Source organism: Diabrotica virgifera, chromosome 3 (genome assembly GCF_917563875.1).
Source record: "Diabrotica virgifera virgifera chromosome 3, PGI_DIABVI_V3a".
Taxonomy (NCBI): domain Eukaryota; kingdom Metazoa; phylum Arthropoda; class Insecta; order Coleoptera; family Chrysomelidae; genus Diabrotica; species Diabrotica virgifera.
Window position 1 is genome coordinate 53,382,899 of NC_065445.1, and position 144,179 is coordinate 53,527,077.

General features: G+C 32.3%; 2 protein-coding genes across 3 annotated transcripts; one reads left to right on the forward strand and one right to left on the reverse strand.

The window, feature by feature from the left end:
* The first annotated feature begins 467 nt into the window (after window positions 1–467).
* On the forward strand, window positions 468–33,582 carry LOC114349016 (ankyrin repeat and LEM domain-containing protein 2 homolog). Its single transcript, XM_028299453.2, has 8 exons — window positions 468–633; window positions 691–1,117; window positions 14,424–14,735; window positions 16,145–16,300; window positions 18,442–19,585; window positions 20,808–20,991; window positions 25,386–25,523; window positions 31,998–33,582. The coding sequence occupies exons 2-8, from the start codon at window positions 725–727 to the stop codon at window positions 32,170–32,172; spliced, it is 2,502 nt and encodes an 833-aa protein (XP_028155254.2). The 5' UTR covers window positions 468–633; window positions 691–724; the 3' UTR covers window positions 32,173–33,582.
* A 26,349-nt stretch (window positions 33,583–59,931) lies between these two features.
* On the reverse strand, window positions 59,932–98,903 carry LOC114349007 (uncharacterized). 2 transcript variants are annotated; one of them, XM_050646461.1, is made up of 3 exons: window positions 98,750–98,903; window positions 68,229–68,835; window positions 59,932–61,585 (listed from the first exon to the last, which is right to left on the reverse strand). In XM_050646461.1, exons 1-3 carry the CDS (start codon window positions 98,750–98,752, stop codon window positions 61,179–61,181), a joined length of 1,017 nt encoding a protein of 338 aa, XP_050502418.1. In that variant the 5' UTR covers window positions 98,753–98,903; the 3' UTR covers window positions 59,932–61,178. The 2 variants fall into 2 exon arrangements, with proteins under 2 accessions (XP_050502418.1, XP_050502417.1); XM_050646460.1 differs by lacking the exon at window positions 98,750–98,903 and adding an exon at window positions 97,679–97,803.
* Window positions 98,904–144,179: the final 45,276 nt, after the last annotated feature.

Sequence of the window (144,179 nt, forward strand, 5' to 3'; positions counted from 1 at the left end):
CTCTCGCTTTTGAAGTTGTTTGAAACGGAAATTTTAGACGCGAAACTTTGACCATATGTTGTACGTACACTATTCATTGTTAAGACGTAATATTTTGAATATAACATTTTAAATCATAAATTAACAATTTTATACAAAAAAATTTTTTAGTGCAAGTTCCCTATTATTATCTGCCTCATATGACTTTTGTTATTCACTTATTCATGTCGACTCGGACAACTTTTCTATTTCGGAAAATTTTCGGGAGGGAGAGTCGAGGTTTCTAAACTTTGGTGCGTCCGACAACTGGATTACCCTTAAAAATTTGTCAGACAAAATTACTTATTTTTTACAAGACAAATTAGCTAAACCGTTCCTGTACCGTGTAAGCCTATTTCAGTGCAGCCAAAATAAAGAAAATTTAATTGCGTTCCAAAAATAAACATCTATGATGTCATGTTGCTTTCTGTCAAAAATTTGTCATTCTTGTTTTTTGTCCTAGTTGTAAACACAAGCGAGTACGTGTAGCAAATAACCATTTAAAAATTGTAGATATGAAATTTGTAGGAAGTTTATAAAAATTACTGATTGTTTTAAATTCCAACTACATATGAACGTTATGAATTATATTTGACCTAAGTTAGTTAAGTAAAGGTACGTTTTTAAAATAGTTTTCTCTCAAAATACGATAACATTTTTGAATTTTTTCAGTTACAATTCCAACTGTTCAAATAAATAAGACAATATGAACGATGGACAACAAATCAACACTATTTATTACGGAGTATACACTCCAAATGATAACAGAGAATATAATGGAGCGCCTAATGTGTTTGATGATAAAAATGAGGCATTGAAAGTTGCCAAAAAGAACAAAAAGTCCCGATTTAAGGCCTTCAGTTTTTATCATGAAGCTGTGGAGTTTGCTATGAATGGATGTGAGTTTCCCAATAATATCATTTTAAATAGTGCAAATGCTATTGGGGAAAAAGCTAGTCCTTTCAAGGGACCAAAACCACAAGAAATCACTGAGCTTCGAAAAGCCATTGAAAGCGGCAACTATAAATTAGTAAAGGATACAATATGGCAAAATCCAAGATATTTAGTTAGCAGTGGTGATACTCCAGCTATATATCAGGTGTAGTATATGTAATATCTAGGTTATTGTTACCTTCCAACTTTTCTTAACCCATTTGCTGCCTATCGAAGAGGTTGGAATTCGACTAGGAGCCATTTTGTTGAACGGCACCTGACTGAAGTAACCATATCACTCACTGGCATCTAAACGGCACCTGACTGAAGTTAACATATCGCCTAGTGAGAACAATAGTGGCAAAACTCGAAAATAAGTCCATCAATCGACATCTAAATATGCCCTCTTTTATGTGCAATATCGGCTAACAATTATTTAATTTCCTTATTACTAGAGGGCGCCTACAAGTCTTTATGGTATTGTGAATTTGTCAAATATTTTGATGCATTAACGACAAAAGCACACCAAACTTTATATCAATTGCCTACATGTATTTGAAATATTAGATATTTTATTAAAGATAGTAGTACAATGTGCAATAGTGGCGAATAAGTACTTTTGTCTGTGTGGTCGTTTTTGCTTTTGTGTTTTTTTTTATAAAACTTCTTACAAAGAAACTCAGTTTCAATCGTTCTTAGGTACTTAGAAATAGCAAATCAAGAAAGCTTCTATCCACTTTGGATCAGTATTGTTTAATTCTACACTATCGAGAACCAATATTCATTTCTAAAAAGAAGTCTTACAAAATAAATCAATTCCTTCTACCCACAATCATTTCTTTAGTAGTTTGAAATACGAAACATGCGTGTGAGTGAAATGATGAATTTAATTTTACTATTCATAGTTCTTTTGCTTACTTTTTATCTTTTATCATGTTTATCGTTTTCATAATTATTACTTAAGATCTTATTTTGTTATTTTTCTATTGTACTTTAGTTTCATTTTGAGCATAACTGGTGTGAAAAATAAAATATTTTATTTGATGCGTTTAATTTATTTTTAAAAGTAAATGTTTTAATTATTTAAAACAGAAACTAAACTGTTGTAGTATAGTAGTATTAAAGTATAGTGGCGAAACATCAAATTAAACATCTTCAATAATGCAATAATGGCGTAACACAGAAAAAAAATCAAAAATAAATACAATATCCATCTTTTCTTCAAATAAAATTACTTAAAATTACTTAATTATTTTTCTATTGTACTTTAGTTTCATTTTGAGCATAACTGGTGTGAAAAATAAAATATTTTATTTGATGCGTTTAATTTATTTTTAAAAGTAAATGTTTTAATTATTTAAAACAGAAACTAAACTGTTGTAGTATAGTAGTATTAAAGTATAGTGGCGAAACATCAACTTAAACATCTTCAATAATGCAATAATGGCGTAACACAGAAAAAAAATCAAAAATAAATACAATATCCATCTTTTCTTCAAATAAAATTACTTCTACTAATTGGTTTACATATCTAGAAAGCACATTAGAAAAATTTTGCAAAATGATGACCTATAAGTCAGTTTACTGTTTAGCAGTTTCATCAAAACTTCAAATACGATTATCTCTAAATGTTCATTTTGAAGTTTCGTCACTATTGTTCTCACCAGGCGATATATACAGTGATGAGTGTGCTAATAACCGACAAAATAGCGCAAAAGATGGAAAACATATTAAATTGTGAGATAAAACGAAATAAAACTAGTAGAGTTGTTAAATTTAGCGAGAGTAACATAAAAATTGACATTGTATTGATTGCAGGGTTGGCAAAAACCAGGGTTTTTTGCAAAAAACCAAAAAAGCCAGGTTTTTTGGTTTAAACCAGGATTATTTGATACAAAGTATTATAAGTCTAAATACTTTAAAAATGAATAAATTATTTTATAACATAGTATAACAGTAGTAATAAATAATGAAAAAATTATTAAGACAACTTTTATTTTTATTTACACACATAAAAAATTAATACAACAAAAAAACATCTGTAAACGTAATAATATTTAAATAACTATGTACTAAGTTCAAAAATATAAAAATATAATTTATTCTTCATTTGCAGCAGATATATTAAAAATTTTAAACAAAAACACCAGTTTGGTTTTTTTCTTAAAAAAGCCAGTTGGTTCAAACCAGTTTGGTTAAAAAAAAACAGTTGGTTTAAACCTTGGTTTAAACCATGGTTTTAATCATGTTGGTTTAAACCTGCCAACCCTGATTGATTGTTTCCCACCTTTAGACGTATCAGATGAGTATGTCAACTAAAACTGTCACTGTGACAGTGGCATTTCTCAAATTCGTTCGATATGTCTAAAGGTGGGAAACAATATAATGTTAATCTATAAGTTACTATTGCTAAATTTAACACCTCCACTAGGTTCATCCCGTTTTATCTCACAACTTAATATGTTTTCCATCTTTTGCGTTATTTTGCCGGTTATTAGTGCGCTCATCACTGTATGCGCTGGTTATTGGCAGCAAATGGGTTAAAGTCTGACAATTTAAAATCTTAATGTGTTATCCTTATCCATAACTGCATTGAGACCATAAAGATTTGGCCTGCAGAATGTACTGATCTGTAGGAAACTTTGTCTTCTTTGAGATATGATCCTATTTTCCAAAATACCAATATTGCAATATGTGATGAAGTAGTGGTTCCTTAAATGTTTAGGTATTCGTTAACAATGATTGAACAACTACTTAAATTCTCAGTTGCTTTGGCTGGTATTAATCCCTTGTTACCCAAAGTAATGCCTATTATTGATAGCAATTAATATTAACAATAGAAATGTGATATTACTTAATGATATATAAGTTAAAATAATAATTTTAGTGCTTTACTCCAAAATTTGAATTGTTGAAAAAACAATTGAGTAGAACATTTTAAGTTTATTTAGCAAAACGAAAACCAATAATTTCTATAAACTACATAATCTGAAGATATTAATAAGAGTTATTTTATCCGTGCCTTTAGGTTATCCAATGAGTAAATAAAACATCTTAAAATGTTGCATAATTGCATTCAGGCGACCAAGCTAACATTTGGTCTGCACTGTGTGCTAATATGTAAGAAACTCTATTTTTCGAGATATAATATGGATGGGAAAAGCCAACCTGTTATAACCTAAAATTGGTTTTTTACTCACTGATTTGACAACACTGATGACTTATTTCTATTTTCGATCCAAATAGGGAACTTGCACATATTTTTAAATATTAAAATAATATTAAAAAATATAAGGTAACATGATCTTAAAACGAATGCATGCAAACAAAAACAAATATTTTTGACTCATACGCTTATTACGCAGCTTTGAAAATGCTATAAAATTCAAATTTCTTTGTAACATAACATTGTAACATTGTAAATAACATTTTAACTTATTGGGTATTGGCTATTGATTAAAAAAACTGTACAGTGGAACGCCGATAAGTCAGCCTCTGATAGCCCTGAAGTCTGGCTAACGCAGGCCGATTTTTATCTGACAAACATTTCAATAATAGAAACATAATATATTTGAGTGGTAATGTGTATGTAAAAAGATTGGTCATATATGATACCACAGAAAATCGATTTTTTCTCATATATTGGAAACTCTTGAAAATGGACATGTGGCATTCTTATGGCAGGAACATCTTTAAAAAAACAACAGTGAAATTTGTACACCCCATAAAAATTTTATGGGGTTTTGTTCCCTTAAACCCCCCGAACTTTTGTGTATGTTCCAATTAAACTATTATTGTGGCACCATTAGTTAAACACAATGTTTTTAAAACTTTTTTGCCTCTTAGTATTTTTTGATAAGTCAGTTTTATCGAGATGTGGCTTCTTTTTTAATATGTTTACATAAAAATGTTATGGGGGTTTCGTTCCTTTAAACCCCCCAAATGTTTGTGTACGTTCCAATTAAACTATCATTGCGGTACCATTCTTTAAACACAGTGTTTTTAAAATTTTTTCGCCTCTTAGTATTCTTTCGATAAGGCACCTTCTATCGAGATGTGGCTTCTTGTAAATTATAAATAAATTTTCAAATTATTACCAGGTCTCTACAATCGTACTTAACCATATACAAATATGTAGTGGATTTGACAAATATTCAAAATATCTCGATAAAAACTGGCTTTTCGAGAACATACTAAGAGGCAAAAAAGTTTTAAAAACACTGTGTTTAACTGATGGTAGCAAAATAATAATTTAATTGGAACGTACACAAAAGTTTGGTGGAGTTTAAGGAAACAAAACCCCAATAAAATTTTTATGGGGTGCACAAATTTCACTATAATTTTTTTTAAGATGTTCCTGCCATAAGAATGCTACATGTCCATTTTAAATAAAAAATCTCTAATAGTTTTCGATATATTGGAAAAAATTGATTTTGATTTTGTAACTTCAAACGGCTGTAACTTCTTTTATGTGCACATTTATACTAAGGTAAGTTAGGTTAAATCAACCTATTTTTAACCCCAGAATCTGTGGTATAATTTATGACCAATCTTTTTGGGACACCCTGTATAACTGTATGTAATTTAGATGTACTGCGCATATGTATTTAATGTTTTTGCAATTATAATGGAGTTTATCTGTCTTTTTGGAATAACTAGTTTTTGAAATAGCCAGTTTTTTGACCACTTATAACCACCACAATAATCCTTAAGTAAAAATGACTGCTTTAACCAAAAACTGGTGTTTTGTTAGCAACCACCATTCCTAAGCCTAAGTGCACACCTACATTGGATCCGATTTTCTCCGATCAGATCAGATCAGATCAGATCCGATCCGATCCGACAGGCGGTGCCTACATTGGATCCGTCTTTCTCCGATCAGATCAGATCCGATCAGACCGGTTTTCCGGCGAGGGTGCCTACATTGGTTCAGTAATCTTCCGACCACCGACCACCGACAATGAGTTCCGATTAAGATGTGTTAAGGAGATGATGAATTGATTTGCAACCAGTTTGAAACCAGTTTGAAACCAGTTTGCAACCAGTTTGCAACCAGTTTGCAACCAACTTGCAACCAGCTTGCAACCAACTTGCAACCAATTTGCAACCAATTTGCAACCAACTTGCAACCAACTTGCAACTAAAATTGCAACTCAACTTGCAACCAATCGGAATGAAACCAAACACTTCTCGATGAGAATAGGAGAAGCTACTCCCGACGTCGGCCGATATCGGATCTAATCTGATCTGATCGGATCGGAGAAAAACGGATCCAATGTAGGCACTCCCATTTAATACTATGGGTTTATTTTTTATTCCGACGTCGGCCGACTTCGGATCTGATCTGATCTGATCGGATCGGAGAAAAACGGATCCAATGTAGGCACCCCCATTTAATACTATGGGTTTATTTTCTATTCCGACGTCGGCCGACGTCGGATCTGATCTGATCGGAGAAAATCGGATCCAATGTAGGTGCGGCCTAAGATATGATCATATTTTGCAAAGTACCAATATAATACATGATGTAGCCTGCCTTCCCAGATTTTCTGGTTTACTTGATATTAAGAAAGAAATAGTGTTTTTCTAATTTTTTAGTATTCTCTAACACTCATTAAATAACCATTTGAAATCTAAATTTGACTGATATAATTATTTGTTACTCAAAAAAAAATGAAATTATTGATAACAATGAATCTTAACAATAGAAATATAGTGTTAAAGATATATGTTTTATTTGAAAAAATAATTTATCTCTTTTAGTCTATGTTGTTTAGTTAGAGTTGTAGAATCAAAACTCGCTTTCTCCATCCATTGCCGAAATGGAGTTGTTTATATTTTTTTAATCTGCTGGTTGAATCGACACGGATCTAGAACTAGTTTGTCTCAAAATTAGGTTTATCCAATATAGTCTAGGCGCCAAGTAGAGGTCACCGTGTTCTTTTCAATTCTGATGGACAAACTCAACGGTTTCTTATGGATTTTTGGCTGCTGATTACGAATTTCGAGGGTGGATTTCGATCCGAGTGGTCAAAAAATTGTTATAAACAATTTAATTGTTTATAAATTGTTTATAAGGCTCTGGCTCATAAACTAAAAGAGATAGAAAAGAATGTTTCAAATAAAATTTGTTCGTTAATAAAAAACGAAGAAAAAAACGTTTACTAAACTTAAATCCAACAATTAGAACTCAAGATATTGTAAAATTAGTGCACAATGCAAATTGAAAAATAAGTATTTTTCGAAGCTTTATCGATCATAACTCGGCTTCTACGCATGCAAATGAACCTTAGAAGGTCTCATTTTAAAGCTTGATTAATAGGCTTCCAAGCAGAGTTTGTTAAATTACTTGATCTTTCTTTGTTTTAAAGTTATACCCATTTGAAGTAATAATTTTCTTAAAAAAATTGTAAATTAATTTGTTTATAAGGGTTTCAAGCAAATTTAAGCTATAAACATTTATACTTTAATTAACAATAATGATAGAAGAACTCAAAAGGAACATTTTGAGCTTACGAAAATGTTTGTAAGTTTATTTTTGGCCAATATATCGATATTTTAATAGTGCGCTCTGAGGCGCAAGATCGGCTCACCGCGTAAATGTTCACGCGCTAACTTCTCGATGCAAATTATAATTTCTATGTATATATACGTCATCTTTATTTTTTATTTTTGAAGATCCTAATAAAATTTTATTCTATAATTCTTACAGTTAAATCATCATACTGTAACCTCGTATCACCTTTCATTCTATTTACTTTGTCTTCTATTTTTTGTACTAAATGAGAAAAAAACATTAAAAACTAATATTTCAGAAATAGAACTAAAAAGTAAGTTGATATTATTTATTAATACTATTTTTACAAACTTTTTGTTTCATGCATCTGAATCGAGATATACAGGGAATCTCAGCTTTTTTACATCTGCATAAGTTCTTAGAGCAATTTTTACAGTTACATGGTGGTACTAAGTCTGTTCTTGTACGCAGTAAAACTAAAACTTTCTGGGGCTTCAGAGTCTAATTATCTATCTATATGATATAGATATAATTTATCTATATCATATAGATATCCAGTGGATAGTAGATAGTATCCATATAAAGTGGATCTAGTTCTTTTGCAGCATCATAAAGGCACGTCAATTGTGTGTATGCCGCCACAACATAAATGCTCGTTTTATATGCAATGATGATGATGCAAAATAACTCGATCCATTTTTATATGGATATCACACATTGACTCATTTGCATGCGTAGAAGCCGAGTTACGATCGATAAAGCGTCGAAAAATACTTGACTGTGAGCCGATGTTGCGCCTTATAGCGCGGCATTAAAATATCGATATCTTGGCCAAAAATAAACTTACGAACATTTTCTTAAGCTCAAATTATTCCCTTTGTGTTCTTCTATCATTATTATTAATTAAAATATAAATGTTTACAGCTCAAATTTACTTGAAACACTTATAAATAAATTAATGTACAATTTTTTAAAGAAAATTTTAACTTCAAACGGGTATAATTTTAAAACAAATGAAGATAAAGTAATTTAACAAACTTTGTTTGGAAGCCTATTAATGAGGCTTTAAAATGCATGTGTAGAAGCCGGGTTAATTGATTGATAAAGCTTCGAAACATACTTATTTTGCAATTTGCATTGTGCACTAATTTTACAATATCTTGAGTTCTAATTGTTGGATTTAAGTTTAGTAAACGTTTTTTTCTTCGTTTTTTATTAACGAACAAATTTTATTTGAAACATTCTTTTCTATCTCTTTTAGTTTATGAGCCAGAGCCTTATAAACAATTTATAAACAATTAAATTGTTTATAACAATTTTTTGACCACTCGGATCGAAATCCACCCTCGAAATTCGTAATCAGCAGCCAAAAATCCATAAGAAGGCGTTGAGTTTGTCCATCAGAAATGAAAAGGACACGGTGACCCCTCTGGCGCCTAGACTAATATAAATTATATGTTAAAATAAGCATTTTGAATCAAACCCGTCCTTCTAATACCAACAAGAAAAGGTTACACTCATGGCTCAGAAAAGGGTACAAAAGCTGCAGTCTGGCGCTTTTTATGACTTACTGAAAGAGAAAAACGACAGTATTCTTATAATATCATTTGATGGTCAAAAATCAGCCTTTGCCAAAGCTACCAGATGTACACCACTAAATAAGTCTGATGTGTGATAGCTGTAATGGGCAGAAGAAGAATTATTACCGTTACTGGCGTTATTCTAGCCAAAACAAAATCTGTAAAATTTCATCTTCCAAAATAGAAATTGTTTCAAAACTTGCTTTCTCCAAGCGAGTTTGTTTCAAAACTGGCTCACTCCAAAAGTTTGCTTCAAAACTCACTTTCTCCAAACAAAAAAAATTAATTATTTAATTATTGACGAAAGTTTGATTCCATTCATTATGTAATTCCAATTTCTATGGTCAAATTGTATAATATGAAACTTAAATCCATCTGATAACTGTAATCAATTGTTTTTAACAAGTTTTTAGCGTTTTGTGACAAATGAAAATTTTGGAGAAAGCGAGTTTTGATTCTACACCCTTCAATTTATAAACAATTAAATTGTTTATAAAATTTTTTTTGACCACTCTGCCTGGTCTAAATCGTCCCTCGAAATTCGTAATGAGCAGCCAAAAATCCACATAGTCCAGGACGCATCTGTTTTGAGATGGACGTTGAGAGGTGACTCATATTTTTTTGCAGAAATTTCTTGGAATTAACTCCTATAATAATAATTGGGTTATCCTCCCACTCAAAAATGTCCGGAACATTGTTTAAATAATGAAAATGTCAAAAAATGAAGGAAAAATTCGATTATTTTCTTCGTTTTTTGATTATAACTTTCAAAGTATTCACTTTCGAGAAAAGTTGTACCGATATAAAAGTTGCGTAATTAAATTTCCTACAATATAGGATTGGTTACAAATGTTAAACATTGTCACCCTTGTTTCAAAATAGCAATAATTGCCAAAAAACCATAAAAAAACAAGTATGCTTTTTCTCATGAGGATCTTTCAGTGCGTCAGTTTTTCGATTTCTTTCTAACGCGTTAAATTGCATGTGACAGAAAAAAACGCACGTCGGTGATTACATTTCGTCGGTGACATTTATAACATTTATTCTAATTGTCAATAGATGGCGCTATAATCGAAATAAAAATTATTTTCGAATTATATAATATATCTACGAATATAATCTGTACAGTTTATAACACTATACAAATCAAAGAAAATACCATTTTATAAATGCAATAAACAGAATTGATTTGTTTTTATGCCAAATTGCAAATAAAATTTGACAGCTGTCAGATTTAACTAAAATGTCATGTCACTAAAATGTATATTATCACGGACTTACCTTTTTTTTCTATCATTTGTGACGCACTGAAAAATGCTCATGAAAAGAAGCATATTTGCATTTTACGTTTTTCAACCATTTATGCTACACTTAGGACCTTCATATTTTACCAATAAAAACTTTATGATATAAGAAAACAATACTGTGAATTTCATTAAGATCGGTTAAATAGATTTTGCAAAATAAATTTTGCAATCCAGCTTTCGCAAAAAAAATTAATTTTTTCAAAATCTTGCAGGACTGAATATAAAGCAGACAGCAAGTATAATTTTTTTTACATACAGGGTGATTGATTAGTAGGGTAAAGCTCAATATCTCCGCTATAGTAATAGATAGCAATAAAAGTTAATAACAAAAAAGTGTAGCAAAAATGGTTGAAAAACGTAAAATGTAAATAATTGTTTTTTTTATGGTTTTTTGGCAATTATTGCTATTTTGCAACAAGAATTTCCTCAGAAATGAATACTTTCAAAGTTATAATCAAAAAACGAAGAAAAAAATCGAATTTTTCCTCATTTTTTGACATTTTGATTATTTAAACAATGTTCCGGACCTTTTTGAGTGGGAGGATAACTCAAATATTATTATATGAGTTATATTCAAGCAATTTCTGCAAAAAAATATGAGTCACCTCTCAACGTCCAAATGTACTAATATTTTTACAGATGCTCCCTGGTCTAACAAGAAACCGTTGAATTTGCTCATCAGAATTGAAAAGGCCACGGTGACCCAGCTGGCGCCTAGACTACATTGTTTTATTCGCATTTCATCATATTCTAAATTAATTGATCTGCCAAAAATATGGAACAAATTTATTAATGCTAATTAAGTTGGTAATACCACTGAGTTGCTAAATATATACGAGATAATTTTATTGAATTGAGTAATCAATTTTTTACTGTAGTTGTTGGATCGTAAAATTTTAATTTTTTTATTCAATTTTTAAATGGGAAAAATAAACCAAACCCAGCACAACGTTTTTATTAATCAGTTTATAATTTTATCGCCTTCATTTCCACAATCATTTTAATGAAATATGAATATTATCAGTTTTAATTGTTCAACACTATTAATACATATTCCAATTGGGCAATTGCCAAGATTTTGTTCTTCAGTATAAGCCAAGTTTAGAACAGCTGATTTTTTATGTTTATTGACTAGCTTGTTATGAAAAAGAATCGATGATGTGATCCAGAATGTAGGTTTTATTACTAAAATAATTCCATTATTGCGATAACACAACAGTTTTTGGGCTTCTGGGCTATGATCTAGTATTTCCTTTTGACGTTTCATTAACTAACTTTTTATTACTTTGAACTAAAATAAGGAACATTAAAAAAATGTATTACACTTAAAAAACACTTAAAAAAATGTATTAGATTAATTAGGTACTCGATTATTTTTTAAATATATTATTTACAATTTTCCCCCACAAGCACAAATGTCGGTTGTACATTTATTTAGTCATATACAATTTCCTCTATCTTATTTTTATGTAATGATAGATATAATTAGCAGTTAGTAGTATATACAGCATGGGGCAAAATAAACAGTACTGAAAGGGATATGTAAATATCCACAAGAAAGAATTTCCTGTAGCTGGCTGTATACAATTAATTACAAGTAAATTTAATGAAAAATTCCTCTTGGTAAAAGGTATATTAATTTAAGAAGCCCCTGGAAGGGCTATAATTTGTCTTGTTACTTTGCAAAGTCGACGTCATTGTCTTTGCAAAGAGACGCTAATTGTATCCGAACGTCTGCGGTCCCTCCGGTGAGTACCGATCCCACAAGGACAGAAACTATTTTCATTTATTAATTTATAATAAACGAAAAATTCCTGACCCTGGTGAGATTCGAACTCACGACCATTCGGAGCTTCCGATCCAAAGGTAGGCGCTCTTACCACTGAGCTACACAGGGGGTGCATTATCATTTATGCCTTGTTGCACCAACAAATCTTAAGCTCTAGCTTAGCCCAGATCACTTAGATCAGGGGTTCCCAAACTTTTTTGTACCACGCCCCCTTTTGTTGAAATGAAAGCTTCTCGCGCCCCCCCTTTACAATAAATTTTATGCGCCTTAATAGGAACAAAACAAAAACAAATAAGTATTAGCTTGAAACCGAAACATTTATTTATTCTGCCATAAGATACAATGATATCAGTTGCCATAAAATACAAAAATTATTAATAGAAGAAAAATATATTAGGTTGGTTAGTGAGATGGATGTGCTTGCATTTTATTTACTAGTGAGCCTATTCGTGGCTGAGTTTTAGTAAGTGCACAGCACAAGTCACTAGCAACATCAAGTTTATTCCGATAGTTTTGTTTTAATTGCCACAAGTTTTGACTTAGTTAAAGTATTTGTAAATCACACAAATAGTTACTTGAAAAAGGTAAATATAAATGAAGAGCTTCCTGTGATACACTAAGATACACTTTGAAATATTTTAACCAAAATGAAGGTTTGTCCATTATAACAAAGTATTTAGCAGAGGAATCATTCAAAAATTAATTTGGATTTATTTGCAAAGCATCTTCTTGAACTGATTCAGACAAGGAATCTATGTTGACATGGAATGGATCAGTTGACATTCTGTAAATAAAATTGTCGCAAGTGTTTGAGAAGTATTTCTGGAACCCTTCAATTAGGCTCTCCAAATGGTTTGATATTTGGATATTCAAACTTGATCCTTCTTAAATGTCCTTGAAGCGTGTTTCTTCTGAGATTGGCTCTACTTTAGAGAAATTTGAATAATTTTAGGGGTTTGCTGATATTTTACGCCTCCAAAGTTGAATTACTAAGCCTCCATCACAATGAGTAACTACTATATTTGAGTCTCCACCCTGCAGTTTTCGGTTAAGGCTGTTCAACGAGTCAAAGATGTCTGACAAATAAGCCAATATTACTTGGGTACAATGTTTTTGAAGGCCATGTTTAGCTCATTAGCCATTTGCTTTTAATGTTCCAAGGTGATTACTTCATCTCAAAGGTCAAATAATCTTGCCAACATGTTTCCTTTTGAGAGCCATCGTACTTCTGTATAAAGTAGCAGTGTTTTGTGCTCACTTTATAATTCTTCACAAAGAGTTTTAAACAGTCGAGTATTCAACGCACTGTTTTTTTATGTACTTTACTATTTTAATACACAACTTCAAGACAGCCATAAATTCATTTGGAAGGGTTTTTGCTGACAAGGCTTGTCGATGTATAAAACAATGTATCCCAATCACATCAGCATTTTTCTCTATTACTAATTGCAAATAGCCTGAGCGAAAACAAAGCATTGAAGGCGCGCCATTTGTACATAAACTGATCAGTTTTTGCCCAGAGAGTTCATGTTCGTCAAAAAGCTCTCACACTGCTTTCATAACATTAATAGCTTTTGTCGTGGACTCCCGTCTCCAACTCTGTAGAAAAGAGTAGCTTGTCTTTCATTCTTTCGTTTTGAATATACCGAACAACAATTAACTGATAACATTGTGCTATGTCAGTACCCTGGTCTAGCTGAATAGCAAAAAATTTTATTATTTAGGCGATTATTTTACTGCATCAACTACCTGGTTTTGTATGCCTTCGGTCATATTATCAATGTTATCAAAATCAATCACAGTGTTGTCAAAAAGAGGTATTTGAGATAACTTTTGCTTACTCTGCGTTACTAGACACAGTTTAACAAGCGATTAATTTTGAATTTTAGAAAAATAACTAAATTTAATTTAATGTTCAACTTGTCTCGCGCCCCCCTTGATCTGTCCTCACGCCCCCCAGGGGGGGCGCGCCCCCCAGTTTGGGAACCCCTGACTTAGATCATCACATAGATAGGGCTGCTATAAGTGTCACTTACTTTGCACCATAATTTTCGCTTCTTATCTATGCAATCCACGTTGCAATCCATTGTGGCAAGCTGAAAATTGATCTAAGACTCAATGGTGTAACGCTTATGCTTCGTAAGCTGAGTTTAAAGAACGTCTTAAGCTTAAGATCTGTTGGTGTAATCAGGCATTAAATACTGTTTATATTGTCACAGACCGTCCTTAAGATAGTTAGTAACATATACTTATTAGATCATATATATCTTTTATTTTAGGAGGGTCCTCGTTACAATGCATTACATGTAGCTGCCAAATCCAAAAATGCAGAAATGACTGAACTTATATTAACAACTATTGCAAATCCCGAGTTTATAAAATTGTTGTATGGTGATGATAATCAACAAAGTGCCGAAGATAGAGCTGCCGTTTTACTAGATCTATATCTCAATACTCCAAACAAAGGACTGAACGAGACTCCTCTCCATTTTGCTTCCAAACATGGAGCCCTAGATGTTGTCGAAATTTTGGTCTCTTACTCACAGTGTGATAAAACTTTAAAAAATAAATATAACAGAACTCCAGAGCAGGTAAGTTTTAATATAATGTCTTGCATAGGTAATCGATCTGTAAATATTGATCTCTGTTTGTTGATTCTATGCTACCTTAAAGTAAACGTAGCTAGTAAGATTATTCTTCATTTGGAAGTAGGTTCAGCAATCATCTTATAACTCGTGATGTTTATCTGGTTAACAAATTGGTACTAGTACTGGGCCTCTGTCTGATCCCTGCTCTGGAATGCTCATGTCTCTTCAATCTGTGCGCTGCACCTATCGAATTGTCCTTTCTTTCAAGATGCAAAGGGCTCATCCCTAGAGATGCAGTCAGAGTTGTGTCATGGCCCAACTGTTCCCTAGAACCAAGTTGCTCATTATTTTAAATTTATTTGTAGCCCCTCTCTTCTATGCTTTAGGGGACCACACCGGAGATGCATTACTATCCAGGGTATTAGAACTGCCTTGTAAAGCCGGATAACCAAGTTGGTTTGAAAGTCCGTAATTACTACCAAAGGTACCTTTATACATCGAAAATACTACAAAAACTTCCTTTTTATGTGTTCGAAATGATCCTGCCAGTACATATTTTTGTAAAGAATCACTCCTAAAGGTTTCACAACGGTTGTACACCCTAGTTATGTGACCATAAATTTAGGAGTACATTCCCCTTGTACTATAAAATCATGTAGGTACCTACATATGTGAAATTATTAATATAATTTCAGGGGGCGTGAACTGTATTAGGTTAGGTTGGCTGGTTCAAGCGGAAATTTATAGAGGAATTATAATAAACAGACAATATTATAAGTTTATAAAATGTCTTACCAAAATCCTGTGTCACTGATCACTGATTGCGTTTTGCGTCTCGCGAACACATATGTTGTTTTACTCGCGGATTAAACTGGTTCACGAGCTTTAATTGTTCTTAACGGTTTAACGGTTATTTTATATCGGATTACCGTCTTATTTTGCGGAGATGTGTTGCCAAACGAAAGCTAACACACGAGAGAGAGATTAATATTTTCAATGTTCGTTTTCGTTCTGAGATTTAGTCCAAAAGAAAGGCTCATCGATTAACAACTGTCGACACAAGATCGATGAGTTGTTCACTCTTCAACGGGTGCTGATAAATAGAAGAAGTTACCTCTCTCGCAATGTCCAAGCTTAATAATAATTGTCTGTATTGGGTATTGATGAATAGGTACCTACTATTAAACAGGGTAGGCTTAAGAATTATTTAACTAAGGAGTGCAATTATGGGTTTCGTGCAGTAAAAATATAAGATTATTTTTTGTATGCGAAAAATTGAACACTACCTGATATTTTTTCGTAACCTTTCGTAACATAAATGGTATATTAAAGGAAGTGTTTGGGTTTTCCGAATTGGTTTAATGTACATACATGCACTTGTATAGGAAACTGTTTAGCTACATATTTTTTAGGTAATATGTGAAAGGGCCGAAGGAGATAACTTAACAGCGACGAAGAAGGCCATAGACCTGCTGCTTCAGGATAGTTATTATGTACCAGTCTTAAGAGCGGAAGATAACAGCATGCCGCCTGTGGTAGGAGAACCTTTTTCGCCTTCTAGTCCACCAGTAAGTTTTTAAAATTTTATTAAGCTGAATTAAATATTTAACAATGAATTTAATTAACTAAAGATTTAAAAATGATTAATGATATTTATTAAAAGAATTAACTATACCGCATCTCAGAGATTAGATTCAGTCAGTGTACGAAGGATAGGGCCAATACAAACTAATTTTTTTTGACATCCATTGTATTGCGATCTATTTTATACAAAATAATAAACAATATACAGTCGGAAAAATGAAAGAATACCCATGAATGATCACATCAATCACTTATTTTGTATTTGCTGTCTTTTTCTATAACAAACGTTTGTTACTTATAGGAAAAGACAGCAATAAGTGATTTATGTGATCGTTCGTGGGTATAGGGCTTTTCATTCACAGTCATTTGTTTCGAGCTTCTGTCATGTGTCACATAATATTAATATATCTACGACATACGTTATTGGTATATACAATAATACAAACCAAAGACGTATGACGTAGATATATTAATATTATGTGACACATGACAGAAGCTCGAAACAAATGACAATCGATGAAAAGCCCTATTCTTTTATTTTTCCGACTGTATATGAGTTTTAAGAAAGTGACACAGTCAGTATTCACCCAGTAGTGAATACCTAAAAGAGTACAATAATAATTGAATTAATACAGTTATTAATAATTAATTGAATTGATTTGAATAGTACAATAGTAATTATTGGAATGAATAATTAGTTTCTAGTGTTGAGGTCAAGAGTGCCTGTTCTTTTTAGTCTTCTGTTCTGTAGGGGTGTCAGGAGATTGGTGACCAATATGTTTGGGTGAACCTGGAGTCTATTGTGGTATGTACTTGGAGCACAGAGAAATAATTTCTTCTTTGACGGTTTGGACTTGGAGATCCCTATGTATATTATGGTTTGAAATGTACCAAGGAGCTTGGCACAGTTGCCTTAAAACTTTTGATTGAAAGCGCTGTATCTTCAGTAGGTTTGTTTCACTGACAGTTCCCCAGATTTGGATGCCATACGTCCAGATAAGTTTCAGTACACATTTGTAGATCAGCAGTTTATTGTCTAGACTTGTGCGTGATTTTTGATTCATAAACCAGTACATATTTCTATATACCAGTCCCAGTGGCAGTCGTTTGTTCCAAATATGCTTTTGCCATGTTAGGCGGCTGTGTAGGTAAATCCCCAAGTATTTGGCGTCATTTATTATTGGCAGTGACGTGTTGTTAGGCCATGAAAGAAACATGAAACGTAAATCACGTTTCATGGAAATAAAACACTGCTAAAGAAATAATCGTCCTGCCATTTATGAAACTCTCCGAAAATAAAAATGTTTTATGAGTATGAATCACACTCGTTTCATTGGCAGGCGGACTTCAAGATTTGTTTACCTGTGTTTTATTTTCATGAAACGTGTTTTACGTTTCATGTTTCTTTGGTGTGCGGCTTGCCTTAAAGGTTCTTGATGTCTCTCAAGCCTTCGATAAGGTATGGCATAAAGGTCTATTATCAAAACTTAAAAGACAACTGCCTCATCCAATCTGCATGCTCCTACAATCATATCTCACCGGCAGATCGTATCAGATAAAACTAGGGGAGGCTCTCACTACTCTACATCACATCCACTCTGGCGTACCCCAAGGAAGTGTCCTTGTGCCCACACTGTACCTCATGTTCACAGCAGATATACCAACTTCAGATCGTACAACAATTGCAACATATGCTGATGACACTGTCCTAATGGCCTATCCAACCCGAGCTTCTCAGATACTACAAAGTCACTTAAATAGACTTGAAATATGGTTTAAACTGTGGAGAGTCAAAGTTAACAGTTCCAAGTCAACACACATTACGTTTACACTAAGGAATGGGATCAATCCAGCTGTTAACTGCTGTGAAATACTAAATGAGGATTTATTTATGATAATTCATAGAATGGGAATCTCCCTTGCAATATACAATCATACTGATTCTAATGTTTGAAACGGAGATTAGATTTCTTTGGAAGTCGTGACAGATCTGGCTTTGTTGCTTTATTATAGTTGTAATAACATATAATAGAATAGCATTCATTTAGAATAGCATTCATGTGTGTGCGTGAGATTTTTATGTGTTCCTTGTTTGCCAAGTTAACTTAAATCTATTTTTTTGTAGGTAATAAATTCCAATCCCCTCAGCCCAAGACTAGAGATCCACGCATATGCTGGTCCTATGGAGAGAAAAGAAGCGCAACAGTTTAGAAAAGCATGGAAAACTCCTCCACGAAACTGCAATGTTTCTCTGTTTGGATCCAAACCGAATAATTTAATAAACATAGCTTCACTCAAGTACAAAGATCCCCAAAAAGGATTAGAAAGAATCGGCAAACGACTAGCTAATAAGTTCGACGTAAATTGGAAGGAATATTGGCCGTTTTTGGACTGTTTTATCGACGTTAGTTCGGCAGAAGGACTCAAATTGTTTGAAGCCTATCTATCGGAGAAATATGCCATCTTAAACCAAACTGTGTTGGAGGAACTCAAAAAGAGTGCATCGGCAGATTTGGACGGTACGGACGTGCTGAGTCCGATGTCTAACTTGTGTGAAGCGTTTTCCGCTTGCAGGTTGAACGATTCTACCATATCGAATAATTCGGGAGTACAGAACAGTGATTCGATTAATTATATTGATAAGGCGTGTCAAGTGTTCGCCAATAGGGTTTCCAATGACATTTTATATATTTTGTGTAGCGAGGACAATATTTTACAAATATTAGAAACGGAAATTAAACAGCTAGAATTGTTAGTGACTAGTTATATGGACGATAGTAGGTTCGCTTTGATAAATTTTCAAAAGATCCATTCGCGTCTCGGTATATTAGTCGGGCAAAAACTTTATAACAATCTAAAAGAAAACGTTCGAGGTTTTCTTTGCGAAAAGCTAGAAACGTTGCTAGACAACTTGACGAAAAGTATAGACTGTTTTTCTTCCGATGACGAAAGTCATAACTTAGAAGTGGCGGAAACGCGTAAACCTACCCTACATAAGCGACAACTGATTTGTCTTTTGCACTATATACTAAATGTTTTGTCGCAGAATTTTGACAGCAAACAAGGAGCTGAAGAGGGGGGATGTGTCAAAGATTGGGATAAAGCGGAGGCCTGTACGTGCGTGTATCACTCGAGAAGATCTAAAAGGAATAACAGTGTGTCTAGGAGTAACAGTTTTAAGAGCCATTCAATTTTCGGGGCGAGTAACTTGGAACCTGTTACCAGAAAATTGTCGTTTAGTGAGGAGGATAAAAATGATTCCAGTTGTGGTATGCATTTAGCTTTATTATCTTTCATTCTATTTAAGTTTTTATTAAATATTTTAAATCATTTTATATCAGTATACCTAGTATTATCAAATAGTTACAGAATTTTGGCTGAAAATTACATTACAAATGTCACATGGCACATACAAAATAAAGATTACTGTACAAATGTTATCTGCAAAAAAACCAACGCACTGCGTTGACTTATTTTTTATATATCTGCTCTGTATCATTAGCAAACCATTTATTTAAAAATAAAATCTATCTTAAGATCGTAGGCGGAACATTTCGGACCAATGCTTTTTAAATGCATTCTTTTTTGTGGCATCCTTAGAAAACTAATAAATATTTTTGAATAATTTAAACGAAGAATGAAAGATTACATTATTACCGAGGGCCGAAAGTCCCTTAGAATAAACAAAAGTTTGTTTTGAATAAGATATTTAAAATTATAAATCACACTGAATTATCTCTTTTTTTCACCCCTGTAACTTATTAAAACAACAATAATTGTTGTTCTATAATTATTATAGAAGTTTTCAGGGACTTTCGGCCCTCGGTAATAATATAATCATTCATTCTGCGTTTAAATTTTTCAAAAATATTTTATTAGTTTTCTTAGGATTCGAAAAAAATTGACATGTATTTAAAAGCATTGTCTCGAAATGTTGCGCCTACGCTCTTAAGGCGGTTAAAAGTTTTCAAAGTGGTTCAAGACATGTTGTGTGGTGACCACAATAGAGTAGCTCAAATGACTAATGATGTACCTATAACACACAACACTACATGTTAAGTACTTTCTAATAGTAATCTATAAACTTTTTCAGCTTTAAGACACGTACCTATTGAATATCTTTGAATAACATATGAACAAATATTGAACCAATTTTAACACATTAACCGCCACATTAAAATTTTTTGTTTTTGCCTTCAGGCTCCTCATTCAGAATGTCAATGTTATTGTGAATTATATTTAACTCACATAACGCCTGGGTCACACAGGGTGTGAGTTAAATACAACTCACGTGGCGTTTAATGTGTTAAGATACCTAACTAATGTGAAAATGTACATAAGCCGCACTAAGTAGTATGTTATACATAATGTCCTGTCAAAAAAGCACACCGCGCATACCTTCAAGTGGCATTGCATTGTTTTAATATTCTACCATTGTTTACAACTATGGCATACTTTTATCAAACTAACTTATTGATTTGTATTTTACAGTTCCAAATGGTCTTAACCTAAGTGGAATTAGTAATTCTGTTGTAAGCAGTTCAGATGAAGATTCCGAAAGTGAAGACAACTTTTATACGCCGCCTAGTAGTCCTAGTTTAATAAAAAGCGATTCGGAATCAGACGATGAATTTGCCGATTCCGAATTACCAAAGCACGAAGCTTTCATAGAAGGGTAAGTAATTATCACTTATGGTAATTTTAAGTTTATGTGAATGTGAGTATCACTATTATCGTCATCATTCTTTTTTTTATCTCTATACCAAGATGATTTTCTTAATTCATTTTCTATTTTTGGGTCATATTAATATTAAATTGATTTACCAGCATGTTTTGTCCAACGTTCGTTCTCATATTTTTGGTATTCCTTTGCTACCCCTCCAGGTAGTGTTGAAACAAAAAAGAAGAACTTCTGTTGGAGTTAAAGTAAATAGAAGATAAACTCCAACAGAAGTAAGGAAAATTCAGATAACTAGTGGGACAAAATGAAAATAGATGGGATGTAAAGAAGAGAGTGAAGTGGCTTCTACTTTGAGAAGCCGCAGTAGGAAAAATACTACTTTCCAGTAGTATTAGTGGAGGAAAGTGGAAGGATGTAGAAGTGAAGAGAAGGGGATATTAAAAGGGATAGAAGTAGAAGTATGAATAAACAGATGCAAACTGAATAGAATTGACTACCAAGAGACGCAAGAGAACAACTTGACACTCAAGGATGGATACGGCTCGTTTGCATGCCTGTCGAAGAACAGTAGCTCAAGTAGATAATGATGACTAGAAAAGGTATATACTAAGATAAGAATAACGTTCTGAAAATGTATAGCGATGAATAAATGCTAAAGAAGAACCAATTAAATAGAACTAACAAATCATGGGCGCCAGGAAAATGGTCTTCGATCACCCTTTCCGGTATCTTACACTGCTGTCAAATATTAAATATATTAAAATAAATGATATACAAAATAAGTAAATATTTATTAAAAATAACTACTAGATTTTTGACAATCTCTGAGTTACATCAAGTGCAATCATGTGACTCTAAAATGACATAAGTTATACATACGTTATATTTGAGATAACTACAATAATGTTACCTGTTACAAAATTACATAAGTACCTCTTACTTATGTATAGGGTACAACTCACATGAGATTTCTACTAAATGGTTATAGTACGCTTGCTACGTACAACTAAATTAAAACCGACAAATATTAAAAGTAATATAAATAAATAGGCACAAGTCTGACGAAGAGAAAATACAATGATGAATTAAGCAAAATGAATTAATAAAAGTTATAGAAATGAAGCTAAGATAAATACCAAAACGATGACCTAAATTAACCGAGCAAATGCAATGAAATAAAGTAACGACAAATTAACCGAACAAATGAAATAAAGCGAATAAGCAATAAAATATTTGGGAAACAAGCAAGTAATATTACAAAATAAATATCAAACCAATAATAAAATATAAAACCCTAATTTTCTAGGCCTGATTACCTTGTGCACACAAGTAAATTACCATACATACAACAGTTTGGGAACCTGATAATTTAATATACAAATATGTCAAATAAGCAAAGGTAACTAGATCTGAAACCAAATAATTAATAACATAATACATCAACCAAATGTCTGAAATATAAGCACAATAGTTACTCAAACCACAAACTTTAAATGTTCCCAAACCAATCCCTTCATCGAAAGACTTCAAGGTAAAGTCCGATGCTGCAGTCCATAAAATTAGCACCAGAGGAGGTGCTAAACCATGTTTCCTGTAGGTACAGGTGGAAAGATGACAAAAATGGGACTGAAATGTCCCGTAGCTTGCTCCCAATCGACATACTTCCATGATGACTTGACTGTGGCTGTAGTGGTTTCCCTAGGTGGTCAAAGGGGCTATGACTTCATATTATGGTTTCTCCCAAATGGCTAAAAAACATTCCCAGTTTTATTTCCCATATAAACATGAGCAAAAAGTGAAGAGAAGAAATAAATGAGGAAAACTTTTTAGAAGCAATAATATAGAAAAAAGACCATTAAAAATGAAACAAAAACTAATCTCAGGTAACCTTGAACTATTTTGGGTGTGAAAATATGAACAAATAATGACATTGAATGTGAAATGGGAATATAAAATATGATTTATCTGAGAGAATATAATATTAATATAATAATATCCATCTACACACATTTTATATACCTTAATGAAATGGTATGAAACCAGGCAAAATATAGTTATTTGACAATTTTTTTACCGGGTGATTCGTATCCAGATTCCATGAGGTGTTGAGTTATACACATGTTTCATAACTTTTCACTTGAAAATTAACTTGATGTTTAATAAAAATAATTTAAGTAGTTGAAATTATTAACCCGCCATTGGTATAACCGATTCGAACCACAGCCAACAGTCAAGTGTCGTCTCCCTCCTTCCAAGAGTACGATGTCAAACGCACAGAACGCGAAAGAATGTTGACCACCAGAGGGCCGCTGCCAATCCAACAAATCCAAAAGATAGTTTTAAATTGGTTTAATGGTGACGTATTGAAAATAAATAATTTTCTTAAAATATAAGAGAAAATAATATTTCTAAATGGAGAATTACCAGAAAATTAGAGAAATTTAATTAAGCGGTCAAGAGAAAATAATTTTAAAAATAATTAAAGCGCTAAAAATGATATTATAACGGGTGGACCGTTAGAGTGTCATGGTTCGGAACTCCGTATTGAAAGACCCTGTATGTACTTAAAAATAAGGTAAATTCTCTGAACAAAAAAAAATAATAATGTTCTTGGGCAGAAGTTTAAGTCAATTCAGGAGGAAACTAAAAAACTTGAAAAAAACGTGATGCAGTATACAGGGTGTTTCATTATTGTATAGTAACTGGAGAAACCTTGAGCACAAAATACGAAGATTTAACCTAAAACACTTCAATAAAATGTGGTTCCTTACTGAGTTACAAGGTGTTTTATCTAGAAATTTAAAAACTATTTTTGCTCAGCATTTTAAAATAACTATTCGATGTATCCTTTTCATACTTGGCAGGAAGTATAGGTACTGTACAAACTACTCAATTATGTTAAACAAAGGTTTCTGTCTGTTACCAGAGGCGTACGACGGGGGAAAGTGAATGGTTTACCATTTCCAAATTCTGCGCCACTGGCGGAATTGCTATTTTAGTTCAATTTTTGAATTCTCCGATACTTTCTATGAAAATAATATACTCTTCATTCGTAACGATAAAGTCATTAGTTTTCGAGATCTTTGAAGTTAAAAATGAAACGACACGGTTATTTTGATTAATCAAAATTTTCTCATCATTCGTTTTTCATTATTCATTTCAAATATCTCGAAAACTAATAATTTTATCGTTACGAATAAAGAGTATATTATTTACATAAAAAGTATTGAAAAATCAAAAAATTACACTAAAATAGTAAATTCGTCAGCGGCGTAGAATTTGGAAAGGGTCAACTAGCCACTATCCCCTGTCGTACGCCTCTGGTAGTAGCTAGAAACGTTTATTTATCTTAAACCTACATTTTCTGCCAAGTATGATAAGAATACGCCAAATAGTTTTAAAGAACTGGGTACAAATAATTTTTAAATTTTAATCATATGAATCATAATATCATAAATTAATCAAAATAACTGTGCCATTTCATATTTAACTTCAAATATCTCGAAACCTAATGACTTTATCGTTACCAATGAGGAATATATTATTTATGTAGAAAATGAATCTAAAAATGGGACCAAAATAGTAATTCCGCCAGTGGCGTAGAATTTGAGAAGGGTCAACCATTCACTATCCCCTGTCGTACTCCTCTGGTAGTAGTTACAAACGTTTGTTTATCGTAATTTAGTAGGCTGTATAGTAGTCGCACTTTTTGCCAAGTATGAAAAGGGTACGTCGAATAGTTTTTAAATAATTTTTACATTTTTAGATAAAACACCCTGTAACTCAGTAAGGAACCACATTTTATTTAAGTGTTTTAGGTTAAATCTTCGTATTTTGTGCTAAGTTTCTCCAGTTACTATATGGACAATTATTAATGAAACACCCTGCATATCTGTAAATATAACTCTAAAGTAATCAACTAATAATTTAGACATGAAATATTTGTCTTTTCCAAGAGATCAATGAACGTAACAAAAGAGCTAACAATGTTATGGAATATAATGTTCCTGATCCCGTCAAAATGATCTTGCCAAAAGCATTATTGATAATCTAAAAGGCTGTTTTAGATATACTAAGAGTTGTGCCTATTGGATCTAGCCCAAGCAGCAGAAGCTACGAAAGGTTTTAAATGAACTTAAACATAGAAGAGAAAGGGAAATGAAAATGAAAATGATGAAACATTATTAAATGCCATCAAACCAACCAAAGATAATTAAAAACGCGGAAAACCAACAAGAGAGAGATCTCTTCAAAACAAATTGTTGTTTAATACCACAATATTAATGGCATTAGAACAAAAAATATTATTGAAACATTTTTTTTTGAATTAAAGAATAAGATATTTAAGCAGGTAGGTATGTTTCATTTCTATTTTTTTTATATTCTAGGGATAATCCTACAAAAGTAGACTGTGAAGTATTTAACGCTCTGTATTTTTCCGAGGTTAAATTAGATAATAAGAAGTATCCAAATATTTATAGATGGTACCATACTATTAGTTTATATACACAAGAAGAACGCGATAGGTAAGTTTGTAATTTTTTGAGTCACAATTTTAGCTAAAGTTGACGAAAACAAACACTCATTATAGTCTGAGCAGATTATCGGAGAATAGGCCATTTTTGGGAAAAGTTATTTACCAGCAATTTTATTGCTGAAATCGAATCTTATGATTGTATATATTAATAATATAGGTATGCAAAGTCCGCAGATAGTGTGCTACTTTTTTTATAAACAAAATGACGCCTGAAAATCGTGTTTTTTTTTTCAATTTTTGCTCTATAACTCCAAAGATTTTAACTTTACACCAAAAACGCCCAAATAAAAATGCACCGCAATTAAATTCTGCATAGAGGCGTGCTTTCCCGATTTACTTCGACGGCAATTTTCCCCGGAAAATGCGGGGTGTTCCAACAAAAGATAAGTAATTGTTTATTAATAATTAAATACCTTGGTAATATAAAAGCTCTTTTCGTATAGATTATAATTTCAGAAGCCGATGGAAATTGAATGAACAGTTTAGCAACAATGGAATTGTTAATTAAAAATTTACGGTCGCTATAATAACCACAATAATTATGATACATAAGAATAACTATGATTTTTGTATAAAAAGACACTGTATCTATCTAATGTACTTTACAGAATTGAAATTGGACTATATAAGTGGTCTCAGGAATATATTAAATTTATAAACAATTTTTTGGCTCATAAACAAATAGATTATCTCGGAAAATATTAAATCAAATTAAATAATGAAAACGATATTGGAAAAAAGCGGCAGGACGCTTCTTAAAAAAAAAGTTTAATTGTGATGGGTGGTTCCTGAGATACAACCGGTCAAAGTTGACCGGCATTTACGGCAAAGATATAAACAATACGATCATAATTTTCGAATCGTCACCTTTGAATTTTTGTCCTCTTTCTCCACACCAATTTTCATATCTTTAAAATACTCATAACATATATTTTTAGAATAAAAACTATCGATATTGCGAGTGAAAATTGCCAAAAATAGCAAAATTCCAATCAAAAATTAGGTTGGAGAAAATGTAATCTCAAAGTTCAAAATCGGTATACGTTAATAAAATGCATTTTCTCGGCTTCCCATGGAGCAATTTTCTTCATTCTTTTTTTGTTTCCAAGTAACTCGAGTAGAGCCATCTAACTAACGCATTATTACATGTCAAACTTGCTTTTGTTTTGTTATAATAAATTAATTTATTTATTATAACAAAAATTTTTAATTTGTTTAAATAAAGATTGTTTAAATAATTATACAGCTTTCAAATGAGAATATTTGTGTTTTTAACGTTAAAAGGTACACTTGTAGTAAGTTTTTCTAAAAAAAGTCTACAAAAGGAAAAAAATATGTAGTTTTCTTTTCTTATAAATAAATTACCCTATTATAACAAAACAAAAGCAAGTATGACATTTAATAATGCCTTAGTTAGATGGCTCTACTCTAGTTACTTGGGAACAAAAAAAGAATAAAGAAAATTGCTCCGTGGGAAGCCGAGAAAATGCATTTTAATTTTTTTAACGTATACCGATTTTGAACTTTGAGATTACATTTTTTCCAACCTAATTTTTTAATGGAATTTTGATATTTTTGGCAATTTTCACTCGTAATATTGATAGTTTTTATTATAATAATATGTGTTATGAGTATTTTAAAGATATGAAAATTGTTCTGGAGAAAGAAGAGAAATCTTTGCCGTAAATGCCGGTCAACTTTGACCGGTTGTATCTCAGGAACAACTCATCACAATTAAATGTTTTTTCTTTTAAAAGAAGCGTCCTGCCGCTTTTTTTCCAATACTGTTTTCATGATTTAATTTAATTTAATATTTCTTGAGATATTCTATTTGTTTATAAGCCAAAAAAATTGTTTATAATTTTAAAATATTCCTGAGGCCGTCTAAACAGTACAATTTCAATTCTGTAAAGTACATTAGATAGGCACAGTGTCTTTTCATAAAAAAATCATAGTTGTTCTTATATATCATAATTATTGTGGTTATTATAGCGACCGCAAATTTTTAATTAACAATTCAATTGTTGCTAAACTGTTCATTCAATTACCAACGGCTTCTGGAATTATAATCTATACGAAAAGAGCTTTTATATTACCAAGTTATTTAATTATTTATAAACAATTACTTATCTAAAATTTTAGTTGAAAATTAAGGATTTTGTTGGAAAACTCCGCATTTTCCGGGGAAAACTTTCGTCTATGTAGAATTTAATTGCGGTGAATTTTTATTTCGGCGTTTTTGGTGTAAAGTTAAAATCTTTGAAGTTATAGAGCAAAAATTAAAAAAAAACGCGATTTTCAGGCGCCATTTTGTTTATAAAAAAAGTAGCACACTATTTGCGGACTTTGCATACCTATATTATTAATATATACAATCATAAGATTCGATTCCAGCAATAAAATTGCTGGTAAATAACTTTTCCTTGTATTTTGCTAATTAGTCCAGAGTATTAGCAAACACGAAATTAATAATCTTCATTAATTTCGGCTGTTACCACTTAATATGTCGGTCAATAAGCCCTGGTCCTAACAATAAATCTTAACTGAAAATTATTCTCGTTAAAAAAACAACACATTTATCTAACTTACTATACATCTGAATATAAAGGAATGCACAAAGTTGTTACAAATTGATTTAAATGGAAGTAACTACGTGAGTAAAAGTTAGCTGCTTTTCTGAAATCGGTAAAACACTTTCTGGGGTTTTGAACTACTTGGAACACACTTTGCTTCCTTTTTTCATCTTTGTGGGGGGAAATGAAATGTCTGAAATAAACTCAATGAATTGAGGTATTCAAGATATCTTGAGAAAGACCACTGAACGTAAAAAATGGGTAATATTTATTATATTTTAATCCTCATATTAAACTTGTTAACATGGCTTATGATTTTTTTTCTGATTATAAGTATATGTCAGTGTTGCCAATCTGCGGATAATTATCCGATTTGCGTACCTTTTTGAGAGTTTTCGTATCTTCTTCGTACCTTTACATAAATCGGATATTTGCGGATATTTTTCAGTGTATCTACCATCGACTAAAACTTTCTCATCCATATATTCTCAACACCAACAACACATTAATTTTGTTTGGTTCCACCCACAATTTTATAAATAGCCTATACTGGATGAATGTTAGTGACATCCGATACTTTTCATCTTTTGACAAAAGGGACATGTGCCGATTCTTTTGTTTAGAATTTAAATGCACAAGTGCATCCACTTAAGGCATACTAATCCAATTCGAATTTCAAAAACCGTCTGCCATCCGATGTTATTTATGAGTTTTTAGTTTTTAGTCTTTAAACTTATGAAAGCTAATTCACTCACGATTTAGTTTTATTTTCATTTTATGTAGTGCAGTGCTTAAGTAAACCTCTCGTCTGTTGAAATAATTTTGGTTTGTGAAAATACTTTTTGTAATGGATAAATGGTGAATAAAAACGTTAGGCGGGTAAAAATTTTTACTAACGTGTGGATATTGAAGTACAATAATGAATTTGTTTTAGACCAAATCAAATAATAAAAAAATATATTGCTGAAAAGCAGCCATGCTTCTGAACAACAGGTAATTAGTAGTAGTAAAATAATTAAGACTTCACTATATAATATACGGGTGTTTTATTACTAATTGGACGTATTTTAACTATATTATAATGATGAGCTTATACAGTGTGAAAGGCACTTATACAGTGTGAAAATAAGGACACAAACTATATTATTTCATAAGTGGTTCTATACATTATAATTTCAAAAATATCACCCTGTATTATTCATAAGTATCATACATTATATAATTCATTGAAATCAGGTTGAAGCAGTTTTTAAAAATATAAAAATATATTCATTTGACGTATCTTGCTGAGATTGCTAAATCCTTATTGGTTAATTGATGTTTATTAAGAATAAAATTGTAAAATAAAACAATTAATAATTTAATAAATAATAAATGATTTAATTTCTATTCGATAGATAATTAAGAATAATATCACCTGTCTTACAGGTTATATATTTGTCTACACTTTAACCACAGATGTACACAGAAGGTATTCATTTGTAGAATACCAAATGTAAAGTTCAAAAGATTTTCCAGATTTATCGGACATGAGATGTAGTTAAATCGGTTCTTTTTTGTAAAGTTCTATCAAATCTAATATCTTAAACAAAACCATTTCATCAAAACATGCTATACCTAGATTTTTTATGAGGAATATAATGGTACTATGCAGAAAAGAACTTTCCGGCACAGAAACGTCACTTTTCTGCACACTACTGTCAGTTATTCTGTGAGAAAATAGTAAGTTTGTTAACATAAAATTGTGCAGAAAAATGCATTTGGAATAGTGGTTGTAGAAAAATCTACTTATTTGAAACTAGTAATATCTAGATATCTACTAATTAACTCAAATATCCTATCCAAATTTTTTGCCTATAAAAATTATTTAGTCGGGCATTAACGTTGAACGCACCACGGGTATTATGGATAATAACTTTGATACCTTTATAACTACAAGATTGTCAAATACATTTCTATTGTTTTAGTTGTAATAAATCTTTAGTTGTTAAAAGAGCGTAGGCGCAAAATTTCGGACCAATAATCTTTAAACGTATGCAGAAAAATGCATTTGGAATAGTGGTTGTAGAAAAATCTACTTATTTGAAATTAGTAATATCTAGATATCTACTAATTAACTCAAATATCCTATCCAAATTTTTTGCCTATAAAAATTATTTAGTCAGGCATTAACGTTGAACGCACCACGGGTATTATGGATAATAACTTGGATACCTTTATAACTACAAGATTGTAGTTACATATTGTAGATAACTACAACATTTCTATCGTTTTAGTTGTAATAAATCTTTAGTTGTTAAAAGAGCGTAGGCGCAAAATTTCAGACCAATAATCTTTAAACGTATTCATTTTTTCGAATCCTGAGAAAACTAATAAATATTTTTGAAAAATTTGAACGCAGAATGAAAGATTACGTTATTACCGAGGGCTGAAAGTCCCTTAGAATAAACAAAATGTTTCTTTTGAATGAGATATTTGAAATTAAAAATCACACCCAATATTCTCTTTTGCTTTTACCCCTGTAACATATTAGAATAAAACTTATAGAAGTCTTCAGGGCCTTGTAATAATGTAATCTTTCATTCTGCGTTTAAATTTTTAAATAATACTTATTAGCTTTCTCAGGACTCGAAAGAAATAATGCATTTTAAAAGCATTGACCAGAAATTTTGCGCCTATGCTATTAATGTAGCTGTAGTTTATTTTGTATTGATTTATTTATTAATTATTTTTCCAGTACCTAGTTTAAGGTAGTTACTACGTTTTAATAAAATAATATTTAAAAGTGTTTTTTTTTACTTAAATAATTATAATAAATTAATATAACGATCCAAATAATGAAATATTTAGATTTATTTATATATTTAGAATTTAACACTTACGATAATACAAAATACGAATAATATAATAATAGTAAGTAAATAGTATCATATATACATGAATTAGGTAATAATCAGCTAGGATACGAGATTTTCATCTATAAACGAAAATTTTTAAACTGTGAAATAGAAAATCCAGTAGATTAAAGAGCCGGTTGTTCGAACGCTAATCAGAAATGGAATCAACTGATCATTATCAAATATTTAATGACTGTCAATGTCAACTTTGATTGGGTTGCTGAAAACGTAATTGATTACAATTATGAGATTAATTGATTAATTAATCAATTAGGTTAATAAATGTTACATTAATTGATTATTAATAACTAATTAATCAATCAATTATGTTAATTATCATAATGATAATTGATTACAATCAACTAAAAGAATAACATTGGCAACATTGATTTTAATAACAGAATAATTTTTGACCTAGCGTACCTTTTCGTGACAAATCGGATATTTTTAGAGCGATCATCGGATAATTTAGAGAAATGCGATTGGCAACACTGGTATATGTAAAATAAATTTAAAACTGAGTTTACTTGTTTGTTTTATTATAAAAAGTTTTAGATTAAAAATAATTAAAAATCTTTTAAAAACCCAAAAAACATTTTTTTGGGGGCTTGGGACGGGGGTTAGGGTTAATATTTTGGGCTGAAATTTGAAATTGAGGGTTTATAGGTTACCCGTCACCAAAAAACACCTGGGGAGATAAAAAAAGAGAAAAATAATTAAAAATCTTTGAAAACGCAGAAATTTTTTTTGGGGGGGCCTTGGGACAAGGCTTAAGGTTGACATTTTAGGCTAAAATTTTAAATTGAGGGTTCATAGGCTACCCATCACCAGAAAACAGTCGGGGAGATCAACATTTTTAAACTTTAGTTTTTTCGGAACGCCCTAGTTTAGTACTTATACATGGTTTAAACACATCTCCAAAATTAGTTAACATTCCTATTGTCTCATCACATGCTGCTTCTGTAATCTAATCTTACCTAAAATCATTTTTAGTTGGGGACATCTCAAGGACCAACAGAAAGCCAAATTAGACAACCCAAATTCATCTTTCAACGTCTCTTTTAATATGGACTCGCCGAGGACAAGCACGCCTTCCAAATCCTGGCTGAGAATTACAGGTGCCAATTCACCAAAAACAGCATTAAAATCAAGAAGTGTAATTTTCTAAATCCGAAAACAGATAGAACTTATGTATTTGACTACTCACAGTGCAATCGTTCGATTATGTTTATAAATTTTAAAACAAGAACAGGTTGCAAGGTATTTAGTCCGGGATCCCATTTAGGCCCAGATTTACTATTTATTACTAACAAGCTAATTTTTCGTGAGTAGCTTCATTTTGACGAGACGCCCAACTTTTTTCTTACAACAATTTCCGTTTGTGGCAGCTAACAGGGGTAGCAGGGGTGAAATATGTTGGTTTGACGATTCTCAAAAATTCATTACAGTTGAACCTCGATTATCCGTCTCTTTATTAACCGTCACCTCTCTTAACCGTCACAGTCCATACATAAGTTACATTGTATACATAAGTAAAAATTTAGTCATCAATTCATTTTGTTTGAGCATTGCGATAAGCCAAACGAAATTCGTTGAAATGTACACCTGCAGTTATGCCACCACCGCATTTTTTTATGTATTTTAAATAATTTTTGATCTTTCAGGGCTCTGGATCAAATTTCAATTTAAATAGGTAATGATAAATGATACCGTGCTTTTAGAGTTCTATTTTTAGAATCGCAAGCCGAAAATAAAAATGCATATGCACAGCACAATAATTATTAGTCAATATCTGTGTGTCACCATAATATGTACCTACTACGAATTTTTTTTAATGTTCTGTTAACCGTCTTTTCGATTATCCGTCATACCCTTGGTCCGATGCCCTGACGGATAATCGAGTATCCACTGTACTCACTGGGATATTTTTGTTAATTCTGAGGTGTATCATTAACGCCCTCTCTTTCCAACGTGTATCATTAACGAGGTCATGAAAAATAATTACTAAACATCTGACTTTTTTTGTGTGAATTAGTAATATTTATATAATTTAACACCCACATTGTCCTACAAATTACGTAGTACGTTATCCTGGTCCTACGTTTAAAAGTTGTAGTAATGTAAAAGCTGATGTAAAAATAATTACATACTATCAAGCTGAATCTTCGTGAATAGATTCGCTTAGATGAGACGCCCAACAATTTCCTGTACGAAAATTTTCTTTAGTTGTAGCCAACTGGGTAGCAGGGATAAAGTATGTTAATTTGACGATTTTCAAAAATTTATTACTAACTGTTTTTTTGTTAATTCTCAAGATAATTATCCAAATTAGTCGAAAAATATTTGTCCTACAAAAAGCATTCTATCAATGAGTCTCCCTTTTTCAACATGTATCATGAACGAGGTCATGAAAAATAATTGAAGGGTACAGGCAAAGAAGGTGCTATGTCAAAATAATAAGTTTCGAGAAAAATGGTTTTAAAGGTTAATACTCTCTGGTGTTTATTTATTATTCATGCTCTAAAAAAATAATTATAATCTGGTTTTAGAAACATACACTAAAATATAAAATATGAAAATAAAAACGTAATTAAGGATTAAAATATATCGTATGCTAGTACAATTCAATTGAATTTAATAACTTTAAATTATTTTACAAAAAATGTTTTACCATATTAATGAATGCATAAGTTAGTTACTAAATTAAATAAACAACCAAATTTTAAATCAACCGTAGTAATTTTTCTACTACAGCAACTTTCCTGTACCAAATTAATTGTTAGTTAAATTGTATTTAGTTAAACTTTTAATTTACCTTTTAAATTTACTTACATACATCTTGAGATATAAAAATTATTATAAAGTATGCTTTGAAACAAATGAATGTTAAATGTATCAGCCAAATTATTTCTTAATATAAATAGTATTTACTGGTGTCACAAAAACTGATAATACTTTTGAAGTTGAAATTTTTGTAACAATTTTTTATATTTTAAATTTTAATTTTTTAACCAAAAAATTTTTGGATATGACATTTGTTTTGGGCGAAACCATTAGAAATTATTACCAGCTTTTTTGACACGAGTAGGTACATAGATACTATTTACTTCTTAATATACTTCCATAACGTTCATTTGTTTCAAAGCATACTTTATACGTTCTCAAGATGTAGGTAAATTAAAAAGTTATTAACTGATCTTACTCGTAAATACAATATAACTAACAATTAATTTGGTACAGGAAAGTTGCTGCGGTAGAAGAATTACTACGATTGATTTAAAATTTGGTTGTTTATTTAATTTAGTAACTAATTTATGTATTCATTAATATGGTAAAATATTTTTTGTAAAATAATTTAAAGTTATTAAATTCAATTGAATTATACTAGCATACGATTTATTTTAATCTTTAATTACGTTTTTATTTTCATATTTTATATTTTAGTGTATGTTTCTAAAACCAGATTATAATTATTTTTTTTGCAAAAAAAATTTTAAATAAAAAATCCGCAAAAACGTAAAATCTATAGTTTTTTTTAAATATCTACAAAACCAAACAGGCTAGGTACATACAACCTTATACCAAAAGAAAGGTTGTAATATTTACTACAAAACGCAAAACTAATATACAGGGTGTCCCATTTAAAAAAAATGAGAAAATTTTGTATTTGCAAATAGTGATCACACTGTATATTTTATGGCTAAAAGTAAAAAATATTAAATTATTTAAAAATAACACTATATTTCAAAAACTTTGACCTATCACCTAAATTTTTATTTCTTTGGAAACATAATCCACCACCCTATAAATATTACCATTTTTCTCAATAAAAATGTAAATATTTCGAAAATTATTAACTTTAGACCTATAAGACCTTATACAAATTTTTCATATTTTTAAATAATATATTTAAAAATGATTTAATATACAGGGTGTTCCATTTAAAAAAATACAACTTTGGTTCATACCGTCGTTCTGACTCACCCTGTATAATTGAAAATAATTTTAAATTATAGACCTCTTTGATACACATTAGTTTTGTTATAAACATTTTTTTGTATATCTCATAGTTTAGCCGTAATCAAAGAAGACCAGAGGTTTGGCGCACCCTGTATATAATTAAACACCCACGTTGTCCTACAAATTGCATGGTCCGTTATTCCGGTCCTCCAATTAAATACATATTTGAAATTCATGAAATTACCTACATATTTGAAATTCATGAAATTAAAAATCAATTTATTTTCTGCTATTAGAGCTGAGTTACACTGGTACAAGTACGCAAGCGTACAGCATTATTTACAGTGTATTAACAACGAATATAGGCGCATAGGCCTTTTCATCACATTTTTTTGTGCGCATGACAAGTCTTGTCGGACTTGCGATACATATCTGATTTCTTGTAGGACATTGTTTTATTTGGATGAAAAATACAAATTTGCTGGAATTACAGCATATGTGTACAACAAGACGTACCACTTTTTTCGCCGGGACCGCGCGGATTTGTCACCTTCTTACCTGACTAGAGAAATTAAAATATGTTGTTATTCTTGACTGAACTGAACACATTCATAGCGGTGATTGATTTATAGAATGGTAGTCGAGATCGCTGGCTAACAGAGGGGACCAGAAACTCATTTTTTGCAAAAACTGACATAGCACCTTCTTCTTTGCTTGTACTCCTCAATTACTAACCACTTGATGTTTTTTCTGTTGGTTAGTTAATATATATATATATAATTAAACACCTACGCTGTCCTACAAATTGCATGGTCCGTTATTCCGGTCCTCCAATTAAATACATATTTGAAATTCATGAAATTACAAATCAATTTATTTTCTGCTATTAGAGCTGAGTTACACTGGTACAAGTACGCAAGCGTACAGCGTTGTTTACAGTGTATTAGCAACGAATACAGGCGCATAGGCCTTTTCATCACATTTTTTTGTGCGCATGACAAGTCTTGTCGGACTTGCGATACATATCAGTTTTCTTGTAGGACATTCTTTTATTTGGATGAAAAATACACATACTTATCACGTGATGCCTTTGTCCTACAGTTACTAATAAAAAAATGGTCTTGTGGTATTAACAGCTTTTGAACGTAGGACCAGGATAACGTACCACACAAATTGTAGGACAATGTGGGTGTTAAATTATATAAATATTAACAAACCAACAAAAAAATTAGGTGGTTAGTAATCATTTTTCATGAACTGGTTAATGATACATGTTGGGCAGGGGGGACTCTTTGATAAAACCTTGCATTTTGTAGGACACATATTTTTCGGATAATTTAGATAATTATCTTGAAAACTAACAAAAAAAAACAAGTTATTAATACATTTTTGAGAATCGTCAAAGTATCATGATTTACCCCTGCTAACACTGTCAGCTACCACAAACATTGCTGTAAGGACAAAAGTTGGGCGTCTCGTCAAAATGAAGCTACTCACGAAAAATTAGCTTATTAGTGATAAATGGTGAAAACTGGCCTGGGATCCCGGACTAATTTTAACTGTTACATTATTAACGAGAAGTTTAAAATATTTGATGAAGTTTATGAGTTGAATATTAAATGCTCGGTTTAATAGTGTTATGCATGATAATGTTGTATTGACCAGATAATGTTATTTACTCTTTTTTAAGTTTTAAATGAGTATGGAGCTGTAAAACATGACCGCTATTGTTTGTCAAAATATGTGGATTTAATCGACTAAATGTAATCTGAGATTTTGACTGTTCGATAAATTCAAATAAAACCAAAATTTATTCAAAAAAATTAATTTAAAAAAGTTTTTGTCGTACAACAAAATAGTTGAAACTATTCCTTGTTACTTTTATACTGCCTTGGTGTAAATGTTTCATTCTTTCTTTATTTGTCCACAAATGATTAATCCACACATTTTTATTGTTTATATAATGTATAAGTTACCCACTAAACTTTAATTTTTATTGTGAAGAGTTTAATTAAGTACCTACCAGGTTGAAATCCTATAGATACGATATAAACAATCGCAGACAAAACATAAACCTTTTTTTTAAATTTATATCAATTGGATTGGACGCCGTAGATTCAGAGTCATTCATTATCAATAATAACGAATCACCCTAGAGTCACACTTTTTTGTGATTTGCTTTTATTTATAACAATGCGAAATACCAAATAACATATTCGGATCTGATTCAACTCAGTGAATCTCATCTGAACAAGCGTCTCTGCTCTAAATATCAAAATTGTTACACATATCTTACTGATCGTACTCCACCATCACTCATTATTACAAAAAAGTCTAGAACCACGACCAAAACTGATTTCAATTCAATGATTTCATGGATTGGCAAGTTGACGTTTGCCCGATAGTTCACCTAGAAACATACACGTTTAGATACACAGTAGGGAACTTGCATAAAATTTTTAATTCGAAAAAAAATTACAACAGAACATAATTTAAAACATGTATTAAAGATTAAAAATTTTTGTTTTAGTCGGAGAGATAGAAGCGGATTTTGTGCGTGATAAGTAATATGGAAAAACTATACGGGGATATGTTGAATTAGTTGTGTACATGACTTTCACCAACGGCCGGAAACCAGAGTTGGGGCCGAGGGTAGTTATAAGGGGTTAAAGTCGCGGATTTTATTATTTTTTTTATGACGCTCATGATCGAGATAGTGCACTAACATTTGGGAAAAGTAGGTCATGACGTAACTAAGTAAAATCTATAGGAGCGGAACGCTGCGTGGCCGACAAAGGGGTGGGGGTAGGGGTGAATATAAAAAATATAAAGGTTTTTTTGCGACGTTAGTGATTGAGATAGTGGACAAAAATTTGGGAATAAGTAGATCATGACATTACTAAGTAAAATCCTCAGAGCCGGAAACCAGAGTTGGGGATGAGGGTAGTTATAAGGGGTCAAAGTCGCCGTTTTTATTATTTTTTTTTGTGACGCTCATGATCGAGAGAGTGCACCAAAATTTGGGAATAAGTACGTCATGACGTAACTAAGTAAAATCTCCAGGGGTGGCACGCTGCGTGGCCGACAAAGGGGTGGGGCGGGGTGAATACAAAAAATATAAGGGGTTTTTTTGCGACGTTCGTGATTGAGAGAGTGCACCAAAATTTGGGAATAAGTAGACCATGATATAACTAAGTAAAATCCTCAGAGCCGGAAACCAGAGTTGGGCATGAGGGTAGTTAGAAGGGGTCAAAATCGCCGTTTTTATTATTTTTTTTGTGACGCTCATGATCGAGATAGTGCACCAAAATTTGGGAATAAGTAGGTCATGAGGTAACTAAGTACAATCTCCAGGGGTGGAACGCTGCGTGGCCGATAAAGGGTTGGGGGTAGGTGTGAATATAAAAAATATAAGGGGTTTTTTGCGACGTGCTAGATTGAGATAGTGCACCAAAATTTGAGAATAAGTAGACAATGACTTAGCTAAGTAAAATCCCCAGAGCCGAAAACCAGAGTTGGGGATGAGGGTAGTTTTAAGGGGTCAAAGTCGCAGTGTGTATTATTTTTTTTGTGACCCGGCACAACATTTGTCCTCCACGCAGCGTTCCGCCCCTGGAGATTTTACTTAGTAATGTTATGATCTACTTATTCCCAAATTTTGGTGCACTATCTCGATCACGAACGGCAGAAAAACCCTCATATTTTTATACTCACCCCTGTCTACCACCCCTTTGTACCCCAAGCAGCGTTCCGCCCCTGAAGATTTTACTTAGTTACGTCATAACCTACTTACTCCCAAATTTTGGTGCACTATCTCCATCATGAGCGCCACAAAAAAAATAATAAAAACCGCGACTTTTACCCCTTATAACTACCCTCATCCGCCACTCTGGTTTCCGCCTCTGGGGATATTACTTAGTTATGTCATGGTCTACTTATTCCCAAATTTTGGTGCACTATCTCAATCACGATCGTCGCAAAAAACCTCTTATACTTTTTTATATTCACCCCTGCCCCCCCCCCCCTTTGTCGACCACGCAGCGTTCCACTCCTGGAGATTTTACTTAGTTACGTCATGACCTACTTATTTCCAAATTTTGGCGCACTATCTCGATCATGAGCGTCACAAAAAAAAAAAATAGTAAAAAACGGAACTTTGACCCCTTATAACTACCTTCCTTCCCCACTCTGGTTTCCGGCTCTGGGGATTTTAATTATTTATGTCATGGTCTACTTATACCCAAATTTTGGTGCACTATCTCAATCACGAACGTCGCAAAAAACCCCTTATATTTTTTATAATCACCCCTACTCCCACCCCTTTGTCGGCCACGCAGCGTTGAGCCCCTAGAGATTTTACTTAGTACGTCATGACCTACTTATTCCCAAATTTTGGTGCACTATCTCGATCATGAGCGTCATAAAAAAAATAATAAAATCCGCGACTTTGACCCCTTATAACTACCCTCGGCCCCAACTCTGGTTTCCGGCCGTTGGTGAAAGTCATGTACACAACTAATTCAACATATCCCCGTATAGTTTTTCCATATTACTTATCACGCACAAAAACCGCTCCCAGCTCTTAGACTATTTGTCTTTCGTTTGGCCCCTAAAGATGATTAAAAATTCAAATTATACCAGCCAGCCCAAAACGCGTCGTGACGTCATCTGGTTATATGTTTACATTCTGCACTAACAAAGTAAACAAAATTGTATATAATTTTAAATTAGACATTATAAACGTCAGTATAAAATACAGTTATGTGACGTCACAAGTGTTTTTGATCGTTTGAACTATTCATAGAAAATTTGTACTTTTACAAAATGGTTTTATTTTCCATAGTAAACCTTCTTTCCCCTCCTTCAAAAACTGTATCAAACTCCAATCTCAACAAACTGGTATATATTATTACAATGACATACGATAAATGTCATTAAAATATAAATATGTTTCCCTTATGCCGCGACGACGAGCTGGCCAAATACCCAAGTAGGTGGAGGCCAATAAACTAAAGAAGGAGAAGAAGAATATACCTAAATATAACCCTAATCATAACTATATAATAAAACTATGTGACGTCACGGGTCGTTTGAACTATTTTATACCGCAGAAGACTTTAAATTTGTATTTCTAAGTTATTACGAGTTTTTGAAGCGTGAAATTTTGGAAATCTCATTTTTAAACAAAACTGAACATTATTATGTAATAAAAAAAATGTGCAAGTTCCCTATTGATTCAATATAAAGTTCGAAATATTTGAAGGTCATAGGTTTTCCAAGCCGGTGGTTTGTAATGGTGTATCCTTTCTTTAGACTTGATAGTCTCATCCGACCACTATGGCCGTTGCTGGATCACCCTTGATAGTGTGTACCACAGTTGCAGATGAAACGTCAGGAAGAAATAATTCCATGCCATGGACTATAAACGTTCAAAACGACGTATTGCATTACAAGGCTTACACAAAAACTACCTTATTTACCATAGATGTAATAACCTGTAGATTAGGCTAGCTATGGGCCGCTCTGTGCATCGAGGTGTAACGCCGATATCAAGGACGCCATTGGTCAATATTCATTTTGAGTGGTCTAGCCATCTTTGTCATATGAGCGGTATCGCTTAGTAAAAAGAGATAGATAAACCACCGATCGACTGCCGCGCGTTACGCTTTTTTGCTCAGTATGCCTTGTCTACGGTTAACATGTCTCTGTTATTTACAAAGAAATCATATATTGTCAAAACTGCAGTCGCTCTATTTTTCGACATTACACCACTGATATGTATTTTAAAGATGGCAGATTTTGTGACGTATTATTTTCTCTAGTCATGTTTTTCAAGTATCACTGGACTTATTTTTTCAATTACCAAATTAAAGAGCTGAAATATTTTTTCTACGTAAATGCTGTAACCTTATCTTAGCATTTTGCATTAAGCAATAACCTTTATACGCAGAAATTCTCTAGCTCTGAGTCATACGTCGAGCTTGCAGTATGAGACCATGAACCTTTTTAACATTTTCTTGTGTAGTAGCAGTCTGTACACGACTTTCTACCACATTTAAACTTACGGTAGCCTCTTTTTACTGTGTCACATGATACCGAAATTTCCAAGCTAACATCTTGTACTTATAGAACATTGTATCCAAAGTGGAAAGAGAAAATAATGGTATGTAATTTAGGAAAAAACTCGTGATTAATTTTTTTCGGTTAATGTTTTGTTGAGACATTTTTGTTCATTGAAAATGTTTAATGTTTAGTTTTTAAATAAAACTTTAGGTAGGTTGTCACATTCTTCTTGTTTGTATATTTGCTTTGTTACTTATTATTTTTGTTACTTTTTGTATAATGAAACTATTTCTCTTTTAATATAAATACAAAAGTTTAAAACGCAATTGTTTGTATATTTGTAATACATATTTGGAATTTACTTCCAAATACGAAATATTGGAATATGACTTGAAATTGATACTTACGAGGTCGGTGCCAAAAAGGTCCCCTCTCTCTCTATCTCTCCTACAGCCCAAGTTAGGCCCTGGCCTCCCCCAGCATCCGCTTCCAAGCATCTCTTTCCTCAGCTGCTCTCCTACAGTTATTCACCCTCCATCCATCCATCCAATGGCACTACAGCCCAAATCGAGCCTTGGCCTCCTTCAACAAGCTTCTCCAATCATTTCGATTTACCGCTGTTTTTTTCCATGAACGCGTTCCCAGGAAGTTCCTGGCATTCTCATTGACTTCGTCTTCCCATCTCTTTTTAGGTCTTCCAACGGGTCTTTTTCCCTGCATTCTTGCATTTAGCAATTTTCTGGGGATTCCATTCTCATGCATGCGGACCACGTGCCCTGCCCACCGTAATCTCTGCAGTTTAGTGTATTGTGCTAGAGTTGGTTCGCTATATTGCCCGTATATTTCTCTATTATAACTAATTCGCCAGTTGTTATTTTCACTTATTGGGCCCAGTATCCTACGTAATATTTTTCTTTCAAACACATCTAATGCATTGGCCGATTTCTGTGTCACCACCCATGTTTCACAGCCATAACTTACTATGGGCCTAATTATTGTTTTATAGACCCGGAGTTTTGTTTTCCGGTGTACGTCTCGCGATTTGAATATGTGGCCCATCGCGAAATAGGCTTTATTTGCCAGCACAAGCCTTCTATTTATTTCCGGTTCTTCTTCATTGCTTGCGACCAGATCCATTCCTAGGTACGTGAATCTATTCACATGTTCTATATCGTCAACAAAGTGTTGTTGCGCCGGTCTACTTGATCTGGTTTGTATGAGTAATTTTGTTTTATTTGTATTTATTGCTAGCCCTACTGCTTCTGCACTCTGTTTCAACTCAACGTAGGTTTCTTCAGCTGCATTCATTGTTCTGCCCATTATGTTTATATCTTCTGCGTATGCTGCTATTTGGGTAGATTTGTTTGTAAGTATGTTATTTCCGCTCCGTATGTTATTCACCCTCGATATCTCTTTATTATCGATTCTCACCTTGTCTTCCTTGGTTTTCCTACTGGTCGTGTCCCGCAATAGTTCCACTGACCATTCTACTGATGTTATATTAATATCCATTTTGATAAGATGACCTGCCCAGCTCAATCTTTGTATTTTGGCATAATTTGCTGTAGAGGGTCCTGTGTACATACATAATCGATGTTCCTCTTATACGAAAAGGTGTCGAGGTGTCTTCTTTACTCGTTATTCTCTGCGAACTTTTACCTGCCCCTAGCTAATTCTGTGGCTTCCTGCCACGATTTTCCTCTATTTTTCAATATTTCCATCACACCTGTATTCCAAGTTTTCCTTGGTCGGCCTCTCCTGTTTTTCCCTATCGGCCTCGCTTCCCATGTCATTTTAACACGTCTGTTGACATTCATTCTAAATAAGTGTCTAGTCCATTTTAATTTCTTTTCATGATTTTTTTCTTTAAAGTTTTCACTTTTACTTCTCATCTAATATCTTCGCTACGTCTTTTATCTAGCTCCCACGACTTTTCTTAAATACCTCATTTCCGCGGCTTGCAATCTCTTTTTTTGTTTGTCGTTCAATACACAATTCTCTGCTCCATATGTGGTGGTAAATACTTAAATTGTTTTAAATATTACCATTTTGGTTTTCCTCGTTATTTCCTTTTTATTTAGGAAGTTTTTATATAGGGAATGATATGTTCTTGTGGTTGCTTTTATTCTATTCTCAATGTGGGTTCTGTGTAATATGGATATAACTCGTGTTTGAACGTTATTCTCCATATACAATTGTAGATGGGTCCCAATATCCTTCTCGATATCTTTCTTTCAAAAGTATCATTGTCAATGTGGTTTATTGGTAGTTTCATGGTTTTATATATTTTGAACTTCCGTATAGATTTCTTTGGGTCCAAACACATTCGACAGAGAGAAGTATGCTTTGTTAGCAAGCGTTAGCCGTTTCCTTATTTCCTCCTGCTCGCTTCCGTCCTCATGGTCCGAGAGCTGTGAGACATTTTTGAGTAGGTATTTTAGGCAATCTGAAAATCTTCCATGATAGTCTAATACAAAAATGCCGGTCTGGCTGAAGGGTAGCGGTTATTTTCCCCAAAAATCCCCCCCCCAAAGTTAAGAAAAGGGTAAAATTTGTTATTACAAAAAACATCTTTGAGGTGACTTTAAAGTAAATTTAAATATTCAAATATAAAGAATATAAACAAGCGAGGCGATTTGAGAGTGAATTTAACTCTGCAAGATGTTTGCATAGGCGCCGCAGGAATATTTTCAGGGGGTGCATCTGAACTTTAGGGGATTGCATCTGAATCTATACATACTATTAACCAGTACAAAATATATACCTATACATGTATAGCTATGTAGGTACTTTCTTTCCGGACAAGGGGTTGCAATTGTTATTTTGACAGGGTATTATTTAATATTAAAAATATTTGTTCTAAAAAGACAGGTCTTTTCTGTTGAGATTTTCTATTTGCCAGGTGATCAAAAAAAAATTACGTGTGCATGTGAAGGAAAAGCGCTGTAGGTAAGCTGCAGTGTAAGAAAGAGCATATTGTCGATTGTTCTTTGTGTCCTCGTTCGCAGCGATTCCATTCGCTTGGGCAAAATCACGTGACCTGACGATAACCATGTTGTTGTGTGTAAAAATATTGGGATAATTATTATATATTTTAGATTTTTCAGATATATTTTTATTAATTAAAAGAAGATAATACAAACAATAAAATAAATTTTGCAAATGTGATAGAAAACGAAAAATGTATTATTATATATACATATTATATATTATATAAGTTTAAAAGTACAAAAATATAAATTGAATTAATTCTATTTCCGAATCTTGTACTTCTTCAAACTCTTCATCTTATTCTTAGTTGATGCGTTTAGTTATACAAGGAAAAGTGGAAGAAAAAAGAGAACCGGAAGACGATGCATATCCTGGTTGAAAAATTTAAAGTAGTGGAGGGTAAAAACAACAATAGAACTCTTCAGAATCAATGCAGACAGAATAAAATGGGCCGTGATGTTCTCCATTGTCCTGAAAGGATGAGGTACACGAAGAAGCAGAAGATTGAATTTACTAAAGAAAAAAGATTTCATTAATAAACAGAACATGTAAGCTTACCTTCAGCAATATTTCTGAAATTAAGTAAATGAATATTTTAGATAGATGAAGAGTTTGAAGAAGAAGTACAAGATTCGGACACAGAAATTGCTGCGAAAGAGGACGCTAGGAACTATCGATATACGCTCTTTATCACACTGCTTACCATTTATTCTGCTTACGCTTTGCATTTACATGCACGCGTAATTTTTTTTGATTACCTGGCAGGTAAAAAATCTCGCAAAAGAAAACCAGTCTTTTTTAGAATATTTATTTTTATTATTAAAAAATACCCTGTCAAAATAGCACCTGCACCCCACTGCCCTGAAAGAAAGCGCATAACTATACATGTATAGTTGTATATTTTATACTATTGATAGTATATAGATGTTAAGTATAGATTCAGATGTAATTCCCTAAAGATTCTTGGGACGCCTATGCAAGCATCTTGCAGAGTTAAATTCACTCGCAAATCGCCTCGCTTGTTTATATTCTTTATATTTGAATATTTAAATTTACTTCAAATCCACCTCGAAAATGTTTTTTGTAATGACAAGTTTTAGCCTTTTTTTTTTGTATTAGGCTATCATGGAAGAGTTACCTGAAAAATTTTCAGATTGCCTAAAATACCTACTCAAAAATGTCTGACAGCTCTTATGATCTCAGTTATGTGTACGCCCATATATGTGAGCTATTTTACTACTATTGCCAAATTTTGCAAGTTTCGTTGTTTCCTTGCTTGTAGTGGGTGTTTTTTTTTTGAAATATAGTAATACTTTTTTAACTGGCGGCCATTTTAACAGCTGTCCCGTAATCTATGCTTGATTTGGTTTGGCATTTCAGAATAGACTGACTCCTGAACAAGGCTTCCGAATTATGCTTTACTTTGAAAATCATGGTTCTGTTCGAAATACGTATCGCGCACTACATCCATTTTATGGTCAACATAATTGTTCATCAGAGCAATTAATTCCATTAACCACGTAACGTTTTCGAACCATGTTTACTTTAAATTATAATATGCATCTACAGAGACGTCGTACAGTGCCTACAAAAGAAGTTGTTGCTGCTGTAGAGCATAGCATAGAAAAAAACATGAATCAGTCTATTTAGTGCAGTCATTGAAGCGTAAAATAGGTTTTTTACCTCCGAAATTTTTTACTATGAACTGATTTATATTCGATTTTCGAATTAGGCTTATCTTACCCTTAACTTCAAAAGTGATATTGACCCGAACTCCGTTTTTTATTTTTAAGGGGTGAAAACAACCCCTTAATGGAAAAATTGACATTGAGCCATTTTATCGCCAGAAAACGTGTTTAATAATAAAGAGTGACATTGTGAAGTGTTTTGTAACACAATAACCTCATGTTAAACTCATTTTCATCCCCTTGAAAACCGTACAACCCTTGCAAACAACCCCTAAATCGAAAAAATTTACAAAAAATTATTTTAGTATGGCATAAAAAGATTTAAATATAGAGTAAAATAATATTTTACGTTCTCTATCTTAATGATCATAGTGTTAACCTCCTTTCAACCCTTAAAAACAACCCCTAAATAGAAAAAATTTACACAAAATTAATTTGGTTTGACAAGAAGACTTAAATATAGAGTAAATAATATTTTAGGTTCTCTATCTTAATTATTTAATTGTTAACCACTTTCAACCCTTAAAATCAACCACTCGATTAAAAATTGTATAAAAAATTTCTTTTGATAAACTAAAAAGGATTTAAATATCGTTCCACGTTCTCGAAAAAGCTATGCTGGAAAATCATATGCTCAAGTTCTTTAACTCTTAAAACTACCCCTAAATTAAAACATTGAATATGTATGATTATACATTTAAAAATGTTTAGTTTACTACGTAGAGAAAAATACGATTAGTTTTTGGGCCATAACTACTTCAATTTGGAAGCTATCACAATTTATAAAAAACCATTTTGAAGGTAATTAAAAGAGCTACAACTTTTTTCATTATAATATGTAGTGAAAAACCTTTTATTTTGAAACGGTGAAGGGTCAAAGGGCTCGAGAGAGACTGTGGTTGCGCTACCGCGCGCTCTTTATAGTCCATTCTTTCACGGTTTTTGCTCTAAATTTTAAAGAACCGCTTGGATTGACATGAAATTTGGCATACGTATAGCTTACATGTCAAAGAAAAAAAGTGATATTGTGCCGATGTGTGCTTTTGCCCTGGGGGTGACTTTCACCCCCTCTTGGGGGTGAAAAAATATATGTCCAAAATAATTTCGGAAATAGGTAAACTGACTAATTTTAAGTAACTTTTGTTCTATAGAGCTTTTACGCCAAGTCAACATTTTTCGAGTTATTTGCGAGTGAATATGTTCATTTTTCAACAAAATATCCACATTTTTAGACGGTTTTTCGCAAATAACTCAAAAAGTAAGTATTTTGTCGAAAAAAACGTTCCTAGCAAAAATATAGCCCATAAAAAAGTTAAAAAAAATGGTGTACGCGTTAGGTCTCTGGATCTCGTAGAACCAGAGTTATAGCCAATGAAAATATATTCATATTCACCAAATTTCAAATAGAATATTTCGACGTGAAATATCCAAAAAATTAAGCACTTTTTGGGGAAAACTAATTATAACTTTTTTAAAGTGTTTAAAAAAAGCTTTATTTCTGTTTTTACAAAAAGTTTCTAGCATTAAATTTAATCAAGTTACGTTCAAAATAAAGATGGTCCCTTTTGTTTTTGCAAAAAAAATCGGGAAGACCACCCCCTAATTAGCAACTTAAATGAAAGTAATCGTTACCGCTCCAAAAATTATTTTACTTATGTTGTGTTTATATGATCTGTGTTTCGTCGATTCAAAGTGCAAGTTTTATTTTTGAAAAAAATTGGTTTCAAAGTAAAATTTTTAAAAATTTAAATTTTGAAAAATATGCTTTTCTTTAAATAACTTAAAAATTGTTAGAGATACAAAACATTTCGAAAAACAAAAAAAGTCAGATTGGCTTTTCTGAATATCATGTATTTTTTTGTTTTTCTGTTAGACAAAAATTTATTAAGATTTGGTGTTTCTAAATTTGCATACATTCGTGATCAGTGACTCGTTCAACCCCTTTTAACTACAGCCCTTTCAATAATAAGGACTTTGCACCGATGAAACTTACAGATCATATAAACAATATATACACGAGTCAAGAAACTTGGGAAGTCGTAACGATTAAGTTCATTTAAGATACTAATTAGGGGGCGATTTTCTCGATTTTTTTACCAAAACCAAAAGGGACTAACTTTATTTTGAGCGTAACTTGTTTAATTTTGATGCTAGAAATTTTTTTTATAAAACAAAAATGAAGCTTTTTTAAACACTTTAAGTTGAAATGAGTTTTTCCCGAAATGTGCTTCATTTTTGGTTATTTCACGTTAAAGTATTGCATTTGGAATTTGACGAATATGAACCTATTTTTCATTAGCTATAACTCTGCTTCTACTAGGTGTAGTGACGTGATATATACACCTTTTTTTTTTAAATTTTTTACAGGCTATATTTTTGCTGAGAATGTTTTTCCGACAAAATACTTACTATTTGAGTTATTTGCGAAAAACCGTCTAAAAGCGTGGTTATTTTGTTGAAAAAATGAACATATTCACTGCCAAATAACTCGAAAAGTATTGACTTAGTGAAAAAAATCTATAGAACAAAAGTTACTTAAAATTAGCCAGTTTATCCATTTCCTGACTTTCTTTGGACGAATATTTTTTGACCCCTAAGAGGGGGTGAAAACCACCCCTAGGGCAAAAGCACATATCGGCACAATATCACTTTTTTTGTTTGACTTGTTAGCTATGTGTATGCCAAATTTCATGCCAATCCAAGCGGTTCTTTAAAATTTAGAGGTTTTGCAATATTTTACCGTTAAAGAATGGACTATTAATCAATCATATCTTCCTCAATTTTTGTGTGATAGGAAAAACAAACAAACCATAATTTTTGTCAAAAAAACCTATTTTTTTATTGTTACACTTTTTTACGTTTCTTTCATTATTTTTGAGATATTATGAAAAGAAGGTGTTTTTTTTTTAAATTAGAAATTCTTTTTTCTTAAAATCGTGATTTTTTCAAAAAATATGTTCCAAAGCAGCGAAACTGCTAGAATCCATCAAACTCTGTATATTAAAGTTGAATCGAGACGGAATACGATTAATTTTAATTTTGATGGAAATGGCACTTATGCAATCCATTGATTAAAAAAAAACATTAGATGTTCCTCTTTTTTCATTACAGCTCACTCATTTTACGTACAAAAGACTTTTAACAGTGCTCATTTTAAAGCTTATTTTAAGCACTATAAAATCCTTTCTCATTAGCATGCATAAAATTTATTCGCTCTCCGCTAGATGGCATTGAATACATCGATTAAATTTCACACAAAATAAAAAACGGCTTTGATCTTCAATATCTCGCTTAATATTGCACTTAGAACACTCTTTAAAAAATCAATTTGTTCATTTTTTTACCTGCTACAATTTTGTTCAGTGTAATATTATCGTTAAAATGCATATTTTTGGAGATATTTGCAAAAAACTGTTGAAAATCATGAGAAAATTCCGAATTTTCAATTGCCAATAACTTGAAAAGTATTGGGTTTTTGAAAAAACTTTATACACCATTTTTTGCTTAAAATTAGGTATTCTATCGATATCTGAGGTTATTTTGAAAAAAAAAATTCCACCACCGAAAAGGGGTGGCAACCACCACCAGGGTGAAAACGGAGTTCGGGTCAATATCACTTTTGAAGTTAAGGGTAGGATAAGCCTAATTCCAAAATTTAATGCAAATCGGTTCATAGTAAAAAATTTCTGAGGTAAAAAGCTTCAATGACTGCACTAATTTGCCATGGTGCACAGCAGTTGGATATGTGTCCATTCACTTTATGAAAGATTTTGCGGAAAGGTCTTGATTTGCGTGCTTACAAAATCCAACTCATGCAAGGATTGAGGCTACACGATCACATAGCAAGGCGTAGATTCGGTGAATGGCCCAAAACGAGATTGCCGTTGATCCCGATTTTCATAAGCGTATTTTGAGTGAAAATAATCCTCAAGTATATGCTCAGAAACCAATAGATGTATCCAGAAAAACTGACTGTTTCGTGTGATTTATCATTGGTCCCTACTTCTTCAAAAACGATGCTGGCTAGAACGTTACAGTCAATGGTGACTGCTATAGAGATAAACCTTTTGAAAACCACTGACTAATGACTTTCTCATTCGTCAATTGAACAACCATGATGTCCAGGAACTGTGGTTTCAACAAGACTTGTTGAGATGTTTGTGTTGGATACTAAATTGTACGTTTTTAAAAAGGGTTCCAAATGTATGTTCGTGTATACAAATTTTCATGTGTAGAATGTTCGTTATTTTTCGCTACTATAAATATTCGTTTTATAAGTCGTTACTGAGTTTCATATTTGTAAAAACTTTATTCACTTTTCAGGTTGTGCCTAAAATATTGGTCAGTAGGTAGAACTAAATTAATAATATTGTACCTATATTTTTTTATTTCTTTACCACTGTGCTATTGCTAAATTATAATTATTAATAAATAGTGTTTCTTAAAATTATTGCATTTTATTTTAGATTGAGTAAATAAGAGATTTCGTAATTAATAGATCTGATCAAGAGTATATAAAAAAAATTGTACTAGCAAGAATGATTTAAATGACATCAGAACAATTAAGAATGTTTCGAATGGTGCTTTTTGTTTGTAAGCTTATTGCTTACAATAACCGGGGTCTCGGTTTGCATAATGAATGAAATGAAAGTGGGAAAAAGCTAATTGTACAGGGAACAAAATGAAAATAACGGGTCTACCCCAAAATCCCGACAGCCACAATCCCGACGCCCAAAATCCTGACACGCCAGAATCCCTACAGGCCAAAATCCCGACAGGTCAGAATCCTGACAGGTTTGATAAGTTTCTTTTTAACATATAATTATATTTATTTCTTGTTTTTTGTTTCTGGCCATCTGTTTTTTACTTTTTGTTACTAAACAAAAGTATTTACCGTTTAATATGAACTAATTTTCAAAATAAAATTTCTAACATGGGAATATGAATTAAACTATTTTTTTGCCAACATATTATAGTCCAATAATATAAGTATAATAAATCCTGAATTCAAGTTTACTTTCATATAATAGATATTATCACGTCACTTACCACCTTCCATCTCAGTAAGTATATAGGTCTGGATCCCGCGTATGAAAAAAAAGTTGATTAATAGCAAGCTGAAAATTTGTTAATAGGTTAAGGGTGTCTAGTCGGACAAACTTTGATGCATAGGAACACTGGAACAGGGGAAGTTTCAATTGTTGAACAGGTCATAAATTTGGAACGTCAGACTACGAAAACGTCTCATGTATTTTGTCGGACAGAACTTCCAATTAATTTGTTACCCTTTCATTAAACTGTCCTGCAAAAATCAGATTGCTAGTTATCACCAACTGGGCATGAGTGGAACACGTAGAACATGTAAAATGACAGGAATTATAACAGGTGACAAATAGCAGTCTGATTTTTGCATGAGAGTTTAATGCCAGGGTAACAAATCAATTGGAAGTTCTGTCCGACAAAATACACGGGACGTTTTCGTGGTCTGACGTTCCAAATTTTTAACCTGTCCAACAATTAAAACTTTCCCTGTTCCAGTGTTCCCATACATCAAACTTTGTCCGACTAGACACCCTTAAGCTATTAACACATTTCAGCTTGCTATTAGTCAACTTTTTTTTATACGCGGGATCCAGACCTAATAGCTTTTATATTATAAAATGAAGTGTTTCATAATTTTTTCTTTTAAAATACATAATAATACAATAAAACCTCGAAACAACGGACTAATTGGGGGGGACGGGATGTCCGTTAAAGCCGAAAGTCCGTTATATAAAAATAGGTTTACAATCAATCAAACATTAATTTTTGAAAATATGTACTGTATTTAGACACAGTGTATAAATCTGTATAGTCCAGAAAGCCACTGCGCATCCGCTAGGAAAAATATTCTAATTCGGATTTTTTGCATAATCTTGCTCAAAAAGGACTCCTTTTAACAAATTTGCATGTTGCCAAGACCAAAAGGTGTTCAAAAATTTTTTAAACGTTTTCTTTTGTTTTTTTTCCTAAAATAATTTTTTTTGCATGGAAAATTTTTTTTTAGGTTTTTTGGATCATTCCAAACAGAAAAGGTCTTTAGTGACTTTTCTCTAAAAATGATAGTTTTTGACATATAAGCGATTAAAAATTGAAAAATTGCGAAATCGGCCATTTTTAACCCTCAAAAACTATGTGAAAAACTAAAAATTTGAATGTTGCCAAGGTAGGTAGATATTCTTTAAACATCGGTTGATGAAATTCCGAAGAGTTTTTTGCAATACAATATTCAAAACTCCTTTGTTTTTTAATTGCTAATCAAGCGTGCGCGACACTATTTTCCACCGACAGTATGGTGCAAATGAAAGGAATAAATTCTGTCCTTCTACTTCTCTTGTGTCAAATAATTTTATTTTATAAAAAAATTTTGGACACCCTGTATAAATAATTATGTAAATGTTTATATTACTGAATAGAGAATTGAAGAACCTTTCAAATGAGCTAGCACACGACCCCTATTCTCATTTAAAAAAATCATCGATTACGTCATCACGCCCATACGGATGACGTCACTAGTACACCATATATGCCACAATATCATAACTTAAAAATAAAAATCGACCTGTTTCGGGATTTTTCCTTAATGTCGCCGGTTTACGAAATAACGAATTTATTCCTTTCATTTGCAACATAATGTCGGTGGAAAATAGTGTCGCGCACGCTTGATTAGCAATTAAAAAACAAAGGAGTTTTGAATATTGTATTGCAAAAAACTCTTCGGGATTTCATCAATCGATGTTTAAAGAATATCTAACTGCCTTGGCAACATTCAAATTTTCCGTTTTTCATATAGTTTTTGAGGGTTAAAAATGGCCGATTTCGCAATTTTTCAATTTTTAATCGCTTATATGTCAAAAACTATCAACTTTAGAGAAAAGTCAATAAAGACCTTTTCTGTTTGGAATGATCCAAAAAATCTAAAAAAAAATTTTCCATGTAAATAAAATTATTTTAGGAAAAAACAAAAAAAAACGTTTAAAAAATTTTTGACCACCTTTTGGTCCTGGCAACATGCAAATTTGTTAAAAGGACTCCTTTTTGAGTAAGATTGTGCAAAAAATCCGAATTAGAATATTTTTCCTAGCGGATGCGCAGTGGCTCTCTGGACTAGTAAGTTAAAAAAGGAATCAAGTTTTGTTTAATATTTTTTACTTTTTTACTTCATCTAAGAACTTTCTGCAATATACTCGTTTGGTTGCCAAAATTATTCACTGACCCATGGGTTGAAAAAGCGATGCATTTTTTGTCAAAAACATACAATTATTAAAGTTGCCGTCTGCTGGATGTCGAATAGTTTCAGGGGGATTAGCAGAAGCATTGTCTAATTCAATAAACATTTCACCACCTTTCTTCGGCTGTATTTCCAGTTTCTTCTCTTGAAATTTTCTAACAGGTTAAAATTCTTTAAATAAGCCAATTTCTGAAAATATCTGTGGTGAACCATGCCATATTAGAGCTATATTATGAAACGGGCAGATGATGCATTACATCTTTGACAACTCTAGGTTTACGAGATTTGCCAATGCTCCTCTAATTGTTGGCAAAGATATGCGGTCTATCGGCATTTGCTGGGATCCTGTCCTTGCTGATTTTTCTTCCAGAATTCCAGAATTTTGGGCGCCACCGGAAAATGACTACCACAAGTTTTGATCATAAAGACATTCATAAGGTTACATGGACCTCCATCGACGGAATAGTAAAAATTGGATAGACCATATTCTGATACAAAACAAACATTTGTTTTCTATTAGACTTACAGAGGGGCAGATACTAACAGTGACCAGACACTAGTAACAGCTAAATTAAAACAAGTTCTCATTACGATGTTAATTTTTAGCGCACCAAATGCTTTGCGAAAGTCTACGAAAGCCAGGACCAATGTTCGGTAGTATTAAGATCGGTTCAATACCTAGTAATTCAGCTAAAACTCACGCGATTACCAAGCATTTCTCAAAACCATTAGAAGGATAATTTTCAAGATATTTAGAACAATATTATAAAAATACACTTACCGGCACAAAATTCCGCCACCGACAATTTCTATTTGTGCTAAAACTTTATTATTTGTGCTCCGATTGTCAAGACTCTTGCACCAATTTGTAGGTACATGTATTGATATCGTTTGGTATTATTCCGGTAACACAAAATTTTTGCTTGCATGGCAATATACAGGGGTGAATGGAAGCGTCGTATTTTCTCTTAACTTTAAAAAATTCTGTGGAAAAATGGAAGAGCTGATTTTGTTTCATAGTCCTGTCATATTATCCTGGAGGCATCACTAAAATTTTGTTTTTTGAATTATCCGAATATCTCCTTTCTTCTAAGAGCTGTACTATTTTTTGTAAATAAAAACACCGATGGACTCATAAAATAGAGGTTGGATTAATAAGATTGGAATGGCCCGCATGCAGCCCAGATCTGAATCCTATTGAGCATTTATGGCATGAATTAAAAAAGCTATTCGCCGTCATCCTAGGCCTCCAGAAAATTTGGTACGGCTATGGCCCTGGTAGAGGAATATCGGGCTATTCCCGAGGCAAGGATAACACATCTTTATTCGATGCTAAACAGATTGCGAGCAGTCGTTGCTAGAAGAGATGGACATACCGGCTATTGAATTGTTTTGTTTTGTTGTTAATTTTGATTTGTTTTGTTAATTTTAGTGCGTTTGATATGTTTAATTAAAAAAACCTTCAAAGCAGTGTTTTTAATTACAACTCTTACAGGAAAGGAGATATTTGGATAATTTAAAAAACAAAAGCTTAGTGATACCTCCAGGATAACCAGTGATACAAAAGGAGTATGAAACAAAATCAGCCCTGTAATTTTTCCACAGAATTGTTAGGAGAAAATTCAACGCTTTCAGTCACCCCCGTATAATGCCATCTAAACAAAAAATTTTATTACCGGAATAGTGGAGTCAATGAAGGTGGATATGAGTTATTACCTCAGATTTCGTTGAACCTCCATCAATTTTTATAAAAATTGGTGAGTGATTAAAGGATACCTCAAGGAACAAAGGTGACATAGTGCCAACTTGCGCTTTTTGCATTTTAGGGGTGAAATACACCCCTTTTTTAATAATTATTTTTTAGATTCCTGAAAGTGCAGTCACTTTAAGTTTTCACTTCCTATTTTGTTAAATCTTCATTGATTTTCATGAAAATCGGTAAGTAGTTAGAGGATATCTCAAGTAATAAAAGATATATAGCATCAACTTGCGCTTTTGCATTTTAGGGATGTAATACACCCCTACTTTTTAAATTGTAAAAAAATGCAGATTTCCGCATTATGGCGCAAGTAATCTCGTTTAATTAAGAAAAATAAATATTTTTTTATATATATGTGCATGAATTACATTTTTTTTAATTTTTCAAACCTTATAGCAACCAAAAATCCGAAAATTAACAAGTCGAAAATCACGAAAACCTTATTCTTCTATATTTCTGAAAGTGTAGTCACTGAATGTTTTCACCCACGATTTCTTTGAACCTTCATCGATTATCATGAAATTTGTTGATTAGTTAGAGCAGAGGTTCTCAATCTTTTTGAGTCAGGTACCACCAAATACTTTTTATTATTTTTGGTACCACCTAACTAAAATACCTGTCTAGCTAGGTGATCTAATTAACTATAATTGTGCCAGTGGTGGTGCTGATTTTGGCTGTTTTGAGTTTTGCGTACCACCTCAAATAATGAAATGTACCACCAGTGGTACATGTACCAGAGATTGAGAACCGCTGAGTTAGAGGATACTTCAAAAAACAAAAGTGATATGGCACCAAGTTGCGCTTTCTGCATTTTAGGGGTGAAATCCACCTTTTTTTTAATGATAAAAATGCAGATTTCAGCATTCTGGCTCAAGCAATCTTGTTTAAGTAAAATATATATTTTTTTACATTTATGTGCATGATTTATAATTTTTATTAATTTTTTAAACCTTATAGCAACACTATCAGACACTATCAGACACTTATAGCAAACACTATCTAAAAAATCAGAAAATTAACAAATCGACAATCACGAAAAAAATTAATCTTTTATATTTCCAAAAAGGCAGTCACTGAAGGTTTTCACCCCTGATTTCGTTGAACCTCCATCAATTTTCATGAAAATTGGTAAGTAGTTAGAGGATACCTCAAGAAACAAAAATTATGTGGTACCAACTTGCGCTTTTATCCTGGGGGTGGATGTTACCCCTTCTCATTGGTGAACACTATTTTATTAAAAATAACCCCATAATTAGATAGAGGAGTACATTCTAAGCAAACTTTCTTTTATCAAGTTTATAAATTTTTTATTTAAATAATATTTCATAATTTAATAAAATATTATTGGTACAGTAAAACCTGACAATAACGGCCACTAAAAATAGAAAACAATTGGCCGTTATAGAAATGTGGCCGCTAATGCTAGGTTTCCTTTTCCACAAATACATAAAATATAATTGAAAATTTATTTATTTTAGTAATTAAAGCAAATCTAATTAAATATAATTCTACAAACAAACGGAACATACTAAAACTAAATTCAATTTACTACAATATAAAACAATATCTATACGAAAAAACAACTACAAGAAAAACAGAATTTTTGTTTGTTTTACATTTTTTTAGATAAACGAAACATACTAAAACTAATTTAATATAGGTAATACATAATATAAAACAACATACTATAGCTACTACGAAAAATACGCTTATCACTAAAGTATCGTCGTGCTTCCATGCTATGTTCAACAAAACCAACTTGGTAGGGCCTTTAATTAGATATCGCAAATCACTTTGGCTGATTTTGTCTGCATATATATTATGTTTGAGGAATCCCTTTTTTTTGTGAGACTGGATATAGGACATTTCTCACGTATGAATTCACATTCATGGTATATCGTTGCTATACAGGGATAATAATCTGTGTAATGTTATGGTACAGGCTACGTTAAATATGAAGTAAATGTGGAAGATATACACTGGTTATTCATTTCAATTTAATTTGATTGTTTTTTAATCGTTTACAATATTTAAAATAATTAATAATTAAATAAAGTTAGGGATTTCAAAAATAAATTCAGTTCTCACTGGCAGGGTGGGAAATAATAAAGTGCCATACAATAGCATTTCATTATAATGCTCATTACAGTCATTACAGGCTGCTCCGTTTGAGAAAACTCATACTCTCAAACTTTGAGAAAACACTCATTCAGTTTCGACCAACCCTGTATTAGCTAAAATTAAACGTTTTGCTAGATTAATAATTTTTAACAATAATAGATTATATTAAAAATCACTTGAACATAAATTGATTTTCTGATGTCAAATCACTACAATTATACAGGGGGTGAATATTGCTATGAAATTTGAAAATAAAAACGTAATTATCTTTTAAACTACTTCGTATAACATCACAAAACCTGATATTTTAAGAAATAAAACATAGAGGAGAATCCAAAAATGTAAAAATATACAGGGTGTTCCATTAAACAAAAGATAATTTTGTTTCACCCTGTCAATATGGGCGGCCCTGTATATTTGGAAATGTATTTAAATTCTGATATTATCTATGCCCCAATCTCACCTAAATAAACTTTTTTCGTATCTCCTACAACAAACGACTAATTGGACTTCCCACAACCTGTATACATACAAAATCTCCGCTATAAAATTTTTTCAAAGAAAATGTTATTGGTTTTTTTTTAAATAACTCCGTTAAATTTTGAAATATGAGATTTATCCAAAAACCATTACAAAGCTAAGTAAAAGTTCTATAACACTGTATTAAACATAATTTTCTAAATCCTTTATTTTTTTTAAATACAAGGTGAAAGGGCCCCGGTTACATGGTTCTCGCAGTAAAATTTATGTTTTAAATGTTTTTATCTCGGTTATTTTTTGTCGTAAAAAATATTAAAAAAAGAAAAAGCTTAAATAAAGTTAAAACTAAAATTTTGTTCTCTACCATTTTTTAAGTATATCGAGAATTTTTGGAGTTATTATCAAAAGAAAATGAAATTCACGAAAATTTGAAAAATTCTAATTTTTTTTAATCGTATTTTTTTTCAAAAATATGCGTTCTAAACCGGTCAAAATTGTTGAAGTTATTACTCATGTTAAAATAAATAAAGTTTTAAATGGGTTACTATAAATTTTAATTTTTGTGGAAATGACGTATGTTTCATTTTTCATTCTTCCCTAAAAAATCTGAAAGGGTCCTCTTATTTCCATCATAACTTGCTTAATTTTGATGCTATCGACTACTTATATAGCTTTTTGATAGTTACCTTTAAGTAGTTTATTAAAATGTTTAATATCTATATTTAACAAAGTGCATCGTTTTCCTGTTATTTAAGCTTGAATACTAAGATTTGAGTACTCGCGGAAAAAAAATATACATTCAATTGCATATAACTCACTTTGTATATGTAATAAAGGATTTTTCGAATAAGGAGCTTATTTATTTTTATATTATCTTCGATTTTGGTAATAACAACTTTTTTGAAGAAACTTATGGTTTTTGAGTTATTTATGAAAAACTGCTTTAGAACATGGATTTTTTTCAGGAAAAATCAAAACTTTTGATCTTTAATAACTCAAAAACTATTGATTTATTGAAATAACTTTATATAACAAATTTTACTTATAATTTGTCCCTCTATCGATTAGTGGTATTATTTTTAATAAAATAATTTCCACCCCCGAGAAGGGGTGGCATCCCCCCAGGGTAAAAGCGCAAGTTGGCACCATGTCACCTTTGTTTCTTGAGGTATCCTCTACATACTTACCAATTTTCATGAAAATCGATAGAGGTTCAACGAAATCGGAGGTGAAAACCTTCATTGACTCCACTAGAATAATAACAAACGACATCAATACATGTACCTACAAACTGATGCAAGAATCTTGAAAATCGGAGTACAAATAAGAAAGTTATAGATTGTCAAACTTAATCAAAAATTTTGGGTGGCAGAATTTTGTGCCGGTGAGTGTAGTTTTCTTATAAAGAATATTACAATTATTCAGTCAAATGTCTCATGTAAAAAAAAAGAATGTGTGTGTACTTTGTACGCACGTAAGAAGTTATACTTCTATTATTAAGATTTCAACGAAATTAATATACTTAACAGGTTATTTGTATTTTATTTAAATATTAAACTAACTTTCTTTACCTACCACTTTTAAAATTTTTTTATTAAAACGATACCAAAAATATAAAAAAAAAGAATATGAATCGTCCGGGATTTGAACCCCGGACCTCTTGATCTCGGTCACACGCTCTACCACTGAGCTATATTCCTTTTGCTTGGATAGGTTACAAGATTTCTCATACATACTGACAAATTTAATAGACCAAGTGAAGTATACAAAAATACTTTAAATGTACTTTAAATGTACTTACTATTATTATAAAATATCTTATTCCCGAGGAAGACAAATCCAAAGGCACAAAAATTATAATAAATAATACATGTACTAAGAACACTAATATATCCTTTTATATGATATAATAGGTTTGTTCCAACATGAACTTTTGGACGGTCCAGAAACCGTCACGAAACTACTTGTACCGTTTGTTGTGCGCATGTTCGTAATTGTATCGCCCAGTTATCGTCCCATGACGGTAATTATATATTTGTCATTTTTCTTGGTGACAGCTTGTGTGCTTTTAGTCGATCAAAGGCTCAAAAACTTTAAAGAATTAAATCCTAGTGCGCAAGTCAGTCCAACCAGCACATTATGCATTTGCCCGATTACTGAAATGATCATCACGAAACCGTCACCGAAAGATCACAATTCTTGTTGGAACAGTGGGAAGGACGATCCGATGACGATCATATTTTTGTTGGAACGGATTTTGTTTACTGCGCAGAAGCGTTACCGTTTCGTGACGGTTCTCGGTCGTGTTGGAACAAACCTTATATGACTTATTTGCGCTGATACATACATATCTTGAAAGATTAACAACGAAATACATACTGTCTGTGTGCGCATGCGCCCGGCATTATAAAATTTCACTCTCGATCGTAAAGAAGTATAACTTCAAAAATTCATTTTTATATCAGCGCACCTCAAAACTTGGCCCTCCAGGCAGTCACCTGCCTTGCCCGCCCCTTTATTCAGCGCTAAATATGGATTTAAAGACCAGAAATACAGAAATTTAAAATTTAAAGTAACTTAAATAAAAGACAGATGCAAATACAACTTTTTAATCGGTAATTCTTTACAGAATACTTGTTAAATTATAAAATAGCGTAAGTAAATGTCAGATTGCAATTGAATCTACAATTACAACAGATTACAATTGAATCAAGGATCATCGCACGTTAACAAAGTGTCCAGCCACTGGCCAAATTATTAAACTACACAAAACAAATAACGTTAAATATATACAATACCTATAATCAGACTTATGAAAATAACTGAATAAACATTACATTTGGAGAGAGATATTCTGCTGTATCAAAAAATGAATTGTTATTACATTTATTATGTACAAAATTACATGTATAGTTGCCACCAAATCATTGCAGACAACTTTATCTTAAGCTTATTACAAAGCCATTTGTATTTGCGTTGTGTTGTTAAGTTTCGAGAGGTAAACATACTGAATAGCAGGTATATAATTAAACGTACAATAGACTGACATTTATTACTTTCTACCTGTGCCGGAAACCTAAGGACACCACTCTAATACAAGTGACTTTGTAATAAGCTTAAGATAAGGTTTTCTGCAATATTTGTTGGCAACTATAATAAGACTTATTCATAATGTAAAAACTGTCCAGTTTTTCTCTTGGAAAATAGAAATTAGTGTAAGTTTAGAAAAATTCTAAGAAACGGAAAAAGGAATAATGTATAAGTAAAGTAAAAAGTACAGTAAAGTAAAAAGTAAAAGTAAAGTAAAAAGTAAAAGTAAAGTAAAAAGTAAAAGTAAAGTAAAAAGTAAAAGTAAATATATATGTATAATGTATAAGAAGTGATTTTATAGAGCAACAAGCAGGTAAATAGTGATTGCACATATTGTTCAATTAAGAAATATTTATCATAATGTAAAGTACAGAGAGAGAAAGAGAGATAGAGAAAGAGAGAGAAAGAAAGAGAGAGGGAGAGAAAGAGAGAGAGGGGGGAGAAAATAAGAGGTAAATTAATAAGCAAAAAGATAATAAGAGGAGATAATTAAATGATTTAGATCAAGATAATAATGAAGACAATAAAAGAGAAAAACAATATATAATATAGAATAAAATAAAAGAAATAAGAACAGTAGAGAAAACCAAGAAATAGATACATTTTAAAATATAATAGTAAATTGTTGTAAAGAAGTAGTTGGATTTAATAAGAACTCATTTTAAAATCCAGTAAAGAAGATTAATTAAATCAAGATAATCTCTTCTTTAACCTTCCTATCATATCTATCTGCCTGTAATGCTATTCAAAAATTATCTCCTGAATGGGGTAGGTCTATAGTTATATCTATAAGACGACTCTGCACCAGTGGGGTTAATATAACTCTCATACTTTTCGCTATCTCTGATGCTGTTCAACTGAGCTTGCTTATAATACTGAAGTTGAAGAACGGAGGGAACGTATGAGTCCAAGAGGCTCTTAGGTTCTCTTTTGAAAGTGAAGTCTGTAGCTTTAACATTGTATGCGCTCTTGCCAGTTTCAAGAGTGGGTTGTTTCTCTGTGTATGTGGTATATTGGGGGGATGATTGTGGTTGTTGGTACGTCTGGTCGTTGTCGCTATAGACGACGTTCTCGTAGTTCTGGGTTTGGTCAGTTGACTGCTGTTGACTTCCCTGGTTGGACACATATGTTGGGATATACATTATGTACTGCAAACCCCCTTAAACAAATAGGAATGAAATTAATACATATTTTAAAAAATAATTAAGGAATTAATCGATGGGATAGAGCGGGGTAAATACTATACAGAGTGCAGCATTATTGAGAGGAAGTCCAGTTACTACTTTGACGTAAGAGAGAAAAATGAAGGTAAAAGTCTGAGCAAACATAGGAAACATTTTGAAAATATTTACAAATGTACAGGGCCAGTCATATTGATAGGGTGGAACAATCTTTGTTTTTTTTAATGGAACGCCGTATATGCTTTCCTCGTGTTCTTGTTTTTTCAAATAAAGGTATCGCAATATTATACGAGATATGTAGTTTAAAAGATAATTAAGTTTTTTTTATTAATTTCGTAGCAACATTAACAGTGAAATATTTAAAATTGTCGTATACAGAATTGGTCGAAACTTGAAATGAGTATTTTAAGAGGTCTCTTGCAAGGAACATCCTGTATTTTAGTATTGTAATGAAATTTTATGTTCAAATGTTAATATTGGACAAGATATCAAAATATCTAAGGACTAAGACTGTTGGTCTATAAAATAATAATAAAAGCATACATTATTCTACTTAGATTGGCTATGTCTTTGACATTACTTGCTTAAAAGTTTAGTACTATTACTAGCATAATTTGTTCTAAGGAGAAACTGAATTTTTGTACTAGGAGAATATAACAAAAATATGCTATAAGCAAAAATAAATTTATCATTAGTAATTCCCTGATAGATGACAAACTAGAAGAGAAGCTTTTCAAAGTTTACTAGAAGACGGTTTTAACGGATTCAGTGGACTGACCGAATGTAGATTATAAGACATTTAATCGAACAACACCTATTGTACATAAAGAAAATAATTAAATCTAATTCTTAGTGTCACCGAGAATCCGCATATTATTATGACGAAAATTGCAAATACTTTTGAAATTAGTGATCGTAGGTTAGGAAGCTTTTTAGAAAGAACAAGATTCATAGTCCACAGTACCTACATTGTCCTTAATGTTCTTCTAAGGCTATTTTCTTGTGGCATTTTTATAATCAATTACTTTCAATGGGAAATAAGCCACAATTTTAGCAAAACAATGATTTTACTTAACGTTTCGAAGCCCAAATCAGGTTGCGTTCGTTTTCGTCAAAATACAAAATACTACTAAAATAAACAAAAATGTTGTTGTTAAGTAAACAAATTCTTCTAATAATTAATTTAATCTGACTCATTTATATTGGCAGTTAAGACGTATATTATACATTTTAAAGTAGAAGACTTTAAAATGATATCGCCAATATTTATGAGTTGCGTTCCTGGGACGACTTTACTAAAAGATAGTTCATTCGATTACATGAAATCAATCCCAAATCAAGAATATCCGTCACAAAAAAAAATTATAGCATGTGATCTGTCTTTAAAAAGACAACCAAATGCAACGATGACAGTAAAATTCTCGCGTTAGAGATTCCATAGTAAATCACGAGGGAAACCAGGAAAAAAACCTCGTGATACTATCCCGACATCGTAAGTATTTGCTCTTACATTTAATTTACTTTCAAAAAACTAATACCAAATTCTGACTTTAATATGTTTAAATTATAAATATTATAAATTCCTCAAGACACCTTCAAATTAGGTAGAATAGAATTTCCGATAAAAAATTGTGTTAAATATCTTGGGACGTATTTGGATCGTAAATTGTTATGGAAGGATCAAATTCATTCTATTATAAAGAAATCAGAAAATTCTATGAATATCCTTAGAGCTTTTTGTAGAACCGGTTGGGGAGCTGACCCGAATATTGCATTGCTATTCTATCGCTCAATGATTCGACCAATTTTCGACTATAGTTGTCATTTATATGGGTCTGCGTCAACAGGATATCTTAATAAAGTTGAAATCCAAAGGAATAAATGTTTGAGACTCTGTCTCGGTTACTTAAAATCTACTCCTATTACTATTATTGAGATTGAAGCTAAGGAACCACCACTTACTCTACGTAGACAGTTTTGTACAGATAAGTTTGTAGCTAGAGCTATCTCAAAAAACGTCAGCTACTTAAGGACTATTCGTAACTTGAATATATTAGATTTAAGCCATAAATATTGGTGTACTAAAAAAACCCCCATATACGTTGAAAGCTACAGGAAGTTGACAATGAATGAAAACCAAATGTACAAAAATAAAATACCTTTAATTTACACTAAACCTCCTGAAACTCTCTTTTCCAAGGTAATACAAACAAACTACATGGATTCAAACCTTCCAGGCAATATTATCAACAAAATAATTAAAGACAGGTGGCCTATGTTTCAATATATTTTTACTGACGGCTCCAAAATTCAAAATAAAACCGGATGTGCAATATATCACTGGAATTCTGAATACAAAGAATCATGCCGATTGCCTAATGAAGCTTCAATATATATTTACTGCCGAATTATCAGCTTTATTACTTGCGTTAAAATATATATAGCCTCTGTTGGTATGGACAATTATATCATTTTCACCGATTGTAGAAGTATTGTGGACAAACTCACTTCTATCCAATCGACAAAAAATCTAAACCACATTGAGATAGAAATTAAGAGTCTATATTATGATTTTACTTCCTCGGGCAGTTCAATTATTATTTGTTGGCTGAAAGGACATTCTGGAATATTAGGAAATGAAGAAGTCGACAAATTAGCTAAATCTGCAGCTTTAACCAAACAAAACATAAGCAACATACTTCTACCAGTAACCGATATAGATAATATCAGTAAAAACCATTGCAAACAAAATTGGCAACGTGTATATAACCAAAGTACAACGGGAATAAATTTTAGAAATTGCCAGCCACTAATTCCCAATGAGAGATGGTTTAAACAAGAATCAAATAGGCTATTTATAAAAACAATAAACAGAATGAGGTCAAATCACGCACTAACCCCAGCATACAAACACAGCATGGGTATCAGTGATAACCCATATTGCGCCTGTGGTGGAATGGGAGATCTACAGCACCTCATATTGGAGTGTGGACTGTACAGACAAAATATTAAAGTAATGTATGAAAAGTTAATTGATCTAAATTGTCCTTTACCTGTCAATTTAAACGAAATTCTTTTTCCAAAAAATAAGCAGACGTTACAATGTCTTTACGAATATGTAACGTCCTGTAAATTTAAATTTTAAATAGGCTTAGATAATAAAATTATTAAATTGTAAAAATATCACACAAAATTGAAAAATGTATCCATTAATATAGTATAACACTCTGTAAATTTAGATAATAAGTAGGCTTAGATATTAACTTAAAATTGTTATTGTAATACCATACAAAAAAACACAAATAGTCTGGCTAATTGGCTCTGTCAAAGCCATTAATAAAAAAAAAATTATAAATAATATTAATAATACAGAGATATACAATAAGTATTACTAAAATATAAAATTTGTACTAACTCGACATGTTATTGACTTACTAATCGTGGTATTTTCTTTCTATTGACTTCCTCGTTCAGTATGGGTAACCACATCTTACTGCATTCTACCGAGGAATTTGCGACACAATTGGTTTCATTTAGCATAATTAGAGCCGCTTCTTTGATTTTTCTCTTTTTACTATTTGATTCTTTCAGGACTATACTTGAATCTCTCCACTGAACTCTATGTTCATTATCCCATGCATGTTGACATATTTGAGATCTATCAAATTCTCTATTTTTAATATAAGACTGATGTTCACTTATTCTAACGTTTAATGGTCTTGATGTTTCACCTAAATAAAATTGTTCGCATTCACAAGGTATTTTATAAATACAATTCTTTGTTCTTTCTTGTTCACTGTTAGGCTTAGTTTTAGATAGAATAGATCTCAATGTGTTTGTTGTTTTGAATGTTGTTGAAATGTTGAATTTATTTCTTATTGTTTTAAGTTTCTCGGATAGTCCTTTTATATATGGTATTGATATTTTCCTCGTATTATTTCTTGTGGATGTTATAGGATCCCGTTCTACGTTGTTCTGTTTTATTCGATCCAGTCTTGACAATTCTTTATTTATAAACGATAATGGATAATCATTTTTTAATAAAACAGATGTTAACAATTGTTTTTCTTCTAACAATGAATATTCGTTAGAACAAGTAATTTTGGCTCTATCATATAAGGATTTAATGATTTCCTTCTTAACGTTGATGTTGTGATTTGATTTGTAATTGAGATATCTGTTGGTGTGTGTTGGTTTTCTATACACTTTAGTCTCATATCCAGTATCTTTCTTTGATACTAAAACATCTAAACCTAACAGTGAACAAGAAAGAACAAATAATTGTATTTATAATATACCTGTGAATGCGAACAATTTTATTTAGATGAAACATCAAGACCATAAACGTTAGAATAAGTGAACATCAGTCTTATATTAAAAATAGAGAATTTGATAGATCTCAAATATGCCAACATGCATGGGATAATGAACATAGAGTTCAGCGGAGAGATTCAAGTATAGTCCTGAAAGAATCAGATAGTAAAAAGAGAAAAATCAAAGAAGCGGCTCTAATTATGCTAAATGAAACCAATTGTGTCGCAAATTCCTCGGTAGAATGCAGTAAGATGTGGTTACCCATACTGAAAGAGGAAGTCAATAGAAAGAAAATACCACGATTAGTAAGTCAATAACATGTCGATTTAGTACACATTTTATATTTTAGTATTACTTATTGTATATCTATGTATTATTAATATTATTTATAATTTAAATATATTAAAGTTAGAATTTAATAATGAGTCAGATTAAATTAATTATTAGAAGAATTTTTTTACTTAGCAACAACATTTTTGTTTATTTTAGTAGTATTCTGTATTTTGACAACGAAACCCGATTTGGGCTTCGAAACGTTAATAAAATCATTTTTTTGGTAAAATTGTGGATTATTTCCCGTTGAAAGTAATTGATTACCTTGTCCTTTTTGGAAGATGATTACAACAGTCTTAAAAATGGTTTTAACTGCTTCGTTTGAGCGAGTCTACAACTTTCTGAAAAATTTCAGAGTGCAGGTTGGATCTACATTTTTTTGACAACGAATTGTTGGAATTATTGGAAGCAATACCGTTGAACATATGAGGGGTGTAAAATCAAAGGCGGTAATCTCCATTTTTTCTTGTTTTGAGTTAGGGACGCCATCTGTTGCGTTTTTCTATTATCTGTTAGATAAAACTATTTTAAGAACCAAAAGCGGTCTTAAGTGTATACAAATGGCAGTGAAAAATTCATATTGGGATTAAAAGCGGCATTATGCATAGCTGAGTACGTACCAAACACGGCAATCTCCGCTTCGGCCAATAAGAGCCACGTAGTGCTCGCATGTGATCAACTATGGATGTCGTGAACTCCGTCGAAACCTGTGAATATATACCCGAACTTCCAGATATTTTAGTTTAAGTGATATGCATATAAATTGCTTTTACATATTATATTATTTTCTTCTTCTTGCAGTACCGTCTCCTGTCGGAGGTTTACTACCATCACAGCAATTTTAACTTTGTTGGCTGCAGCTCTGAACAATTGTATTGAACTGCACCCGTACCACTCCCTTAAATTTCGCAACCAGGAAATCCTCCTACGCCACACATTTCTCTTTCCCGAGATTTTTCCTTGGATTATGAACCTTAGTAGGGAGTACTTTTCTCCTCTCATTATGTGGCCTAGATATTCCAGTTTTCTCGATTTTATTATTTTTATGACTTACCATTCCTTCCCCATCTTCAGCAAAACATCTTGATTTGTTACTCTATCTGTCCACGGTATTTTCCACATACTCTATACTCTATATTCTCTGGTCTGGTCATTAGTATCAGTGAACCAAACCCCTAAATTCTATTATTGTTCAATATCCAAATATATTTTTCTTTATTAAGTAGCTAGCACAATGATGTTTTATTAGTTTCAAAACTGGCAATATCCTTATAGATCATTTTCATATCCGTCAATCCAAGCATTGCAAACAAGAACGGCAATCTCCAAACTAAAATATTAAAAATAGGAAAAGAAATAATTTCTTAAGCCCCTCTTTCTGGACATCCGATCACAAATCAAATTTTTATATGATTATTTATCGGTTTATTGTTTTAATTTCATTTTGTTAGTTTTTACAGTTTTTCACGGTTTCCCAAAATTATGGAAATGGGAGATTGCCGACTTTGATTTTACACCCCTCATATGTCAGATATTGTAGATATTACATGGCGGTCCTCCAGTAGGTACATGGTACATCAAAATTTTTTGTGAATAAAAATTTAGAAGCTGTCAAAAATATATTAATATATGTAGTATTATATGCATGCTATGTATGTCTAATAAGGGTTTGAGTTTATAGAACTATAATTTTTTTGTGATCGCAGGATGACCCTAATCGGCGAAGGAGGTTACTCAGACCACCTGATATATTTCAATTAACACATTCACGGTCATGACTGCATATGAAGTCATTTACTCCATAAGAATACGTATATACAATGACAGTGTGTCCGTGAATGTGTTAAACCGATGTTAGGAGGCCCTTTTTAAAGAGGTACCTATACCGCACAAGCCAAGTAACTCAGCTGTTTGATATTTTCTAATAAAGTAATAATGCTGACTAAATAAATAAACTGATTAACTTTCGCTCACCTTTTGGGTCCACCACAGCTTGTATAGACGTAGTAGGTGCTTGGTACTGTTGTTGCAAATAATAATACTGCTGTGGGTTGTAGTGCTGCTGTCCGGCCCCTTGATCAATGTTGTTGTCTGCTACATACTGTACGTTATCATAATTCAAATACTGAGACTGCTCTTGCTGAGGCACGTAATACTCTTGAGTTTGATCTACCGGGGCTTTTTGTACTCCTCTTTGTGGCGTTCCTTGACCCGCACCCGTATACACCGGTCCTGTATACACTGGTCCTGTAGTGTATTGCGAACCAGAAGCGTACTGTATAGTGGAGTACTGTGGTTCTGTCTGATATTTAATTTTTCCTTGGTTCAAGGATATATATTGAGGTGGGGCATAAGTTATCTTGGGTTCTTTTTGGACATAATTAGCTGGTGTTTTGACTGGTATGTATCCAAACTGAGTGGGAGATTTAGATCGTACTTTTGTTGACGTTGGTGGAGGTGGAGGAGATAATCGTGCTTTGGTGGTAATGTACCCTCGCTCTACGTCCTCTAGTGTTGTTTTTTTCTCCTTTCTCGCTGCAGAAACGACGAGAAGGAGGGAAACGAAGAGCAGTATTGTTTTCTGTAACAGATAGATATTGTGTAATATAATGTTTAATGAAATTAATATATAAACTCTAACACCGCAGTAAAACAACTTCTAAGTAGTAGGTAAAATTTAATAAAATCTTAAAAATCCCACTGAATTGCATAAAATATGTTCAGAACGAACGTTCTCGGACATTTCAGTCCATCATCAGTGAACTCATATACTTGCTAACTAGCCCCGGAACCAAACAATGGTTGTAATTATAATTGAATCTACCTTCTAAAGTAGTGAAATTGAAATGGCTTAACGCCGATGTTAGTAGATAACCTAAGGGAACATATTGAAACCCTATCCAAAAACTGAATACGATAAATATTTATTTAACGACAGGGTGTTTACGACAGGGATTAGTGTAACAAAGTCCAATTACTCGTTTGTCGTAAGAGATACGAAAAAAGTTATTTTGGTTAAAGTTGAGGCACAGATAGGACCATAATTTAAAAATATTTTCAAATATACAGGGCCACCCGTTTTGACAGGGTGACACAAACTTATGTTTTTTTAATTAACACCCTGTATATTTTTACACATTTGGATTCTCCTGGACGCCTTCTTTCATAAAATATAGGTTTTTGTTATATTATACGAGGTTGTTTAAAAGATAATTACGTTTTTTTTGTTAATTTCGTATCAACATTCACACCTTGTAGAATTGTAGTGATTTATAGTAGAATTGTACTTATATGAAGAATATTTTCACGGCCATCTAATAAAATTTCACGGAATTTTTGTTGCAATTAATGTTTGGCTTAAAGAATCACGAGTAGCTCACAAATTAAAGCACTTAGGTATAGGGAATGCTTAAGAAATAAAAAAGTACCATAAAATATCATCTCATTACAATACTAAAATACAGGATTTTCCATTTAAGAAAACTCCGAAAATCCTCATTCCGAGATTCGACCAACCCTGTATACTAAAATTATACATTTCGCTATATTAATAATGTTTAACAATAAAATACTACATTAAAAATCGTTTAAACATAAATCGAAATTTTGATGTCAAATCACTACAATTCTACAGAGTTAACTACAGCTACAGAGACAATGTTGATACGAAATTAACAAAAAAACGTAATTATCTTTTAAACTACTTCATATACAATATTATAAAACCCTATATTTTTATGAATAAAGGCATCGATGAGAATCTAAAAGCGTAAAAATATACAGGGTATTCCATTTAAAAAAACATAAGTTTATGTCACCCTGTCAATACGTGTGGTACTATCTCTACCCCAACTTTTACCTAAATAACTTTTTTTCGTATCTCTTACGACAAACGAGTAAGTGGACTTTGTCACACTAATGCCCCAGCCTGTATATGGTATACAGCAAACCTAGGGAACTATCCCTTTTTAATTTAGAGATTAATATAGTTTAAAATAATTTCACATTAAAAGCAGACTACAGTAAGAAAAATGAAAGAATACCCATGAACGAACATATAAAACACGCTGTATTTTCCTGTCACCGTATCACAAAGGAAATTGTCCAGTGCAAGTACATGTAACAATAATTATTACATGTACTTTCGCTGGCCAATTTTTTGTGTGACACGTTGACAGGAAAATACAGCGTGTTTTATATGTTCGTTCATGGGTATTCTTTTATTTTTCCGACTGTATGTGTTAATTGTGTAAATTATGCTAACGATACACTTTTCAGCAACTGATACTCGAAGGGAAGATAGAGGGTAAGAGGGTCTGGGACGTAAAAAGATGTCATGGCTGCGTAATATTCGCCAATGGATAGGAATCCACAGCACAGCTATGAAATGCTTCGCAACGCTGCTAAAAACAGAATTATTCATTCCTGAATATAAATGCATGACGAGGAGCATGCACAAGTATCACAAAACAAAATTAAGCATGTAAGAGTCCAAGTTCAAAGAACCAGACAAATAGAGGAGTATAGGCAGTTGGGACAAGTTAAAAACGAATACTAAAAAAGGAAAAATAATATTTAGAATATTAATTGAAATAATTATTGTAGAATTCGAACACAAAAATAAAACGAGGAAATGCTATAAGAAGTAAGTATAATCAAGATAGACAGGAATTCAAACCTAGATTATATATGGCCAGAAACAAGGAATACGTGTCTTCAAGCAGTACGTGAGAGTGTTGGTGAAGGTCCAGGAACATAAATTTGGTGTTGTGGGCAATAATTAAAAATTTCAAGATCTTTTGAAATAGCGTATACCTACTAAACAATGCTACTACCTACTCACTGAAGATCTGCATCTCAATGCTTACAAAGTTCAATTGATACAAGAAGTGAAACCTAAGATTATCTATGCACAGCAAAGAGGGTTCGTTGAGTGGATTATTGAACGTCAACAAGTGGATGCTGATGGGTATAATATCACAAGAGAGTGAGAATAAATTGAAAATAATGCGACAGTTTTTCGAAAATTTGTTGTCTAGCAATAGACACGAGTGCCCGCAGGGCTCAAGTGGCTATTGTCCAATGACAACAAATTTGAGTAAAAATGAAGCATTATTTTCTCATTTATTCTTACTGTCGTGTGATATTCGTAAGATTATTTTTTAATACGTATATTATGGATATTTTCTTAAATGTGACAGTTGTCAAAACTAGGAAACTGGTTGCCATTAAACAGAAACAATCTAGTTAAAAAAATTCTATCGGTAATTTTCTACAGTAGATAATTCTCAGTATAATTTTAATCTGATTGGACATAATTAAACACGTGATCAAATATCTTACTATACGATTGGAAGTTAAAATCATCAAAAAATAATCAGTAGTAATTGCACAAGAGCTCTGAAATTATTGAATTTTTCCCGAGTGACACTTTGACAGTTTTAATTTCACGAGCCGAAGGCGAGTGAAATTATGTCAAAGTGTCACGAGAGCAAAAATTCTATATTAATTTCAGAGGTCGAGTGCAATTTGTTGCGATTATTTCATGAATAAAACTGTTCAAAACCAAAATTTTATTGTAATTTATTTATGTAAGTACCATTAAACACACAGTTTTTATAAATATTTGACGATTGAAAGTCATCACTTTTATAATTTTTAAAACATTAATTGTCATTAATGTCACTGAATGTATTTTTTCGTAGCAACGAAGGGCATCTGATGTAATATACTTAACGACGGGAGATTATCAAAAATTATCGATTTAATTCGGATTTCTGTAGCTTTCTATTGGTCAGAATCTCCTATGAATGAAATAATCGCTGTAATTTTTATTTCTGTAGCTTTCGATTGGTCAGAATCTCTATGAATGAAATAATCCTTAGTATTATCTAATGTCTATTTTAATTAAAATATGAATTTGAAGAATTGGAGCATTTGTGATGCTTTTACGATACAATAAAAGATTCATTCAAGTGCATTAGATTCCCCATAGATATAATTATAATAAAGGTATTATTTGCAGAAATTTCTCCTTAAAATCCGTAATCACAGTTGAATAGACAATAATTAGCTTGTATCTATTAATATATGCGTACACAGAGTGTAATGACTGGTACCGTCTTACAAAAAGCACAAAAACGAGAGATAACAGGTGCGCCTCAATGATTTATAATTTTCTATCAGGGCATCTAGTTTGCTAATGCTACACTTTCACTACATGGACGACAAAAACGATTATTTTATATACATATATATGTACTAAAGTAACTGGTTTTAGTTCCTTTACCGACTTCAATAAAAATTTTGATATTTATCGTCAAACCAGTACGGGGCACCGGCCCCGGCCGGACATACTTCGCAATAGATGAAAGTTATTTAGTTTATCTTTTATATTTCCGTCGCTTTTGTATTAAATTTATGAATAATGCATAATTAGATTTTTGTTGCGTGCCTGACGGTGTTAATGAAATACGTTCATTGCCAAATATTAAACATATTGTATCTTTTAAAATCCTCAAAAAGCAACAGATGGTATTCAAATACCAGTAGAAAGCATATTTTCTGAAGAAGTCTCAACTTTTACATGCACATACGAAAATATTCTAATAATTTTTACATTTCGTAGAATAAAAAAGAGGTAAACCTTGTTTCGTTGAAAAATAAGAAAAATGGCAACTCTATTGGTGGACGAAGAGTGTAGATACATTAACCAATAAAAAATTAAGCATATAACAGACTCCAGCAGCGCAGAATGAGATCTTAGAAGATAAGAAAAATCTTAAGATAAATCTTAGAAGAGAAGAAAAGAAAATGTTTAGAAGAAAAAAGAAAGAACAATACGAACACGCTCTAAACGAAATTAATAACCGTCATAATGGAAAAGACTCACGAAAATTCCACCAACAGATAAACAGCTGCAGAAAAGAATTCAACCCCAGAATAATAGCCTGTAAAGATAGGAACGGCTCTATAATTAGTACCAAGGAACAGATACTAAACAGATGGGATAAACATTTCGAAGAACTGCTTAGTGGTAATCATGAAGATGGCGAGAGGGAGGGTCTCATGTTTCAAATGAATAAAGATGATCGGCAGCAACTCCCCACCAAAGACGAAATTAGAGAAACCATCTTAACACTGAAAAATAATAAAGCCCCCAGTTCGGATAATCTTCCTGCCGAACTTTTTAAAAACGACACCCCCTTGAAACACATGCATAAACTGATAACTGCAATCTGGCAACAGGAATAAACAACCACAGACTGGAAGTTGGGTGTACTGTGTCCTCTACACAAAAAGAGAGACATGATGGTGTGTGATAATTACAGAGGCACCACTCTACTCAAAATGGCATATAAAATGTTGTCCAACGTACTATACAAAAGACTACTCCCCTTCGCCGAACATTCATGGTGATTGATTAGTAGGGTAAAGCTCAGTAGCTCCGCTATAGTAATAGATAGCAATAAAAGTTAATAATAAAAATTTTAGCCACCTTTGAGCTTCACATTACAAAATTAGTTAGAATGTTACAGGGTGTTCGATAACACAGTGGCAGACCAAACTTATGTTTTTTTAAATAGAACACCCTATATTTGATTTTAAATTCGAAATCCTGTTAACTTCTCCATCACAAAAATATAAAGGTTTGTAATGTTATACAGGGTATTTACAAAGTTATAACCAATTTTATATGAAAATCGTAACAAATTCAACTCCCTGTATAAATAAAAATAAATAAAACAACAATGGTTTATTAATGCCATATTTTTTAACGTATTGTCAGAATTTTCAGGGATGGTCGATATTGCTAATTTTCTTTATATCAAATACAGGGTGAGTCAAAACGCAAGTACATTATTTTCTCAGTAATTTTAAATAGAACACCCTGTATTTTATATCACTACTGAAAAGTACCATTACCGTACTTTAATTTTTAGATAACATTCCCTATGTCTAAATTTATTAGTTTTCGAGATATTTTCATTTTTCAATGGACCAGTAGCGTGGCCACCCAAATCACCAGAATTTAATACACTGGACGGATTTCTTTGGGGTTACGTTAATAATGAAGTTTATAAAATACCTCCAACAACAAGGGGTGAGATGAAAAATAGAATACAAAGTGTATTTCGATGTGTTAATTTACAAATGCTCCGTAGAGTAAGTAGCTCATTCAATGATCGTTTTTAGGCGTACATAAATGTGTTAGGAGATAATTTTGAACACCTTATGTAATTAAATATTAAAAATATTTTATTAAAAGTAGCTTCTAATTTTTTCAAACATGTGTTTTTGCAAAATGTATTACTGATAAATTATGTTTCGTTCTTTATTTGTTACATTGTTACATTTACATACAAAAGTAGTGTTTAATTGTCTTCACAAAATATTGTATTTTGTGTTTGTGTGTTTTTTTTGTAAAATTTATTACTAATTTTCTTTGTTTATTTGTTGCATTTACATGTAGTTTTTAATTGTTTCAAAAATGTTGCCTGTAGTGGTTGTGTTTTTGTTTGTAAAATGCATTACTAATAAATTATTTTTATTTCTTTATTTGCTACAGTGTTACATTGATTACCGGATTTATAATCGGTAATCTTCAATTGTCAATTCAGTCATGGTTTACTTAAAATTTAGATAAATTTAAACACCTAAAATAATTTGTTCTGAAAAATGAAAATATCTCGAAAACTAATAAATTTGGGCATAGGGAATGTTATATAAAAATTAAAGTACGTTAATGTTACCTTTCAATAATGATATAAAATATAGGGTGTTACATTTAACATTACTGAGAAAATAATGTACTTGCGTTTTGACTCACCCTGTATTTGATATAAAGAAAATTAGCAATATCAATAATTTTTAAAAATTTTGACAATAAATAAAAAAAATATGGCATTAATAGACCATTGCTGTTTTGCTTATTTTTATTTATACAGGGAGTTGAACTTGTTACGATTTTCATACAAAATTGGTTATAACATTACAAACCTTTATATTTTTGTGATCGAGAACTTAACAGGATTTCGAATATAAAATAAAATATAGGGTGTTCCATTTAAAAAAACATAAGTTAGGTCTGCCACTGTGTTATCGAACACCCTGTAACATTCTAACTAATTTTGTAATGTGAAGCTCAAAGGTGGCTAAAATTTTTGTTATTAACTTTTATTGCTATCTATTACTATGGCGGAGCTATTGAGCTTTACCCTACTAATCAATCACCCTGTATAGTGGGAGAATATCAGTGCGGTTTCCATCCTAATAAATCAACAACGGACCAGATATTTACAGTGAGACAGATCCTGGAAAAAACTCTACGAGTTCGGCGTCGGCACCCAGCACATATTCGTGGACTTCAAACCCGCATACGATTCAGTTAACAGAGGGATCTTCTTCTTCTTAAAGTCCGTCTCCTATCGGAGGTTGGAAATCATCACAGCTATTCTTATTTTACTGGCGGCCGCCCTAAATAGGTCGATGGAACTGCAGCTGAACCATTCCCTCAGATTTCTTAACCAAGATATTCTGTGCCTACCGATACTTCTCTTACCCCTGATTTTACCCTGAATGATCAGTTTCAGCAGCGAGTATTTGTCACCTCTCATAACATGGCCAAAATATTCAAGCTTTCTTCTTTTAACAGTAAGTACAATTTCACATCCTTTTCAGATCCGACGTAAAATTTCGGCATTCGTCACGTGGTCCACCCAAGATACACGAAGCATTCTACGGCAGCGGTTCTCAATCTGTGGTACATGTACCACTGGTGGTACATCTCATTATTTGCGGTGGTACACAAGACACAAAAAAAATAAAATAGTAGTGCTTAGTAAGTCTTGATAATACAATCTAAAAATATAGGTGGTACCCAAAATAATAAAAAGAACTGTAGGTGGTACATGACTCAAAAAGTTTGAGAGCCCCTGTTCTACGGTATGGTTCAAGTGGAAATCGGTGGGACTTTGCATTTTATCAATGAAATAAGATATGTGTCAGACACTCCAGAAGCCGCTAACGATAAAATGTTTTAATTATCGCATTAATCATACGGATATTAGTACAGTGAAAATAATAAGACGAGAAGTGGACAATAATTATTATAAAGAATAAATTTTAAAGTTTTTTCTACTTTAATGACAAAAAAAGCAAGCTCATTAGCAGAAACCAATTCAAAATTATTTTGCACATCATATGTGAAACATTATTTGGTTGAAAAGTCTCATTTTTGTTGGCACAAAAAAATATATTAATTTGTCTGGACTAAATTACAGTTCTGTTTATCTTGTTACTATCAACATTAACACAGTGTTGCCAAACTGAGTTTTGTTATTTTGGGTGTAAATTTTTTCCACGGATCTCCGAGGGTACAATAACACCACATCTCAAAAGCTTCAATGTTTTTAATGCTGCCCATCTTCATGGTCCATGACTCAACTCCATATAATAAAGTGGAGAAGATATAACACCGCAGCATACGCACTCTCAGACAGAGCCGGATTTAAGGTAGTGGGGGCCCCTGGGCAGAATTGGTGTGGGGGCCCTACCTCCTACCATTAAAAAAATGTTGATCTACTTTTATAAATATATTGTAAAATAATTGTAAAATATTAAAAATAATAGTAAGTTGTATGGTTAAATTCCGGGAAGTTTAGAGATATTTTAATTGAAAATTTCTTGATTATGTGGGACATATCTAGTTGCATTAAGACATCGTTGCCAACAAGCGCGGCTCCTCCTTAGGGTCAATTGGTCAATGACCCCCCTAAAATAATCTCATAAAAATACCAATTTTATTAAAAATATCTTTTATCTAAAACTTCACTCTGAAATATAAAATTCTCTCTCAGCAGTCTGCATTGGCAAAACAAATATAATAGATATAATAACGTCGCGCCTCGCGCTATACACAAGCCCGTGGCTGGGCCGTATTTTAAATTGTCTATATACAGTTCTTATGGCTTATGGACAAATGCATGTAAAATAGAAAAGAGACGGCAGATAGCAATTTCGTGGGCGAGAGTGGGAGTGACCTTTCCGTCGTATACCTCTAGTAGAGTCGACGGCCTCACGTTTAGTTAGTTACCGTCTGCTGACCGCACTTCACGGCAGGTCTATATCGATCGCGGCGTATTTGCGTAATTTATTTTGTTTTGTTGGATTTTTTTGTGATTGTAACAAAAACAAGATGAGTGTTGTTGACGAAATAATTGCCTTAAAATCTGCTGGAACACTAAATTATGAACGGCGGCTTGAGAAAAAAGAAAGTGGTCGACCAAAACCAAACATGAATTTAAAACAAACAACAAAGGATAGGGGTAAGGACATTCAAAGATATTTTAAAGAATCAATGTACAATTTGTGTGATTGGATTTGTGGCTGCAGTGTGAGAAATGCATTTTTTTGCTATCCGTGTTTACTGTTTTCGAATGACGCTGTATGGGCGAAAAATGGAGTAACTGACATTAAGCATTTAAAAGTGAAAATTACAAAACATGCCTCTTCAACTACTCATATAAATTCATCAATGAGTTACGCAAGTTTAGGACGTGTTAACATAAGACAGCAACTTGATAGTGTATATCGTAAATTTGTGCATGACTTTAATGAATTGGTATCTAAAAATAGGTATATTTTAAACAAACTAATCGACTGTGTAAAATTTTGTGGAGTTTTCGAAATTGCATTGCGCGGTCATGACGAAAGTGACAGCTCCAATAATCGTGGAATTTTTCTGGGCCTTATCGATTTTGTTTCTGAACTGGATTTAATGTTTAAAGAACACATTGAAAAAAGTACAGTATTTAAAGGAACATCGAAAACAATTCAGAACGATATTTTAGAATCAATGTTAGCCATTGTGCATACTCATATCATGAAGGAGATTGGCCAGACAAATTTTGTGGCCATTCAAGTAGATGAGACCACAGACAGCTCCAATAAAACGCAGATGATTATCATATTGCGATATGTATTAACTGGTATTGTACATGAAAGATTTTGGAAATTTGTTAACCCCCTAGGTACTACAGCACAACATTTAACTAATGTAATATTGGAAGAACTTCAATTATTAAAAATTAATGAAGCACCTGAAAAATTGATTGCCCAAAGTTACGATGGTGCATCAGTCATGAGCGGTAAACTGGGAGGAGTACAAACAAAAATTAAAGAAATATACCCAAATGCACACTTCATTCACTGCTATGCCCATCAATTTAATCTTATCCTCCAAAAAGCGGCGAGTCAACACAAACCGATAAAAATATTTTTTGCAAATTTACACGGATTTTCGTCCTTTTTCGGCCGATCTCCAAAACGTACGATGGTTCTGGATAGAGTGGTTAAAGTAAGGCTACCTAAAGCTGCGCCTACTCGATGGGCTTTCAATACAAAATGTGTTGAAATTGTATACACTTATAAAGATGATTTAAAATCTTGCTTAGAGGAAATTATTGATGAGGAGCAAGATGGTAACAATATAAATCAAGCAACTGGTTTAAAAAGACATTTGGAAGATGAGCATTTTTTATTTTGGTTAAATTTTTTCCATAAAATAATGCCCCATGTTGATATATTGTTTAAACAATTGCAAATGCGAGACATTGATGTTATATCTGTCAAAAATTGTATCCTGTCTTTTAACAACAATATCCAAATAATTAGAAATACTATTTTGGAATCAGAAGTACCAAGCACATCAACAGCAAAAAAAAGAAAAACTACTGCAGAGGATCCAAAGCGACGAACTGCACTTGAAATTTGTGATATTATTATATCTGAAATAAATCACAGGTTTAGTTTCAATGATCATCTCATGATTTCACAGTTATTCTACATAGAGAAATTTGAAGCATACACTACCAACTTTCCGCAAAATATTTTAAAAATGGTGACGGCTAATTATCCCACAGTGAATATTTCCAAACTAAAATCGGAACTTGAAGTCTTATATTGTCGTGAGGATTTTCGCAATAGTGCTGGTGCAGTAGCCATACTTCAGCTTTTTATTAACATGAATTTGTCTGAAACATTTTCTGAAGCAGTGAAGTTATTAAATATTTTGTGCACACTCCCTATGACAACCGTGGAAAGTGAGAGATGTTTTTCTACTTTAAAAAGAGTAAAAACATTCCTGCGTAATACGATGGGACAACCTAGACTTAGTGCCTTGTCTATGCTGAGCATCGAGAAAACGCTTGTCAAGAGCATTCCAAATTTCAATGAGAAGGTCATAGACTATTTTGCAGAACTAAAGGATAGAAGAATTGACTTAAAATATAAAAATATTTAAAGTAAGTTTCGTTTTAATAAATTTACAATTTATTATACTATAAATATTCCTATCTATATATCAGTCAATAACCTGTTCATACCATTTTTCCTATATTTTTTAAAAGATTTACTCTAAAAAAAGACAAATTTAATTTTCGGAAAACTAGGGTAAATAGTATTGAGTTTTATCTAAGTCTGTATTTTTTATCTAAAATATAAATGCTAAAAGATCTTTTAAATACTTTAAAAAATCAACAGTTTGAAGTTTTCAAACCAAAATGACCCCCCTGAAGATTGACCCACGAGCCGCCGCTGGTTGCCAATGCTCATTATAGAGAAATGAGTCAAACACTCTTGGCCCATCATAGACCGAAGTCGATTTTTAATTAACTTAAATTTTGAGAATGATCTCTATCCACTGCAGTTAGTTAGCATCAGAACTAAATATAAACAAAGTGTCACCTCAACATTTGGAAAAGCACCATTCATATTCTTTTCTTTTAGCAGTTCGTATATTTGAAGTTCTTTGCTTATATTTGATGAGCTGATTTCCTCTTTAAATGCATTGAATACTCTTACAAACTGTACCAGATGAACACATAAGTTTTCATCTAAATGAGTGCTATAAATGTTGGCAAGCTTTAGTGAGTGAACTTCAATTTCATTGAGAGTTAAATTTTCCAATTTTACAAAATTATGTAAAAATCCAAAATTGGAATGAATGGATTCATATTATGTAGACAGGCTCTGAGTTAAAGAGGTAATGAAGTGATCTATTATAGCGATAAAATTTTGAGTTCCAAACTTCTCTGATGTTCTCATATCTTTCGAAATTGTCACGTCTTGACTGTATAAATTATTTTAAGTGATCTAACTGCTGCCACTCCTGAATTAAGGTCAATATTTGGATCTTGAAGAATACGACTTGTGCTGTTTGTCTTCCCTAATATCCTCTCTGTTTCCAGTAAACACATTCGATTATAGGTACAAACCATTTTCAATGCTACGAGTTTTAAATTGTTGCTCATAGTCTTTCGAAATTTTGGATAATGCTCCTTTAATCTGATTATAACTTTTAACTAGTTCTTTTGCGGCATCACCTCCATGACCATCAAGTATCTAGTATTTGCTCTTTTAGGAACAATAATATTTTTGCCACGGTCTGCGTTGCTGTCGCTTAAAGATGCAGCTTTTAACCATTCTGTTAACAAATTGTATATATGTAGAGGAAGTGAAAAATACATATAGTTAGTTCTTCTAAGAAATTAAAGAATGCTGTGCTATGTTAATACATGATAGATAACACTCAGTTCCAGCTTTTAAACTAAATTTAGAGAGTGGGCGACACAAGAAATCCACAACTCATCTTAAAGTACGTATCCAAACGTGAGTGCTCCGTGCTAGGTGTAGCAGCTCCACATATTGGATACGTTGGTTCTCGCCCCACGGCGCTCACCCCCTTTGATTCATCCGATTTGCGGGTTATATATAGGGGAGCGCAAGCCGTATCCATTTGAGCAGCTACACCGAGCACGGAGCACCCACGTATGGATACGTACCTTTTTGTTTTATAATTTCAGCCTGAACACCAATGTATTTCCACTGATAACAGACGCATTAACGTAGGACAGTCTCCTGCAGTTTTTCAAATCGATATCATGTTCTTGCAAAAATGTTATTAGAGAATTAAATATATCTTCTGCTTTATGACCGCGATTTGGCAAAAATATGGTAAACCTTTCAACAGGAGTGAAACTTTCTATGTAACGAAATATCACAGTTAATTGATTGGTATAAATTGAATAATATTTTGACTTCTTAATCCTTAAAACTATTTCATTGAATGCGTTTTGACCCATCGGATGTACCTACAATTTTCTCACATATGGTTGATGAAAGATAGTTGACATGTCCGCTTCCAGGATTTGAATATTTATTAATATGGTGCTTTCAAAATTGATCATATTCAGCTAATAACTGGAGTATTTCCAAATAATTTTTATTTTATGATGAACTGGACAACTCATTTTCGCTGCGAAATGCTAAATTTCGTTCACAAATAAACTTTATAACACTAAAATTAGTCTTTTGATTATTTTCCAATAATTCTTTATTGCTTCGGCTTGTTTTGCTATTTCAGTATCAATACGCCCAATTTTTTCGTGTGCTTTAGACATTTAGTGATACATAAGCCTGCTATATATCTGCATGTTTCCAATCACAAAATCCTCTGTGGCTAAAATGTGTACGAACACTAGATAAGAATTTACAAACGAAGCAATACACTCAACCGCTGGAAGGTGAAAATGTATATTATATTATCACTCCTACGCTCCTTCATTTTATACTTGACATACATTGTCGATGTCGAGTTCCTGTATCTCCTGCCAATATCTGTTTACATGAACCTCTTATGTTTGAGGAATTGTGGGGGCCCCCGAAATGTGGGGGCCCCAGGCAGCTGCCCAGCCTGCCCCCCTTAAATCCGGCCCTGCTCTCAGATCAAGATTTATGTCACGACTACAGAGAAATATTTTCATCTTGTTAAATGCTGATCTAGCTATTTCTATTCTTGCTCTTATTTCTTTTGCCTGTATGATCTGGGCAAGCTCCAAGGTATTTATAGGAGGATACCCTTTCTATAACGGTGTTATTGACAACCAAATCATTCCTGGCAGAGGGATCAGGACTCTGTTAATAAATAATTCGAGAGTCCCAGATTATTACGAATGGTACCATCTTTAACAAATCAGTATAAATTATCTGATACGCAGATGACACATACATCATAGGTAGGTCCACAGAATCTCTGACTGAACTATTTCGGTCTTTAAGATCATCTGCACAGAGAATGGGACTAAATATAAATGTTTAAAAAACCAAATAGATGTGTTGCACTGGCTATATGCACAGCTCGAAATGAGCTGTTTAACTAATAACGGTAACTGTGTGGAATTTCTTTCAGAATGTATAAGAGTTTATTCCAGGATTACATTGAATATACTTCAGGAAGTTCGTCGCTGGAAGAAGTCAGTGATTTGGTAAGAAGGTAAGGAACTTTATTTTCTGAATGTCTGACGATAACATTGCAAAAATATAAACAGCGAGTTTTTAGGATGTTTTGCTCTGATTATTTTGGACGTGGATGGCTTTTTTGGGCATAACTCCTGCTCAGAGAGCAAAACCTTTCATTTATGGGATGTTCGATAGTTGATGTATTTGGGTCAAGGAGAAGTCCCGTTGTCTCAAAGGACCTCGCAGAAACCTTATGGGAAATGGCTCTCTGTCAAATGCTCTGAAACTTTGGATTCTGGTAGTCCTTGATATGTAGAACAAAAGACTCCATGGGCGCGTAGCTCCAAAAAATCATAGTTCTAAGATATAAGCCTCTGAAGTTATAGGTACAGTGAGGACGTTTGAGTTGGAATAAATTCATTTTCTCGAGAATGGGAGACTCTGGAGATAAATTACGAATCAGCTCGATTTTTATTTTTAAATTATAATTTTTTGGCGTATATATCATACTAGTGACGTCATCCATCTGGGCGTGATGACGCCAATCGATGATTTTTTAAATAGGAATAGGGATCGTGTGATAGCTCATTTGAAAGGTAATTCAATTCTCTATTGAATAATATAAACAATAACATAATTAAAAATGAATAACCATTTTCATTCTGGTGGGATATGCTATATGCCATTAGAGTGAAAACTTAGTCATCTAATAACATAATTATTTATACAGGGTGGCCAACATTTTTTTTATTTAAATTAATTGAGACAAAAAGAAGAATGTACAGACTGTACAGAAGAATGTACAGAATGAAATTAATTGAGACAAAAAGAAGAATGTATATAATTTATTTATTTCAAAATACATTTTACTGCTGTCAGAAAACAGAAAAAAATGTTAATTTGAAAAATAAACATTGCTTTTCGCTTAAATTAAATGTTAAAACTGCTAAGAGGCAGGTGGATGGCAGCTTTAATATTGAATTTAAGCGAAAAACAATATTTATTTATCAAATAAACATTTTTTTCTGTTTTCTGACAGCAGTAAAATGTATTTTGAATTAAATAAATTATATACATTCTTCTTTTTGTCTTAATTAATTTAATTAAAAAAATTGGGCACCTTGTATGAATGATTATGCTAATGTTTATATTAGTGAACACGACCCCTATTCCTATTTAAAAATATCATCGATTGCGTCATCAGATGGATGACGTCACTAGTATGATATATATGACAAGAAATTATAATTTAAAAATAAAAATTGACCTGATTCGTAATTTATCTCCAGAGTCGCCCATTCTCGAGAAAATGAATTTATTCCAACTCAAACGTCCTCACTATACCTATAACTTCAGAGGCTTATATCTTAGAACTATGATTTTTTGGAGCTACGCGCCCATGGAGTCTTTTGTTCTACACATCAAGGACTACCAGGATGCAAAGTTTCAGAGCATTTGACAGAGAGTCATTTCCCATAAGGTTTCTGCGGGGTCCTTTAGCAACATGTCTGCAAGTGATTTTGCCCGAATATAATAATTAAGTTTGAATAAAATTTCGTTATTTTGATAACCAACCCGGATACATTTTGTTCTAAATTTCAATATAACCATATTTTTATAGCAGGATTATTCACGGAAATAATATCGTGACTGAAACGATTCCATGGTTTTAAATGACATTCGACACTTATCCATTTTTGCTACCTCTTGTAAAATTAAGAGTTATTATAGTCGAGCAGTAAAATGAAAGTCCAATATACAATGACAAGTAGATCTGTAGATCAATCTCACAGTACTTTAAAAATATTATTACATCCTGTGTTGTTATATAATAATAAGACATCTTTCATTTAACAACCAAATCAATCTGCATATAATAGTTTCGCAATTGATATAATAAGCACACAGCAATCTCAATGCTCTATTATTTATTACTTAAACAAACATTCGTAGACTCCTACCAGTTTGTCTGATGTATTATTAAGTAAAAGTAATTTAAATTTCAAAGCAGATCGCAGATTTTATTTAAATTTTAAGATTATCCGTGCGACAACAGATGTTCTATGCATATCCAACAATCAGGATGTACCTACTGTTAGAAAAACGGCTGGTTTCCTTCTGCTTTATCTATATTTATTTATGAATATAAAAGAAATTGAACTGTAGATCACTTGTGCGACCAATATTTTTTATAACAAGAAAGTTTCTGCGTTAATAATATTATAATTTAACAGTACGCTCTTAATTAATTCACAAAAGTATATTTTGTATTATTTTATCTATCTAATTAGCCAAGAACATATATCTTTGGACATAGGATTCTTCCTCTTTCCTCTATCGTTCACTATATTGGGCAGTTTTCGTATATCTCGGTCTAGCATGTTATTATTTGTGATTCCGTGGGTACCGATATAACAGCTTTGTTCTTTATGTTTATCTTTCTGTCTCACACAAAACGGAACAACCACATCTAGCGTTATGGATGAATGGTGGTTCTTGATAACTGATCTTCATAAGATACCCAACTCTCAACTATCATTTATGGATCCACGTGCCATATCCATCCACGGACTTCAGAAGTAATAATGCATGCACAGATCATATTAACACATTAAGAAACATTGTAGAACAAACAACAAATTTGATTGCCTTTAGACAAGTCTTTGACGGGATTAACAGAGGAAAAATGTGGGAAATATTAAAGGGATATGGGATTCCATTAAAATACAAAGAATCATCAAAATGTTCTATGAAAATTGTACTGCACAAATCATGCACAATTAGTATAGTATAGTTGATCCAAAAGATGGCATAACCCAGACATCCAAAGTGAAAGTTATCCTTCAACACCAAATTGTTTTTATATGGTCCACACAATGTCCAGAAAAAAGTCACACCATTTTGAGCGTCGGGTTTGGGGGGGGGGGGGAGAGGGGGGAGAAATCGGTAAATTCGTAGTTTAATTTTACATTTTTCGCCAATATTTTTAAACTATGCGGTTTAGCATGAATAACCCTCTATACAAAATTGTTCTACATTAAATTTGAAATAAAAAAGGCCCTATGCATAATCTTCTAAAATGAATTGTTCCAAAGTTACGGAGGTAGTATAGTATAACTGGTCCAAAAAAAGGCCTAACCCAAAAATCCAAAGTAAACGTTTTCCTCCAACACGAAATTGTTTTATATGGTCCACATATTGTTCAGTAAAAAGTTACACCATTTTGAGCGTCCGGTTTGGGAGGGAGATGGGAGAGAAGCCGGTAAATTAGTAGTTTTTTTAAGTTTTACGTCAATATTTCTAAAACTATGCTTTAGCGTAAACAATGTTATATACAAAAATGTTCTACATGCAATTTAAAACAAAAAATGTTTTATACATAATTGTTATAAAATCAACGGTTCCAGAGTTACGGAGGGTGAAAAGTCGAGGTTTTCGATACTTCTTATATTTTTTGGGCAATATTTATGATATAACTATATCAAAAACCCAGACATCCAAAGTGAAAGTTATCCTCCAACACCAAATTGTTCTATATGGTCCACATAATGTTCAGAAAAAAGTCACACCATTTTGAGCGTCGGGTTTGGGGGGGGGGGGGAGAGAGGGGAGAAATCGGTAAATATAAAAAGTATCGAAAACCTCCACTTTTCACCCTCCGTAACTCTGGAACCGTTGATTTTATAACAATTATGTATAGAACTTTTTTGTTTTAAATTTTATGTAAAACGCTAAAGCATAGTTTTAGAAATATTGACGAAAAACGTAAAAAAAACTACTAATTTACCGATTTCTCCCCCATCTCCCCCCAAACCGAAAGCTTAAAATGGTGTAATACTTTGGATGTCTAGGTTAGGCCTTTTTTTGGACCAATTATACTATACTACCTCCGTAACTTTGGAACCGTTCATTTTAGAAGGGTTATGCATAGGGCCTTTTTTATTTCAAATTTAATGTAGAACAATTTTGTGTAGAGGGTTGTTCATGCTAAACCGCTTAGTTTTAGAAATATTGACGAAAAACGTAAAAAACTACGAATTTGCAGATTTCTCCCCCCTCTCCCCCCCAAACCCGACGCTCAAAATGGTGTGACTTTTTTCTGAACATTATGTGGACCATATAGAACAATTTGGTGTTGGAGGATAACTTTCACTTTGGATGTCTGGGTTTGGGTCTAACTATACCATACTAAATGAGAAAATCACAGAACCAATCAACCTAGACAGTGGAGTCAGACAAGGGTGTATTTTATCTCCAACCATACTTTTAACCTTAATCGAGTGGGTCATAAAGAAAGTAACGAAAAATAAAACAGGAATTAGATGGAATGCTTTCGGTCAGCTTGAAGATCTAGACTTTGCGGATGATATATGTCTGGTATCCGAAAAAAGACAACATATGCAGAAAAAAACAGAAAAGTAGACAAAAGAAGCAAGAAAATAGAATTAGGGATTAACACAAGAAGAACCAAACTTATGAAGATAAATACAGAAAGAGAAATGGGGATATTCATTGAAGGAGAAGAAGTAGAACATCTACAGAAATTTCGCTATCTGGGAAGCATAATTGACGCTAACGGTGGAATAGAAGAAGAAATTAATGGAAGGATAACTAAAGCCCAGAATGCGTTCTATATGCTGAAGAAAACATTGTAGTCCAATAAATTAACAACCAAAACCAAAATCAGGATGTTTAATACAAATAATAATGTCAAGAGCATTTTGCTATATGCAGCAGAAACTTAGAAATTAGAGAAAAAGATTCAAACATTTGTAAATATACAGGATGATTGATTAATGAGGTAAAGCTCAATAGATCCGCTATAGTAATAGATAGCAATAAAAGTTAATAACAAAAATGTTAGCCACCTTTGAGCTTCACATTACAAAATTAGTTAGAATATTACAGGGTGTTCGATAACACAGTGGCAGACCAAACTTATGTTTTTTTTTTAAATGAAACACCTTATATTTTATTTTAAATTCGAAATCTCGTTAACTTCTCCATCACAAAAATATAAAGATTTGTTATGTTATACAGGGTATTTACAAAGTTAGAACCAATTTTATATGAAAATCGTAACAAGTTCAACTCCCTGTATAAATAAAAATAAGCAAAACAACAATGGTTTATTAATGCTTTATTTTTTACGTATTATCAAAATTTTCAAGAATGATTGATATTGCTAATTTTCTTTATATCAAATACGGGGTGAGTCAAAATGCAAGTACATTATTTTCTCAGTAATTTTAAATGGAACACCCTGTATTTTATATCACTATTGGAAAGTACCATTACCGTATTTTAATTTTTAGATAACAGTCCCTATGTCTAAATTTATTAGTTTTTGAGATATTTTCATTTTTCAATGGACCAGTAGCGTGGCCACCCAAATCATCAGAATTTATTAAACTGGACTGATTTTTTGGGGTAACATTAATAATGAAGTTTATAAAATACCCCCAACAACAAGGGATGAGATGAAAAATAGAATAAAAAGTGTATTTCGATGTGTTAATTTACAAATGCTTCGTAGAGTCAGAAGCTCATTCAATGATCGTTTTTAGGCTTGCATAAATGTGATAGGAGGTAATTTTGAACACCTTATGTAATTAAATATTAAAAATATTTTATTAAAAGTAGCTCCTAATTTTTTCAAACATGTTTTTTTTTGCAAAATGTATTACTGATAAATTATTATTCGTTCTTTATTTGTTACATTTACATACAAAAGTAGTGTTTAATTGTCTTCACAAAATGTTTTATTTTGTGTTTGTGTGTTTCTTTGTAAAATTTATTACTAATTTTCTTTCTTTATTTGTTACATTTACATAAAAAAGTAGATTTTAATTGTTTCAAAAGAATGTTGCATGTGGTGGTTGTGTTTTTTTGTAAAATGTATTACTAATAAATTATTTTTATTTCCTTATTTGCTACATTGTTACATTGATTACCGGATTGATAATCAGTAATCGTCAATTGTCAATTCAGTCATGGCTTACTTAAAATTTAGATTTCTACATTTAGACACCTAAAATAATTTGCTCTGAAAAATGAAAATATCTCGAAAACTAATAAATTTGGACATAGGGAATGTTATATAAAAATTAAAGTACGGTTATGTTACTTTTCAATAAGGATATAAAATACAGGGTCAGACATTTCATTTAACATTACTGAGAAAATAATGTACTTGCGTTTTATAAAGTCTAAAATTTTATAAAGTTTAATAAAGTCGTCCCAGGAACGCAACTCATAAATATTGGCAATATCATTTTAAAGTCTTCTACTTTAAAATGTATCATATGTATCTGAATTGCCGATATAAATGAGTCAAATTAAATAAATTATTAGAAGAATTTTTTTACTAAGCAACAACATTTTTGTTTATATTAATAGTATTTTGTATTTTGACAACGGCACCCGATTTGGGCGTCGAAACGTTAATAAAAATCATTTTTTAATAATATTGTGGCTTATTTCCCATTCTAAATAGTTAAAATACTTGCGTTTTGACTTACCCTGTATTTGATATAAAGAAAATTATTAGCAATGTCAATAATTCTTGAAAATTTGGACAATAAATAAAACATAATAATATGGCATTAATAAACCATTGCTGTTGTACTTATTTCTATTTATACAGGGAGTTGAACTTGTTACGATTTTCATACAAAATTGGTTATAACTTTGTAAATACCCTGTATAACATAACAAACCTTTATAGTTTTGTGATGGAGAAGTTAACAGGATTTCGAATATAAAATAAAATATAGGGTGTTTCATTTAAAAAAACAAAAGTTTAGTCTGACACTGTGTTATCGAACAACCTGTAATATTCTAACTAATTTTGTAATGTGAGGCTCAAAGTTGGCTATAATTTTTGTTATTAACTTTTACTGCTATCTATTATTATAGCGGATCTATTGAGCTTCACCCCACTAATCAATCACCCTGTATAACTTACAAGAATATTGGAAATATATTGGCAAAATCGGATTAGTAACAAGCTTGGAGAAAAACTAATCAAGAGCCGATAGCCAAAACGATAAATAGACGCAAATGGAAGTTTATTGAACACACATTAAGGAAAAATAAAGATGATATAACCAAATAGCCCTGGATTACCAGCCAACTCGAAAAAGAAAACAAAGCAGATCAATGACATCCTGGAAAACAAATATTACCAGAGAGCGAGAAGACAACGGATTAACATGGAAATAGGTGAAAGCCCTGACCAGAAACAGAGATGAATGGAGGGGGACTGTAGAGGCCCGGCCCTATGTTCCAAATGGAATCAAGAGGAGTAAATTAAAGTAAGTAAGTAATATATCAGTATTATTATTATTATTACTTCACACAATGTTCCTACTATACTCGCTAGAAATATTTAGTGAAGACGAGGAAGGACTCGTCTCTTCGACTTTACTCCATATTTCTCTTCCGAAATACGGGCCGAAGTATAGGAAGAATAAAAATTAAGAAGTTGAAATACCGGTTCATGTTATTGTTTTGACCTGGTTTTAGAAAAATCTGATTTTAATACTATTAAACAATTTTTAAATTAGATGAAATCGATGCCATCTCATTTGTTATGACCCGTTTATAGACATCTATTTTTTATTGAATAGTCAAATTAATCTGACGCTAATAATGTCAATTAACATCTTATTTAAAGCTGCTAATAAATTTAAATTGTAAACAGATTATATCTTTTTTACGATCTATTTTGTGTTATTTTTTGTTGTTCAAACCATTAACTCCTAATTAAATACTGCCAAACCTTAAACGATTTATCGGATCTTGATCATTCTGACACAAGAATGAAGGAAAGCTATTATTATATAATATTCACATGTTGTCTAAAAAATTAAGATGTTACGGTAGATGAATATCATGGTCTATTCCTTTTAATGCACGTAATACAGTCATCTTTATTTCATTAAAGTAGTTTAAGGAAGTTCCACCTTCTTTTGCAATGTTTTAATCCTTATTAAACAATGCATTATCGTTTTACCACTACGTTAGATTATGTAATGATAATAATATTTAAAAACTAAGAAGCAAAAGTTTATTTTAAATGACTGTAAATAAATCAATAATTACAGGATGTGATAAATCATCATCGTTTAGCTTTTCGCGTCCTCTGCTGGATTTAAGCCTGCTCTACACGCCTCCAGGATATTTGCGCAAGTTGTATTTAGTCCATTTAATCAAGGGTTTTTCTCCGGATTTTAAAGAACCGCTTGGATTGACATGAACTTTGGCATACATATAACTAGCATGCCAAATAAAAAAGTGATATTTTGCCTATATGTACTTTTGCTCAAGGGGTGAGTACAACCCCTTTTCGGGGGTGAAAAATATACGTTCAAAATAAGTTCGACAGTGGATAAACTGACTAATTCTAAGCAAGTTTTGTTCTATAGAGTTTTTCACTGATAGTACGAAATAAAGATTATAAAAAAGTGAAAAACCTGATGTATGTATGAAGTCTGTAGACCCAGTAGAAGCAGAATTGTAGCTAATGAAAATTGGGTCAAATTACAAATTGAATACTTCAACGTGAAATAACCAAAAAATTAAGCACTTTTCAGGGAAAACTCATCATAACTGTTTTGAAAATATTAAAAAAAATTATTTTTATTTTTTAATAAAATTTTTAGCATTAAACCTATGCAAGTTACGTTCAAAATAAAGTTGGTCCCTTTTGTTTTGAAATGTAAAGACTGAAATAGTATTGTACACACTTATGACAACAGGTAAATAGGGAGAAGTGTATTTTTGAAATGTGTAAAATAAATAATTCCTAGCTGAGCGCTTTCGGCTTACAAAGCCATCTTCAGAGCTATGCTACAATAAAAAGGTCTCGAATGAATAATTGATTTTAGAATTCAAAGTTTAACTTACGTCAAAAGGTTCAAAATACCACTATGAAGAGAGATGGGTCCCATGTATGATATAAAATACTTCTATTTCTTATGCAGTTTTTTTATTTGATGGAAAAAAACCTTGTCTGACTGTTGAAAAAATGCTCAACTTTGGTGTTGTTTTTGAGGAAAAAAATCGTGAAAATAACCCCCTAATTAGCAACCCAAATGAAATTAATCGTTACCGCTTCACAAGTTACTTTACTAATGTATTGTTTATATGATCTGTAAGTTTCATCGGTTCAAAGTTCTTAGGTATTTTTGAAAAAAAAAATTGGTTTAAAAGTAAAATTGTCAATGGAGACAGGAAGCTAACAATATTTAGAGTGTGACCACGCTCTGACAAATTTTTGCATTTTTTTTTCGATAAAATACTTACTTTTTAAGTTATTTGTGAAAAACCGTCTAAAACGTATTTTTTTTGTTGAAAAATGAACATATTCACTCGCAAATAACTCGAAAATATTGAAAAACTCTATAGAACAAAAGTTGATTAGAACTAGTCAGTTTATCCACTTCCGGTCTTGTTTTGAACGTATAATTTTTACCCCCGAGAAGAGGTGGCGCCCACGCCCAGCAAAAGCACACATCGGCACCATATCACTTTTTCTCTTTGACATGGTAGCTAGATGTGTGCCAAAGTTCATGTCAATCCCAGCGGTTCTTTAAAATTCGGAGCAAAAACCGTGAGAAAATGGACTAGATCCAGGGTTCCATATATCCATAGGACGATCCCTATTTTGATCGATTCACTATGAATTTTTAACAGTGTCGTTGTCAGAAACAGGCAACATAAAAATTCCTACCAATCATTATTAATAATAGAAGTAAACTTACTGTTGCTGACTTCTTTAATTAAAAAAAGGAGAATAATTATTATGAATAATGGAAGTGTATATTCAATTATTTTAATTAAAAACTTTCCATTTCTAAATACTAATCTATAAACGCCTATAAAATTTAAAAAATAAATATTTAAATTATTTTTTTTTAAATTAAATTTTTAGTTTTAATTAATATATCGACATGAGCACGTATGGTTGGTTGTGTAGTATCGTTCAATCACTTCCAATCGAAGTAAAAGTTTGACCAACATAGCACAAATTCCAATAATAGGTACTAGAATTATTAGACAGTTGCCACAATTACATAGCCAGACACGCCGTGTCGGGGATGAGAATTGCCTCATCCAGTATCTCCTGCGTGAAGCACTGCGAAGTTCAGACTTACAGTCTCAAACTAGCATGGTCCCTTTCCAACTGGTTAGAGGTCAATATTCAATCACATCTTAAGTAAGCATAAACTTTTAGGAAAGACCAAAAACGATTTAGTATCATGTCTCTTCGCTAACATATATGTATGACTATTATATAGTTTTCACAATTTTGTTTCAGAGTTCTGCATTATCTCAGCTATTTATCATAAACCCACAAAAGTTTAAAAAAACTGTAACTGAAGCGGTGTAAAATACAGGGACAACAGATATTAACAATGAAATAACAGAAACACTAATACAGGCAACAAACGAATATTGCCCCAAAGCTGAAAAAAGAAAATAAAATTCGCTCCCAAACCAAAGCATTAATGAAACAACGAAGAGAGTTTTTCTTCTTCTGCATCTACGGCAATACACCCTGAATTGAGCCTTGGCCTCCTTTATTTTTTACCTTCACCCTTATTTGACTGTGGCTGCTCTACTCCATATACGGACTCCTAAAAGAGCTTATGCGTCGCTGTTAACTGTGTCTTCCCAGCGCTTTCTTGGCTTTCCAACCGGTCTCTTTCCCTGCATTTTAGCGTTCAGTGCTCTTTTTGGTAGCATATCCTCTCCCATTCTTATCACATGTCCGGCCTATTGCAATATTTGTATTCTAATGAAGTCTGACGGGGGTGTGTCCTCATAAAGTTGATAAAGCTGGTTGTTGTATTGACTTCTGAAGATTAGGTTTTTTCTCACAGGTCCTAGTATTCTCCTCAGTACTTTCCTTTCGAATGTGTCGAGTTTGTTTTTGGATGTTTCTTTCAGGACCCATACTTCACTGCTATAGCATGTTTTTGGTTGAATTAAGGTTTTATAGATTCTCATCTTTGTATTTCGGTGGACACTTTTAAATCGAAATATATGGGAGACGGCACAATAAGCTCTGTTTGCCTGCGTTATTCTTTTACATAATTCTCCATCTTTTGATCCGTTGTGATATATTTCTACTCCCAGGTATGTAAACTTCCCAACCCGTTTCAATGTCATCTTCATGTATAAAGTTTTGTGGGACTATATTCCTTCTCGTCTGTATCATTATTTTTGTTTATTCTGTGTTAAACTTAGAGAGTTGAATTACACCAACCTAGTCCCTGAGGAAATAAGTTCTTTAAGCAAAGAGATCTCCAGCACTATCCGGAATGAAATTAGATAGTACAATGAAAAGCAGATACAACAAATAATCGAAAAAATTAAAATTATGAAAATTCTTAGAAGAAAGCTAAATAACGACAGAAAAGAAATTATAAAGTTGAAAAACTTAAAAGGTAACACAACATCTAACAAAAATGAAATTATTATCATCGTCATCATCCAGCCTCAAAAGTTCACCGCTGAACATAGGCCTTCTACTTTTGTTTCCAACCCCGTCTGTGCCGCTCTCATCTAGTTTTTATTTAGCCTTCTTAAGTCGTCAGTCCATCATGTAGGCGGCCGACCGACGCTTTTCATGTCTTCTCTTGGTTTCCATTCCAATAACCTCTTTGCCCATCGCCCATCTGTCATTCTCGCTATGTATCCTGCCCATCTCCACTTTAGACTGGCTATCCTTTCGATGACGTCAGTCACCTTGGTTCTTCTCCTGATCTCTTCGTTTTTGATTCTGTCTCATAGAGTTATTCCCAACATGGACCGCTCCATTCTTCTCTGTGTGACTCTTAGTCTAGTCATAGACGCAAATAGGGGGGTTTTGGGGGTTATAACCCCCTCCTATTTGGATGTAATTTGAGCTCTATACGCTTAACACCATTACTATTCCATACCCCCCAGAGACCATCCAGTAGTTGTAACCCCCCCTTAGGATCATCCTCGTTACACCTCTGAGTTTAGTAGCCGATGCTAGGTAAGTGTTTCTGCTCCATGTGTCAGGACTGGAAGGATGCACTGAACAAAAATACGTTTCTCTTTAGGCATATGGGCAACTCACTTTTAAACGTTTCTCTCAGTTTTTCCATATGCTGCAGGCCCAAGATTACATGACAAATCATTATACAACTCATAATTTAACTGCAAAAAATCGAATAAGTTGTGCAATAAAGAGTAGAAAATGGAATAGCGTTGCAAAAACAGGTAAAAGTTTTCTGAAAGAGTACCGCTGGCGTATTTTCAACAAAAGAGTAAGTTTTGTAAATCGTCTTTGTAGTCAGGTTATGCAAAGTTAATGATAACACTAATCTTGTACCATAAAGTTATAACCTTCCTAAAAAGACAATCAGTTGAGTATAAAACAAAGGAGTTCAAGAGAAGATAGTACATGTGGCAGAATTTTACCTGTGAGGTGAAAGATAAAAAATCTATTTACTTTCCATTTTTAAGCAATTTAAATTTTTCAGAATGGATATTGATTGTGAGAGATTTGATCGAGTGAATGAGTGCGGATCAAAGCAAGCTTTTATTAGAAAGAATGGACAAGGATAATAAACAGTTGCAACATGAAGTATACATAAAATATTAGATGAAACTCTATGTCATAATCCCAAATCTTTGTACCTGTCGACGATCACAATAATTTAAGAATATACTATCGCAAAATCGCAAAATTCTATCACTAATTAATTTAATTAAAAATCCCGACGAAATCCAAAATCGAACTTACCATGACTAGTGGTAGAGAAATGATACAGTTTGGTGAAATGTCACTGGAATGTTCTGTTGGAGAAGAATATTATGAATTTCGTGGACCGACCACAGGACAAATAATTAAATTTTATATAAGCTAGAGGTCAGCAAACGACTTTCCAGCAAAGTCCATCTCCAACAATTCCAAAATGTCCATTCAACATGTCCAAAATACTTTGGACATGATGTGAGAGCTGATACAGTATACATGGAAAGACTTATTATCCAAGGAAAGGTAGACTGCCGAAGATCACGAGGAAGACATTTGAATGAAATAGAGGCAATGTTAATGCTATAATGTTTTCTATCTCTTTTTTCGAAGAACACTATCCACAAATGTCTGTCACTTAAATAGTTATTTTCCTAACTAGTGCGGAAAGTGATACTTTCACGCAAAAGACTGCCGTTGACCCGAACGACGCGATAGCGGAGTTCGGGCAAGCAGACGAGTGCGGGGAAGACCCTTTCCGCATGAGTTGGAACAATATTTTTTCTAGAGCCGTACGTTTGGAAAAAGCCACAAAAAATAGAGTTATATCAATTTTTATTTAGAAGTGAAAATACACAAATGAATTCTTTGACAAGGTTGTCAAAACCAAAATTTCAATATAATGGGTTACCACGACGACGATATTGATTTCCATGACGACGATTCAAAACCATTGTAATTTTTTACTGATCTGACTTTTAAATATAGGGCTTTTCATTCACAGTCATTTGTTTCGAGCTTCTGTCATGTGTCACATAATATTAATATATCTACGTCGTACGCTATTGGTATATACCAATAATACAAAGCAAAGACGTATGACGTAGATATATTAATATTATGTGACACATGACAGAAGCTCGAAACAAATGACAATCGATGAAAAGCCCTATTATGTCAAAATAATTTTATTTCATCGAATTATCAGTAGTAATTGCACAAGAGCTCTAAAATTCTATATTAATTTTAGAGATCGAGTGCAATTTGTTGCGATTATTTCATGAATAAAACTTTTCAACACCAAAATTTTATTGTAATTTATTTATGTAAGTACAAATTAGTACAATTAAACACACAGTTGTTATAAATATTAATTTGACGGTTGAAAGTCATCACTTTTATAATTTTTAAAACATTAATTAAATTGTCATTAATGTCACTGAATGTATTTTTTCGTAGCAACGAAGGGCATCTGACGTAATATACTTGACGACGGGAAATTATTAAAAATTATCGATTTAATTTAGATTTATGTAGCTTTCTATTGGTCAGAATCTCCTATGAATGAAATAATCGCGCTAATTTCATTAAAACATGAACACAATAAGATAAATTTGAAATAAATTAGTAAATAATATCTAAATATTAGTTTATTGCATGTATTATAATATATTATAATGCCACATTACAAGGTATTTTACTTTCCCGCACGCCGTGCGGGAAACTTTACTTTCACGAACGCCGTGCGGGAAAGTGCAACTTTCGGAAACGAAATGCGTGCGTGAAAATGGCTGTTTTAGCACGACCGTAGAAAAAATAATTTGCAACTTATTAATTTAATAAAGGTATAAAACATTGTATAAAAGGGAGGAATATTTAAACCTTGTCTATTTCGCACTGTGTTACAATATAAGTATATCAATCTTTTGGCATCATCAGATTCAGCCGGACATGAATTCTGAGCAAAAATGATAAAATTTCTAAGCAACAGTTTCAGGAAAATTTGAACAATCTACAAAGATAAATTTAAATAACAAAAAAAAATTATATGAACAAAAAAAAATCAAATAAGGATACAAAAGAAAAATAAGAAAAAATTCAATTAACTTGATTAAATGAAAAGAAGAATAATATACCTATGCGAAGAATTAATAAAATAGAGAATTAGAAAGACTGTGTAATAATTTCAAAATGATATGCCAAAAAGAAACAACAAAATTGACTATTTAATGACATTAAAATCTTTAATCAACCACTTACGTTGGCAAATAATGTTTTAGTTTAGAATTGTTTTAAGCCTTTATAAAATATACAAAAAAATATATTAGTTTATTAGGGAAATAAAAAACCTTCAGAAAGTCGACTACTAAGTAACAAGACATTTATTCAATACATACACTACACATTACACTATACTTAATCTGATTGCGACTGGATGAATGATTAGTATCTATGGCCAAAAAAAGAACAAACTTTATGGGGTGCTAAAACCCAAAATAATCACTCTAACTTAAAATAAATGTTTTAAATGACCAAATACACCATGCGCAAAATTCTATCACTAATTAATTTAATTAAAAATCCTGACGAAATCCAAAATCGAACTTACCATGACTAGTGGTAGAGAAATGATACAGTTTTGTGAAATGCAAAGTCCAGCTCCAACAATTCCAAAATGTCCATTCAACATGTCCAAAATACTTTGGACATGTGAGAGCTGATAGGAGGAAAGGATACACGGAAAGACTTATTATCCAAGGAAAGGTAGAATGCCGAAGATCACGAGGTACATATTTGAATGAAACAGAGGCAATGTCTGTCATGTTTTCTGTCTCTTTTTTAGAAGAACTTTAAGATATCAGGCAAAAAATTGGATGAGTTACCTCTGTTTTGTCTCTTCACACAAAACGCATCACTTAAGATAAAATTATTCGAAGAAATACACTTCGAAATCGTAAAAACATAATTGCTTTAATTATTCTGATTTATTACTCAAACTAAAACTGCTTTATTAATCAAAATATGTCTTTTGAAAGGCACATACGTGAATTAAAACTAATTATGAATTTGTTTTTACGATTTTTTATGCATGCTGGACATCAATTCTGAAGAAAATAATTATATGAAGAAAAAAATCAAATAAGGATGGAACAGAAAATTAAGAAAAACTTCAACTAACTGGATTAATGAAAAGAAGAAGAATATATGCAAAGAATAGAATAAAGAATTAGAAAAACTGTGTATTAATTTCAAAATGATATGCCAAAAATTGAACCACAAACTTGACTATTTAACCACATTAAAATCTTTTGGAGAAATAGTCAATTTTTAAATCGTCCAATCAGGTGCAACACCCCTTACATTGGCAAATTATGTTTTAGTTTAGAATTGTTGTAAGCCTTCATAAAATACACAAGAAATATATTAACGAAAAATTATGTATAGAAAAAATATTAGTTTATTAGGGAAATCACAAACCTTCAGAAAGTCGACTTTGCTAAGTAACAAGACATTTACTCAACACACACACACTACACGAATGATTAACGTCTATTCCATAAAAAAAACCTTCTAATTAATGGGGTGCTAAAACCCAAAATAATCACTCTTAAAAATTCGCAAAATTCTAACACTAATTAATTTAATTAAAAATCCTGACGAAATCCAAAATCGAACTTACCATGACTAGTGGTAGAGAAATGATACAGTTTGGTGAAAGAACGGACACGAATTAAAATCACCGAACTCAGGCCGCCGCCATTTAAACTTTCTTTTAGTGAATGTAAGCTTTGTACCCTACCTTCTGCCTTGGACGTTTGTGTCCGTACATATTTTTGCAATTATTCGAGACGTTTGACATGGTTAAACTTTTCAAGGTTTTTTCGTTTCATCGAGGATGTGTTAGATATTAATTGTGTTTGAGTTAATTAGATGGCCGAATATGAAAGTGTACCTGATCATCTATTTCGTTTGCAAAAAGTTAACTTGTTTGTATACATAATATAAAACAGTGCTCGTACTTTTGTCACATGCTTTTTTTGTGAATTGGACATTGTGTAACACTATATTCATTCGGTATATATGTTCTTGTTCACTGATCTCTTTCCTTTCAGCAAATTCTATTTTTTGTGCATAATTAATATTATTCCTACGTATTAAAGCTTTTTGGATATATTACCTTGTTCTTTTTAAATCAGGGAAGACTCGTTAGTCTGTCGCATTTGGGTTTAAGACCTTTATACTCTACCTTTTCTTCCTTAAACTCTAATAAGTCCTGGAACCTCAACCAAGGCCAACACTTTTCTTATTGGTAGTTTTAGGATCACTTCTGGTTCAAAACTCAGTTGACCAGTGAATTCCTGCCTCACATCACTTAGCACATTGTAATGGAATAGTATGTGTATGGCAGCCTCTTCTTCTAAACGCCACATTCTGGGAAAGGCCCGATGGAAAAAGGTCAGTTGGTCGCTCAAGAAAGAGATTGAAGGCCGCAGTAGCCAGTGATCTACGCAAAATTGGAGTACAGCAATGGGAAATAGCTGCTCAGGACCGACAACAATGGAGGGAAATAGTAAACGCGGCCAAGACTCACATAGAGTTGTAGAGCCAAATGATGATGAGCCTCTTCTTCCATTTCGTACTTTCTGCACCATGGTTCATTCACCTTACCTAGTCTGTTTAAGTCGTTTTTTAAACGGCAATATCAGTCACCGTTTTAATCTCTCGCTTAATGAGGTTCATCAATTTTTTGAATAAGGTTCATCAATATTGTTAATTATTTTCTTAGTCTGGATTTACCTTTGAGTGGCTCTCCTTTCTTTTGTGACTCTCCTTTCTTTTGTGACTCTTTTCAAACCTGCCTTAACTGTTCCCTAACCATTCTGTGGTTACTTCTTATTGTACAATTATTTAACAACTTCGTTGGTTACTGATTCTCTTTTTTTTTGGAAATAATGATGTATATTTCGTTTTTTGTTTGTTCGTCGGGGCTTATCCAAGTCCATTTTCTGTGTTCTTTCTTCTCGGCCAAACTATTGATTAGGTAGGTATAGTAGATCGAAATAGTAGATGTCGTGAGAGAAAGTTAATTACTGACTCTATCGTTTCTGACTTCTATTTCAAATGGACTGATTAGTCTTTCAACTTCATTCAGTCCTTTGAGACTTTGGCGTTTAAATCGCCTATGAGCAAATTTGACTGCATCCTGCAGTCTAATCTTGCAGTAACTGTGAGAGAAATATACCCATATGCCTGAAGAAAAAAGTACCCATATGAATAATACGTGTTACCATGCTTGGAATCACTAAACGAGACAGAATACCCAAAAACACTATCAGACAAAAAGTAAATGTAAGCTTTGTACCCTACCTTCTGCCTTGGACGTTTGTGTCCGTACATATTTTTGCAATTATTCGAGACGTTTGACAGGGTTAAACTTTTCAAGGTTTTTTAGTTTCATCGAGGATGTGTTAGATATTAATTGTGTTTGAGTTAATTAGATGGTCGAATTTGAAAGTGTAGCTGATCATCTATGTATTTACTTTATCGTATCTTTCGTTTGCAAAAAGTTGAGCTGTTTGTACATAAAACAGTGCTCGTAATTTTGTCACATGCTTTTTTGTGAATTTGACATTGTCTAACAGTTTATTCATTCGGTATATGTTCTTGTTCATTTATCTCTTTCAGCAAATTCTATTTGTGCATAAATAATATTGGCCCTACGTATTAAAATTAATTATTTATATGGGAAATAAGCCACAATTAAAATGAAAAAAATAATTTTATTAACTTAATTATTTATATGGGAAATAAGCCACAATTAAAATGAAAAAAATAATTTTATTAACGTTTCGACGCCCAAATCGGGTGCCGTTGTCAAAATACAAAATATTACTAAAATAAACTAAAGTGTTGTTGCTAAGCAAAAAAATTCTTCTAATAATTTATTTAATCTCACTCATTTATATTGGCAATTCAGACATATATTATACATTTTAAAGTAGAAGACTTTAAAATGATATTGCCAATATTTATGAGTTGCGTTCCTGGGACGACTTACTGAAAGATAGTTCATTCGATTACATGAAATTAACCCCAACTCAAGAATATCCGTCATAAAAAATTATAGCATGTGATATGTCTTTAAAAAGACAACCAAATGCAACGACAGTAAAATTCTCGCGTTAGAGACTTCATAGTAAATCACAAGGGAAAACCAGGAAAAACCTGTGATGCTATCCCGACATCGTAAGTATTTGGTCTTACATTAATTTACTCTCAAAAAATAATACCAAATTCTGACTTGTAACATGTTTAAATTATAAATAATATTAATAATACTAGATATATAAGTAATACTAAAATATAAAATATGTACTAGCTCGATATTATTGACTTACTAATCTTGGTATTTTCTTTCTATTGACTTCCTCTTTCAGTATGGGTAACCACATCCTACTGCATTCTACCGAGGAATTTGCGACACAATTGGTTTCATTTAGCATAATTAGAGCCGCTTCTTTGATTTTTCTCTTTTTACTATCTGATTCTTTCAGGACTATACTTGAATCTCTCCACTGAACTCTATGTTCATTATCCCATGCGTGTTGACATATTTGAGATCTCTCAAATTCTCTATTTTTAATATAAGATTGATGTTCATTTATTCTAACGTCTAATGGTCTTGATGTCTCACCTAAATAAAATTGTTCGCATTCACAAGGTATTTTATAAATGCAATTCTTTGTTCTTTCTTGATCATTGTTAGGTTTAGTTTTAGATAGAATAGATCTCAATGTGTTTGTTGTTTTGAATGTTGTTGAAATGTTGAATTTATTTCCTATTGTTTTAAGTTTCTCGGATAGTCCTTTTATATATGGTATTGATATTTTCCTCGTATTATTTCTGGTGAATGTTGTAGGATCCCGTTCTAAGTTGTTCTGTTCCATTCGATCCAATCTTGACAATTCCTTATTTATAAACGATAAAGGATAATCATTTTTTAATAAAACAGATGTTAACAATTGTTTTTCTGCTAAAAAGGAATTTTCGTTAGAACAAGTAATTTTGGCTCTATCATATAAGGATTTAATGATTCCCTTTTTAACGTTGATGTTGTGATTTGACTTGTAATTGAGATATCTGTTAGTTATTAATTATAATTATATTAGTTATTATTAATTATAATTTGGTCTATACACTTGAGTCTCATATCCAATATCCTTCTTTGAGATCAAAACATCGAGGAAAGGTAGGCTGTTATTGTATTCCTTTTCCATTGTAAATTTTATTGTCTCTTCTTGATCGTTTATAATATTCAGGAACGTATCCAACAATTCTGATCTATGAGGCCAGATTGAAAACACATCATCTACATATCTCCACCATACTGTGGGTTTTAAATTTTGTTTAAAAATAATATTAGTTTCGAAATCCTCCATAAATATATTAGCCAATAATGGAGATAAAGAAGAGCCCATTGCTAGACCAAATTATAATTAATAATAACTAATATAATTATAATTAATAACTAACAGATATCTCAATTACAAGTCAAATCACAACATCAACGTTAAAAAGGGAATCATTAAATCCTTATATGATAGAGCCAAAATTACTTGTTCTAACGAAAATTCCTTTTTAGCAGAAAAACAATTGTTAACATCTGTTTTATTAAAAAATGATTATCCTTTATCGTTTATAAATAAGGAATTGTCAAGATTGGATCGAATGGAACAGAACAACTTAGAACGGGATCCTACAACATTCACCAGAAATAATACGAGGAAAATATCAATACCATATATAAAAGGACTATCCGAGAAACTTAAAACAATAGGAAATAAATTCAACATTTCAACAACATTCAAAACAACAAACACATTGAGATCTATTCTATCTAAAACTAAACCTAACAATGACCAAGAAAGAACAAAGAATTGCATTTATAAAATACCTTGTGAATGCGAACAATTTTATTTAGGTGAGACATCAAGACCATTAGACGTTAGAATAAATGAACATCAATCTTATATTAAAAATAGAGAATTTGAGAGATCTCAAATATGTCAACACGCATGGGATAATGAACATAGAGTTCAGTGGAGAGATTCAAGTATAGTCCTGAAAGAATCAGATAGTAAAAAGAGAAAAATCAAAGAAGCGGCTCTAATTATGCTAAATGAAACCAATTGTGTCGCAAATTCCTCGGTAGAATGCAGTAGGATGTGGTTACCCATACTGAAAGAGGAAGTCAATAGAAAGAAAATACCAAGATTAGTAAGTCAATAATATCGAGCTAGTACATATTTTATATTTTAGTATTACTTATATATCTAGTATTATTAATATTATTTATAATTTAAACATGTTACAAGTCAGAATTTGGTATTATTTTTTGAGAGTAAATTAATGTAAGACCAAATACTTACGATGTCGGGATAGTATCACAGGTTTTTCCTGGTTTTCCCTTGTGATTTACTATGAAGTCTCTAACGCGAGAATTTTACTGTCGTTGCATTTGGTTGTCTTTTTAAAGACATATCACATGCTATAATTTTTTATGACGGATATTCTTGAGTTGGGGTTAATTTCATGTAATCGAATGAACTATCTTTCAGTAAGTCGTCCCAGGAACGCAACTCATAAATATTGGCAATATCATTTTAAAGTCTTCTACTTTAAAATGTATAATATATGTCTGAATTGCCAATATAAATGAGTGAGATTAAATAAATTATTAGAAGAATTTTTTTGCTTAGCAACAACACTTTAGTTTATTTTAGTAATATTTTGTATTTTGACAACGGCACCCGATTTGGGCGTCGAAACGTTAATAAAATTATTTTTTTCATTTTAATTGTGGCTTATTTCCCATATAAATAATTAATCATAAAAATGCCACAAGGAAATAGCTTCAGAACAATTTTATTAACGTTTCGACGCCCAAATCGGGTGCCGTTGTCAAAATACAAAATATTACTAAAATAAACTAAAGTGTTGTTGCTAAGCAAAAAAATTCTTCTAATAATTTATTTAATCTCACTCATTTATATTGGCAATTCAGACATATATTATCAGATTAAATAAATTATTAGAAGAATTTTTTTGCTTAGCAACAACACTTTAGTTTATTTTAGTAATATTTTGTATTTTGACAACGGCACCCGATTTGGGCGTCGAAACGTTAATAAAATTATTTTTTTCATTTTAATTGTGGCTTATTTCCCATATAAATAATTAATCATAAAAATGCCACAAGGAAATAGCTTCAGAACAACATTACGTATTAAAACATTTAATTTTGAATATATTACTTAAAAATAATAATTTAATATAATATGGAGACCGAGGCAGAACGGGATACTTAAAAAAGAAAAAATCATAGAAAGAAAACTAAACTGTGTATTAAAAAATAACAAAGTCAGACAGGATCACTTGCTATTAAGCTTCATAGAAATGACTTTATTTATAATCCAAATTGCTTAGTTATTTGGTTATAAAAACTTATCAGTGCGAAATTCCCGTTTTGCCCCGGTCACGGGACAAAATGGGAAATGCTACGGGGCAAAATGGGAATCTATTTTAGTGAAGCTGGCAGAGTTCACAAATATAAGCACCTTCGTCTTCATCCTCAACATATTCGCAGAAATTATGAGCCCATCCATGGCAGACACTACACACTACCCATCCTTCAGTTGACTGCAAATATAAGTATCCACAGTGGATGCAACCACAATCTTCATCATCTTCTGATGAGTCAGTGTACATCTCGTTTTCTTCTTTGGTTTTCTTTGATTTTTTTTATTAGTTTCAGTTTTAGTCAGATTCTTCTTACAAAGTTTTAATGCTGTAAAATATTGGCAATTTAGGAGAGCGGGGCCAGATGGGATAATATCCCGTCTTGCCCCGACCGCCTTGCCCCAACAGACATCATTTCAAATAAAATTAGTAATTTCTAACGTAAAAGCTATAAAACGGTTCGCAGCATGCAATATTAAAATTCAGTAGAGGAACTGGTCCGAATATGGGCTATGTATTTAATATGGGCCCCCACAATATTATGAAACAAGTAGAGATATCTGTTAGAAAATGCCCAAATATACTAGAAGGCCCCTCTTGTGTCATATATTTACAGATTCCTCGACCAGTACATATATTGTTGTTACACAGTGTAGACCGATTGATTTTGATTCTTGAAAAATTTTTATTGGGTAAGTTTATATTACGTGATATTTGTGTTTATTCACTTTATTTCGGAATTGATATATTATGCTTGTGTGACAGAAAAAAGGAGGAAAGAGGTTTTAATGTAGATTCTGAACAATAAATAGTTACAAAATCATAAGCTAACATTTTTCTTGGACGTACATATTTTGAAATATGGTCCCCTTGTGTGACGTAAATATGGGCTAAGGGCCCATATTCGGACCGACTGCATAGATCTAGCAGAACTGATGGAAAAAGCATTTCTAAAATCCCAGACCGCAGAGATAACTAAGAATGGGTTTAAAGTAACAGGAATAGGGCCAATAAATATAACCATTTTTTCTGGTGCTGATTTCAGTGCTGAGAAACTTGAATCTGAGAAAACATGTAACTCGACTGAAACTTATTTGAAAGGATTGACAAGTGACCTTGCAAAAACGATTTCTTCAGAAAATATAACAGTTCGTTCAGAAGACCAATGACCAGGTCATTCTAAAGACCCAGATCGACCATTTAAGGAACACAACATTCGTTTTTCACCTGTCCCATCAGTTCCGAAGCGAGCGTCTTTGAAGAAGGAAAACTCAAGTTTCTCAAGTTATAACTTCATCTCCGTACAAATCAAGCCTTGAATTATCAATTGAGAATATAAGACAATCAAAAGAAGGGAAGGGAAAGAGAAAAGTATTTTCAATTGAATCAAAAGAAAATGAAAAGATAAAGGAAGGAAAGGGAAGCGAATAGTTTCTGCGCTAAAGCCGAAAGAAAATATACAGAAACCCAAGAGAAAAAACAAAACCAAATTCAGTTCGAATGAAGAGAAAGAGGAATGTTTGCCCGCTGATGAAGACCTTGACATAGCACAGATAGGACATTATTCTCCTGAAAGCAATGGCGCCACATGTCTATTTTGTGAAAAACAGTTTTCTGATGATATTATAGGAGTAACATGTGTTCAATTTTTAATGTCCAATCTCTGGCCAGATGAACAGTGTACCGGAGCTAAAAATACTCTTACGTTTGCGATTTTTGTAGATAATTTTATTTTATTTTTTCTGATATATGTTTATTATTCCTTAAACATAAATTGTTGGCTAAATTAATTCATATTTTTGTTGTCAAAAGAGAATTTTGCTAGTTTTTGAATGGGGCCCATATTTCAGACAGCCTGGCCTGGTTAGAAAAATATGCCCCACTTCATATTATTACCTATAAAATAAATAAACTTTATAATAAAAAATACATAGTTAGCAGTTTTTTTGCTAATCTCTTGTAGCATGTACAAATGCCATTTGGACATTATTATAAAAATATAATAAGCAAGTTTCAATAAAAAAAAAACAAATGAAAGGCCCATATTCGGACCAGTTCCTCTAACATATCTATCATATTTGAATGAAAAACGTGATAAAACTTGCTTACTCATCTTATAGCACTTCTAAAAATATCACCAAAATTTTTAAGAAAACAGAAGAAAAACAGATTTTATGTCTGTAAAGAAGCAAACTACGTGATTAAAAGTTTCTTTCTAATGACTGAAGTGAGTCATCCCACGTTCGTTCAAATGTCGCTATTGCCGATATTATGACGACTGTTATGCACACCGATGCATTTCCCGTTCTGCCCCGAGCCTCGTTTTGCCCGGTCTCCCCTAATATCAATTCTGTGAAAAATTTTCATTCTTTTGAAAATATGTGGCCACCTGGCCACCATAAACATTATTTAACATGTGTAAGTTATCAGACTGTTCTATAGAAAAACCCTCTTTGGTCATTTTAAAAAAAATTCTTAATAAAAATACTCAAATATTATGAAATATAAAGTTCACAGCAACTATCTAAAGAGTATTAAATTTATAAAACTGAAATACACTAATGAATTAATGGCGCTGACTTTACACATTATAATGATACGACGTCACCGCCAATGAGGGCGCCTTTTGGGCTGGCCGCTATAATTTGAATGAACTCGATGGCCTCTTCCCTCGATTTTAATCGTCTTTAGTGGCCAAACGAAAGACAAAAACAACTTTTTTTTTCTGTGATCTATATTTTAAATTATGTTCTGTTGTGATTTATAGCATTTTTTTCGAATTTAAAATTTTATGCAAGTTCCCCATTATTTAACAATGTATGTTGGTTACCGATTCTCTTTTATTGTAAATGCTGATATCTATTTCGTCTTTTGTTTGTTCGGGGCTTATCCAAGTCCATTTTCTGTGTTCTTTTTTCTCGAAAAAATTACTGATTAGGTATAGTAGGTGTCGTGAGAGAAAGTTAATTACTGACTCTATCGATTCTGACTCCTATTTCAAATGGATTGATTGGTATATTTTCATCCAGTCCGTTGAGACTTTGGCGTTTAAATCTCCTATGAGCAAAGTTTGACTGCATCCTGCAGTCTGCCCTTTCAACTCTGTGAGAAATGTACCTACACCTATTATGTGAAGAAAAAAGTAGGTACCTATATGAATAATACGTGTTACCATGCTTGGAATCACTAAAAGAATCAGCCAAAAGGTTTGTACCCTACCTTCTGCCTTAGACGTTTGGGTCCGTATATATTTTTGCAATTATTCGAGGCGTTTGACATGGTTAAACTTTTCCAAGGTTAATTGTGTTCGAGTTAGTTAGATGGTCGAATTTGAAAGTGTAGCTGATCATCTATTTATTTTTATCGTATCCTTGCGTTTGCAAAAGTGTTGATTTATTTGTTATATGGTACTAGAAGATTTTTTTTGTATATATATGTGCTCGTAATTTTGTCACATGCTTTTTTAGACCATGGCGGATCTGTTTTGAGGTGGATGTTAGAGGTGGCATTCTGATTTTTGCAGTAAAACTTATGTGATAACTTCAGTAATATAATAGGACTTATCCTCCCTCTCAAATAGGCCGGGAACATTAATAAAAAAATTAAAATATTGAAAAATTACTAAAAACATTGTTTTTCTACTTTCCTTGCTTATAACTTTAAAACGATTCATTTTGGAGCAAAGTCATAATAGTAGGGGAGGAAAGTATGCTAAATTTGCAGTTACTCGAGCGTTATGGGGACCTATTGGGTTGTGAAGATTAGGTCCTAAAACCAAAAAAAGTTAAGTTAAGTTTTCCATATAGTGGGAGACTTTCCATTTTTTAATTTAATTTTATATTTTCAACAATCGTTTTTTCCGATTATAGCGCCATTTATCCACAATTCTAAAAAATGTCTCGAATAAAAGTTACTTATTTTACGTAGGTAAATAATCCAAATCTGCAATAAAAATGGGGGCTCCTATTTAAGATTTTAAAGTAACCCCCCACCCCACCTCCCTGGGGGGTCGTGTTTGGTACGATTCGATAGACTTTTCAAAAATATTGAATACGTGTATTTTGCAGTTTTTCGATTTGATGTTTATGTCGCGTAATATCGCGGGGTTCGTATTTAAAATTTTAAATTTACCTCCACCCTTCTCCGTGGTAGGTCGTGTTTGGTATTATTCGATAGAGTTTTGAAAAATATTGATCACGTATTTTTTATTTTTTGGATCTGACGTTCATTTCGCGAAATATTCGCTTTTTTTGTGAAATTTTGTGACTCGTCCATTTACATACGCCACGCTCAATTCGTCTTTTTTTTTAAAATATACTGTTTTGCATGTACTTAACTTACGTTATCTTAATCTGACGATTTCGAGCTTTTCTAAGGATATATTTTTTTTCGGACCACCCAACGAACTCCCCTGTATTAAGAGTCAATATATGGTAGAGATACATTTACAGGGTACAAGGTTTATCGCCATGCGATAATCTGACGCGCTCGAGGAACTGCAAAAATCCCCGCTTGGGCTCCCCTACCATAACGAAATCAATCGGGGATCCAATCAGTTGCCATCTACAGGAACCCAATTTTTTCAAAATTTTAGAATCAACAAACTTTCATTTGCATGTGAGTGACATTCCATTTTCCATAAGATGTGTGCGTTGTCCTTTATTATTTTTATTACCAAAACAAATTTTCTCTAATTCCTTCTCATTATGGTAGGGGAGCCCAAGCGGGGATTTTTGCAGTTACTCGAGCGCGTCAGATTATTACATGGGGAGAAACCTTGTACCCTGAAAATGTACTTCTACCATTGGCATTTAATGCAGGGGAGTTCGTTAAGGAGGGGGCCGAAAAAAAATCTATCCTTACCGCTTGTTCTAATGCAGCCGGTTTGCCAACGTCGACGCCGCGATTTACCTGTTTTTCCCCAGTTTTACTTGATCTCACCCTAATGCTGCCTTTGAAGTCACCAAGATAAACAGGGAGAAAACAGGTAAACCGCGGCGTCGACGTTGACAAACCGCCCTGTATGAACAAGGCCTTAGAAAAACTCGAAATCGTTAGATTAAGATAAGGTAAGTTAAGTACATTCAGAACAGTGGATATTTAAAAAATCTGACGATTTGAATGGGTCGTAAGGAAATGGGGGGGTCCCAGAGTTTCACAAGAAAAAAGTGAATATTTCGCGAAATGAATGACAGATCTAAAAACTAAAAAATACGTAGAGATAAACAGGGAGAAGTGTACTTTTGAAGTGTGTAAAATATATAACTGCTAGTTAAGAATATAAGCTAGGAATTATATATTTTACACACTTCAAAAGTACACTTCTCCCTGTTTATCTGTAGCCGTAAATGTGTACAAAACTATTTCAGTCTTTACATTTTTAAAAAATAAGTTCTCAAATTTTTCAAAAATCTATCGAAGGATACCAAACACGACTTCCCACGGAGAGGGGTGGGGGGTAGATTTAAAATTTTAAATGCTAATCTCGCGATATTTCGCGAAATGAAGATCAGATTGAAAAACTGAAAAATACACTTATTCAATATTTTTGAAAAATCTATCGAATTGCACCAAACATTAACCCCCCCATGGAGATGGGGTGGGGGGTTACTTTAAAATCTTAAATAGGAGCCCCCATTTTTTATTGCAGATTTGGATTCCTTACGTAAAAATAAGTAACTTTTATTCGAGACATTTTTCGAATTATGGATAGATGGCGCTATAATCTAAAAGACGATTGTTGGAAATGGAAAATTAAATTAAAAATGGAAAATCCATACTAAAATGGAGAACTCAACTTAAATTTTTTTGGTTTTAGGACCTACTCTTCACAACCCAATAGGTTCCATTTAACGATCGAGTGACTGCATAAATATTTAGCATACTTTGCTCATCTACCATTATATCATTTCATACTCGCTTTAGCTGCCGTCATTTCATTTCTTTTGAATAGATCTTAGCTTATTTTTATGAAGTTCTCTGAAGCCATATACGTTTTGTATACATTTTAGTTCATTAAATCGTACACGAGAGTTTCTTCTTGTTGGAATCGTGTCGTCGTCCGTCTCTCTGTGCAAAAATCCTTGCCTAGACTGCCTAGAGTCTTGACGGTAATATAAGACATACATTCAGGAAATAGACCAGGCCTTTTACAAAAAGGTATTGAAAGCAATAAAATTTCAAATACAATAAGATGAAAAGATAACTATGTATTATAAAAACCAGAATGTAATCATGCAGATATATTGTGCAATAACACTAAACTAAAATACCTATTAAACATTTTACTGCTAACGCTATTGATATTACTACTGCAAAGAGCAATTATTACTCATATTAGCAAAATTGATAGATGGCTACTTAGTCCATTTACTCACGGTTTTTGCTGTAAATTTTAAAGAAAGTCTTGGACTGTCATGAAATTTGACGTATAAATAGCAAATATGTCAAAGAAAAAAAGTGATATTGTGCCGATGTGTGCTTTTGCCCGGGGGTGACTTTCACCCCTTCTCGGGGGTGAAAAAATAAACTTTAAAGATAAGTCTGGAATTGGATAAACCCACTAATTCGGAGCAATTTTTTTTCTATGGAGTTTTTTCAATAAGTCAATACTTTTCGAGTTATTTGCGAGTGAATATGGTCATTTTTCAACAAAAAAAAACACGTTTTTAGACGGTTCTTCACAAATAACTCAAAAAATACGTATTTTATCGAAAAAAATACTTTTATCAAAAATATAGCTTATAAAAGGTGAAAGAAATTATATGAAGTCTGTACAGCCAATAGAAGCAGAGTTGTAGTTAATGAAAAGTAGGTTCTTATTCGTCAAATTTCAAATCCAATATTTCAACGTGAAATAACAAAAAAAAAATCAAGTACGTACAAAGAATTTTGTTGGGGAAACCCGGATTTTTCGAGGAAAACTTTCGTCGAAGAAAATCGGAAAAGAATATCTCTGTGCAGAATTAAATTACGGTAAATTTTTATTTGGGTGTTTTTGGTTTAAGTTAAAATCTTCGGAGTCACAGAGCAATAATTGAAAAAAAGAATATTTCGGAGCGCTAATTTGTTTATATACAAAATAGTACACTTTCTGCAGATTTTGCATATCTATGTTACTAATATAAATGCAATCTTAATTTTCGATTTCATCAATAAAATAGCTGGTAAATAACTTTTTTTTTGTTTTTTCCTAATGTGGGAAACATGACATGTAGGAACATGATATAGATGTATATAGTTATTTTCCTAACTAGTGCGGAAAGTGATACTTTCACGCACGAGACTGCCGTTGACCCGAACGACGCGATAGCGGAGTTCGGGCAAGCAGTCGAGTGCGGGGAAGACACTTTCCGCATGAGTTAGGAACAATATTTTTTCTAGGGCCGTACGTTTGGAAAAAAGCCACAAAAAATAGAGTTATATCAATTTTTAATTTTATTATTAATTCTTTGACAAGGTGGTCAAAACCAAACTTTCAATGTACCTAATGGGTTACCACGACGACGATATTGGTTTCCATGAAGACGATTCAAAAACATTGTAATTGTCTACTGATCTGATTTTTAAATATTATGTCAAAATAATTTTATTTCATTGAATTATCGCGCTAATTTCATTAAAACATGAACACAATAAGATAAATTTGAAATAAATTAGTAAATAGTATCTAAATATTAGTTTATTGCATGTATTAAAATATATATTAAAATTATTTTAGTAATCGGCAGCAATATGTCGAAACTAACGGTGGAGCTTCTGATTTATTAAATATATCTAGAGGTGTTCCGCAGGGACCTATCCTTGGGCCACTTCTTTTTAGTATTTATATTTCTAATTTAACATCCAATTTAGATAATGTTAGTGTTCATTGTTATGCTGATGATACTCAAGTGTATTATACATTCTCTCCTACAGATTTGGCAAGTGCTTCAGAAAAGCTTAATAGTGATTTATCTAAACTCGTAAAATCCTATTAAATCATCCGCTATGGTTTTCGGTAAAAACAAAGACAGTATTAGGAGAAATATTCAAATTTTGTTGCAAAATAATAAAATTAATTGCACTGATGTGTCCAAAAGCTTGAGTTTATTCCTAGATTCTGATCTTAAATTCAAAAAACATGTGTCGGCTTGTATTCAAAAAGCATACAGTTCATTAAAAATATTATTTCAGCATCGACAAATTTTAATTTAGGCATAAAATATTACTAACGGAGTCTTTAGTCTTATCGCATTTCAATTATGCAGATGTCGTGTATGGTCCTTGTCTTGACCAGTTTGATATAAATAGAATACAAAAAGTGCAGAAGTCATGCCTTAGATTTATTTACGGTATTAGGAAGTATAAGAGTGTCTCCTATAAGCTTAAGGATGCTAAATGGCTTGATATGGCGAACCGACGAAAACTCCATGCTCTTTGTCTCTATCATCGTATAATAGTAACAAAATGTCCGCCATATCTATATGACAGAATTAAGTTCAGGACAGACGTTCACAATATTAATGTCAGATCCAAAGGTTTGATATCTCCACCCACGTACAAAACAACAACATTCCGTGTCATACTCTTACAATATTTACAACTTATATAATAATATACCTGAATCAATGAAAAAACTACCTATTAACTCATTCAAAAGAAAAATGAAATTACATCTTCTTGAGTCAACACATAATACCCTATAAACATTACTTTTCATGTCCTATCACCTGTATTGTTTCTTTTTTATTTTATTTCTATTATTTAAATTAACTGTAATATAACTGTTACATATTTGATTTATATATGTCAGCAGAAAATGTTCTTTAATTGTTAAAAAAGGGCCAGAGCTTTGATCAGCAGGCACAGCATTCGTGTTGTGGCATGTTATTCTCTTGTCCCTTTTACAGAGATTTTTTTTTCCTATATTGTTATATTTGGTACTTGTACTTCTTTATTTTGTCTCTGTAATAAAGAGTTTATTATTATTATTATTATGATGCCATGTTACAAGGTATTTTACTTTCCCGCACGCCGTGTGGGAAAGTAAAATACCTTGTAATATGGCATAATAATAATAATAATACGAAATGCGTGCGTGAAAGTGGCTCTTTTAGCACGGCCGTAGAAAAAAATATTTTCGTCGCCTTAAAATAAGCATTTAACTCAATAAATGGGGCACAATATGTAGATATAAATTTTATACAAAACATTAACTGAATTTGAAGTACTGTATATTTATACCAGTTACGCTCATTCTAATGATGGTGACAGGACTCATGATGGTGTCGATCAGATTCATGTACATCAGATGACAGACCAATCATTTCAAATAACACAAGGACTAAAATAGGGTGATGGGCGGGCTCCTATACTGTTTAATTCAGCACTGGGATACGTTGTTAGAAAAAGATCAGAAGGTAACAACGCCCTTATCAATAAAGCACTTCATCTGGCTGGCAGTATATGCAGATGACATAAATAGACTAAGCATCAAAATTAACGCACCACCTTAAAAATGGGATATTTTTGATATCTAGAATTTTCTAAACCTCTTGTCCGATTTGAGCGATTTTTTTTGTATTTTATAGCTTGGTTCTTCAAGAATATCAATGTAATAATATTGTTGCTAAACAGGTAAGTGTCATTGTAGGTATACCGGGTGTAAGAATGATAGTGTGTTTTTTCCTCAAAGTTTGGAACACCCTGTGGAATATTCTAGCGTATATAAAATATTGAAATTAAAACTCAACTGTAGCCTTAGGCTTTCTTAACTTTTTTTTTGATTCATTTGCTTATGTTGGACAATAAAAAAGTTAGGTACTTTAACAACTAGCAACGTTCTTCATCAATACAGTGTATTTCTAAATAAGTGCGACAAGCTTTAAGGGGTAATTCTGCATGAAAAAATAATGACCGCTTGCTCTATAAACATATGGCCGCAAATACTTCGTTTTTGAGTTACGGGATGTTGAATTTTTTCTTACAAACTAATTATTTATTTATTGCTCTAAAACCGGTTAAGATATGCAAACGAAATTTAGAAAGTTTTAAGAGGTAGTTATTGCGCATTTTTTGACATACAATTAAGAATTTTATATTCACTATTGGCGTGCATACGGGTCATATTACCCGGTCATTTTACCCGTATGCACGCCAATGGTGAATATAAAATTCTTATTTGTATGTTAAAACATGCGCAATAACTACCTCTTAAAACTTACCAAATTTCACTTGCATATCTCAACTGGTTTTAGAGCAATAAATAAATCTTCAGTTTGTAAGAATAAATTCAACATCCCGTATCTCGGAAATGAAGTATTTGCGGACATATGTTTATAAAGCAAACAGTCATTATTTTTCATGCAGAATTACCCTCTAAAGTTTGTCGCACTTATTTAGAAATACCCTGTATTGATGAAGAACGTTGCTAGTTATTAAAGTACGTAACTTTTTTATTATCCAACATAAACGAGTGAATCAAAAAGCAAAATGTTAAGAAAGCCTAAGGCTACAATTGAGTTTTAATTTCAATGTTTTATATATGCTGAAATATTACACAGGGTGTTCCGAACTTTGAGGAAAAAATACAGTATGATTGTTACACAAGGCTATAACATACTAAAAAAATCACTAAAATTGGACAACACGTTTAGGAAATACGAGATATCAAAAATGTACCATTTTTAAGGTGGTGCGTTAATTTTGATGCTTAGTGTATTATGAGCAGATGCCATCAAACAAGCTTGATGATTAATATTGAATATTCTCCATTACATATTAAAAAAATATAAGAATGTTAAGTAGCTACATTCGACTGACGACAGATGGTCAATTGATTCTTTATTAATTAATATTTATAAATAAAAATTTAATATTTATAAATTTTTTGTTAGTGGTAGGTGTAGATATTTATATACTATGTAGTATTAATTTTAGCTTACAGTTTTTTGTGTAGATATGATTTATCTGATCATATTTTTTTGTGACAAACATATAACAAAAAATATCTTGTTAGGAATTCCTAAACCACAATAAAATTGTAACACAAACATTTATTTTAAGTCTGTTTCCTCCAGTAGCGTAACCAGGGGGAATTTTACGTGTTATACCCCCCACCCCATTGGAATGCACTTTGAACTCTATACGCTTAACACCATTACTATTCCATACCCCAAGAGATCCTCCAGTAGTTGTAACCCCCCTTAGTAGGATCATCCTGGTTACGGCGTTGGTTTCCCCCACTGAATCTTATCTGCTTCACTTATGTATACTAGCAATTTGAATATTTGAACATGTTATTAATTACAATATTTTTCTGAAGCTATTTTCTTGTGGCACCATGTCACTTTTGTTTCTTGATGTATCATCTAACCTAATTACTCACCAATTTTCGTGAAAATCGATGGAGGTTCACCGAAATCGAAGGTAATATGTAGTTGATTTTTACCTTCAGTGACTGCACTATACAAAAGAAATTGCCATTCAATGATCGAAATGCGCGTATTTTGCGAGCTCATAAATTATTAAACGATATGTAGTCGACAAATAATTTATCTTATTTATTTTAAGTACAATTCTCTCTTAAGCCGGAAAGATGGGGAGGTTTTCTTGCGAAGGGGTTGTAGCTCAATAATCGAAATTCGCATTATTCAGGAGTTTATTCTTAGAATTTATACGCGATACAATATATATATTAATTTTCTCAGCATTTTTCTCTTAAGTTAAATCAATTAAAGGGCTGTTTGGGGTGAAGGGGATGAGCTGAAAAAATGAAAATATATCACTTCGAAAGCTCATAAATAGCTCGTAATTTTGCCACAAAGATTGATTCAATATTCCTATTTTTAAGTAGTGGCGTGCTGTGTCTGAGACTCAGCCCACCCCACTAAAATATAAAATTCCTGCCCAGTGTAACGAGCTCAAAATTTTTAATTTGTGGGATATGAAAGCTCTTAAAAAGCTCATAAATCAGCGCTATATGTTTTTTAATTTCTGCAAGTGGAAGGGGAGGCAAATCAACAGGGGTCTATTATGACTTAATCTTCATCCTCATGGCATCCATGATACTACGACAACCAGAGATAAAGCCACTTCGAGAACAACTTTTAACCGGTGCGCGCATGACGTCAGCGCCCGACAAACTTGTACGGAGACGTATGGGAAAGCATAGAGTTTTATACGGTTTTATACATTCTCGTGTTATTAAATAACTGAAATTGCCGTTCGTCTGTTCTGTTACACTGTTCAATTTATACTTTGTTGAATTATTATAATCATACCAGTAAAATAATACAATATATTATGTTGTACTGTACTAAAAAACGTAATAGTTTTTTCACTGTAAAAATTAAAGAGGTTTCTTGACATGCATAAAACTTTAAATAAACCGCGGCAAATAAAAGATGGTTTATTAACAAATAATAAAAAAACTAAAGTTTCAAAAAAGTATTAAAATTACAAAAACAAAATTAAGTAGATAGATTTAGATGGATTTAAAGAGGTGGCCGTTTAGCCTATTCCACTGCTACCTTTTCAGATCTATTGTGGTCCTCTAATTCTAGATTACATTCTTTAGTCTGGCCCTTTTTAAAAGGTCCAATAAGCCCCAATTCTCACCGCACATTCTCTTCATTTTCAAAAGGACAGTAGCTTTCTGTGTGGTTTTCAGGTTAATTACATTAGCTGAGAGTGAAATAACTTCATCGTTCCGACCCATAATAAAATTACGAAGACGGTATTTAAACTACAAAGGAGACGGATGATCATGTAAACCTGCAATCGCACGTATTACTGAGAATAGTTCTTCTAAGCAATCTTGATTTAAATTATATGTTGTTAATAATTGATGTTGAAATCTTTTTTTAAATCTAGAAAGAGTAGTCGTAAAGATTTAATACTAACAATAATACCATGCTTAAAGGGCAGTAATGACTATTTCTAATTATATTTAAGAATTTTATCCCGAAAATATAGCTTTATGCTTTCCGAAAACTTTCGCAAACTGCATAAAAATAACAAACCCAAGTTAAAATTGAACATTTGACCTGGCGTTTGTCGGTCAGTGACGTAGGCGTAGAAGAGAGAGAGAGAGAGAGAGACAGGCTTATTCATGCGCGTGGCTTTATCTCTGGATGTCGTAGTATCATGATGGCATCTACTCTCCTGGCGTAATGGTTGCCGCCCTCTTTGGGCTCTTCTGATTCGTTTGTCGCGGTGAATCAGTCCGCATTAACATTTAGATTTTACAATTGGTTGCGCGGCTTGACGTCTACAATATTTCTGTATTCGTTTCTGTTTTTGCTTATGATTGTCCAATCTCTAACTCCCATCTTCTTAAGGTTCGAAATTATCTGGTTCTACCATCTCGTTTTCGGTCTTCGTCGTGGTCTGCTTGATACTAGTCTCCATTTGGTAATTTTGTTGATACCTGCTTCTGGATTTCTCCGTTCTATATGTCCCAACCGTCTGAGTCTCTGTGCCTTGATAAATCTGACGATGTCTCCTCCTTTCAAAAGTTCTCTTACATCGTAATTCATCAGTTTTCTTAATTCATTATTATTACTTTATATGTATTCTGCCAAAAATTTCCAACAAATACTTGACATTTATTAAAGTTTTATAATTTATTAATAACATAGTTTTTTTTAGATCCTAATTTATTTATTTATTCAATTAATTATTGCCAATGTGCTAATTAAATACGCCAATCATATATTGCGACAAAGACGTACCATATAGTGCGACGCGCGGCAGTTTAATAGTCGAGTGGACATGCCTAACTTACAATTAAAAAACAATGGTCTAAATTAAAATAATCCCCGATTACTCATCAGAATCTTTTATTCTTTAATTTAGGCACTTGACAATCTCAAAAATAATAATTTGCATATGAGTTTTCAAGTCTCAAAAATGCGTATTTTCGTCTTTTTCAGATTTAAATCGCTTATAACTCGAAAAACTATCAATTTTAGAGAAAAACTAGGAGATACCTTTTTTGTTTAGAATGATCCAAAAAATCAAAAAAATATTTTCCAAAGTAAAAAAAAAAATCATTTGAATTTGTTTAAAAAAATTATTTAAAAATTTTCTGACCAAAAATTTCCCTTTTTGATTTGTTTAAATGCAACATTTTTGAACAGGAATCTACAAAGAAAGCGAATCAGAAACATTTTTCATATAGGAGCGGCTTGATAATATGAACTAAGTTTAGTTGTAAATGTATTAAATGAGTAAATGTACTAAGTAGGGAGAACTCACATACGCCAGCTCGGAAAAGGAATGCAGATGATCTGTTAAACCCCCCTCTCAGGTTTCTAAGCCATTACGTTGTTCTTCGACCTGGCCCCCTTCTTCCGTCTACCTTGCCTTGTATTATTAAATGGAGTATATTATATAATAATAATAATATCTCTCTGGGTGGCGCATATCTTGGCCAAAGTATTCAAGTTTGCGATTTTTAACTGTTCTGGCGACTTCCGTAACTTTTCCCATCCGATGCAAAACAACTTCGTTACGAACTCTATCCACCCAGCTTATTCGTAGGAATCTCCGATACACTCAGATTTCAAAGGCTTCCAGGTTCTTGAGAAGTGTTTCCGTTAAAGTCCAACCTTCTACACAATACAAAAGAGTAGAGAACACATAACATCTCACTAATCTAATTTTGATAGAAATATATCCCACACATATCCCTAATATCTCATATATTGCTTCCACATAACAGTTTCTTCATCTTAAAGAATGCAGCTCTGGTCTTCTCTATGCTCATGTCTCATGTTATCATTTAGATTAGGGGGAGTCGGCTAATGGTGCGCGTCGGGTAATTGTGCGCATCAATGTTTTTAATCTCCTATATAATAAAATTGCAAACACTATATTATCGGGCCATCTAGTAGCAACTGCCATATCTATCTGACACAATCGAACATCGGGAGATACTTTACCGGTTGGCAGTTATCGCTTACATGTTTTCGCGTGGTATGATATTGTTTGTGTGTCTGAGAAAATGAGCGATAACTTTTTTTTTTGACAAAAATATAGTTTAAATAATACTTATATCCTTTATTTATTTACCATTTTAAACACTGATATATGTAGTTAGTTTTGCTCGATTCTTTTTTGTTTTTATTAAATTTTGTATTATGTGGTGAAGTGTAACGTCGTATGATGGTGCGCATCGCGCACCATTAGCCGGTAAGTTATATAAAGGCTTTTTTACGTTTTATGACTGCGTCACAAACCGTAAACAAGCGTTAAACAACCGTCAAAGTAGAGAAAGGGGCAATGAGAAAACCACGAAATTGAAAAAAGGTACAAAAAGGAAAATTTTTGAAAACAACAGCTCAGAAGTTATTTCAGAAAGTGTTTTATCAAAATCGAATTATTTCAAAATTACTTCTGTGTATTGTAGTGATGGTAGCAAAAAAGGCGAGGTATGGTGCAAGTGTTCGATATATTGTCAATGGTCTCATACCTTGTGTATACGACAGGATATTCCAGAAGGATATATTTGTGACTTCTGCAATACTTAGATTTTTTTAAAATATCTGTAACTTGGTTTCTTATCTTTTTCCGTATATTTGTTTGTCCCTTTAATATTTATGTTCAATAAGCTACGTTTTCGAAGGTCATTTTTAAGTTCTATTATTGCGCACAGTTATCCGACTTAACTTATGCGCACCATTAGCCGAATAGGTCGGGCAATTCCGCGCATTACACTAATTGGAAATTTCGCCTCTCACTCTTCTACTGTTTAACCATTCATTAAATGGGGTTCCTACCAATATACCTAAGCCATTGAAGTATATCTTCAAAAAATTTAGAAACTGAAATGTTTCAAGTTTGTGAAATATCCTGATTTTGCCTTAGGTGCGCACCAATAGCCAACTCTCCCCTACAACACCGAGGTAGGTGATACTGTTAGTTCTCTCCACTACACTTTACACTACGCCACTGGCTAAAGGTTTCGGTTTTACTCTATTTATTTGAGTTTTTATGCTAATCAAGATACATACAGTTCATTCATACTGGTATATCATGTCCGGTTACAATTGTGTAACAAATCATTGAAAATAGCTGCTTTTGTTCTTTTGTTAAGTATCTGTTAAGACTTATTAGTGAAACTGGAAGATCGCGTGTAAAGTTAATGAACCTCTACAAAGGTTTTTATCAGTTGTTCTTACATAAGAAGTGTTTGTGTTTAAGGTAAATTGTGTGATTTTACCCAAATTAAGATATTTTCCAAAGATTTTGGAGATAGTATACGAGTGAATATAGTCAAAATTTTCAATGTATTTTAAATGTAATCATTTTCTTTGAATCCTGAGAAAACTAATAAGTATTTTTGAAAATCCACGAGGAAAATAAACTTCCTGTAGCTGGCTGTATACCATAAATCACAAAAATGCCAAGTTTCTTGTAAAAGGTATATATTAAAATACCCTAAATAAGGGTCAAAATACAAAACGTTTTCGGATTAAGGAATCCATCATCAGTGTTTAAAAGCCCTAAAATTAAGTATAACCTAATTAAATGAGATAAAAGTTAAAATTGACAGAGGTTTTCAAGAACAAGAGGTCATACTTACAAAATTTGCATGCCTGAGCCACCAAAATGTATAGGGTAAAAACCCTTTAAATGTAAATAATAAAGATGTTTTACATATTTATATAAAATTCATCGGATGTAATAGATAAACCTGGATGTTACCCAGGGCAACACAGGACTCTCCCCACGTGGTTGGAACTTTTTTTGGTGAAAACCTCACATATTGGATTTCAATGGCCAACTGACAAGTGAATTAAAGAGCAACCCGAAATGACACCAAGAACTGTCAATGTAACCTAGCTGAAGTAATATTACAACTAGGTTACATTGACAGTTCTTGGTGTCATTTCGGGTTGCTCTTTAATTCACTTGTCAGTTGGCCATTGAAATCCAATATGTGAGGTTTTCACCAAAAAAAGTTCCAACCACGTGGGGAGAGTCCTGTGTTGCCCTGGGTAACATCCAGGTTTATCTATTACATCCGATGAATTTTATATAAATATGTAAAACATCTTTATTATTTACATTTAAAGGGTTTTTACCCTATACATTTTGGTGGCTCAGGCATGCAAATTTTGTAAGTATGACCTCTTGTTCTTGAAAACCTCTGTCAATTTTAACTTTTATCTCATTTAATTAGGTTATACTTAATTTTAGGGCTTTTAAACACTGATGATGGATTCCTTAATCCGAAAACGTTTTGTATTTTGACCCTTATTTAGGGTATTTTAATATATACCTTTTACAAGAAACTTGGAATTTTTATTTTTGAAAAATTTAAACGCAGAATGAAAGATTACGTTATTACCGAGGCCCGAAAGTTCCTTAGAATGAATAAAAAGTTTCTTTTGAATGAGATATTTGAAATTAAAAATCAGATGAAATAAATTTTCTCTTAGTTATTCACCCCTGTAACTTATTAAAATAAACATTATAGAAGTTTTCAGGGACTTTAACCCTCGGTAATAAGGTAATCTTTCATTCTGCGTTTAAATTTTTTAAAAATACTTATTAGTTTTCTCAGGATTCGAAAAAGAAATGAACCCCATTTAAATAGCATTGAAGCCGAAAGTTCGTACCCATCCCCTTAAACAGAAAATTAAATTCTAGAGAACAAAAACGAACGTCCAGCGTAAACTTTAAAATATTTAATTAATTAAAAACATTAATTAAACTGAATAACAACAAATTAAAAAGAAACGCATATAGAATAAATATGTAATATTACAAAAACATGTTAAATGTTAGGTACTTTAACTCCATCCAAATTTTTTCGAGACATAAATTTACTAAGTTCTAGTAAAATTCTGATATAAATGAATCCCACATTTCTTGTAATCTTTGCTCCAATTCGTTGACGGAGCTGGTAGGAGGTTTCGTCAATGCTTTTTTATTTCGCATCACAAAATTTCTATCGGGGACATGTTGTGAACCTATTTCAGAAATAGAATACCATGGTCTTCAATCCATTTTAAAGTCTTTATTGAACTATGGCAAACTGCGGCTTTTAAAAGTGGCTTTTCCTTATCATGATTTTGTCAAGTATAAAACTTACTTTGTGGGTATAAAAAAGATGTTTTAAAAAAAAATATGTTTCCCTAACTGTAATGGAAATCAGGAAGAAATCCTGCGCCAATTAATAACAAATAAGTGGCTGAATTTTTGATATAGGTTTCATTTTAGGGCAATTGCCCATTTTTTAATTACAGGGTGTTACATTTAAAAAAACCCCTTTTTATACCACCTGAACCGCTTATGCTAGAGTAAAAAAATCTTTCAGCGATTATCCATGTACTAGTGTTATTTACAAATTTGTATAATGCACCCCATTTTTTCCTCTGAACCATTCCAAAAAAAAAGGAGAATTAATAAAGAAAGTGTTTTTCTTGGAATCCTTCACACACCATGCCCTTTATTAAAATGCTTCATATATCATTTTGTGCAAGTTCTTATTACCATGCATATACACCAAAAGCGATTTCTTGACGCAACCCCTGTAGCCAAAAAAAAAAAAAATAAATAAAATGGGGGGTTGAAAATTTTTTTTTTGCTTTTTGACCCATATGGGCATATGCTCCATCAATAGGGTTTTTCATAAATATATATGGTTATTGCAACATCCCTGCGGAATCTACCCCTATCCTTAAAAATAAACTACAGAAACTACCCCTATCCCTTGGCGAGCATGTTTTTACGATTTTCTCATTACATATGCATTTTTTTTAAACAAAACTTATACAGAATTAAAGACCACAATTTTCTCTACAAATAAGATCCTATGCATTTTTTTCGTATAACCAACCGTTACGGCACAGTGGCGACGTAAACCTCAGAAATGATTTGGCGGGCTCCAGTTTTTGTTTTTTTTTTTCGTCACCTATTCATTTTATTGATAACGTACTTATGGGAAATAAAAGAACACACTGTCTGCTACACATTATCACGTATACATATTTTACTTTCTTTGCACCCTAAAGCCACAGTGGTGGCCCAAAATCAATTTTTGATTATTTTCTTTATTAATTCTCCTTTTTTTTGGGGTGGTTCCGGGGAAAATATGGCGGTGCATTATACAAATTTGTAAATAATACATGCACATGGGTCATCGCTGAAAGTTTTTTTACTCTAGCATAAGCGGTTCAGATGGTATAAAAAGGGGTTTTTTTTTAATGTAACACCCTGTAATTAAAAAATGGGCAATTGCCCTTAAATGAAACCTATACCAAAAAATCAGCCACTTATTTGTGATTAATTGCCGCAGGGTTTCTTCTTGATTTTCATTACAGTTAGGGAAAAATAGTATTTTTTTCAAAACATCTTTTTAAAATCTTGTCAACTTTGGGGCGCCACCCCCGCTAAACGGTGGGCGATTGACATATGCTGTCGGGAAATAAATAGTAGAAAATATAGTCCTCTTCATTTTACTATTATGTAAAGGGCTACGTTTCGCAAAACCCACAAATTACCCCCTTTAAAGGGATGAAAAGGGGGGTTCTGGCGCGAAATGTTTTAAGAAAAAGTTAGTCTGATAATAAGCACCCCTTGGTATACCAGAAAAAAAAAATAAAACCGGACTTGTGTCTATTTTGCGAGGTTCAACCTATGTTTCCTACACTATTGTCCTAATTAAATAAGCCCACATATATTTAGTTTTGAATAATTAAATCAGTAAGATAAATATACGAAATAAAAGCTATGGGTACTCGAGAAGCCGTCACTGCTTATCTGCTTCCGTTTATTTGATTTCTAAATAAATCAGCCTCACGGTTCCAAATTACAAAATTCATACCCACATGTCCACATGTGTACTAGTACTTACTTCACGTAAAGTGCAATTTAGATTGAAAGTGTGTCTTTTGTTCAACTGTCACTTGAAAACGATAAAAAACAATAATACATAGTTACTTTGAAATTAGTGTACTTACGTCTCAAGTGTGGTGTAAAGGTATGCAAAAGGAGTTAAATTTCACTTTATTGATTTTAAAACAGTTAATGACTGACTATAAATGGCACTGAATGCGAAGTTACAATATTTGTACAGAAATAATTTAGGAAAGTTACATAGAAATTTTTAGTGAATGATGTACTGTAAAGAATAAGAATTGTTTTATAAAGAAAAAGGAATCACCTCTTGGTGATCAATATTCTTATGGCTTGTGGTAACGATTCTAAAAGGATTAAAATGGAAGATACGAAATTTTATATTCTAATTAAGAAAACTACAGATATTACTTAGAGAGGTTCAAGATGAAAGGGAAAACAGACAAAAATACCAGGATAAAAACAAAAAATTGGAAACGTAAAAAAGGGAGTGAGTAAAACAAGCATAGGGTTCCTATAAACACATGTAGGATTCCTTATCAAACCTGAGTTTCCTAGGATTTAATTAGGAATCTCGTAACAATAGAAAGAGAAAATAGGGCATACCGGCGATTATCTACAACCAGTGCATAGGACACGACATGTAGAAAAAATATAGAATGCTAAGGAGAAAAAAGGAATCAAATGCATAAAAAAGGAAAGGAAAACTATAGAAAAAAGACTCCGAAGATATGACAATTAAGATAATGATGTACAGAGGCAAAGAAGAAGATATAATAACACAACAAAGTGAAATACTAAACGATACATAAACTTTTCAAATAAATGTTTGAAAAAAACGGAGATGCATTGTGGAATCACTGGACCATATGAATAGAAGAGAAACAAAACCTTCTTCAGTAGTTGAAATGAAAGAAGCAGTTACCAGTGCCGGTTTAACACAGTCTGCCGCCCGGTGCTGATACGGATGCCGCGCCCAGGCTCAAAAATATTTCTTAACTTTATTTCAATTAATAATTAAAACCGATATAATTTGACTTAAACTTTCAATTGCTGTCAGCAGAATTGCTATTTTATTTTTTAATCAAACGTTATTCGCGTTCAAAAATTGCAATTTCTCGATTTTTTGAAAGTTCCACCGCGTTTATCTCGAAGACTATGCATCCTACGAAAAAACTTGTAAGAACATTTTTTGCTTAGAATTACCCAAGAAATACAAAAAAATGTTTTATTTTGCGAAAAATCGATTTTGTGTAATTCCTCAAGTTCTTTGTTTATAACAATCTTATCGACATCCGGATCAACTGTTACCCAAAAAATTCGTGTTCTACGGGTCAAAATACATCAAAAAACTTGGGTAAGTCCATCTAAATAAAGGAGCCCGTAGCACCCCCTCCTGGACACAGCACTAATTTGTTTATAAGCCAAAAAATTGTTTATAACTTTAAAACATTGCTGAGGCTGCTTAAATAATCCGATTTCAATTCTGTAAAGTGCATTAGATAGGTGGAGTACTTCTTTATATGTAAAAAAATTGACAAATCTTTGTATGTTCTAGTTTTTGTTGTGCAATATTTTAAAAAATTTTAATTTTTTAAAAAAAAGTTTAGATTGCAAAATTATTATGCAAAATCTAGTAAGTTAATTTTAATGAAATTTGGTGTACGGTCTTAGCACATTAAAAAAATTTTCTAAGCGAATTAGGAAGGTTCCAAGTGTAACCTAAGTGATGGAAAATAATTGAATAAGGACAGGTTTGTTTTGCCCCCTTATTTTATATTTATTGCTATTTTGAAGCAAGGGTGATAAATTAAGACATTTTTAACAAATCGCATCTGATAGAAAATTGAATTATCTTTGTTTTATTCCTATAGAACTTTGTTCTAAAATGAATAGTTTTTAAGTTTTAAGCAAAAAAAAGTAGAAAAAAACGAAAAAGTTTTGAAATTTTTAAATATTTTATTTTTTTATTAATGTTCCGGGCATACTTGAGAAGGAGCATAAATTAATTATTATTAACGAAGTTATCACCTAACTTTATCCGCAAAAATCTGAATGCCACCTCTCACATCCACCTAAAAACAGATTCTTACTGGTCTAATTATATTCTTAAACGCTGTAAAATGATATAATTTTACGGCGCGCGGCATGTTTGTACGTTATCTGACATTTAGATAACATAAACTGAACACAGTGCATAAACCACGACGTTAATAATAATTATTTATTTATAAATTATTGTTAAGTTTTCAAGTTAATGATAAACCAGAAAAATTTTTATTATTATATCATGTGGATTTGTATGCAATAGTATATTGTGCAACAAGTGCAGAAAGGTACTAATTTCTCACGAGTTTGAAAAGTTGCGGTACGAGCGCAAGCGAGTGCCGCAATTCAAACGAGTGAGAAATTACCTTTCTGCACGTGTTTCACACTATACTTTTTCTACAAGCACAGTTTTTCCTAAAAATAAAAATCACAATTTCCAAACGACGATTAATTATAGTAGGTACCTATGTGATAAATTTTAAACTGTATTTAATTAATACCTACTAATCAATTTAAATTCCTTATACCTAAATAAATTGCAGAGAAATCAGTTAAAAAAGTAATGCACTGCCTTAATTTGTTTAAATTTAAACAATTATTACACATTATTGATATTATATTTATGCAGTCACGGATTTACACAAAACCTACTTCATTCGACGTCTCTTGCACAGGTTGCTAAATCCTTATTGGTTATTTGATAATTATAAAATGTTTAATAAGAATAAAATTGTAAAATAAAACAGTTGTAGCATCCATAATTTAGTTTCTATGCTATAGTTAAGGCTATGGGTACATAATTCGCAAATATTTTACGCGTATTCCTACTTTTTCTGTCTTTACACGGCAAATTACGTGTAGTAAAATTCACACTGGTGTGGATATGTAAACATTACTAGAATGTCATTCTACTTGAAAATGTCATAATTAATTTAAAGAGATGGCTTTTGAATGTTCTTGGATAACTGTTATTTTTATAATTGCAAATTATTAATTCAGTTAATAAATGTGATAATTTTTTCACTAACTATGTTTTCAGTGATTGTAATAATTTATTTGTACAACAAAAACTAATAATCAATCGAGAAAAGAGGAAAAGTGTTAAAGTGATTTTTTAATAATATGTTGTTATTTTGGAACGCTTACAATTTTGAACATCTCTAACAACAAAATACTTGGATCACAGGATATATCTGATGTATTCTCTGCTTGGATCTTTCACAAATAATACACAATAAATAACTTTTTATTAAGTTCACGTCTTAAATCAATTATTTATCAAATACACTATATATAAATAATATTTAATCAATTTCTCAAAATATTCCCGATGCAATGTCAAATATTTAAAATTGTCACTGATTGTCAGTGTCTGACTGACAATATATGCTGACAATATTATATTCGGTTGAGTGCGTTGTAAGACAAAGACAGATTTGGAAAATATTACCACGGCATTGTGTTCATTTTTTTCAAATCCTTAAAAAACCAATAAATATTTTTGAAAAATTTAAACGCAGAATGAAAGACTAAATTATTACCGAGGGCCGAAAGTCCCTTAGAATAAATAAAAAGTTTATTTTGAATGAGATATTTGAATTTAAAAATCACACTAAATTTTCTCTTAGTTTTTTCACCCCTGTAACTTATTAAAATAAACATTGTAAAAGTTCTCAGGGACTTTCGGCCCTCGCTAATAACGTAATCTTTCATTCTGCGTTTAAATTTTTCCAAAATACTTATTAGTTTTCTCAGGATTTGAAAAAAATGAATCCCCATTTGAATAGCATTGCAGCCGAAAATACGTTCCGATCCTCTTAAATATAATAATTGTCTTATAGGTTATATATTTGTCTAAAGTTTAACCACGGATGTAAACAGAATATAACGTTACTCAGAATGCGGTAGTCCACGGATGTAAACAGAATATAACGTTACTCAGAATGAGGTAGTCAACTGTGCAGAAAAGAACTTTGCGGCACAGAAACGTCACTTTGTGGCACAGAAACGTCACTTTTCTGCACACTAATGTCAAATATCTTATACTGTGAGAAAATATCAAGTTTGCTAACATAAAACCGTGCAGAAAAGTGCACTTTGAATAGTGGTTGTAGAAAAATTTTATTTTACCATAATCATATAATTTCGGAACAGCACGCGCTTCGCGCGTACCGCCCTAGAACCTTCAACCGCCCGGTGCTACAGCACCCAAAAGACCCCTGGTTAAACCGGCGCTGGCAGTTACCCGGATTAAAGAAAAATAATAAGTCACCCAGATTAGACATTCGCGCAGAATTAATAAAAGAAAGCGGAGACCTTTGCCGTACATGAATTAATAGCGAACATACAGTGTGGTGCAAATGAAGGGAATAAATTCGTTACTTCGTAGATATACCGGCGACATTAAGGAAAAATCCCGAAGCAGGTCGATTTTTATTTTTAGATTATGATATTTTAGCATATATATCACACGCGTGACGTCACCTATCTGGGCGTGATGACGTAATCGATAATTTTTTAAATGAGAATAGGGGTCGTGTGCTAGCTCATTCGAAAGGTTATTCAATTCTCTATTTAATAATATAAACATTAACATAATTATTTATACAGGGTGTCCAAAAACAATTTTTTAAATTAAATTAATTGACAAAAAAAGAAGAATGTATGTTATTTATTTAATACTAAATACTTTTAACTGTTATCAGAAAACAGAATAAAATGTTTATTTGAAAAATAGACATTGCTTTTCGCTTAAATTCAACTAGGCACCTGCTTTTTGGATGATTGAACAATTAATTTAAGCGAAAAGCAATGTTAATTTTTCGAATAAACATTTTTTTCCTGTTTTCTGACAGCAGTAAATGTATTTTGAATTAAATAAATTACATACATTCTTCTATTTTGCCAATTAATTTAATTTAAAAAAAAATTGTTTAGGACACCCTGTATAAATAGCGATATTAATGTTTATATTACTGAATAGAGAATTGAATAACCTTTAAAATGAGCTAGCACGCGAGTCCTATTCTCATTTAAAAAATCATCGATTACGTCATCACGCCCAGATGGCTGACGTCACTTATGTAATATATATGCCAAAATATCATAATTTAAAAATAAAAATCGACCTGTTTCGGGATTTTTCCGCAAAGTGGCCGGTTTACGAAATAACAAATTTATTCCTTTCATTTGCACCATACTGTATATAGAATAATGAATAATTGCCACAGGAATGGAATACCCTAGTGATCATCCCACTATAAAAAGGGAGATCAACTAGTGTGCAAGAACTATATTGGGCAATAATCTTGCTGAATAGGAATAGTCTACAACTACAATCAATTATCGATTAGAAGGGACTAAAGCTTGTTACACCAGGTGGCTATACTATAATATATATTATATCTCATATATTACATCTCATATCTTCACGGAACCATAATATACACTCACCGGCACAAAATTCTGTCATCCAAAATTTTTGATTAAGTTTGAACAATCTATAATTTTACTATTTGTACTCCGATTTTTAAGATTCTTGCATCAGTTTGTAGGTATTTGAAACCTTCGTATCAAGACACTTAGAATTAGATATGTGGGGAATACCATATAAAATAGTTTCTAAAAAAATTAGTTGTCCGACAATGCTTTCTACTTTAAAAAAAGAAGATGGAACATTTACAGAAAGTTGGGAAGAATCGGCCAAAACATTACTTAATGTATTATTACCTCCAGATAAATTAGAAGGAGAAACATTAGAACAAAGAAATATAAGAGAAGAAATGATACAAGAATACCAAATAGAAGAAGAAAGAGAAATAGAGGAATTCACAGAAGAAGAAGTATATGAAAGTATGAGAGAAATGAAAAGAAAGAAGGCACCTGGACCGGATAATATTCATGTTGAAATACTTCAAGCATTGTCGGAACAAATATTTCCAGTACTAACATCATTATATAATGAATGTCTTAGACAAAGAAGGTTTCCCAATAATTTTAAACAAGCAGAAGTTATAATAATACATAAAGGGGAAGATAAAGATCCTGCCTTACCGAAATCATATAGACCGGTATGTTTATTGAATACAATGTGAAAATTACAAGAAAAATTACTATGTAAAAAATTAAATCAAATAAGAACAGAAATTGGATTACATTCTGGTCAGTATGGTTTTAGGAGAGGTAGATCAACAGAAGATGCAATAAATAAAGTATTTGAAATAGTAAACGAAAGCATAAAAAAGTATGTTTTAATGATCTTTATAGACGTGTCTGGGGCTTTTGACAATCTTTGGTGGCCGTCATTCTTTCAAAGACTTCGAAGAATGAGATGTCCAAAGAATCTGTACGGAAGTCTCAGAAACTACTGTCAAGACCGATATGCAAGCCTAAGCTGTCCAACAGGAAAAAAGACAAAACATATCACAAAAGGATGTCCACAAGGATCAGTTTGTGGACCTATGTTCTGGGATGTAATGCTAGAGGAACTGTTGGAACAATTGACCATAGATCCTGAAGTGCTTGGAAGCATAGCATATGCAGATGATTTGTTGTTGATCATAGATGCAAACTCAAGAAGAGAATTAGAAAATAAATCAAATGAAGTATTAATAAGAGTAAATGATTGGATGAATAAAGTAAAATTAACAATATCAGATTCAAAAACAACATATAGTTTAATAAAAGGAAATTTAGAAAGAGATCCAATTATAAAAATTAGAGGGGAAACAATTAAAAGAAAAATGGAAACAAGATATTTAGGTATTATAATAGACGAACAAAAATTATTTACAAAACACATGAATTGTGTCTGTGAAAAGGCAACAAAGATCATGCATAGCATTGCTAGTCTAGCACAGAAGGAATATAGAATTTCGTTCCGACAGATGAGAATATACCTAAGTGCAATACTTGCATCAATTGTAGGGTACGGTTCAAGTGTATGGGCACATAGATTAATAAATAAAAAAAATGCAGAAAAATTAAATAGAGCTCAGAGAGGATTTCTTGTAAGAATGACGGGAGCATTTGGAACAACTGCAACACAGGCACTCACAGTTTTAACTGGAGTAATGCCAATGCATTTAGAAACACAAAAAAGAGCATGTAATTATTGGTTAAAAAAAGAAAAATATGAAAAAATAATACAAATAATAGGATTAGATATAAGAAATAAAAGATAATTAAAAGAAATAATAAATAGAAAAAGACAAAATGAATGGGAAAATTCAACAAAATCTAGACGTTTATACAATTTTATACCAATATTAGAAAACATTCCAAATTATTTTAATCCAAAACAAGGTTTAATACACTTTTTAACAGGACATGGACCGTACCCAACATATTTGGAAAGATTTATTTGGAAAGATTTAACTTAAAAGATGATGCATATTGTGAATGTGGAGAACTAGGTACACCAGAAGATATAGTGTTACATTGTGAAAATACTATAGAAAATGAAGAACATAGAGAAATGAGAAGAAGATTAGAAAGAATTGAAATAAGAGATATATTACAAAATGAAGAATATTTTGAAATATTAAAGAATCTCACACAAATAATATCTAAAAAACAACAAGAAATCTATAATAATAGAAGAAGACAACCAATAATCCAACCCTGATGAAGTTGAGTAAGATAAAGTTAAAATAAATAAAATAAAATATAAATTCAAAAATAGATATTTACAATTATAATAATAATAATTCAATATAAAATAAATAAATAAAAATAATAATTCAATAAATAATTCATGAAATTAAAAAAAAAAATTTACCAACTCTTTTCTGAAAATAGAGGGACTGTCTTTATAACTTAGAAGGGAGTTGATAGTACCAAAAATATTTTAAATTGTTTATTTAAATTTGTTTGTTAAACGTAATTAATAGATTATGGCAGATTGTTAATTGTAAAAATAGATTTAATAGTTGAGTAAAAAATGTAAAAATATAAAAAAAATATCTGTAATCCCATCAGGAAAAAACGACCTGGATTAGTCACTAGAGGCCAGGTCATAATGTATAAATAATAAATAAATAAATCAGTTTGTAGGTACATGTATTGATGTCGTTTGTTATTATTCCGGTATTAAATTTTTTTTACTTCGATGGCATTATACGGGGGTGAATGGAAACGTTGTTTTTTCTTCTAACTTTAAAAAATTCTGTGGAAAATTGGAGGGCTGATTTTGTTTCATACTCCTTTAGTATTATCCTGGAGGTATCATTAAGGTTTTGTTTTTTGAATTATCCGAATATCTCTTTTCTTGTAAGAGCTGTAAATAAAAACACTGTTTTGAAGGTTTATTTAATTAAAAATATCAAACGCACTAAAATTAACAAAACAAAACAAAATTAACAACAAAACAAAACAACTCAATAGCGGGTATGTCTTGTAGCAACGACTGCTCGCAATCTGTTTAGCAGCGAATAAAGATGTGTTATCCTTGCCTGGGGAATAGCCCGATATTCCTCTACCAGGGCCATAACTGTACCAAATTTTCTGGAGACCTAGGATGACGGCGAATAGCTTTTTTTTAATTCATTCTATAAATGCTCAATATGATTGAGACCTGGCCTACATGAGGGTCATTCTAATCTTATCAATCCAACCTCTATTTTATGAGCCAATCAGTGGTTTTATTTACAAAAAATGGTACAGCTCTTACAAGAAAAGCGATATTCGGATAATTCAAAAAACAAAATTTTAGTGATGTCTCCGGCATAATATGACAGGGCTATGAAACAAAATCAACTATTCCATTTTTCCACAAAAATTTTTAGAGTTAGAAGAAAATACAACGCTTCCAAATTCACCCCTGTATAATGCCATGCAAGCAAAATTTTTTTGTTACCGGAATAATACCAAACGATACCAATACATGTACCTACAAACTGGTGTAAGAATCTTGAAAATCGGAGCACAAATAATAAAGTTATAAATTGTGAAAGTTAATCAAAAATTTTGGGTGGCGGAATTTTTTGCCAGTGAGTGTATATTATGGTTAAACTTAACTTGCAAAACGTCTCCTAATAATCAAAGACGACCTTTGATGACTAGTATCGGCAAGTTGTTTTGTAAGCGATATCAGTGTGAATTGTGAGCGATTATTATTAATGTGATTTGCTAATATTTCTAATTATGTGAATTTTGGGAGTTAAATAAAGTTATAGCCAGGGAGGTAGTGTCAATTTTGACCGGAGCATTTTAGCATGGCTGCTTTCTTTTTATTTAGTTAGGTATTCCAAAGCTTATTAACAAATGATGTGTCAGCTGGCCCAAAACCGGGGATTTTAGACAAGAAAAGCTAAAATATGAAACTTGATGGAAAAACGATACAACTTATGTCAAATATTTATCTACGTGGCTTACAACTCTTAATAGCCTTGCTGACTTCTCTCTTAGCTTTCACTCAGGCAATCCGGGTTCAAATCCTGGCGTTGAATTTTTTTTTGTTTTTAAAATTTACATTTTATTTTGAAAAATAAGTATTTTTATAATACCATGTTTGTATTATTTATACGAGACAATATAAAAAAATCTGTATGTCTTTTATAGAATTATGCATAGAACTTATGAAATAGAACTATGCATTTGATCATAAATATTATGATTGACCTTAATAAGCAAAGTTGTTGTAAATGAACCCCTGAAGCTTCCTGAGTTAGTACGACCAATCTAAGTGAAAAAGGTTTACCCTCCCCACCCTCTCCCGACATTTTTTTTTATTTTTTGGACAAACTATTTTTTCTTAATGTAATATGATGTAGAACCAAAAGATACATACAACCCTAATTTTTCACTTTTCTATCATCAACCCCCATTTTTTAATAGCAATCTAAATATTTCCCTGTTCTCTAAAATAGGTATATAAAAATGGATGTTTGTCTGTATGAGGAGCGAGTTAAATTAATACTAAATAGCTTTGTCATTAAATATATCCAGTGGTTACAGCTAATTCCTTCCAAACGGAATATATCCAATAGAAAATGGCTATGGAAAGTGTGCAAATCAATCAAAACACAATAAATCCAGTATTCCGCTGAATAACGCCTTTATTATAAAAATAATTATTTTTCAAAATAAAACGTCAATTTTAAAAACAAAAAAATTTGAACCAGGATTTGAACCCGGTTGCCTGAATGAAAGCTAGGAGAGAAGTCAGCAAGGCTATTAAGAATTGTAAGTCGCGTAGATAAATATTTGACATAAGTTGTAGCGTTTTTCCATCAAGTTTCATATTTTACCTTTTCTTGTCTAAAATCCCCGGTTTTGGGGCAGCTGACACATCATTTGTTAATAAGCTTTGGAATACTTAACTAAATAAAAAGAAAGTAATCATGCTAAAATACTCCGATCAAATTTGACACTACCTCCCTGGCTATTAGTTAGGTAAACCACGTTGTTTCTCATTTAATGCCTGAACCCATAGGAAAACGCAACAAGATGATAAGATTAACTTACGAATAGTGACATATATGTAAAGTGAAAGCTGGGTTACAAAAGAAACACGAAAGCAAAATAAATGTTATTGAAATGCAAGTATTGAGGAAAATAACATACAAAACAAGGAAACACAGAATCAGAAATGATCAAATAAGATACCGACTAGAACAAGAATCCACAATAAATAACATAGTCAAATAATTGGATGGTTGTACCATGTACAGAGAATTGGAGATGAAAGATGACCAAAGAGAATATTAGGAACGAAAAGATTACGGCCAAAGTAACCCGGTCTATATAGACATTTCAAATAACAAAAATTGCCGGAGAGCCAAATTTTGGTGGAGAGCTAGGGTATACCATAACAAATAAAGTTTAAAAAGTCCCCATCGATCCCATGTGTGCGTCAAAAGTTATTCGGGGTCAAAGGTCAAAATTTGAGATTTTTTGGATTTTTTTCGAAAACGGTAAGTTTTATCAAAAAAAAACCTTAAACCAAAGTTGTAGATCTTAAAATTCTCTACAAAAATAGTCCTTACTATTTTTTTCCTAAGAGTTGCCATTCCTGAGATATCTCGATTCAAAGAGTCACATTATACATGATATGCACACGTTTCCACACCACCTGTGAGGTAGTGTACTCGGCGCGTTTTTTTTACCGTGGTTTCCCCTGTAGGCCTACTCCACTAACTGTTTTGACAATTTTAGGATAATTTAAGGAAACAATACCGGTCAAGTTCTAGATATTACCTTATTATTGATATTGATTATTGATATTGCTATTGATTATTAGGTTAACTATTGTTTTGATTTCTTTAGATATTTTAATCAGATTCATATTCTTGAAAGTCTACTTCAACAGTCAAGTCTTCTTTGATTTCATCTTCTTCCTCTTCCTCTTGCTGGATGTTCAAAAATTGTTCAAATGTGACTGAGTCATTGGTCTCTTCATTAAAATCACAGGAGTCTTCCTCTGTTGTACTAAACTGGACATTTGAGCAAGACTGACCTTGGCAGTTGGTACACACTAGAGAACACAGCAACCCGACTTTTTTACATCCACATTTGGCACTACAACCTTTTTTGCAATTGCAAAAAATAGTGTTAAGGAGTTTTTCTGGAGCAGATGGGAGTAAGGTTTTAATCGGTTCCAGAGTATTATCTATTAATTTCCAACTCCAGTCTTCTGGATTCAGTTCATTGCCTAGCCATGTTTGAACTTGATAATATACTCGATACAAATGTTGAAAAGCAGATGCTAATGTTGGAGGAAGACATGATAGTTGTACTTGTTTCTTGTTTCGCGTATTTTTTAGAAAAATTAAGTATCGGTATTTATCAAGACAAATAATTTTTTTTTGGAGCTCCATAAACCGCAAGAAGAAAGCGAATTCCTTCCGTAATTATTGTTTGCGGTGTATAATCAAGTTGTGTAAAAACTTTACAGCAGTCAGTCAAATATTTTTTTTCGAATAATTTAAATACTGACGTTTTGCCCCTTCTGTACATTGCGGACGTAGTGTCGCAGCCGGTTATCGCATGTAAAAATAAAATGTACTTTTGGCATTTGGGATAAGCCGATAAACTATTCGAACAATATATCTCTGTTCGCTGTTGAGCCCTTCCAGGTTTCAGAAAATAAATAACTTTATCTACTGGAGTCCTTGCAGTAATCAGTACCAATAAATCAACATCTTCACCAACTACAACTGTTGTGTTTGTTGCCTTAAATTTTTCAATTGCTGTCTCAATTATAAGGACATCTGCGTAATTTTTAGCTTGTTTCACTTCAATATTCGCAGCTGTTAATTTGTCAATTAACATGGAAATGAAACGAGATTTATTATTAATGTTGGCGAAAAATTGTTGTTGATCCGCTAGAACTGTTATATTTTCATCAAAGATAATCTCGGAACCCGATGATGTTTTTGTAGTTCGACGACGTTGTTCTGCAGCTTTAATATTCTTTGTCGAGTCATTGTAGCCGTCAAATGCCACTGTCACTGTAAGCCCGTAATGTCTGCGTAGATACTGAACATATTTATCAAAAATAACGCTAAAGGTTTCTTCTCGATCCCACACAACGTGATGTAGTAGGTACCCTCCATCAATAATGTAAGTAGCGTTTCTACGATCAACCTCAGTATTGACTGATTCAAAGCAATCATAAATTGCTGACTTTGTTGTTTCACGCATTCCAGCTGCATCGAAAAGTGATAAGGGGTAAGGAGCTAATTCATACTCAAAAAATTTTTCAATCTCATCCTCAAAAGCTTCAGTGATACTCATGCGTTGAAATAATAATACAGGATCTATAGCTACTTCTTCTTCGTGAACTTTCACGGTGCTACTCGCAGCGAAAAGAGGGAGTACTTTTTCAGAGCGTTTTAATTTTATATTATTAAATGTTTCACCTGTCATTTTAGCCATTGAAGCAATCCCGAGTTCACGAGCTTTATAGCAATTAATCTTATCATCACCAACAACTCCAGAAGCAATAGATATGATTTTATTAATTTTAGGAAAAGGATCATGTGATGAAAACCAGTCTAGAAGTTTTTTAATATCTTTAGCATCTTCTATGAGCCGCGAGTCACTTGCATCTACATGCTGATCTGTTGTGTCCATTCGAACATTAGCAAAAACTTGCAACCCCTCACACACAGTATTCATTGCATGCATTCCGTAAACCCATTTACTTATCACACTTAATACCAGAGAAACAGATAATATTATGAACCAGACCTACGGACAATACTGTAGCCATTGCCTATAATAGACAATCTGTTCTTTTTTAAACAATGGTATAGCCAATGTTTTTCAAGGCCACGTGGATAGAGGAAATTCAGTTTGGGACTGATTACCTTTTGAAGGAATATTTTCAGAATAGTATAATATACTATATAAAAGAGACACAAATAGACATTTATGCTTGTCTTAAGGGCCACATATGTAATATATACGTGGCTTATATGTGCATATAATGTATAAAGTAACTTTTAAAATCGTGATATCTCAGGAATGGTAACTCTTAGGAAAAAAATTGCAAGGACAATTTTTGTAGAGAATGTTAAGATCTACAACTTTGGTTTGAGGTTTTTTTTTGATAAAACTTACCGTTTTCGAAAAAAATCCAAAAAATCTCAAATTTTGACCTTTGACCCCTTATAACTTTTGACGCACACATGGGATCGATGGGGACTTTTTAAACTTTATTTGTTATGGTATACCCTAGCTCTCCACCAAAATTTGGCTCTCCAGCAATTTTTGTTATTTGCCAAGCATTTTGATGTCTAAGTTGACCGGATTAAAGAACGAGAGTGAGAGGATTTCCAATAAAAAGTTCGATAAATGAAATTATAAAACATAAGCACTTAAAGTCAAACAGATGAACAGGGATAAAAAAGAATGAGAAAAGAGAATAGACATCAACATAACGAAAAGTCCGACACTGTAGGATGTAAAAGGAGGTAAGAGAACAAGAAGAATTATCAAAATTTACCAAAATATCTCACAATAAAACACTGAAAAACGTTTGTTTTCTATACTTTCACAAAATTTATTACATCTATGTTATTACTACAGCTGTTTCGGCAAAGTGCCTTTCTCAAGTGATATATTTTACAATGTGTTTGCCTTTTCTCACTTGAGAAAGGCACTTTGCCAAAACAGCTGTAGTAATAACATAGTTGTAATAAATTTTGTGGAAGTATAGAAAACAAACGTTTTTCAGTGTTTTATTGTGAGATAAAATGAACTTCCATCAAGTAACGGTCGAATCCATCAATAACCAAAATATGTTTAATCGAATTCGTCCTTAAAGCTATGATGGTGGAAACTAGTTGTGTGATTAATTTAGCAATCTACAAAACATAAAGAAAGCTCGAAATATAAAGTACAACAATAAACAAATTACAAACTTGAATTATAAAAATATGCTCATTTTGAATAACGTTGAAATATACGATTGCATTAGATCTATTGCAACTATTGTAAGTAATAGCCAATTGTCTTGACCAAATAATCAATCTGTGTGTTCTTCTAAACAAAAGGATTTTAAACAAAATAACCACTGACAATGGCAATTATCAGTTGTTAAGTTCCGAGCTAATTCCATTGTTATAATATCCTCTAGTCGTAACTCTTCCTTGTAATCTCAAGAGTCACGTTTGAATATGTAACTGCTTTTTTCGGCCCATGTTATACTTAATACTAATTCAATTAACGTTATTACAGTAATTTAAGGTGCTGTAATATTTTCAATTAAGGAATTTGTTAATCGCATTGAGCTGTTTTATAAAGAAAGAAAGAGAAAAGATGGTGAAATTTCGATTTAGTATCATTCTATTGATTGCAGGTATGCAGAGAACTGTTTTTAATAGGTGTCGAATAAATATAATAAATCGGACATATACACACCTTTTTAATGGTTACTTATATATCAAGAGTGTGAAAGGGGCGTTTATAGCCAGCGGGATAAATTAGAGGTAATGACGAGATTTGAGGGATCTGTAGTATCGTAGCAGAATTTAATAAAATAGTAGTGTTTTTTACCTTTTGAAGAGAAGCTTTCGTGTTAACTGTTCTCTATAGTAAAATGAAGAGACATATTTAGAAAGGGCTTTGACACTAGAGAAGAAAAAAGAGAATTTATGAAAATAGAATACTGGAAGAACTTGAGGCGGAAAATCAAACAAGAAAATTCTATAAAACTCTGAATAATGCAAGATGGGAATTCAAACCAAGGCTAAGACTATGTAAAGATAAGGAGGGGCACATACTCAATACAAAAGAAGAAATATTGAAAAGGTGGGTGGAACACTATAAAGAACTACTTACCATCGAAGTAGAAGATCCAAATCAACCACCCCCAGGAGCAACCAACAATACACCATTAGAGCCTCCAACAATTGAAGAAGTACGGGATGCAATAAAACACCTAAAAAATAATGAATCTCCAGGAAGTGATGGTATATCCACGGATCTTATTAAATATGAAGGTGCTACTCTGACTTATCAAATATCTAAAATAATACTGAGAACCTGGAATGAGGAACAAATCCCGGAAGAGTGGTGTGTTGGAATCGTTTGCCCGCTACACAAAAAGGGTGATCAATTGGAATGTAGAAACTATAGGGGAATAACCCTCCTTAATACAGCTTACAAAATATTTTCGAGTATCTTATATGGTCGCTTAAGTGCACATTCAGAGGAGCTTCTTGGAGAATATCAAAGTGGTTTTAGGCCTGGTCGATCAACAACAGACCAGATCTTTGTGCTAAGGCAAATACTGGAAAAAACCAATGAATTCAATATCGACACACACCATCTTTTCGTAGATTTTAAATCGGCCTATGATAGTGTCCTAAGAAATAAATTGCATGAAGCCATGGATGAATTCCACATCCCTGATAAACTGATAAGATTGGTTAAGGCTACAATGCGTAAAGTCGTTTGCAAAGTCGAAATACAGGGCGAACAATCACAGGCGTTAGAAACGAATGTTGAGCTGCGACAGGGAGATGCGCTGGCGTATCTCCTCTTCAACATAGCTCTGGAAAAGGCTGTCAGAGATGCTCGAATAGACAACAGAGAAAATATTTTTAATAAATCATCCCAAATTTTGGCATATGCAGATGACGTGAACCTAGTTGCCCGCACAACACGCAAACTAGAAGAAATGTATACCACCTTCTCAATTGCCTCAAAAAATATGGGCCTGAAAGTAAACGAGGAGAAAACTAAGATGATGACATCAACACTTAACAATAGAGCCAGAAACATCGGTCACCAATTTACTGTTGATAACTCTACCTTTGAAGTGGTGGACAAATTCACATACTTAGGCACCCTGATCACCAAGGAGAACGTCATGACGGAAGAAATCAAGCGAAGGATAATCCTAGCGAACAAATGCTATTTTGGACTGAGTAGACATATGAAAAGTAGAAACTTAAGCCAAAAAACAAAAATAACCATATACAAAACCCTTATACAACCAGTGTTGACATATGGATCGGAGACATGGACCATCTCCAAGGCAGATGAAAACATTTTGCTTATATTTGAACGAAGGATCCTGAGAGGAATATTCGATGGCATCTGTAAAAATAGTATTTGGAGGAGGAGGTACGACTAAGAGGTATATCACAGATATAAACATATATTTGGTGGTAAAGACGTAGTATCTCTTATAAGAATAGGAAGACTAAGATGGGCAGAACATCTAGTAAGATCACAGCATAACAACTCTCCTAGAAGAATCCTTATGTCACAACCTGTGGGAAGTAGAAATCGGGGTATGCCAAAACGTAGATGGAAGGATGGTGTAGATGAGGATGGGAGAAAAATAGACGCAGCAAACTGGCAACGGTTGGTAATGGATAGGACTGACTGGTGTAATAGACTTGGGAAGGTCGAGGCTCTTTCATAGGGCTGCAGCACCATTGATGATGATGATGATTTGGCACTAGAAAGGAATTATTTACTATACAAACTCTCATCAAACTGTGTCGAGATGTCAACTGTGACGTACATATTTATACACAACTAAACTTATATGGAATATGGAATCACCATGTATTTCAAAGCAATATCTTTTGAAAAAACTTGTTATTGTTGCAAAGAATAAAGGTTTTTATTGAAAATAAACAAATCGATAAGTCAATCAGAGAGTACAGCTCGGTACGGTATAGGTTACTTCCTTGAGTTGCAAATTGAACGAAAATAAATAAACTAGCTAGGTAACTTTTGCGTCCAAAAATGAAAATATGCCTCATGTGGGATTATAGAACTTACAACGGGGAAAGATTATTGGTCTTGTGGAGCAAGTAATGTTCTCAGAGGCACATAGCTGTAGAGCTAGACGTAACACAGGACTTTCTGTCCAAAACCTCTGCGAGGCAACAGGAATTAGGAAAGCTCAAAAATAAAGCAAGGGAAAGTCGCCAAAAAGTAATAACGGCTCGCCACGATCGTTTACTTGTCCAATCAGCTGGAAGACACCCAACCATTTCTCACTTGCAGCTCCAAAGGCAGCTTTTAGAAGCTACAGGTGTAACTGTTTCAGTTGAAACGATAAGAAGAAGGGTTCGTGCCAAGAAGTATACAGGAGGAGACAGTTATGGTTTCCAGAGTTATCCAGGCAGCACAAGATTAATCGCCTAAATTGGTGTCTTCACCACCAAAACTGGAACATTGTGAATTGAAAAAAGGGGCTATTTTCAGAAAAAGTCAGGATTTGTGTAAAATCAGATGACCCACGAAATCGTGTACTTAGAGGTCGAGGAAGACAAGCAAGAACGAAAACTGTCAGATCTGTTCACATATACAAGGGGAAGTGTAATGTTCTGGAAAGGAGTTGTGATCCGTAAAAAACTCCTGTAATTTTCATTCAATCAACTTTAACTGCTCACAGGTATGTTGATAACCTGTAGTTAGGCTTTGGAGAGGTGCAACAGGAGAAAGTTTAGTTTTCATACATGATAATGGATCTCCACATACCATTAGAGTTACTAGAGACATGATTGAAGCAGAAGGTATCCCTTGTTTGGAGTGGCCTGCTTGCTCACTCGAGCTTAACCCTATAGAGTATTTGTGGGATATGCTTAAAAGAAAAATTAGAGCTCACCGGGATAATCCACAAAACACCGCACGGCTAGTAGTACAAGCTGCTCTTGAAGACTGGAGCAACCTACCCCAACAAAATGTTGATAATTTTATTAGGAGCGCGCCCACGCAAACTGAAACTTGCATAAGGACTAGAGGTGATAACACTGACTACCAAAAAAAAAAACAAAAAAATAAATAACAACAATTTAAACATTATTCGTTTTACATTGAAATTTTTTATGCTCTTTTTCTCATGAGCATCTTTCAGTGCGCCACAGTTTTTCGATTTCTTTCTAACGCATTAAATTGTATGTGACAGAAAAAAGGCACGTCGGTGATTACAGACATTTATAACATTTATTCTAGTTGTCGATAGATGGCGCTATAATCGAAAAAAATATTTAGGAATTATATAATATATCTACTAATATAATCTGTACAATTTATAAGACTATACAAATCAAAGAAAATACAATTTTATAAATGCAATAAACACAATTGATTTGATTTTATACCAAATTGCAAATAAAATGTGACAACTGCCAGATTTAACTAAAATATCATATTATGGTGTATTCCACGAATATACGTCTGTTTTGGATTATCGCGACAACGAATATTTTAATGTGCAACATAAGAAGTACGAAAGTATTTTTCTCTAATAATTACTCCAATAAACAACAATATAATTTGCAATTTACTTTCGTTCTTCATATTTTGCACAGTAAAATATTCGTTGTCGCGATAATCAAAAACAGACGTATATTCGTGGAATGGGGTATAGAATAAATGTTATAAATGTTTATTATCACGGACTTAACCTTTTTTTCTATCATTTGTGACGCACTGAAAAATGCCCATGAAAAGGACCATATTATTAACTAAAAAAAAAACTAGTTTCAATTTGTTTGTTAAATACTTTATTCTTTTATTTGATTATTATGTATTTGTTATTAAATTGCTTTAAAATACATTATGGTTGACTTCGTGTGTTCGTTTTTGTAAATTCGCACGAAATAATAAGAAATATCAGATGATTCCATATAAGTTTGGTTGTGTGTATATGTCTGGTCGACTTTGAGAAAGCCTTCGACAAAATACAACACACTCTTGCAAACATATTACGGAACACAGAAATAGATGATCAGGATGTGAGAATCATTACAAATTTAAACCGATATCAGAAAGCCATACTTCGAGTGGACCAATAAAAATCTAAAGAGATTTCTATAAGAAGAGGAGTACGACGAGGATGTGTACTATCCCCTCTACTTTTTAATATGTGCTTAGAAGAAATGTTTAAAGATGCACTAGAAGACATTAATGAAGGCATATAAATTAACGGAACACTAGTGAATAATCACAGATATGAAGACGAAACAATACTCCTTGTGGAAAGCAGAGAAGGGCTGCAAATTTTGGTTGATCGCACTACGCAGTACTGCGAGAGGTATGGAATGGCTATGACCACAAAGAAAACAAAAATCATCATTGTCAGTAAAAACGAGATTGATGACGAAACAGTCTACGTTAAAGGAAAAGCTTTAGAGAATCTACCCAGATACAATTATTTTAGTCCATGTGGTGAGACCGCTCCCGTCTGGAAAAATTTCTGATTCGGTTTCTTTGTG

Bases quoted from the DNA above. Each gene is read 5' to 3' on its own strand.
- LOC114349016 (XM_028299453.2), top strand. From the start codon at position 725: ATGAACGATGGACAACAAATCAACACTATTTATTACGGAGTATACACT. The intron at 19,586-20,807 runs GTATGCATTTAG...TGTATTTTACAG, and splicing joins TAAAAATGATTCCAGTTGTG to TTCCAAATGGTCTTAACCTA. The intron at 25,524-31,997 runs GTAAGTTTGTAA...AATCATTTTTAG, and splicing joins ACACAAGAAGAACGCGATAG to TTGGGGACATCTCAAGGACC.
- LOC114349007 (XM_050646460.1), bottom strand. From the start codon at position 97,759: ATGTTGAATGGACATTTTGGAATTGTTGGAGCTGGACTTTGCATTTCA. The intron at 68,836-97,678 runs GTAAGTTCGATT...TATCTGTTACAG, and splicing joins TTTCTCTACCACTAGTCATG to AAAACAATACTGCTCTTCGT. The intron at 61,586-68,228 runs GTGAGCGAAAGT...TATTTGTTTAAG, and splicing joins AGCTGTGGTGGACCCAAAAG to GGGGTTTGCAGTACATAATG.